Here is a 144,179-nt window from a genome sequence, read left to right as displayed (position 1 = left end):
GCCACGTTCCTAGACACAGAATGTGTATGCTGAGAGATGCAGCTAACCACTTTAGAGCCTGGTGCCCAAGACAGGGGTGTGATTTCAGTGAGGTGGGTGCTGACCACCTTGACAGCATTAGGGAAAGTGGAAATAGATCCAAGGTACTGTGTGTTTCTTTTTATTTTGGTGTCAGTACTAAACAGTTACATAAGCAACCTTATGGTTACTGTAATACCCCCATTATCAAATCCCCACCACATAGCCCGTAAGAGTCATAGTCCATTAGCGTAGTATGGTAAATGCATATGCCCTGTAATATGGCCTAGAAGCACTACTGAACTTTGCTGTGTTTTACTGCCTTCGTGCCCTCTCCTGGCCCACATTATGCATGCTACTCGTAATGCCCCATTTTCCCTCTCTTCCCTCTCTTCCAACCCATGCTCCTCAGTCACTTTCCCTTTGGTAACCGTTAGTCCATTCTTGGATTTGGCGTGGGTGCTACTGTTTTGTTGCTTCATTTTTCTTCATTTTTCTAATACTCCAAATGTGAGAGAAGTCATTTGACACTTTTCTCTCTCTGCGTGGTTTATTTCACTGAGCGTAACACCCTCTGGCTCCATCCATGTTGTTGCAAATGGTATGATTTGATTTCCTCATATGGCTAAATAATATTCCCCTGTGTATATGTACCACATGTTCTTCATGCACTCATCTACTGATGGACATTTAGCTTGGCTATTGTGAATACTGCTGTGATAAACATAGGGCCACACATATTTTTTTAAAGATGACAGTGGCATTCTATTCATTTTTGAACTATTTATTTATTTGTCTCTTTATTGTTTATCATTAATCTACAATTACATGAGTAACTTTATTCACCAAGTTCCCCCTGCATACCCCATTGCAGTCAGTTTACATCAGCATAGTAAGGTAGTGTAAAATCACTACTTGACTTCTCTGTGCTGTTCAACCCTCCCCGTGCCCCTATCCCACATTGTGCATTTTAATCATAAATTCCATTTCTCCCCCACCCATTTTTATACCTCTGTTCCATCCTATCCTCCCTAGTGCTTTTCCCTTTGTTAATTGTTATTCCATTCTTATCTTCTGTGAGTCTGCTCCTGTTTAGCTCCTTCTGTTTTTCCTTTGTTCTTACACTCCAATGATGTGTGAAATCATTTTATATATATGTAAGTAGGCAAGAACCACTGATGTTTGCTAAGATGATGCATCTCCCCATGGCTGGGCTGTCCCAGCCATCTGGGGGTGGAATTTGCAAGAGCAACACTGTTGCCTAGAAGTTCCATGACATCACAGTGGTGCCTCTTTCCTGGAGACACAATGTGTATGCTGAGAGCAGCAAGTTCCCACTTCAGAGCCTGGTGCCCTAAACGGGAGTGTGATATCACTGAGGTGGTTGCTGACCACCTTGACAGCATCAGGGATAATGGAAACCAGATCCAAGGTACTGTGTGTTTCTTTTTATTTTTATGTCCATACTAAGCAGTTACATAAGCAACATTATGTTTTCTAGACTCCCCCATTATTAAGTACCCACCACCTACCACACAGGAGTCACCATCCATCAGCACAGTAATATTCTGTAGAAGCCATACTGAACTTTGCTCTATTGTACAGCACTCCCCTTATCCCCCTTCCACATTATACATGCTCAGCATAATGCACCCTTTCTCCCCCGCCCTTAAACCTCCATTCCCACCAATCCTCCCCAGTCCCTTTCCCTTTGGTAAGTGTTAGACCATTATTGATTTCTCTAAATGTGCTAATGCTTTGCTCCTTCAGTTTTTTTCTTTGTTTTTACACTCTTTAGAAGACTGAAATCATTTCATACTTGTCTTTCTTTACCTGGCTTATTTCACTGTGTATAGTACCTTATAGCTCCATCCATTTTGCAAATGGTAGGATTTGTTTTCCTGTTATGGCTGAATAATATTTCATTTTATACATGTACCACATTTTCTTCATCCATTCATCTACTGAAATACACTTAGCTTCGCTGTTGTGAATAGTGTATTGATAAACGTATGTGTGCACGTCTTTTTAAAACTAGGCTGCTGCCTTCGATTTAGTTCGTTATATTTATTATTTTATTATTTATTCATCATTAATCTGCTATTACATAAGTAAAATTATTTTTACTAGACTTATCCCATCACCAAGCTCCGCCTACTAGCCCATTACAGTCACTTTCCATCAGTGTAATAAGATACTGTCAAATCACTGCTTGTCTTCTCTGTATTGTCCAGTCCTCCCCGTGCACTCCGTCTGACATTATACATGCTAATTGTAATGTGCCCTTTCTTCCCACACAGCCTTTGTCCCTCCATTCCCACCCATCCACCCCAGGCTCTTTCACTTTGGTAACTCAGTCCATTCTCGGATTCTGTAAGTCTGCTGCTGTTTTACTCATTCAATTTTTTCTTTGTTCTTATTTGACAATGATGAGTGAAATCATTTTATGTTTATATGTAGGCAACAACTACTTATATTCCCTGAAATGATGCAGAACCTCATGGCTGGGCAGTGACCACCATGTTGGGGTGGAGTTTGAAAGAGCAGCACTGTTGCCTGGAGATTCCGTGACGTCACAGAGGTGCCTCTTTACCGGAGACACAATGCATATGCTGAGAGGTGCAGGTTCCCACTTCAAATCCCGATGCCCTAGATGGGGATGTGTTTTCGTTGAGGTGGGCACTGCCCACCTTGACAGCATCATGGAAAATGTAAACCAGATCCAAGGTACTGTGTGTTTCTTTTTATTTTGGTGTCAGTACTAAACAGTTACATGAGCAACATTATGCTTACTAGAATACCCCCATTATCCAGTACCCTCCACATACCCCATAAGAGTCAGTGTCCATGAGCCCAATAATATGCTGTAGAAGTGCTACGCATGGTCGCTGTACTTTACTGCCTTCCCCGTGCCCGCCCCTTGCCACATTATGTATGCTACTCATAATGCCCCATTTTCCCTCCCTTCCCTCCCTTCCAACCCATCCTCCTCAGTCACTTTCCCTTTGGTAACCATTAGTCAATTCTTGGATTCAGAGGGGAAACTACTGTCTTATTCCTTCACTTTTTTTCTTTTTTCTAATAGTCCACAGGTGAATGAAATCATTTGAGACATTTCTTTCTCTGCCTGGCTTATTTCACATAGTATAATACCCTCTAGCTCCATCCATGTTGTTGTAAATAGTAGGATTTGCTTTCTTCATATGGCTAAATAATATTCCTCTTTGTATATGTAACCACAACTTAATCCATGCATATCATGGTGGACACTTCGCTTGGCTGTTGTGTATTATCCTGTGATAAACATAGGGGTGCAGATGCCTTTTTAAATCTAGGCTGCTGCACTCTATTATTTATTTATTATATATATTTATTTTCATTCATTCATTTATTTTTTTGTTTGTCATTAATCTAAAATTACATGTATAACATTATGCTTACTAGACTCCCCCCCATCACCAAGATGTCCCCAGATTCCCCATTGCAGTCAATGTCCATGAGCATAGTAAGATACTGTAGAATCACTTCTTGTCTTCTTTGTGATGTTAAGCCCTTCCCATAAGCCCCTCACACATTATACACACTAATCGTAATGCACGCTTTCTTTCTCCCCCCTCCTTATCCCTCCATTGCTACTTATAGACCCCAGTCCCTTCCCTTTGTTAACTGTTAGTCCATTCTTGGGTTCTATGAAACTGCTTCTGTTGTGCTCCTTCGGTTCTTTCTTGGTTCTCCTTCTCCACATGTGGGTGAAATCGTTTGATAGTTGTCTTTCTCCCCCTGGCTTATTTCACTGTGTACAATTGCCTCTAGCTTGAACCATGTTGTTGCAAATGGTAGTATTGGTACTGTTCTTATGGCTGAATAGTATTCCATTGTGTATATGTACCATGTCTGCTTTATCCATTCATCTACTGATGGACACTTAGCTTTCCTACTGTGAATATTGCTATGATAAACATAGGGGTGCACATGTAATATTTACACTGGGATGATACATCATTTCATCTATCTATTTATCTATCTACCTATCTATCTATCTATCTATCTATCTATCTATCTATCTATCTATCTATCTATCTATCTATCTATCTATCTATCTATCTATCTATTTATCACTAATCTACAATTACATGCCTACCATTATGTTTACTAGACTCCACCAATGACCAAGTTTCCCCCAGATATCCCACTGCAGACCCTTTCCATCAGCATAGTACGGTAAAGTAGAACCACTACATCTTTTCTCTGTGTTGTTGAGCCCTCCCCATGCCCCCCCTTCCACATTATACATGCTAAACTTAACCCACATATTCTACCTCCCCCCTTGTCCCTCCTTTCCCAAACATCCACCCCAGTCCCTTATTAACTTTTAGTCCATTCTTCAGTCTGTGAGTTTGGTGCTGTTTTGCTACTACAGTTTTTTCTTTGTTCTTGTACTCCAATGATGAGTGAAATCATTTTATATATATATGTATGCCGGATCCACTGATGTTTGCTAAGATGATGCCACTCCCCACAGCTTCACAGTCTGCTCCCTCTGGGCGTCCTGGACTGGGGCACCGATGTAATGCACTGGCCGAGGCCTGCGACTACTTCCCGGTGTAATTCTATCCTGTGGAGAATCGTGTTCCTTCATTTGCTAAACTTGACAGCCTGCAACTGCGTTTCCTATATGCGTTTCCACTAGGCAGGCGCAAGGTGGGTAGAGACAAGAATGGAATAACAATTCCATCCCGCCATCTTGGGGTGGAGTTTGCAAGAGCATCACGGTTGCCTGGAGATTCCATGATATCTCAGTGATGCCACGTTCCTAGACACAGAATGTGTATGCTGAGAGATGCAGCTAACCATTTTAGAGCCTGGTGCCCAAGACAGGGGTGTGATTTCAGTGAGGTGGGTGCTGACCACCTTGACAGCATCAGGGAAAGTGGAAATAGATCCAAGGTACTGTGTGTTTCTTTTTATTTTGGTGTCAGTACTAAACAGTTACATAAGCAACCTTATGGTTACTGTAATACCCCCATTATCAAATCCCCACCACATAGCCCGTAAGAGTCATAGTCCATTAGCGTAGTATGGTAAATGCATATGCCCTGTAATATGGCCTAGAAGCACTACTGAACTTTGCTGTGTTTTACTGCCTTCGTGCCCTCTCCTGGCCCACATTATGCATGCTACTCGTAATGCCCCATTTTCCCTCTCTTCCCTCTCTTCCAAACCATGCTCCTCAGTCACTTTCCCTTTGGTAACCGTTAGTCCATTCTTGGATTTGGCGTGGGTGCTACTGTTTTGTTGCTTCATTTTTCTTCATTTTTCTAATACTCCAAATGTGAGAGAAGTCATTTGACACTTTTCTCTCTCTGCGTGGTTTATTTCACTGAGCGTAACACCCTCTGGCTCCATCCATGTTGTTGCAAATGGTATGATTTGATTTCCTCATATGGCTAAATAATATTCCCCTGTGTATATGTACCACATGTTCTTCATGCACTCATCTACTGATGGACATTTAGCTTGGCTATTGTGAATACTGCTGTGATAAACATAGGGCCACACATATTTTTTTAAAGATGACAGTGGCATTCTATTCATTTTTGAACTATTTATTTATTTGTCTCTTTATTGTTTATCATTAATCTACAATTACATGAGTAACTTTATTCACCAAGTTCCCCCTGCATACCCCATTGCAGTCAGTTTACATCAGCATAGTAAGGTAGTGTAAAATCACTACTTGACTTCTCTGTGCTGTTCAACCCTCCCCGTGCCCCTATCCCACATTGTGCATTTTAATCATAAATTCCATTTCTCCCCCACCCATTTTTATACCTCTGTTCCATCCCATCCTCCCTAGTGCTTTTCCCTTTGTTAATTGTTATTCCATTCTTATCTTCTGTGAGTCTGCTCCTGTTTAGCTCCTTCTGTTTTTCCTTTGTTCTTACACTCCAATGATGTGTGAAATCATTTTATATATATGTAAGTAGGCAAGAACCACTGATGTTTGCTAAGATGATGCATCTCCCCATGGCTGGGCTGTCCCAGCCATCTGGGGGTGGAATTTGCAAGAGCAACACTGTTGCCTAGAAGTTCCATGACATCACAGTGGTGCCTCTTTCCTGGAGACACAATGTGTATGCTGAGAGCAGCAAGTTCCCACTTCAGAGCCTGGTGCCCTAAACGGGAGTGTGATATCACTGAGGTGGTTGCTGACCACCTTGACAGCATCAGGGATAATGGAAACCAGATCCAAGGTACTGTGTGTTTCTTTTTATTTTTATGTCCATACTAAGCAGTTACATAAGCAACATTATGTTTTCTAGACTCCCCCATTATTAAGTACCCACCACCTACCACACAGGAGTCACCATCAATCAGCACAGTAATATTCTGTAGAAGCCATACTGAACTTTGCTCTATTGTACAGCACTCCCCTTATCCCCCTTCCACATTATACATGCTCAGCATAATGCACCCTTTCTCCCCCGCCCTTAAACCTCCATTCCCACCAATCCTCCCCAGTCCCTTTCCCTTTGGTAAGTGTTAGACCATTATTGATTTCTCTAAATGTGCTAATGCTTTGCTCCTTCAGTTTTTTTCTTTGTTTTTACACTCTTTAGAAGACTGAAATCATTTCATACTTGTCTTTCTTTACCTGGCTTATTTCACTGTGTATAGTACCTTATAGCTCCATCCATTTTGCAAATGGTAGGATTTGTTTTCCTGTTATGGCTGAATAATATTTCATTTTATACATGTACCACATTTTCTTCATCCATTCATCTACTGATGGACACTTAGCTTCGCTGTTGTGAATAGTGTATTGATAAACGTATGTGTGCACGTCTTTTTAAAACTAGGCTGCTGCCTTCGATTTAGTTCGTTATATTTATTATTTTATTATTTATTCATCATTAATCTGCTATTACATAAGTAAAATTATTTTTACTAGACTTATCCCATCACCAAGCTCCGCCTACTAGCCCATTACAGTCACTTTCCATCAGTGTAATAAGATACTGTCAAATCACTGCTTGTCTTCTCTGTATTGTCCAGTCCTCCCCGTGCACTCCGTCTGACATTATACATGCTAATTGTAATGTGCCCTTTCTTCCCACACAGCCTTTGTCCCTCCATTCCCACCCATCCACCCCAGGCTCTTTCACTTTGGTAACTCAGTCCATTCTCGGATTCTGTAAGTCTGCTGCTGTTTTACTCATTCAATTTTTTCTTTGTTCTTATTTGACAATGATGAGTGAAATCATTTTATGTTTATATGTAGGCAACAACTACTTATATTCCCTGAAATGATGCAGAACCTCATGGCTGGGCAGTGACCACCATGTTGGGGTGGAGTTTGAAAGAGCAGCACTGTTGCCTGGAGATTCCGTGACGTCACAGAGGTGCCTCTTTACCGGAGACACAATGCATATGCTGAGAGGTGCAGGTTCCCACTTCAAATCCCGATGCCCTAGATGGGGATGTGTTTTCGTTGAGGTGGGCACTGCCCACCTGGACAGCATCATGGAAAATGTAAACCAGATCCAAGGTACTGTGTGTTTCTTTTTATTTTGGTGTCAGTACTAAACAGTTGCATGAGCAACATTATGCTTACTAGAATAACCCCATTATCCAGTACCCTCCACATACCCCATAAGAGTCAGTGTCCATGAGCCCAATAATATGCTGTAGAAGTGCTACGCATGGTCGCTGTACTTTACTGCCTTCCCCGTGCCCGCCCCTTGCCACATTATGTATGCTACTCATAATGCCCCATTTTCCCTCCCTTCCCTCCCTTCCAACCCATCCTCCTCAGTCACTTTCCCTTTGGTAACCATTAGTCAGTTCTTGGATTCAGAGGGGAAACTACTGTCTTATTCCTTCACTTTTTTTCTTTTTTCTAATAGTCCACAGGTGAATGAAATCATTTGAGACATTTCTTTCTCTGCCTGGCTTATTTCACATAGTATAATACCCTCTAGCTCCATCCATGTTGTTGTAAATAGTAGGATTTGCTTTCTTCATATGGCTAAATAATATTCCTCTTTGTATATGTAACCACAACTTAATCCATGCATATCATGGTGGACACTTCGCTTGGCTGTTGTGTATTATCCTGTGATAAACATAGGGGTGCAGATGCCTTTTTAAATCTAGGCTGCTGCACTCTATTATTTATTTATTATATATATTTATTTTCATTCATTCATTTATTTTTTTGTTTGTCATTAATCTAAAATTACATGTATAACATTATGCTTACTAGACTCCCCCCCATCACCAAGATGTCCCCAGATTCCCCATTGCAGTCAATGTCCATGAGCATAGTAAGATACTGTAGAATCACTTCTTGTCTTCTTTGTGATGTTAAGCCCTTCCCATAAGCCCCTCACACATTATACACACTAATCGTAATGCACGCTTTCTTTCTCCCCCCTCCTTATCCCTCCATTGCTACTTATAGACTCCAGTCCCTTCCCTTTGTTAACTGTTAGTCCATTCTTGGGTTCTATGAAACTGCTTCTGTTGTGCTCCTTCGGTTCTTTCTTGGTTCTCCTTCTCCACATGTGGGTGAAATCGTTTGATAGTTGTCTTTCTCCCCCTGGCTTATTTCACTGTGTACAATTGCCTCTAGCTTGAACCATGTTGTTGCAAATGGTAGTATTGGTACTGTTCTTATGGCTGAATAGTATTCCATTGTGTATATGTACCATGTCTGCTTTATCCATTCATCTACTGATGGACACTTAGCTTTCCTACTGTGAATATTGCTATGATAAACATAGGGGTGCACATGTAATTTTTACACTTGGCTGATACATCATTTCATCTATCTATTTATCTATCTATCTATCTATTTATCTATCTATCTATCTATCTATCTATCTATCTATCTATCTATTTATCACTAATCTACAATTACATGCCCACCATTATGTTTACTAGACTCCACCAATGACCAAGTTTCCCCCAGATATCCCACTGCAGACCCTTTCCATCAGCATAGTACGGTAAAGTAGAACCACTACATCTTTTCTCTGTGTTGTTGAGCCCTCCCCATGCCCCCCCTTCCACATTATACATGCTAAACTTAACCCACATATTCTACCTCCCCCCTTGTCCCTCCTTTCCCAAACATCCACCCCAGTCCCTTATTAACTTTTAGTCCATTCTTCAGTCTGTGAGTTTGGTGCTGTTTTGCTACTACAGTTTTTTCTTTGTTCTTGTACTCCAATGATGAGTGAAATCATTTTATATATATATGTATGCCGGATCCACTGATGTTTGCTAAGATGATGCCACTCCCCACAGCTTCACAGTCTGCTCCCTCTGGGCGTCCTGGACTGGGGCACCGATGTAATGCACTGGCCGAGGCCTGCGACTACTTCCCGGTGTAATTCTATCCTGTGGAGAATCGTGTTCCTTCATTTGCTAAACTTGACAGCCTGCAACTGCGTTTCCTATATGCGTTTCCACTAGGCAGGCGCAAGGTGGGTAGAGACAAGAATGGAATAACAATTCCATCCCGCCATCTTGGGGTGGAGTTTGCAAGAGCATCACGGTTGCCTGGAGATTCCATGATATCTCAGTGATGCCACGTTCCTAGACACAGAATGTGTATGCTGAGAGATGCAGCTAACCACTTTAGAGCCTGGTGCCCAAGACAGGGGTGTGATTTCAGTGAGGTGGGTGCTGACCACCTTGACAGCATCAGGGAAAGTGGAAATAGATCCAAGGTACTGTGTGTTTCTTTTTATTTTGGTGTCAGTACTAAACAGTTACATAAGCAACCTTATGGTTACTGTAATACCCCCATTATCAAATCCCCACCACATAGCCCGTAAGAGTCATAGTCCATCAGCGTAGTATGGTAAATGCATATGCCCTGTAATATGGCCTAGAAGCACTACTGAACTTTGCTGTGTTTTACTGCCTTCGTGCCCTCTCCTGGCCCACATTATGCATGCTACTCGTAATGCCCCATTTTCCCTCTCTTCCCTCCCTTCCAACCCATGCTCCTCAGTCACTTTCCCTTTGGTAACCGTTAGTCCATTCTTGGATTTGGCGTGGGTGCTACTGTTTTGTTGCTTCATTTTTCTTCATTTTTCTAATACTCCACATGTGAGAGAAGTCATTTGACACTTTTCTCTCTCTGCGTGGTTTATTTCACTGAGCGTAACACCCTCTGGCTCCATCCATGTTGTTGCAAATGGTATGATTTGATTTCCTCATATGGCTAAATAATATTCCACTGTGTATATGTACCACATGTTCTTCATGCACTCATCTACTGATGGACATTTAGCTTGGCTATTGTGAATACTGCTGTGATAAACATAGGGCCACACATATCTTTTTTAAAGATGACAGTGGCATTCTATTCATTTTTGAACTATTTATTTATTTGTTTCTTTATTGTTTATCATTAATCTACAATTACATGAGTAACTTTATTCACCAAGTTCCCCCTGCATACCCCATTGCAGTCAGTTTACATCAGCATAGTAAGGTAGTGTAAAATCACTACTTGACTTCTCTGTGCTGTTCAACCCTCCCCGTGCCCCTATCCCACATTGTACATTTTAATCATAAATTCCATTTCTCCCCCACCCATTTTTATACCTCTGTTCCATCCCATCCTCCCTAGTGCTTTTCCCTTTGTTAATTGTTATTCCATTCTTATCTTCTGTGAGTCTGCTCCTGTTTAGCTCCTTCTGTTTTTCCTTTGTTCTTACACTCCAATGATGTGTGAAATCATTTTATATATATGTAAGTAGGCAAGAACCACTGATGTTTGCTAAGATGATGCATCTCCCCATGGCTGGGCTGTCCCAGCCATCTGGGGGTGGAATTTGCAAGAGCAACACTGTTGCCTAGAAGTTCCATGACATCACAGTGGTGCCTCTTTCCTGGAGACACAATGTGTATGCTGAGAGCAGCAAGTTCCCACTTCAGAGCCTGGTGCCCTAAATGGGGGTGTTATATCACTGAGGTGGTTGCTGACCACTTTGACAGCATCAGGGATAATGGAAACCATATCCAAGGTACTATGTGTTTCTTTTTATACAGTTTCAGAATGAAACAGTTATGTGAGCAACATTATGGTAACTAGACACCCCCCGTTATGAAGTTCCACTTACGTACCATGTAAGACTCAGTGACCATCAGCCCACTAATATTTGGTAGAAGCTCTTCTGATTTTTGCTTTCTGACACTGCCTTCCCCGTGCCCACCCTGTGACCACATTATGTGTGCTACTCTTAATGCCCTATTGTCCCTCTCTTGCCTCCTTTCTAACTCATTCTCCTCAGTCACTTTCCCTTTGTTAACCATTGGTCCATTCTTGGGTTGGGCAAGGCTGCTACTGCTGTGTTCCTTCACTTGGTTTCTTTTTTCTAATACTCCACAAGTGAGTGAAATAATTTGAGACTTTTCTCTCTCTGCCTGGCTTATTTCACTGATTATAATACCTCTAGCTCTATCCATGTTGTTGTAAATGGTAGGATTTGATTTCTTCATATGGATGAAATGTATCCCACTATTTATATGTACCACATGTTCTTCATCCATTCATCTACTGATGAACACTTAAATAATAGTGCCACGATAATCATCGGGGAGCACATCTTTTTTTAAACTCAGCTGCTGCATTCTATGTATTTCTTTATAAGTTTATGTATTTATGTTTATTTATTGTTTATAATTAATTTGCAGTTACAGGAGTAACATAATGTTTGCTAGACTCCCCCGATCACCAAGTTCCCCCCAAATACCCCATTATAGTCACTTTCCAACACTTCTCTGTGTTGTAGAGCCATCCCTATGCCCCTGTCCCCCATTATAAATGCTAATCATAATTCACAGTTTCCTTACCCACCCCCTTTTCTGTCCATTCCCTTCCATCCACCCCAGTCTGTTTCCCTTTAGGAACTGTTAGCCCATTCTTGGGTTCGGCGAGGCTGCTACTGTCTTGTTCCTTCACTTTTTTCTTTTTACAAATACCCCACAGGTGACTGAAATCATTTTTCACTTTTCTTTCTCTCCCAGCTTATTTCACTGAGCATAATATCCTCCAGCCCCATCCATTTTCTAGTAAATGGAAGGATTTATTTTCTTCTTATGGCTGAGTAATATTCCATCGTGTGTATGAACCACATCTTTATCCATTTATCTACAGAAGGACACATAGGTTGCTTCCATTTCTTTTGTATCCTGTATAGTGCTGTGTTAAATATAGCCATGTGTATGTCTTTTTTAAACTGTGCTGCAGCATTTTTAAAATTTATATGTTATCACTTATTTGTTTGTTTTTTTAGTTTTCATTTTTCATTAATTGACAATCACATGAGTAACTTTGTGTTTCCTAAACGGCCCCCATCACCAAGTACTCCATTGCAGTCACAGTCGATATGTGTAGTAAGATACAGCAGAATCACTGCTTGTCTTCTCTTTGTTTCATAGCCATCCTCGTTCCCAACTCTCACATTATAAATGCTAAATACAATGCGTCCTTTCTTTCCCTTCACCCCTTTGTCACTGCATTCACACCCATCCTCCCCAGTCCCTTTCCTTTTAGTAACTGTTAGTCCATTCTTGGGTTGTGTGGATCTGCTGCTGTACTGCTCCTTCTGTTTTTTATTTCTTCTTATACTCCAATGATGAGCAAAATCATTTTATATACACATATAATAAGGGCTGAACCGCTGATGTTTGCTAAGATGATGCAGCTCCCCATGGCTGGGCAGTGTCCGCCAACTGGGGGTGGAGTTTGTAGGGAGCACTGCTGCCTGCAGATTCCATGACATCACAGTGGTGCTTCTTTCATAGAGACAGAATTTGTATGCTGAGAGGTGCAGGTTCCCACTTATGAGCCTGGTGCCCTAGATTGGTGGTGTGATTTTGGTGAGTTGGATGCTGACTAATATGACAGCAGCGGGGAAAATGGAAACCATTTCCCTACATTAATCTACAATTACATGAGTAGTATTGTGTTTACAGGTCCAAAGTACTATCTGTTTCTTTTTATTTTTGTGTCAGTAGTAAACAGCTACATGAGCTACATTATGGTTACTACACTATCCCAACTATCAAGTCACCAACACATACCCCATAAGAGTCACTGTCCACCAGCCTAGTAACATGCTATAGAAGTGCTACTGATCTTCACTGTGTTATACTGCATTGCCCGTGCCCGCTCCTGGCCACATTATGTGTGGTACATGTAATGCCCCATTTTCCTACTCTTCCATCCCTTACCACCCAACATCCTCAGTCACTTTCCTTTTGGTAACCATTATTCCATTCTTGGGTTTGGCAAGGCTGCTACTGTCTTGTTCCTTCACTTTGTTTCTTTTGTCTAATACTCCACAGATGAGTGATTTAATTTGAGACTTTTCTTTTTCTGCCTAGTTTATTTCACTGAGCATAATACCCCCTAGCTCTTTCCTTGTTGTAAATGGTAGGATTTGTTTTCTTCATATGGCTGAATAATATTCCACTGTGTATATGAGTACATTTTCTTCATCCACTCATCTACTGATGGACACTTAGCTTGGCTATTACGAATAGTGCTTTGATAATCATAAGGGTGCACATCTCTTTTTCATACTGGGTATTTATTTATTAAATTTTTATTAATTATTTTTCATTAATCTACAATTATATGAGTAATATTATGTTTACTAGAATCTCCCATCACCAACTTTTCCCCAAATAACCCCTTTCAGTAACTTTCCATCAGAGTAGTATGGTACTGTAGTATCACTGTTTTTCTTCTCTGTGTTGTACAGTCCTTCCCGTCCAATCCCTCCCTCATTATATGTGCTAATCTTAGTGCACACTTTCTTCCCGCCACCCCTTGTTCCTCCTTTCTGACCCATCCACCCCAGTCTCTTTTGGTATTGTAACTGTTAGCCCATTCTTGGGTTCTGTTAGTCTGCTGCTGAACTACTCAAGTTTTTCATTGTTTGTCTTTATTCTGTTATCATTAATCAACAATTACATGCAGAACATTAAGTTTTCTAGAATCCCCCTATCATGAAATTCCACCCACATACCCCACTGCAGTCACTTTACATCAGTGTAGTAGTAAAGTCCTGTAGAATCACTACTTGTCTTCTCTGTGTTGTACAGGCCTCCCTGTAATCACCACCCACATTATACATGCTAAACATTATGTGCCCTTTCTTCCCACCTACCCCTTTTCCCTCCATTCCCACCCACCCACCACAGTCTCTTTCACTTTGTTAATTGTTGGTCCATTCTTGGGCTCTGTGAGTCGGTTGCTGTTTTGCTCCTGACTTTTCTTTCTTCTTATACTCCCATAATGAGTGAAATCATTATATGTATATATACATACACACACACACAAGCACACACACACACACACACACACACATATATATATATATATATATATATATATATATATATATACACACACACACACAGAACCGCTGATGTTTGCTAAGATGATGCAGCTCCCCATGGCTGGGCAGTGTCCGCCAACTGGGGGTGGAGTTTGTAGGGAGCACTGCTGCCTGCAGATTCCATGATGTCACAGTGGTGCTTATTTTATAGAGACAATTTGTATGCTGAGAGGTGCAGGTAACCACTTCAGAGGCTGGTACCCTAGATGGGGATGTGACTTTGGTGAGTTGGATCCTGACCAATTTGACAGCATCAGGGAAAATGGAAACCAGGTCCAAAGTACTGTCTGTTTCTTTTTATTTTGGTGTCCATACTAAAGAGTTACATGAGCTACATTATGGTTACTAAACTATCCCTACTATCAAGTCCCAACACATATCCCATAAGAGTCACTGTCCACCAGCACAGTAATATTCTGTAGAATCACTACTGATCTTCACTGTGTTATACTCCCTTCCCCGTACTCGCCCCTGGCCACATTATGCATGCTACTCATAATGTCCCATTTTCCTACTCTTCCATCCCTTGCCACCCATCATCCTCAGTCACTTTCCTTTTGGTAACCATTATTCCATTCTTGGGTTCGGCGAGGCTGCTACTCTCTTGTTCCTTCACTTTGTTTCTTTTTTCTAATACTCCACAGATGAGTGAAATAATGTCAGACATTTCATTCTCTGCCTGTCTTATTTCACTGAGCATAATACCCTCTAGCTCTATCCATGTTGTTGTAAATGGTAGGATTTGTTTTCTTCATATGGCTGAATAATATTCCACTGCATATGTAACAGATCTTCTTCATCCATTCATCTACTGATGGACACTTAGCTTGGCAGTTGTGAATAGTGCTGTGATAAAATTAGGGCTGCACATGTCCTTTAAAAACTTGGCTGCTGCATTCCGTTTATTTATTTATGTCTCTTTATTTTTTATTTAGTATTAATCTACAATGTCATGAGTAACATTATGTTTACTAGACTTTACCCATCACCAATATGCCCCAGATACCTCACTGCACTCACTCTCCATGAACCTCTAAAGATACTGAAGAATCACTACTTGTCTTTCCAGTGTTGCACAGCCCTCCCCTTGACCCCCCTCTGACATTATACATGCTAATCATAATGCACATTTTCATTCTCCACCAGCTCATTATCTGTCCTTTCAGACTTACTACCCAGTCCCTTTCCCTTTGGTAACTGTTAGTCCATTCTTAGGTTCTGTGAGTCTACTCTTGTTTGGTTCCTTCAGTTTTTTCTTGGCTCCCCTTCTCCACAGGTGAGTGAAATCATTTGATACCTGTCTTTTTCCACCTGGCTTATTTCATTGAGTATAATGCCCTTTGGCTCCATCCATGTTGTTGCAAGTGATAGGATTTGTATTCTTCTTATGGCTGAATAACATTCCGCTGTGTATATATACCACATCTTCTTTATCCATTCATCTACTGATGGACACGTATCTTGGCTGCTGTGAAAAACATAGGAATGCACATTACTTTTTTACACATTACTTTTTTTACAGTCAGTGTAAAAAAAGCTCCATTCTATTTAGTTATATATCTATTTGTCTGTTTATTTATTTATTTATTCTTTATCATTAATCTACAATTACATGGGAACATTATGTTTACTTGACTGTCTACATCATCAAGTTCCCCACAAATACCACATTGCAGTCACTTTCCATCAGCATAGTAAAGTACTGTAGAAACACTATTTCTCTGTGTTGTAGAGGCTCCCTATAGCCCCCCATCCCACATTATACATGCTCATCATAATGTGCAATTTCTTTCCCCTCACCTTTGCCCCTCCATATCTACCCATCCACATCAGTCTGTTTCCATTTAGTAACTGTAGGTCCATTCTTTGGTTCTGTGAATCTGCTGCTGTTTTGCAGCTTCTGTTTTCTCTTTGTTCTTATACTCCAATGATGAGTCAAATCATTTTATGTATATATGTAGGCCAGAAACACTGATGTTTGCTAAGATGATGCAGCTCCCCTCGGCTGGGAAGTGCCCACCATCTGGGGGTGTAGTTTGCAAGAGCAGCACTGATGCCTGGAGATTCCATGATGTCACAGTGGTGCCCCTTCCTTGAAACAGTATGTGTATGCTGAGAGGACCAGGTTTCTATCCCCTACACGAGGGTGTGATATTGGTGAGGTGAGAACTGACCACCTAGACACCATCAGGGAAAAAAGAAACCAGATACAGTGTACTGTGTGTTTCTTTTTCTTTTGGTGTCAGTACTAAAAAGTTTCATGAGCAACATTATGGTTACTAGAGTACCCCCATTATCAAGTCCCCAACACATACACAATAAGAGTCACGCTCCATCACCCAGTAATATACTGGAGAAGCGCTACTGATCTTCACTGTGTTACACTGTCTTTCCCGTGCCCACCCCCACCCGCATTATGTGTACTAGTCATAATGCCCCATTTTCCATCTCTTCCCTCCCTTACAATCCCTCCTCCTCAGTCACTTTCCCTTTGGTAACCGTTAGTCCATTCTTGGGTTTAGCAAGGCTGTTACTGTCTTGTTCCTTCACTTTTTTCTTTTCTCTAATACTCCACAAGTGACTGAAATCAGTTGACACTTCTGTTTCTGTGCGTGGCTTATTTCACTGAGCATAATACCCTCTAGCTCCATCCATGTTGTTGACAATGACGTGATTTGTTTTCTTCACATGGCTGAATAATATTCCACTGTGTATATATATCATGTCTTCTTCATCCATTCATATACTTATGGACACTTATGTTGGCTATTGTGAATTGTGGTGTGATAAACATAAGGGTTTACATGTCTTTTTTAACCTGGGATGCCTCATTCCATTTATTTATTTATTCATTTACCTTTATATTTAGTCATTCATTTATTGTTTATCATTAATCTCCAATTACATGAGTAGCATTATGTTTACTGGACTCCACTCATAAACAAGTTCCCCCCAAATTCCCCATTGCAGACACTTTCCATCAGTGGAGTGTTGTATTGTAGAATCACTACTTGTCTTCTTGATGTTGTACAGCCCTCCCTGTATCCCATTACACGTGTGAATCAAAAAGCCTCCTTTCTTCCCCCAGCACTTTTCCCTCCATTGCATCCTATCCTCTCCAGTGGCTTTCCCTTTGTTAACTGTTACTCCATTCTTAGCATCTGTGCATCTGCTGCTGCTCTGCTCCTTCAGTGTTTTCTTTGTTCTTACACTCCACAGATGGAAATATTTTGATACTTGTCTTTCTCAGACTCGATTTTTTTTCACTTAGCATAATACCTCCTACCTCTATCCATGTTGCTGAAAGTGGTAGGATTTGTTTTCTTCTTATGGCTCAATAACATTCCATTGTCTATATGTACAACATTTTATCTGTTCATCTCCTGATGGACACTTAGCTTGGCTATCATGAATAGTGTTGTGATATAGAAATGGGTGCATATATCTTTTGGAAACTGGGCTGCTGTAGTGAAATATTTATTTATTTATTTTGGTGTCATTAATCTACAATTACATGAGGAACATTATGTTTACTAGGCTGGCCACATCACCAAGTTCCCCACACACACCCCATTGCAGCCACTCTCCTTCAGTGTAGTAAGATGCTGTAGAATCACTTCTTGTCTTCTCTGTGTTGCACACCCCTCCTCATAGCCCCCAAATTATAATACATGCTTATCATAATGCCCCCTTTTTTCCCCACCCTTATTCCTCCATTCCAACCCATCCACGCAGTCCCTATCCCTTTGGTAACTGTTAATCCTTTCTTGGTTAATGTGATTCTACTGATGTTTGTTCCTTCAGTTTCTTCTTTGTTCTTATATTCTAGGAATGGGTGAAATCATTTGATACTTGCCTTTCTCCCCCTCTCTTATTTCACTGAGCATAATACCCTCTAGGTGATTGATACTGTTGCAAAAGGTAGGTTTTGTTTTCTTCTTATGGATATATACCACCTCTTCTTTATCCAGTCATCTACTGATGGACACTTAGGTTGCTTCCATTTCTTGGCTATTGTAAATAGTGCTGTGATAAACATAGGGGTGCATCTGTCTTTTTCAAACTGGGATGCTGCATTCTTAGGGTAAATTCCTAGAAGTGGAATTCCTGGGTCAAATGGTATTTCTATTTTTAGTTTTTTGAGGAACCTCCATACTGCTTTCCACAATGGTTGAACGAATTTACATTCCCTCCAGCAGTGTAGGGGGGTCCCCTTTCTCAACAACCTCACCAACATTTGTTGTTGTTTGTCTTTTGGAAGGTGGCCATCCTTACTTGTGTGAGATGATACCTCATTGTGGTTTTAATTTGCATCTCTCTGATGACTAGTGATGTGGAGCATCTTTTCATTGTTCACCATCTGAATTTCTTCTTTAGAGAACTGTCTATTCACCTCCTCTGCCCATTTTTTAATTGGATTATTTGCTTTTTGTTTGTTGAGGTGCATGCGCTCTTTATATATTTTCAATGTCAACTCTTTATTGGATCTGTCATTTATGAATATATTCTCCAATACTGTAGGATACCTTTTTGTTCTATTGATGGTGGCCTTTGCTGTACAGAAGCTTTTCAGCTTGATATAGTCCCACTTGTGCATTTTTTATTTTGTTTCCCTTGCCTGGGGAGATATGTTCATGAACAAGATGCTCATGTTTATGTCTAAGATATTTTTGCCTATTTTTTTCTAAGAGTTTTATGGTTTCATGACTTATATTCAGGTCTTTGATCCATTTCGAATTTACTTTTGTGTATGGGGTTAGACAATGATCCAGTTTCATTCTCTTACATGTAGCTGTCCAGTTTTGCCAACACCATCTGCTGAAGAGACTGTCATTAACCCATTGTATGTCCATGGCTCCTTTATCATATATTAATTGAACATATATGTTTGGGTTAGTGTTTGGAGTCTCTGTTTTGTTCCACTGGTCTGTGACTCTGTTCTTGTGCTAGTACAAAATTGTCTTGATTACTGTAGCATTGTAGTAGAACTTGAAGTTGGGGAGCAAGACCCCCCAACTTTATTCTACCTTCTCAGGATTGCTTTGGTTATTTGGGGTCTTTGGTGGTCCCATATGAATTTTTGAACTATTTGTTCCAGTACGTTGAAGAATGCTGTTAGTAATTTGATAGGGATTGTATTGAATCTATATATTGCTTTGGGCTGGATGACCATTTTCAATTTAATTTTTCCTATCCAGGAGCATGGGATGAGTTTTCATTTGTTAGTGTCCTCTTTAATTTATCTTAAGAGTGTCTTATAGTTTTCAGGCTATAGAACTTTCACTTCATTTGTTAGGTTTATTCCTATGTATTTTATTCTTTCTGATGCAATTGTGAATGGAATTTTCCTAGTTTCTCTTTCTATTAGTTCATTTTTTGTGTATTGGAAAGCCACAGGTTTCTGTGTGTTAATTTTGTATCCTGAAACTTTACTCTATTCCGATATTAGGTCTTGTAGTATTGGAGTAGAGTCTTTAGGGATTTTTACATACAATATCATGTCATCTGCAAATAGTGACAGTTTAACTTATTTACCAATCTGGATTTCTTGTATTTCTTTGTTTTGTCTAATTGTCGTGGCTAGGACCTCCAGCATTATGTTGAATTACAGTGGGGAGAGTGGGTATCCCTGTCTAGTTCCCGATCTCAGAGGAAAAGCTTTCAGCTTCTCGCTGTTCACTATAATGTTGGCTGTGGGTTTATCATATATGGCCTTTATTATGTTGAGGTACTTGCCCTCTATACCCATTTTGTTTACAGTTTTTATCATGAATGGATGTTGAATTTTGTCGAATGCTTTTTCCACATCTATGGAGATCATCATGTGTTTTTTGTCTTTCTTTTTGTTGATGTGGTGAATGATGTTGATGAATTTTCGAATGTTTTACCATTCTTGTATCCCTGGGATGAATCCCACTTGGTCATGGTGTATGATCCTTTCGATGTATTTTTTAGTTAGGTTTGCTAATATCTTATTGAGTATTTTTGCATCTACATTCATCATGGATATTGGTCTGTAGTTTTCTGTTTTGGTGGGTTCTTTGCCTGGTTTTGGTATTACGGTGATGCTGGACTCATAGAATGAGTTTTGGAGTATTCCCCTCTCTTCTATTTTTTGGAGAACTTTAAGCAGAATGGGTATTATGTCTTCTCTGTATGTCTGATAAAATGCCGAGGTAAATCTGTCTGGCCCAGGGATTTTGTTCTTAGTAGTTTTTTGATTACTGCTTCAATTTCATTGCTGGTAATTGGCTTGAGTTCATAGTTTTTGATCATTGTTTTTGTAGCCTGAGAAAGAATGTGAAGTGAAAATCAGAAAGGTTCATTTTAATTATTTTAACAATATTGTAGCTTGAGTATGATTTGGGGAGTAATTTTTTATAAGCAGCAAACTCACATACAGATAGGATTTTAAAAGCTTACAATTTAAGCCTGATATAAAGAGATCAGACCTGTAGTGTTTCTACCACCATGCTTGGCACATCAGGAGTGTTCAGTAAAAATTAGTTTTTTCCTGCCTCTAATACCTCAAGTAGTGTTGTTGCCAAACAGCTGTGTCTGGAAAGGTCTCTCCCTGTGCACTAGGTGAAGCACTTGGAGAAACCTGAACCTGGAGGGGGCGGGTTTTTTACTCTGGTCGAGAAAGAATTCTCAAGCAGGTCAGATGAGTGTAGGTCAGGAAGGAATTCATTAACACAGAGCATCAGGGAAGGGCAGCTGCCTTTCAGGCAGCAGAGAACAGGAAAGTGCAGAGGGAATGTTCTCGGCCTAGGATAGTTTCACTTGCCACCTCCTGAAGCCAAATCATCTGGCATCCTGTGTCCTCTTGGGTCTGCATGGCATGGGGACTAGCCACTACAACTCCAGGATTTGGAGGAGCCATGGAACACAGGATGAAGTGAGACTATGTTCTGAGAACTTCCCAAAAAAAGATTTCCAGGTCAGCTACCAAGAGCAGATCGCACAGTTGCAGTTTCATCCATCCAGGTCACCCAGGCGACAGAAACATGCAGGTCCAAATCTGAGCTTTCAGCACTCCCTTCCTACTTAATAGGAGTAAAGTGGAAACAGAATGAAGACTTGGAAATAAAATGAAATAGCAAAGAGACAAATTGCAATAATTTGAGCAGTGAGAAAGCTTTATTTGAAAGCATGCAATGAAAGAAAGGAAAATACAGGCATTCTCAGAGAGGAGGCACACTGAAAGTTTGGGGATTCTGTCTTTTTTACACAGCAGGGGGTTAACAATATCACTGATCCATAAAAGAGGCATATACTCAAGTAATGTTGCACTAGGAGAAATCTCAACTTCTCCCTAACAAACTTTACAAAACTAAGTAAGTTTAAAAGAAACGTAATGCGGCAAAGGGCAGGGGGTGTGGTTGTTGGGCATAGGCTTGAATTGTGTCTCAAGGTGTTTGTCTTTGGTGAGAGACACCATGTCTCCTCCTTTCCTTTATTATAAGTTCTCCAGCTAATTCTGCTAAATAAACCCAACACAAGGGATTTATTTATCCTGTTCTTCTCCAAGACAGTGGTTACTCTCAAGCAGTGAGGACATATCAGTTAAGACTGCTTGCCCTTCCTTGAGGTAGACTGTGGGGTTATTGTCTAATTACCAGAGAATATGTTAGGAATTTTACTTTATAACTCTCTGCTTTTGAAAATGGAATAGTAGTATTAAGATTGGGTCGCTCCTGTTCTTACTATACTGCTTATATCTCAGCATTTTTCATTATAGCCAGGAAAAGTTAATTATGATGCTTGTCCCATATCCTTGGCCCTACCTCATTGTTGCAACCCACTGTCATTCATCACAGCAAATTGAAAACCCAGTGTTATACTTGTATATTTTTACAACCAAAGCCTAACACTTGGATCCAATTTATTTGAATTAATTGTTTCTGCTTCTTCATTTATTCTTATATATATATTTTTTTCATTAATTTTATTTTGGTATCATTAATCTACAATTACATGAAGGACATTCTGTTTACTAGGCTCCTCCCCTCACCAAGTCCCCCTCACATAACGGTTCACAGTCACTGCCAATCAACATAGTAAGATGCTGTAAAATCACTCCTTGTCTTCTCTGTGTTGCACAGCGCTCCCTGTGCACCCCCACTGTACATGCTAATAGTAATGCAACCTTTCTTTTTTTCCTGCCCTTAACCCTCCCTTTCCACCCGTCCTCCCCAGACCCTTTCCCTTTGGTAACTATTAGTCCATTCTTGGGTTCTGTGCTTCTGCTGCTGTTTTGTTCCTTCTGTTTTCTTTGTTCTTATACTCCACATATGACTGAAATCATTTGGTACTTGTCTTTCTCTGCCTGGCTTATTTCACTGAGTATAATACCCTCTAGCTCCATCCATGTTGTTGTGAATGGTAGGACTTGTTTTTTTCTTATGTCTGAGTAATATTCCATTGTGTATATGTACCACATCTTCTTTATCCATTCATCTACTAACGGACAATTAGGTTGCTTCCATATCTTGGATATTGTAAATAGTGCAGTGATAAACATAGGGGTGCCTCTGTCTTTTTCAAACTGGAGTGCTGCGTTCTTGGGGTAAATTCCTAGAAGTACAATTCCTGGTTCAAATGGTATTTCTATTTTGAGCATTTTGAGGATCCTCTGTACTGCGTTGCACAATGGTTGAACTAATTTACATTCCCACCAGCAGTGTAGGAGGGTTCCCCTTTCTCCACAACCTTGACAACATTTGTTGTTTGTCTTTTTGATGGTAGCCATCCTTACTGGAGTGAGATGATAGCTCATTTTTGTTTTAATTTGCATTTCTCTGATGACAAGCGATGTGGAGCATCTTTTCATGTGTCTGTTGGCCATCTGAATTTCTTCTTTAGAGTACTGTCTATTCAGCTCCTATGCCATTTTTTTATTGGATTATTTGCTTTTTGTTTGTTGAGGTGTGTGAGCTCTTTATATATTTTGGATGTCAACCCTTTATCGGATCTGTCACTACGAATATATTCTCCCATACTGTAGGATACCATTTTGTTCTATTGATGGTGTCCTTTGCTGTACAGAGGCTTTTCAGCTTGATATAGTCCCATTTCTTCATTTTTGTGTTTGTTTCCCTTGCCCGGGGAGATATGTTCAAGAAGAGGTCACTCATGTTTATGTCTAAGAGATTTTTCCCTATGTTTTTTTCTGAGAGTTTTATGGTTTCATGACTTACATTCAAGTCTTTGATCCATTTTGAATTTACTTTTGTGTATGGGGTTAGACAGTGATCCAGTTTCATTCTTTTACATGTAGCTGTTCAGTTTTGCCAGCACCATCTGTTGAAGAGACTGTCATTCCCCATTATATATCCATGGCCACTTTATCAAATATTAGTTGAACATATATGTTTGGGTTAATGTTTGGAGTCTCTATTATGTTTCATTGGTCTGTGTCTCTGTTCTTGTGCCAGTACCAAATTGTCTCAATTACTGTGGCTTTGTAGTAGAGCTTGAAGTTGGGGTGTGAGATTCCCCCCCCACTTTATTCTTCCTTCTCAGGATTGCTTTAGCTATTCGGGGTCTTTGGTGTTTCCATATGAATTTTTGAACTATTTGTTCCAGTTTATTGAAGAATGCTGTTGGTAGTTTGATAGGGATTGCATTGAATCTGTATATTGCTTTGGGCAGGATGGCCATTTTGACGATATTAATTCTTCCTAGCCAGGAGCATGGGATGAGTTTCCATTTGTTAGTGAACTCTTTCATTTCTCTTAAGAGTGTCTTACAGTTTTCAGGGAATAGGTCTTTCACTTCCTTGGTTAGGTTTATTCCTAGGTATTTTATTCTTTTTGAGTCTATTGTGAATGGAATTGTCTTCCTGCTTTCTCTTTCTATTAGTTTATTGTTAGTGTATAGGAAAGCCACAGATTTCTGTTTGTTAATTTTGTATCCTGCAACTTTGCTGAATTCCGATATTAGCTCTAGTAGTTTCACAGTGGAGTCTTTAGGGTTTTTATGTACAATATCATGTCATCTGCAAATAGTGACAGTTTAACTTCTTCTTCAGCAATCTGGATTCCTTGTATTTCTTTGTTTTGTCTAATTGCCGTGGCTAGCACATGCAGTACTATGCTGAATAACAGTGGGGAGAGTGGGCATCCCTGTCCTGTTCCTGATCGCAGAGGTAAAGCTTTCAGCTTCTCGCTGTTTTGGTGCTGGCTGTGGGTTTATCATATATGGCCTGTATTATGTTGAGGTACTTGCCCTCTGTACCCATTTTGTTGAGAGTTTTTATCATGAATGGATGTTGAATTTTATTGAAAGTTTTTCAGCATGTATGGAGATGATCATGTGGTTTTTGTCTTTCTTTTTGTTGATGTGGTGGATGATGTTGAGGGATTTTCAAATGTACCATCTTTGCATCCTTGGGATGAATCCCACTTTGTCATGTTGTATGGTCCTTTTGTTGTATTTTTGAAATCGGTTTCCTAATATTTTTTGAGTATTTTGCATCTATGTTCATCAGGGATATTGGTCTGTAGTTTTCTTTTTTGGTGGGGTCTTTGCCTGGTTTTGGTATTACGGTGATGTTGGCTTCATAGAATGAGTTTGGGAGTACTCCCTCCTCTTCTATTTTTTGGAAAACTTTAAGGAAAATGGGTATTATATCTTCTCTGTATGTCTGATAAAATTCCGAGGTAAATCCATCTGGTCTGGGGGTTTTGTCCTTTGGTAGTTTTTTTATTACCACTTCAATTTCGTTGCTGGTAATTGGTCTGTTAATATTTCCTGTTTCTTTCTGGGTCAGTCTTGGAAGGTTGTATTTTTCTAGGAAGTTGTCCGTTTCTCCTAGGTTTCCCAGCTTGTTAGCATATAGGTTTTCATAGTATTCTCTAATAATTCTTTGTATTTCTTTGGGGTCCGTCGTTATTTTTCCTTTCTCATTTCTGATTCTGTTGATGTGTGTTGACTCTCTTTTCCTCTTAATAAGTCTGGCTACAGGCTTATCTATTTTGTTTATTTTCTCAAAGAACTAGCTCTTGGTTTCATTGATTTTTGCTATTGTTTTATTCTTCTCAATTTTATTTATTTCTTCTCTGATCTTCATTATGACCCTCCTTCTGCTGGCCTTTGGCCTTATTTGTTCTTCTTTTCGCAATTTTGATAATGGTGACATTAGACCATTCATTTGGAATTGTTCTTCCTTCTTTAAATATGCATGGATTGCTATATACTTTACTCTTAAGACTGCTTTTGCTGCATCCCACAGTAGTTGGGGCTTCGTGTTATTGTCATTTGTTTCCATATATTGCTGGATCTCCATTTTGATTTGTTCATTGATCCATTGATTATTCAGGAGCATGTTGTTAAGCCTCTGAGTGTTTGTGAGCCTTTTTGCTTTCTTTCTACAATTTATTTCTAGTTTTATGCCTTTGTGGTCTGAAAAGTTCGTTGGTAGGATTTCACCCTTTTGGAATTTACTGAGGCTCTTTTTGTGGCCTGGTATGTGGTCTATTCTGGAGAATGTTCCATGTGTACTTGAGAAGAATGTGAATCCTGTTGCTTTTGGATGTAGAGTTCTGTAGATATGTATTAGGTCCATCTGTTCTAGTGTGTTTTTCAGTGCCTCTGCATCCTTCCTTATTTTCTCTCTGGTGGATCTGTCCTTTGGAATGACTGGTGTGTTGATGTCTCCCAAAATGAGTGGACTGTATTCTATTTTTTCCTTTAGTTTTGTTAGTATTTGTTTCACATATGCATATGTTGATGCTCCTGTATTGCATGTATATATATTTATAATGGTTATATACTCTTGTTTGACTGAGCCCTTTATATTATTTAATGTCCTTCTTTATCTTTTGTTACTTTCTTTATTTTGAAGTCTATTTTCTCTGATACTAGTATTGCAACTCCTGCTTTTTCTCTCTGTTCTTTGTATGAAATATCTTCTGCCATCCCTTGACATTAAGTCTGTGCATGTCTTTGGGTTTGAGGTGCGTCTCTTGTAAGCAGCACATGGATGGGTCTTGCTTTTTTATCCATTCTATTACTCTATGTCTTTTGATTGGTGCATTCACTCCATTTACAATTAGGGTGGTTATTGAAGGGTATGTACTTATTGCCATTGCAGGCTTTAAGTTTGTGGTTACCAAAGGTTCAAGGTTAGCTTCTTTACTACCTTGCTGTCTAACTCAACTTGCTTATTGAGCTATTATAAACAGGGTCTGATGATGGTTTATTTCTCTCCATTATTATGCCTTCTCCTCCCTTATTCATATGTTGGGTGTTTTGTTCTGTGCTCTTTTTAGGAGTGCTCCCATCTAGAGCAGTCCCTGTAAGATGCCCTGTAGAGGTGGTTTGTGGGAGGCAAATTCCCTCAACTTTTACTTGCATGGGAATTGTTTAATCACTCCTTCATATTTAAATGATAATCGTGCTGCATACAGTAGTCTTGGTTCTAGGCCCTTCTGTTGCATTGCATTAAGTATATCATGCCATTCTCTTCTGGCCTGTAGTGTTTCTGTTGTGAAGTCTGATGATAGCCTGATGGGTTTTCCTTTGTAGGTGACCTTTTTCTTCTCTCTGGCTGCCTTAATACTTTGTCCTTGTGTTTCATCTTTGCCATTTTATTTATTATGTGTCTTGGTGTTGCCCTCCGTGTATCCCTTGTCATGGGAGTTCTGTGTACCTCTGTGGTCTGAATTGCATTTCCTCCCCTAGTTTGGGGAAGTTTTCAGCAATTGTTTCTTCAAAGACACTTTCTATCCCTTTTTGTATCTAATCTTCTTCTGGTACCCCTATAATGAGGATTTTATTCCATTTCGATTGGTCACACAGTTTTCTTAAAATTCTTTCATTCCTGGAATCCTTTTATTTCTCTCTGCATCAGCTTCTCATTGTTCCTGTTCTCTGTTTTCTAGTCCATTAATGGTCTCTTGCATCAAGTCCTTCCAGAGCTTGTTTAATTTCTGTAGCCTCCCACCTTAGTTCTTGCATATTTCTCTGCAAGTCCATCAGCATGGTTATGAACTTTGTTTTGAATTCTTTTTTAGGAAGATTGGCTACATCTATCTCCCCAGGTTCCTTCTTAGGGGAAGATGGAAGATGTCAAAGCTGTCTGGGTTAGTCTTGTCTGGATCAAGTTTTTTTGTCTTTTCATGTTCATAGGTGCAGTGGAATGTTATTGACGCATCTAAAAGCTGGAAGAGTCAAGAGTCTTTCCACTTGGCTCCTGGCCTTTCTTTACTGGGACAGCTGCGATCCCTAGTGGCCTGTGTTGGGAAATTGCGTGTAGACTGGGTCTCTGTATCTTGCCGGGCCGGTATGGAGGAAGCTCCCTTGCTGTGGTCATAGCCAGCCTCAGGCTGCTCTCTGCTATGGCGGGGCCCTGGAGGGGTAATGGATGGGGGGCTGTTTGGCTGTTTACCTCCGTGAGGGGTCTCAGAGCTGTTGCCCATGGGGTTAGTGCGCCCAGAGTTTCCTAGAATTTCCAGCTGCTGGACTGTGACCCGTGATGCTTCTGTACAGCTGTGGGGTCCCTGTCCCTTTAAGACTTTCAAAGAGCGCTCGCTTTTCTTTGTCTCAGGGGTGCTGGCCGCGGGACTGGCTCACAGGTCTTACTGTCCTGCTTCCCTAATACCCAGAACCCCACGTATGCACTGTGTCTGCGCTCTGCTGGGGATGGTGGGGCTGGGTGTTCAGCAGTCCTGGGCTCCCTCTCCCTCCCTGCTCTGACTCCTCTCCTCCCACCAGGAGCTGGGGTGAAGGGCCTCGTGTCCCACCGGGCTGTCGCTTATATCTTACCCCTTTTACCAGGCGCTGGGTTCTCACAGGTGTGGATGTGGTCTGGCTGTTGTCCTGTGTCTTCTGGTCTCTCTTTTAGTATTAGTTGTATTTGTTGTATTTTCAAATATATATATATGTTTTTTTGAGGAGATTCCCACTGTCCTACTCACAATGCCATCTTGGCTCCACATTCTTAAATATTTTTAAATATCTTTTTTGAAACTTGGTTATATTAGCTCTCTTGCACACTCTTGGGTAAACGAAGTTCTTCATTTTACTCACTATTATCTTTAAGAAACTAGGTAACCTAGAGGGGCGGAAGATGGTGGCGTGAGTAGAGCAGCGGAAATCTCCTTCCAAAACCACATATATCTATGAAAATATAAAAAAGACAACCCTTCCTAGAATAAAGATCAGAGGACACAGGACAATATCCAGACCACATCCACACCTGAGAGAACCCAGCGCCTCGCGAAGGGGGTAAGATACAAGCCCCGGCCCCGCGGGAGCCGAGCGCCCCTCCCCAGAGATCACGGAGGGAGAAGAGCAGGCAGAGCGGGAGGGAGACAGAGCCCAGGGCTGCCGAACACCGAGACCCAGCCATTCGGGCCAGAGTGCAGGGCCCTCGATACTGGGAAAACAGGGCAGCAAGAACAGTGAGCAGGCACTGGAGGCTGGGCGACAGAGGACATAAGAAAAGCGCGCGAAAATTTTTTTTTTCTTTTTTGCTTTTTTGCTGCTTTGTTTTGGCGAGTGCTTTTTGGAAGTCTTAAAGGGACAGGGACCCCAATACTAGGGAAACAGGGCAGAAAGACCGGTGAGCAGAGGCCTGAGGCTGGCACCGGAGAATAAAGAAAAACGAACGACCACCTTTTTTTTTTTTAATTAAAAATTTTTTTTTTTTTAATTAAAAAAATTTTTTTCTTGTTTTTTTTTTGTGGTTGTTGTTTTGTTTTGGCGGGTGCTTTTTGGAAGTCTTAAAGGAGCAGGGCGGGTCACTTAATCCAGAGGTAGGGAATCCGGGATCTCTGGGCACTCTAACTCCTGGGCTGCAGGGAGCAGGGAGGCCCCTTACGGAGATAAATAGCCTCCCAGCAGCTCCTGCTCCAACGCGACTCCACCATTTTGGAGTAGCTGCCCGAGCCAGGCCACGCCCACAGCAACAGCGGAGATTAACTCCATAGCAGCCGGGCAGGAAGCAGAAACCCTGTCTGCGCGCAGCTGCGCAGCACAAGCCACTAGAGGTTGCTGTTCTCCCAGGAGAGGAGGGCCACAAACCAACAAGAAAGGAAGTCCTTCCAGCCGTCACTCGTCCCAGTTCTGCAGACTATTCCTATCACCATGAAAAGGCAAAGCTACAGGCAGACAAAGATCACAGAGACAACACCAGAGAAGGAGAGAGACCTAACCAGTCTCCCTGAAAAAGAATTCAAAATAAGAATCATAAACATGCTGACAGAGATGCAGAGAAATACACAAGAGATATGGGATGAAGTCCGGAAAGAGATCACAGATGCCAGAAAGGAGATCACAGAAATGAAACAAACTCTGGAAGGGTTAAAAACAGAATGGATAGAATGCAGAGGCCATTGATAGAATTGAAATCAGAGAACAGGAACGCATAGAAGCTGACATAGAGAGAGACAAAAGGATCTCCAGGAATGAAACAATATTAAGAGAACTGTGTGACCAATCCAAAAGGAACAATATCCGTATTATAGGGGTCCCAGAAGAAGAAGAGAGAGGAAAAGAGATGGAAAGTATCTTAGAAGAAATAATTGCTGAAAACTTCCCCACACTGGGGGAGGAAGTAATCGAACAGACCACGGAAATACAAAGAACCCCCAACAGAAAGGATCCAAGAAGGGCAACACCAAGACACATAATAATTAAAATGGCAAAGATCAAGGACAAGGAAAGAGTGTTAAAGGCAGCTAGAGAGAAAAAGGTCACCTATAAAGGGAAACCCATCAGGCTAACGTCAGATTTCTCAACAGAAACCCTACAGGCCAGAAGAGAATGGCATGATATATTTAATACAATGAAACAGAAGGGCCTTGAACCAAGGATACTGTATCCAGCACGACTATCATTCAAATATGACGGTGGGATTAAACAATTCCCAGACAAACAAAAGCTGAGGGAATTTGCTTTCCACAAACCACCTCTACAGAACATCTTACAGGGACTGCTCTAGATGGGAGCACTCCTAGAAAGAACACAGCACAAAACACCCAACATATGAAGAATCGAGGAGGAGGAACAAGAAGGGAGAGAAGAAAAGAATCTCCAGACAGTGTATATAACAGCTCAATAAGCGAGCTAAGTTAGGCAGTAAGATACTAAAGAGGCTAACCTTGAACCTTTGGTAACCACGAATTTAAAGCCTGCAATGGCAATAAGTACATATCTTTCAATAGTCACCCTAAATGTTAATGGGTTGAATGCACCAATCAAAAGACACAGAGTAACAGAATGGATAAAAAAGCAAGACCCATCTATATGCTGCTTACAAGAAACTCACCTCAAACCCAAAGATATGTACAGACTAAAAGTCAAGGGATGGAAAAACATATTTCAAGCAAACAACAGTGAGAAGAAAGCAGGGGTTGCAGTACAAATATCAGACAAAATAGACTTCAAAACAAAGAAAGTAACAAGAGATAAAGAAGGACACTACATAATGATAAAGGGCTCAGTCCAACAAGAGGATATAACCATTCTAAATATATATGCACCCAACACAGGAGGACCAGCATATGTGAAACAAATACTAACAGAACTAAAGGGGGATATAGACTGCAATGCATTCATTCTAGGAGACTTCAACACACCACTCACCCCAAAGGATAGATCCACTGGGGAGAAAATAAGTAAGGACATGGAAGCACTGAACAACACAGTAGAGCAGATGGACCTAATAGACATCTATAGAACTCTACATCCAAAAGCAGCGGCATATACATTCTTCTCAAGTGTACATGGAACATTCTCCAGAATAGACCACATACTAGGCCACAAAAAGAGCCTCAGAAAATTCCAAAAGTTTGAAATCCTACCAACTTTTCAGACCACAAAGGCATAAAACTAGAAATAAACTGTACAAAGAAAGCAAAGAGGCTCACAAACACATGGAGGCTTAACAACACGCTCCTAAATAATCAATGGATCAATGACCAAATCAAAATTGAGATCCAGCAATATATGGAAACAAATGACAACAACAACACTAAGCCCCAACTTCTCTGGGACACAGCAAAAGCAGTCTTAAGAGGAAAGTATATAGCAATCCAAGCATATTTAAAAAAGGAAGAGCAATCCCAAATGAATGGTCTAATGTCACAATTATCGAAATTGGAAAAATAAGAACAGATGAGGCCTAAGGTCAGCAGAAGGAGGGACATAATAAAGATCAGAGAAGAAATAAATAAAATTGAGAAGAATAAAACAATAGCAAAAATCAATGAAACCAAGAGCTGGTTCTTCGAGAAAATAAACAAAATAGATAAGCCTCTAGCCAGACTTATTAAGAAGAAAAGAGAGTCAACACAAATCAACAGTATCAGAAACGAGAAAGGAAAAATCACGACGGACCCCACGGAAATGCAAAGAATTATTGGAGAATACTATGAAAACCTATATGCCATCAAGTTGGAAACCTAGGAGAAATGGACAACTTCCTAGAAAAATATAACCTTCCAAGATTGACCCAGGAAGAAACAGAAAATCTAAACAGACCAATTACCAGCAACGAAATTGAAGAGGTAATCAAAAAACTACCAAAGAACAAAACCCCCGGGCCAGATGGATTTACCTCGGAATTTTATCAGACATACAGGGAAGACATAATACCCATTCTCCTTAAAGTTTTCCAAAAAATAGAGGAGGAGGGGATACTCCCAAACTCATTCTATGAAGCTAACATCACCCTAATACCAAAACCAGGCAAAGACCCCACCAAAAAATAAAACTACAGACCAATATCCCTGATGAACGTAGATGCAAAAATACTCAACAAAATATTAGCAAACCGAATTCAAAAATACATCAAAATGATCATACACCATGACCAAGTGGGATTCATCCCAGGGATGCAAGGATGGTACAACATTCGAAAGTCCATCAACATCATCCACCACATCAACAAAAAGAAAGACAAAAACCACATGATCATCTCCATAGATGCTGAAAAAGCATTTGACAAAGTTCAACATCCATTCATGTTAAAAACTCTCAGCAAAATGGGAATAGAGGGCAAGTACCTCAACATAATAAAGGCCATCTATGATAAACCAACAGCCAACATTATATTGAACAGCGAGAAGCTGAAAGCATTTCCGCTGAGATCAGGAACTAGACAGGGATGCCCACTCTCTCCACTGTTATTTAACATAGTACTGGAGGTCCTAGCTACGGCAATCAGACAAAATAAAGAAATACAAGGAATCCAGATTGGTAAAGAAGAAGTTAAACTGTCACTATTTGCAGATGACATGATACTGTACATAAAAAACCCTAAAGACTCCACCCCAAAACTACTAGAACTGATATCGGAATACAGCAAAGTTGCAGGATACAAAATCAACACACAGAAATCTGTGGCTTTCCTATATACTAACAATGAACCAACAGAAAGAGAAATCAGGAAAACAACTCCATTCACAATTGCATCCAAAAAAATAAAATACCTAGGAATAAACCTAACCAAAGAAGTGAAAGACTTATACTCTGGAAACTACAAGTCACTCTTAAGAGAAATTAAAGGGGACACTAACAGATGGAAACTCATCCCATGCTCGTGGCTAGGAAGAATTAATATCGTTAAAATGGCCATCCTGCCCAAAGCAATATACAGATTTGATGCAATCCCTATGAAACTACCAGCAACATTCTTCAATGAACTGGAACAAATAATTCAAAAATTCATATGGAAACACCAAAGACCCCGAATAGCCAAAGCAATCCTGAGAAAGAAGAATATAGTAGGGTGGATCTCACTCCCCAACTTCAAGCTCTACTATAAAGCCATAGTAATCAAGACAATTTGGTACTGGCACAAGAGTAGAGCCGCAGACCAATGGAACAGACTAGAGAATCCAGACATTAACCCAGACATATATGGTCAATTAATATTTGATAAAGGAGCCATGGACATACAATGGGGAAATGACAGTCTCTTCAACAGGTGGTGCTGGCAAAAGTGGACAGCTACATGTAGGAGAATGAAACTGGACCATTGTCTAACCCCATATACAAAAGTAAACTCAAAATGGATCAAAGACCTGAATGTAAGCCATGAAACCATTAAATTCTTGGAAGAAAACATAGGCACAAACCTCTTAGACATAAACATGAGTGACCTCTTCTTGAACATATCTCCCCGGGCAAGGAAAACAACAGCAAAAATGAGTAAGTGGGACTATATTAAGCTGAAAAGCTTCTGTACAGCAAAAGACACCATCAATAGAACAAGAAGGATCCCTACAGTATGGGAGAATATATTTGAAAATGACACATCCGATAAAGGCTTGACGTCCAGAATATATAAGGAGCTCTCACGCCTCAACAAACAAAAAACAAATAACCCAATTAAAAAATGGGCAGAGGAACTGAACAGACAGTTCTCCAAAAAAGAAATACAGATGGCCAACAGACACATGAAAAGATGCTCCACATCGCTAATTATCAGAGAAATGCAAATTAAAACTACAATGAGGTATCACCTCACACCAGTAAGGATGGCTGCCATCCAAAAGACAAACAACAACAAATGTTGGCGAGGCTGTGGAGAAAGGGGAACCCTCCTACACTGCTGGTGGGAATGTAAGTTAGTTCAACCATTGTGGAAAGCAGTATGGAGGTACATCAAAATGCTCAAAACAGACCTACCATTTGACCCAGGAATTTCACTCCTAGGAATTTACCCTAAGAATGCAGCAATCATGTTTGAGAAAGACAGATGCACCCCTATGTTTATTGCAGCACTATTTACAATAGCCAAGAATTGGAAGCAACCTAAATGTCCATCAATAGATGAATGGATAAAGAAGATGTGGTACATATACACAATGGAATACTACTCAGCTATAAGAAAAGGGCAAATCCAATCATTTGCAGCAACATGGATGGAGCTGAAGGGTATTATGCTCAGTGAAACAAGCCAAGCGGAGAAAGAGAAATACCAAATGATTTCACTTATCTGTGGAATATAAGAACAAAGGAAAAACTGAAGGAACAAAACAGCAGCAGAATCACAGAACTCAAGAATGGACTAACAGGTACCAAAGGGAAAGGGACTTTGGAGGATGGGTGGGTAGGGAGGGATAAGGGGGGGAGAAGTAGGGGGGTATTAAGATTAACATGCATGGGGGTGTAGGAGAAAAGGGAGGGCTGTACAACACACAGAAGGCAAGTAGTGATTCTACAACATTTTGCTATGCTGATGGACAGTGACTGTAAAGGGGTTTATAGGGGAGAGCCTAGTAAACATAATATTCGTCATGTAAGTGTAGATTAGTGATAGAAAAAAAAAAAAAAGGGCAGTTTCTGTGTGGTAACCTCCAACGAGTTCTACACAAGGGTATAAAGGGCACATAAAAGTGTAGGCAAATGGTCTGTTTGTGTTTATACAGAGGATCAAAGCCTAATTGGGCTACCCCGAAAATGAAATAAGATACGATATGAAAAAGAACTTCCAACATCTGCACTCTCTGGAAGACTCATGCCAGAAGATGATCATCAAAAAACCCCAACAAAGATCCACGCACTGCTACAGCTGTAGATGCACTCATCCCACCAGTTCCTGGACTTGCCATGGGAATGAGGAAGGAGATATCTAAGCTGGCCTGTGCATACAGTAAAACAACAAAATTGGACTGGATCTATACTGTTGGTACTCAACCAAGAATTTGGAGAAGTGCAAATTGTAGCGCTCCAAACTCTTAGAACTACAAACTATTTACTGTTAAAAGAACATATGGCATGTGAACAGTCCCCAGGAATGGGTTGTTTTAATTTGTCTGATTTCTCTCAGACTGTTCAAGTTCAGTTGGACAATATCCACCATATCATAGATAAGTTTTCACAAATGCCTAAGGTGCCTTAATGGTTTTCTTGGTTTCACTGGAGATGGCTGGTAATTACAGATATGCTTTTGTTATGTAACTATACTCCTATTATGTTAATGTGTGTGCGCAATTTAAGTAGTAGCTTAAAACCTATATATGCTGAAGTTACTCTACAAGAAGATATGTCAAAGAAATAATCAATCTTCCCATGTTTTCTTCCGCCTGCTACTTCTATAGCTTTTCTTCTTCCTTCCTAATTACAACCCTTAAATAGAATTCGTGCCTCATATCAAATTTACCGAGTATCATAATTCTTCCAAGTGGTAAAGATACCTCAAGACAAATGCTGGGCATAGAAGCCACAGGGCATAAATATGCAAAGAAGTAAAAAGCTAACCTTTTCAAACAATAAGGCTTCTCTCTCACTTACCAACTTCACATTTCCCTGTATGGCCCGGAAGATGACTGGTTAGCCAGAGACGGGTAAAATTCCTCAAGGGAGGAACAACCTAAGACAGGCACAGTCGCAGGGGGGCCATCAGGTGAGAAATTGGGGATCAACAGAGGTGAGGCTTAGAACCTCACCCCCCCGTTCTGAGAGAAATGTTCTGCATACGTGGATGTTTTATTGCCCTGGTCTAGCTTGGATTAACACATAGTCTACAGGCACACACCTGATCATCTACATGTGCTCTCTTACAACACTAAACTATGTTTTCTACCTTTATCTTGTATCTACCTACCACTTCAGCATTTTATTAAAAATAATAATAATAAAGAGAAAAATGTGGTATCCACATATAAATCAAGTATAAAAAAAAATGAGTATTCATATTTGAACTGACTGTTTATAGCTCATAATGCATGAGCAAAACCAAAAGTTTCTGTGATGACTGCCCTTGTACTGTTCACTATGTAACTTATTCATTATGTAAGAATTTGTTCTCCATGTAAGAACTTGTTTGTTATGCCTCAGAAGATTGGAGACTGATGAAAATTAGGCTTGGGGTGGATTAATGATTGTACATTTTGCATTGACTCCCCTATGAAGAATTTACAGTCGTTAACAACCATTTGATCAATAAATATGAGAGATGCCCTCACAAAAAAAAAAAAAAAAAAGGACAGACTTCCAATGGTAAAATAAATTAGTAACCGGGATGTAATGTATAGCATAAGGAATATAGTCAAGATATTGTAACAGCCTGGTAGGGTGATAGCTGGAACCTAGAATTATGTATATAAATGTTCTACCACTGTGTTGTACACTTGAAACTCATGTAATGTAATACTGTGTGTCAACTACCCTTCAATAAAAAATAATTATTAAAAAAAAAAAAAAAAAAAAGAAACTAGGTAACCTAGCCTGAACTTTTAAAATACAGTTGAAATAAAAATATTGATTAGTAAAACAAAGAGGAAATAATATTTTTTGTTCCTTTATATTTCTAGGTTTTCATCCTGGAGCCTTGCAAATTTAGACTGGCAAAAGACAGAACAACAAGCAAAAAGCAAACAGAAGTTTATTAATATGTGCGTTATGCACACACATAGGAGTCCTCAATGATGAGTACCTAAAGGGGTAGTTATAATTTGAGCTTATATAGCATCTCAACAAAAAAATACATTTTAAGAGAAGAGACATGAGCGGCAGAGCCAAGATGGTGGTGTGAGTAAGACAGTGGGAATTTCCTCCCAAAAAACGTATATATATTGATAATACAACATATACAACTATCCCTAAAAGAGAGACCAGAAGATACATGACAACCCCCAGACTACATCCACACCTGTGATAACCCAGCGCCAGGTGAATGGGGTAAGATACAACCCCCAGAATGGCGGGACTCGAGCGCCCCTCACCCCAGCTCCTGGCAGGAGTAGAGATGTCAGAGCGGGAAGGGAGGGGGACCCAGGACTGATAAATAGCCAGCCCTAGCCATCTGCACCCAGAGTGCAGACACAGTGTATGGGGTGCTGGACACTAGGGAAAAGGACAGTAAGACCTGTGAGCGGGTTCCCACAGCTGGCAACCTTGGGACAAAGAAAAGCGTGTGATTTTTCAAAGTCTTAAAGGGACAGGGACCCCACAGATGGAGTGAAGCACCCCGGGACACTTAGCCCAGGTGCTGGGAATCCTGGGGAACACTGAGGGCCCTAACCCCCTTGGCAGCAGCTCTGAGGCCCATCATAGGGATAAACAGCCCCCTGTCTGTTCCCCCTCCAGCACCCTTCCATAGAAGAGTAGCAGTCTGAGGCTGGCCATGCCCACAGCAAGGGAGCTTCCTCTATACCAGCCGGGCAAGATACAGAGACACAGTCTACATGCAACTGCCAAACACAGGCTGCTAGGGGTTGCCATTTTCCCTGTAGAGAAAGGCCAGGAGCAAGTGAAAAGGGTCTTGGCTCTCCCAGGTGACAGACATGTCAATAGCATACCACTGCATCTATCAACATGAAAAGGCAAAAAAATTTGATCCAGACCAGACTAACCCAGACAACTTCCACATCCTCCCCTAAGAAGGAATCTGGGGAGATAGATTTAACCAATCTTCCTGAAAAAGAATTCAAAACAAAAGTTATAACCATCCTTATGGACTTGCAGAGAAATATTCAAGAACTAAGGATAGCGAATACAGAAGTAAAACGATCTCTGGAAAGAGTTCAAAGCAGAATGAACGAGATTAAAGAGACCATTAATGGACAAGAAATCAGAGAAAAGGAATGCAGAGAAGCTAACACAAAGAGAGATAAAAGGATCTCCAGGAATGAAAGAATATTAAAAGAACTGTGTGAACAATCGAAACAGAAGAGTATTCTCATCATAGGAATACCAGAAGAAAAGAGAGAGAAAAAGGGATAGAACGTGTATTTGAAGAAATAATTGCTGAAAATTTCCCCAAACTAGGGGAGGAAATGCCCTCTCAGACAACAGAAGCACACAGAACCCCCACGACAAGGGACTCAAGGAGGGCAACACCAGGACACATAATAATTAAAATGGCAAAGATCAAAGACAAGGACAGAGTATTAAAGACAGGGAGAGAGAAAAAAAAGGTCACCTACAAAGGAAAACTCATCAGACTATCATAAGACTTCTCAACAGAAACCTTACAGGCCAGAAGAGAACGGCATAATATATTTAATGCAATGAAACAGAAGGGCCTCAAAGCAAGAACACTGTATCCAGAATGATTATCATTTAATTATGAAGAAGGGATTAAACAATTACCAGCCAAGTAAAAGTTGAGGGAATTTGCCTCCCACAAAACACCTCTACACGGTATCTTAGAGGGACTGCTCTAGATGGGAGCACTCCTAAAAAGAGCACAGAACAAAACAACCAACATATGAAGAATGGAGGAGGAGGAATAAAAAGGGAGAGAAATAAAGAATCCTCAGACTCTGTTTATAATAGTTCAATAAGTGAGTTAAGTTAGACAGTAATATAGTAAAGAGGCTAACCTTGAAACCTTGGTAACCACAAACTTAAAGCCTGCAATGGCAATAAGTACATATCTTTCAATAATCACCCTAAAAGTAAATGGACTGAATGCACCAATCAAAAGACACAGAGTAATAGAATGGATAAAAAAGCAAGACCCATCTATATGCTGCTTACAAGAGACTCACCTCAAACCCAAAGACATGCACAGACTTAATGTCAAGGGATGGAGAAGATATTTCATGCAAACAACAGAGAGAATGAAGCAGGTGTTGCAATACTAGTATCAGACAAAATAGAGTTCAAAACAAAGAAAGTAACAAGAGATGAAGAAGGACATCACATAATGATAAAGGGATCAGTCAAACAAGAGTATATAACCATTGTAAATATATATGCACCCAACACAGGAGCACCAACATATGTGAAACAAATACTAACAGAATTAAGGAGGAAATAGAATGCAATGCATTCATTTTGGGAGACTTCAACACACCTATTCACTCCAAAGGACAGATCCACCAGAAAGAAAATAAGGATACAGAGGCACTGTACAACACACTAGAACAGAGGGATGTAATGGACATCTATAGAACTCTACATCCAAAAGCAACAGCATACACATACTTCTCAGTGAACATGGAACTTAATCCAGAATAGAACACATACTAGAACACAAAAAGTGTCTCAGTAATTTCAAAAAGATTGAAATCCCACCTACCAACTTTTCAGACCACAAAGGTATAAAACTAGAAATAAATTGTACAAAGAAAGCAAAAAGGCTCACAAACACACAGTGGCTTAACAACATGCTCCTAAATAATCAATGGACCAATGACCAAATTAGAATGGAGATCCAGCAATATATGGAAACAAATGAGAAAATCAACACAAAGCCCCTTGTACTGTGGGATGCTGCAAAGTCAGTTTTAAGAGGAAAGGACCTAATGTCACAATTATCAAATTGGAAAAAGAAGAACAAATGAGGCTAAAGGCCAGCAGAAGGAGGGACATAATAAAGATCAGAGAATAAATAAATAAAATTGAGAAGATTAATACAGAAGAAAAAAATCAATGAAACCAAGAGCTGGTTCTTTGAGAAAATAAACAAAATAGATAAGCCTCTAGCCAGACTTATTAAGAGAAAAAGAGAATCAACACACATCAACATAATCAGAAACGAGGCAGAAAACATCACCATGGACCCCAAGGAAATACAAAGAATTATTTGAGACTACTGTGAAAATGTATATGCTAACAAGCTAGATAACCTAGCAGAATTGGAAACCTTCCTAGAAAAATACAATCTTCCAAGACTGAACCAGGAAGAAACAGAAAACCTAAACAAACCAATTACCAACAACGAAATAGAAGTGGTAATCAAAAAACTACCCAAGAACAAATTCCCGGGCCAGATGGATTTACCTCGGAATTTTATCAGACATACAGAGAAGACATACTACCCATGCTCCTTAAAGTTTTCCAAAAAATACAAGAGGAGGAAATACTCCCAAACTCATTCTATGAAGCCAACATCACCATCACCCTAATACCAAAACCAAGTGGGATTCATCCCAGGGATGCAAGGATGGTACAACATTCGAAAATTCATCAACATCATCCGCGACATTAACAAAAAGAAGGACAAAATACATGATCATCTCCATAGATACTGAAAAAGCATTCGACAAAATTCAACATCTATTAGTGATAAAAACTCTCCACAAAATGGGTATAGAGGGCAAGTACTTCAACATAATAAAGGCCATATATGATAAACCCAAAGCCAACATCATGCTGAACAGCGAGACGCTGAAAGCTTTTCCTGTGATATCGGGAACAAGACACGGATGCCCACTCTCCCTACTGTTATTCAACATTGTACTGGAGGTCCTATCTATGGCAATTAGACAAAACAAAGAAAGTTTTCCAAAAAATACAAGAGGAGGGAATACTCCCAAACTCATTCTATGTAGCCAATATCACCCTAATACCCAAACCAAGTGGGGTTCTTCCCAGGGATGCAAGGATCGAAACCAGATTGGTAAATAAGAAGTTAAATTGTCACTATTTGCAGATGACATGATATTGTACATAAAAATCCCTAAAGACTCCACTTCAAAACTACTAGAACTGATGCTGGAATAGAGCAAAGTTGCAGGATACAAAGTTAACACACAGAAATCTGTGGCTTTCCTATACACTAACAATAAACTAATAGAAAGAGAAATTAGGAAGACAATTCCATTCACAATAGCATCAAATAGAATAAAATACCTAGGAATATACCTAACCAAGGAAGTGAAAGACCTATACCCTGAAATCTATAATACACTCTTAAGAGAAATTAAAGAAGACACTAAAAAATGGAAACTCATTGCATGCTCCTGGCTAGGAAAAATTAACATTGTCAAAATTGCCATCCTGCCCAAAACAATATACAGATTCAATGCAATCCCTATCAAATTACCAACAGCATTCTTCAATGAACTGGAACAAATAGTTCAAAAATTCACATGGAACCACCAAAGACCCCGAATAGCTAAAGCAATCCTGAGGAGGAAGAATAAAGTAGGGGGGGGGAACCCACTCCCCAACTTCAAGCTCTACTACAAAGCCACAATAATCAAGACAATTTGATACTGGCACAAGAACAGAGTCACAGACCAATGGAACAGAATAGAGACTCCAAACATTAACCCAAACATATATGGTCAATTAATATTTGATAAAGGATCCATGGACATACAATGGGGAAATTACAGTCTCTTCAGCAAGTGGTGCTGGCAAAACTGGACAGCTACATGTAAGAGAATGAAACTGGACCATTGTGTAACCTGATACACAAAAGTAAATTCAAAGTGGATCAAAGTTTTGAATGTAAGTCATGAAACCATAAAACTCTTAGAAAAGAAGCACAGGCAAAAATCTCTTACACATAAACATGAGTGACCTGTTTTTGAACATATCTCCATGGGAAAGGGGAACAAAATAAAAAATGAACAAGTGGTACTATATGAAGCCAAAAATATTCTGTACAGCAAACGACACCATCAATAGAACAAAAAGGTATCCTACAGTATGGGAGAATGTATTTATAAATGACATATCCGATAAGGGCTTGACATCCAAATATATAAAGCGCTAACACGCCTCAAGAAACAAAAAGCAAATCATCCAATTAAAACATGGGCAGAGGAGCTGAACAGTTTTCCTAAGAAGAAATTCAGATGGCCAACAGACACATGAAAAGATGATACACATCACTAATTATCAGGGAAATGCAAATTAAAACCACAATGAGATATCACTCCACACCAGTAAGAATGGCTACCATCCAAAAGACAAACAACAACAAATGTTGGTGAGGTTGTGGAGAAAGGGGAACCCTCCTACACTGTTGGTGGGAATGTAAATTATTTCAACCATTGTGGAAACCAGTATGGAGGTTTCTCAAAATGCTCAAAATAGAAATGACCCAGGAATTTACCATAAGAATGCAGCACTCCAGTTTGAAAAAGACAGATGCACCCCTATGTTTATTGCTGCACTATATACAATAGCCAAGATATGGAAGCAACCTAAATGTCCATCAGTAGATGAATGGAGGAAGAAGAGGTGGTACATATACAAAATGGCATATTACTCAGCCATAATAAAAAAACATATCCTACCATTTGAAACAGCATGGATGGAGCTAGAGGTATTATGCTCTGTGAAATAAGCCAGGCAGAGAAAGACAAATACCAAATGATTTCACTCATATGTAGAATATAAGAACAAATGAAAATTGAAGGAATGAAACAGCAGCAGAATCACAGAACCCAAGAAGGGACTAACAGTTACCAAAGGCAGAGGGACTGGGGAGGATGGTTGGGAAGGGAGGGATAAAGTTGGGGGAAAAGAAAGGGGCATTACAATTAGCATGTATAGTGTGGGGGGGCACAGGGATTGCTATGCAACATAGAGAAGACAAGTAGGGATTTTACGGCATCTTACTACACTGATGGACTGTGAGTGTGAAGGGGTATTTGTGGGGAACTTGGTGAAGGGAGGAGCCTAGTAAACATAATGTTCTTCATGTAATTGTACATTAATGGTACCAAAATTTAAAAAAAATAGTCTTGCAGCCAGGGAAGGGGACGACGATAAGTTTCAGGGAAAGAACTGCCCAAACTAAACCTCATCATAATCTCATTAAAATAAAATTTACATTGTAGAAAAGAAAAGAAGAGACACGACAAAGGAAGAGGACTGCGAGTTTCTTGGGTGGCAAATTGTTGGAAGGTAAACAAATGGGAGAAATGGATCCTAAGTGTTAATTAGTAAAGTTTGCTATGTAGATATGTAGATTACTATGGTATTCCTATGTAGAATTATCTCTGGTGGTTATCTTCTTCCTTCCTGGTAGAGTGGAGGGTACACCTTTATGATTAATTCTAGGCAAATAAAGGTAAGCAGAGTGTTTTTCTCATGTATCTGCTTTTTCCCAATAGCCTTCAGCTTAAAACAATCCTTATCTCAAAGCACCATATTTTGGGGTGGGGTATTTTGTTACCCTTTAAAATTAAACCATTTTCTTTATGGTTCTCCCAAAATTGACTCATAATTTTGTAGTATTATTTTAATCCAATATTTGAGTTGTGTAACCAAGAAATTGTTATTTTGGTGTCCCTGAAACATTTGTGAAGAGGGGGAGGAAAGGGAGAGGCAAGTTTTGGCAACTTTTCAAGAACATAATGGACCCACAAAGCAGAGATTAAAAACAAATGTTTTACAACATGCAACTTTCTGCCTGGTTATCTGATTCTATAGTGGTTTGTGTCTTTTATTGGATTTTGAAAGAGCCCTGGAAATGTTGCCTCAGTTCACTGGTATGCTCTGAACGTTATTTAAGTGATATTGTTAGGCAGAAAGACAGAAATGAGCAGGATGCAAAGGAGAAATGGCCCCCCAAAGATGACGCAGGGAGTTGATCAAATAGAAACAGAAAGAAAAAAGGACTCAGAGAGTTAATTAGATGAAGCCATAGGGTCCAAGAGTGACTCAGGAAATGTCCAGGGTCCCCCCAGATAAGAAACATCAGAAGCACAGACACAGCACACAGCCCCCATTTCTCCAATCAGAACAACCTTAGAGAGCCAACAGCTCTCAAGGAAGAACCTCTCTGCCCTGCCAAAACCACATAAAAGAAGCCTCAGAATGAGCATCCTGGCCTGTCTCACCATAGGCAGGCCTGCTCTGTTACTCTATTCAGAGTGCACTGAAACTTTGCTTTCTTAACTTTGGTCTCTCATCTCACTATATCTGATTTCCCAGCGACACCAAGCCGAGTCCTTTCCTTCCTAACAAAATCGTTTCAGAACCCTGAACCCCAAGTCTATTCTTTGAAGTTCCAATCCCTTGAAGTACTTGGTATGGTTCTTTTCTATGAGGTTCTGAAACTGTTCTTTGTTGAAGATACAAATTCTAGTAGTTTATGGTAGAAGCATCAGGTAAGTTTTAGAGTAAACAATAACATTAACAGATTTAATGGCTGTAGTTAATTTATTACTGTTTCCAATGCTATGTTAATAGAAGTTAAATTCAGTATTGGGGTACAGTATATAACAGTTTCTTAAGAGTTTTGATGAGGTGAGGGTTACCCCTGAAGGCAAAACAGTATTACCTCTGAAGGACAGGGAGGGCACTGACAAGTCATAAGGGACTTCCCATAAAGCATATAATTTCTGAAATGTTTATGTAATAATATTTTATCAAAATAAACTTAATTTAGGGGAGGTTGAATGTCTCTTGATCTGATAGCTCTTCCCATACAACTTGATAATAGTAATACATTAAACAAACATAATTCTTTCCCAATATCTCTCTTTATAAGGATAGCAAATCTCAGTGATTCCAGAGGCCCTCTGAGAAGTACTCATGGTTTTACGTATAAAATTTCATTTTAGGTATAAAGTATACCCTGAAATTTTTATTTGTTCTAAATTTAGGAACTGATTTAGGGAAGGCAAAATTAAGAGTTTCCAGAGATTTGAGCACTTTATTAGACAGGCTCATGAGTGAAAAACCAATTTAATCAAAGCACAGCAGTCCCCCTTACTGGTGGGGGATTCCTAAACCTCAAGTGGGTGCCAGAAACTCTCGACAGTACTAAACCCTATATATACTGTTTCTTCCTGTATTTACATATCCATGATAAAGTTTAACTTATAAATTAGTCACAGTACAGGTTAAGAATAATTAACAATAATTACAACAATGTACTGTAATAAAATTATGTGAATGTGGTCCCTCTCACAATATCTTATTGTACTGTACTCACCCTTCTTGCAATAAGTGAGATGATAAAATTCCTACATGATGAGATGAAGTGACGAGAACAATGTAGGCATAATGCACATATTAATAAACTTCTGTTTGCTTTTCTCTTGTTGATCTGTCTTTTGCCAGTCTAAATTTGCAAGGTTCCAGGAGGAGAACCTAGAAAGATAAAGGGACAAAAAAGATTTTTTCCTCTATGTTTTACTAATCAATATTTTTATTTCAACGGCATTTTAAAAGTTCAGGCTAGGTTACCTAGTTTCTTAAAGATATGTCAGCAGGATAATCTGCTTCTGGACCATAATAAACAGCGGATAACAAACTGTAGAAAGTGAAACCATGGATGAGATGGGGATTACTGTACAAATAAAGATTTGAAAAGAAACAGAATAAAATACTATTGTAAGTGAAGAGCCTCTGTGCTCTGGGGTTTTCTCCCCTTAAATTATTAAGGACATGATAAAGGCAACTTTTTAATTTTATTTTTTTATTGAAGTATAGTTGATATACAATATTATATTGGTTCCAAGTATAAAACTCAGTGATTCAATAGTTACACACATTAAATCCTCACCCCAACTAATGCAGTTATTAACATTGAAAGATGTTACAGAACCACGGACTACATTCTCCATGCTGCACTTCCATCCCCATGACCAACATATTACAATTGAGATTTGGTGTCCCCTTATCCCCCTTGTAAGATAAATTTTAGCCAAAGTAAGCAGGCAGAGAGAGGCAACAAAGGGCCAGGTACTTTATTTCAATGCCCTGGGGCGAGGTTCCGTGGCCTTCCTGTCACAGGCCTGGGAAGTCACACCTGGTCAGGGAGGTGGGGGCTTATAAGGGATTAGGAGGGGGAGGAGTGGGCAAACTATCCTATGGGGTGTGGAGAGGTATGATTGGCTAAAGGTGACATAATAGACAACTAGAAACTTTTTTCCTTCCCAGAGGGAGGAGGCTGACATCCGGGTCTTAGTTGGCACATCAGAAGGATGGAATTCAGGAAGAGCTGTCCCCTTTCCATATAAGGCACGGACCTTGGGGTCTGGTCTGTTCTCCCCCTATGGCATCTCCCTGTTCTGTTTGCATGTCCTTCTTTTTCCTTCCTCCAGCCTAACACCCTCACCCTACCCACTTACCCCAACCCCTCTCCCATGATAACCACCAGCCACTTCTCAGTGTCTATAAGTCTACTACTGATATGTTCATTCTGTTTTGTTTGTATATTTAAAGGCAACTTAAATCATAGAAAATTAGTCTTGTAAGACATAGAATCTCTATCTAGGCAAGATTACACTTAAAGAATGACCTTTCATACTGTAGGAGGAAAAATTCATTACTAAATAAAGGAAACAAGACTTTTTAAACTGAGGGAGTACTGTAAACACTAATATATTTTATAGCTTTGTTTCAGCCTCAGGTATTATAAACCAAAGTAAATAAAATTCACTTTTTAAAATGTCCTTTTTCATACTCTCTCGTATTCTTTTAGAGGATCTGTGAGGTCAAAATGATTTTCATTATAATACTAAAATGTAATTTGTCTTTTCGACTCTCATCCTCTCATTAGCGTACTGTATTTCCCAGAGGCTATGATAATGCAATAGATTAAGTGTAGAAAAAGATAAAAGGATCCATTTCTTTTCTGTGAGCTCAGATAGTAAAGAGATTTGCAAAAAATGTGAAACAATACTATTCTTTTCAGAGAAATTCTGGTTTAAATAATATAGTTGTTTTTCATAAAAATTAGGTCATTTAGATTAACATGCAATGTGTTAATCATTGCTACTTTCCAATGAATCAATATTTTTAAACTTTCTCATTTTTAATATCATATTGTAATTATCAATAGTTATAATTCACATTATAATCCACATAACCAAGAGCTCTTTGAGGTTCTCAACAATTTTGTTAGAGTATAAAGGAGTCTGGAAACCAAAACTCTGCTTTAGAAAAAAAAAGTATTCTTTTTCCTTGAAAAACCAAAGTACATACACATATACTGTTGTACTTCTCTGTCACTGTTACTGCTTGAAGACCCTCAACCACCTACCTATATTAATTCTCAATTTTAACCAATGTGACTAACTGTGGGTAAAATTGCAGGATTTCCAGAATCTCTCCCCTGGCTTTAGTGCATTTCCATATCAACAGGTGTTCCTAAGGGGTGGAGAGAGGTAATTCATCTCCATATTAATGGATAATTACATGGGCAACCCAGGGCTTATCTGAACCTGAGAGGCTGGAGAGGACGGTTATTTGCTTGCTTCTGACGGAGCAGGAGAGAAACAACCCCTGAACGCTGTTTGTAAACAATAAATAGGTTTTAAACTTTATTTCTCCCTTTGACTGATTTCGGTTTCAGCTAGGTATTTTGCCCCTGGATATCCTCTCCCCGGAGTTACACTAGCCTTTATTATAAAAAGAAAAGTGCAGGGTAGACAATTGAGAACTGTCTGATTTACGCAAGAATTTTAACAGACTAGCAGAGCTTTAGAATGTACGTGACAGAATTTTCTATAGCTATCAAATCTTTTTCATAACTTCTTATAATGGTGAAAATGAACACATTCCTCAACTCCAAGATATAGCTTCTCTATAGCATTTCAAAGTATGAAGCAAAAGGATGTCAATTTAGCATTATGCTTTGTATAAACCAGTGTTTCAAAATTTTACTTATAAAGTAGCTGTGCAATGATTAACTATTAATTTACTCAGTTTAATGTCAGGTCACAACTTTTAGTTGCTTAAAGATTTTGGAAATTATTCTCAAGCTGGTATAATATAAAACAGTTGTTGTTGAAATAAAGTTTGTCAGAATACTGATTTAATGTAGTTGAAAACAAATTTCTATTTTTCATAATTATATACATTTTCAAAGTGACATTAATTTATTTGATCAGTAAGCATGTATGAGTTTATTAAAAACATACAAGTAAAATAAAATGCATGCTTGTATTATATTTAACACTAATATAACAGAGAAAAGACTTGCTAACATTTTCCATTAGTTATGTAATCTTGAATTCTTAAAACATTTGTGGATCAGCTTGTGGAAGATGTTTTAAGTTTGGCACATTTAAATTATAAGTTCAGTTTTCTTATTTTCTGGAAGTTGAAGCCTATTTGATTCATATATATGTTTATTCACTCTATGAGCTAATTTAAACAGTGCTCTTTTAATGCTTTCAGATATATGAAAAAATCTTACAGACACAAGAGGTAAAGGCCTTTCTGAGTTTCAGAATACTTTGGAATATTTGTTGTCTTTATAGTTTAATAAGTACTCGTGGTTTATTACTCTTATTGGGCAGAAAACATAAGTATGCTTATGTTTTACTATTTAACCACAGCCTTTCTACATTTGTCATTATGAACCTTAGCTCCACTGCATCATTCGTTCTTGAAATTTGGCATCAAGAAAAGGATAGCAAAATACCACTCCTCAAAAATGCAATTAAACAAGCTACAAGATATAAAGAATCCAGCAGAAATAGACTAGGTTTTTCCAGCATATGTTTTAGCCCTAATTCACCTCCAATCCTCTTTCTCTTTCAAAATAATTTCTTCTCACAGCTTTCTTCCTGTATATCATCAGGCAGGACAAAGCATAAATATGGTTTAAAGGGAGATTTTAATCAGGAAAGAAAGAAGACATTAGAATGAAAAAGAGCACCTGATGATCTAATGCTGGGAGGAGAAGTCTTGATAAATCACCTCTCCTGTACTTGGCTACCTGAGTGTAATTATCTGTGCTGTTTATTCAGGCTAATGTATAACTTTAAATTTCATCATACTTCAACATATCTTTACATTTTAAATGGTTCAATGGATGGGTTCAATGAATGATAGATGTAGGTTTCAGGCCTTAATGCCTCTTATTTTACACACAAAACTTGTTAATGGAGTTTGACTCTGCAGCTTCCCAGGGACCCCATAAGCGCTCTGACTTCTTGAGAATCACATTTGTAAGAGACCATTGCCAATTACTTTGAAATGGCATTATTTTTGGATTGCAGTCAACAGACTTGAGGCAAAACCATCACTCAAATGTATATGGGCAAAACATGTTCACAAATAAAGAATCCCAAACCTCAGCATCGTTGAAAAGATTTGTGGTATCCAACCAATTATGTGAACTCTTAGGATAGGGTATGAGGCTTCACTGTTCTTGCTTAACCACGACGTTTTAAGAGCTAAATTAAGTCTGTCAGTTCCCTCCTCCTTCTCCTCCTGGTGAGGCTGCCGTGACTTATACACGCAGAGGGTTATCATCGGTGGCCGGCTGGTGGGCCATAAATAGTCTTTGACTCCATCCTCCCCGCCCCAAAGATCTGATTTCCATCGCCCTATGGCGGCCGTGGCGGACTTCCGCCTCCCGCACCCCCCGCGGCCCCTGCGCTCCTGGATTCTGTACGTCATATCCGGTCGTTGCGGTTCGGGGAACGAGCCCGCGCGACGAAGTGTTTGTTACTGTAGGGACCATCAGCTTTGACGACCTCATCGCGTGCGTATCGGCGCACGCCAGTCGGCCAGTGAGTTGAGGAGGCGAGCAGGCGGGCAGCGGCGTTGTTCGCTGAGCTCGCCGCTTGTAGCTTGCCACCGCTAGCCTCGGTAACCTCGGCCTGATCGCAGCGCTCACTCAGGTGCCACCGCCCGCTTCGCTAGCTCCTCCCCGCGCCCGGCTGGGCCCTCTTGCGGCCCACCCGGCCGTCAGGGCCTTCTGCCTCCTCAGATCGCTCCCCCACCCTTTTCCGGCGCCTTCTCCTGCCCCTGGCTTTTTTCCTCAGATTCTCCGCCTCCGCCTCTCTGCCCAATAACTTCGCCCCTTCTTCCTGAGGGCCGGGGCTGCTCTCGCCGGCTCCACTGGCTCGCTTTGGGCCGCGTGGTGGGCAGCGGCCGCCTCCGCGCGCTCCGCTGGGCCTGCCAGGCGCGTCGTCTCGGCTCAGCCCCGCCGTGCTGGAGCCGCGCCCGCGCCCGGCCGCCTGAGGCGCCCTCGCGGCAGGCGTTTTTGGGCGCGCGGTGAGTCCTGAGCGCGCCTTCTCCTCAGGGCTCATAGTTCGCGCAGCCCCATCCGGGAGGCCGAGCGGGCCAATTTCTTGGTCTCCTCACTAATTTTCGACACCCTTTTCAGAGTCCTTGCCTGATCTCATGCCCCTCGAGTGGCCAGTTCTTTCACGGCTTGGTCAGCCAGGTCGCTTACGTCCATTCCGGCCAAGTGAGCTAACTTGCTGGGCCCAGTACAGGGAAAAGTCGTTTTGGAAAACTTACTGAATTCGGTCATTCTTTTGGACAGCCCGTGCTCTGGCCTGAACACCGACCATAGGGTTTGTTGTTACTGCTGTTTTTCACAGTGGCCTGTTGAAAAAGCCCGTTTTTTTCAGTTTTCTCTATTTAGATAATCAAGAGACTTGGTTACAACCGGCTTGTCCTGCAAATAGGTAGAGGAAAGGTGGTACCTGAGCCATTCAGTACGGAGTCATTTACTCTGGATGTTTACAGGTACAAGAATTCCTTGACAGAAGACCTTGGGAAGGCAGATCTTGTTATTAGTCATGCAGGTCAAGTGTTTTAGAATCTCAAAGAGTTCGGTTTTGGTAGACAGTCACAAATCTGAACCTTTTGAGGTACAGTAAAATCACTAGAGTAACTCACTGTAGCCCTTTTGAATGTAATGCTCGAATATAACAATTGAGAACATTTGTGGAGATAATTTATTTCTGGGTGACAGAAGGATGAGAAAAATTAAATCACCAACCCAACTTTAAGAAACCCTTAACACAGAGGAAAAAAATAATTTACCTGATAACACATGCAAAGAGTTGTGAAACTTGAAATTACTGTTTGGGCTTAAGCAGGAGTGTTCAGCCAGCCAGTTGGTTGGATTGATCATGGAGAAATTAGCTTAGAAAGATTTTTTACATATTTGTTAAAAGTGAGTGTGAAATGAATGCTTTCAAAAATGTTTTTTAACGATCACATACTGTGTAACTCATTGCTAGCTTCTTAGAGAACCATCCTGTTGTAGTTAGATTGCCAGTACCTTCAAAAGAACTGCTTTTGGGGAGGATTGCTGTTTTGACTGCTGGAAAAGTGAGGGAGTAAGTTTCTTGGTTTTTAAAAAGCCTAGTTTGAAGGGAGGTCTTTCAAAATAGACATTACTACTGGGTTTGGTGATTAGAAATGTATACGATACTAATAGATTTTGGTATGGTTTTGCATGATTTGTGTATATAACCTGTTGAATTCTCCCAAACAGTCCTATGAACTGTAGTGTGTGCATTTCACAGGAAGAAACTGAGACAAAGAAGTTAAGTAACTTGTCTAGTCAGTAAATGGTAAACAGTCTGCTGCTAGAGTTTGTTTTAACTACTACCCTAGCATCACCTAAAGATTTTGCCTAGTTACTTATCAGTCTCTTTGCTCCCACTTAAAATAGCTAAATGATTTTAGATTTCAAAGTTGAATTGACCCAAGTATTGTATATACGAACATTAGTGGAGATTTGTTCTTGACTATTTTTAGGGTGGTACCTCACAGGCAGAATCATAAAAAGTGTTAAAAATTTTTCTTTATTGGTGTGTCTTCCTATTGAACGCTTGCTATATCTACTTGTGTTTGAATGGAAGTACATTCAGTTTCATGTATAGTGTGTTGAACCTGAGACTGATGTAGATTCAAGACTCATACTTAGGGCTTAGTACTAGAGGGCAGGTGGCAAAGCACTCAGTCATGGGTCATCAGTGGTAAAGAATGTTTTCCAAGTCAGTTTTATAACACTTCATTAGAGAGCAACTGATGATTACATTTTTGTCATTTTAAAGGTATATAATTAAAAGGCCGGGATTGTAGTGTTGTAAATGTTTTTTTTTTTACTTTTTCATTTTGTTATCATCAATCTACAATTACATGGAGAACATTATGTTTACTAGGCTCTCCCCTACCCCAAGTCCCCTGCACAAACCCCCATTACAGCCACTGTCCATCAGCATAGTAACATGTTGTAGAATCACTACTTGTGTTCTCTGTGTTGTACAGCCCTCCCCTTTCCCCCACCCCCTACATTATACATGCTAATCATAATACCCCCTTTCTTCTTCCCTGACCTTATTCCTCCCTACCCTCCCATTCTCCCCAGTCTCTTTCCCTTTGCTAACTGTTAGTCCATTCATGGGTTCTGTGATTCTGCTGCTGTTTTGTTCCTTCAGGTATTCCTTTGTTCTTATACTCCACAGAGGAGTGAAATCATTTGGTACTTGTCTTTCTCTGCGTGGCTTATTTCACTGAGCATAATACCCTCTAGCTCCATCCATGTTGTTGCAATTGTAGGATTTGTTTTCTTCTTATGGCTGAATAATACTCAATTGTGAATATGTACCACATCTTTATCCATTCATCTACTGATGAACACTTAGGTTGCTCCCATTTATTGGCTATTGTAACTATTGCTGTGATAAACATAGGGGTGTGTCTGTCTTTTTCAAACAGGAGTGATGCATTCTTCAGGTAAAATCCTAGAATTGGAATTCCTGGGTCAAATGGTAAGTCTATTTTGAGCATTTTGAGGAGCCTCCATACAGCTTTCCACAATGGTTGAACTAATTTACATTCCCACCATCAGTGTAGGACAGTTCCCCATTCTCCAGAACCTTGCCAACATTTGTTGTTGTTTGTCTTTGAGTTGGTAGCCATCCTTACTGGTGTGAGGTGATATCTCATTGTGGTTTTAATTTGCATTTCTCTGATAACTAGTGATGTGGAGCATCTTTCCATGTCTCTTGGCCATATGAATTTCTTCCTTGGAGAACTGTCTGGCTCAGCTCCTCTCCCCATTTTTTAATTGGATTATTTGCTTTTTGTTTATTGAGGTGCGTGAGCTCTATATATTTGGATATCAAGCCTTTATTGGATCTGTCATTTATGAATATATTCTCCCATACTGTAGGGTACCTTTTTGTTCTATTAATGGTGCCCTTGCTGTACAGAAGCTTTTCAGCTTCGTATAGTCCCACTTGTTCATTTGCTTTTTTTCCCCTTGCCCAGGGAGATATGTTCATGAAGAAGTCGCTAATGTTTATGTCCAAGAGATTTTTGCCTATGTTTTTTTAAAGAGTTTTATGGTTTTGTGACTTACATTCAGGTCTCTGATCCATTTTGAATGTACTTTTGTGTATGGGGTTAGACAGTGATCCAGTTTCATTCTCTTACATGAAGCTGTCCAGTTTTGCCAGCACCATCTGTTGAAGAGACTGTCATTTCCCCATTATATGTCCATGCCTCATTTATTGAATATTAATTGACCATATTTGTTTGGGTTAATGTCTGGAGTCTGTAATCTGTTCTACTGGTCTATGGCTCTGTTCTTGTGCCTGTACCAAATTGTCTTGATTAATATGGCTTTGTAGTAGAGCTTGAAGTTGAAGAGTGAGATCCCCCTCACTATTTTTCTTTCTCAGAATTGCTTTGGCTATTCAGGGTCTTTGTTCGTTCCATATGAATTTTTGAACTATTTGTTCCAGTTTGTTAAAGAATGTTTTTGGTAATTTGATAGGGATTGCTTCAAATCTGTATATTGCTTTGGGCAGAATGGTCATTTTGACTATATTAATTATTCCTAGCCATGAGCATGGGATGAATTTCCATGTGTTAGTGTCCCCTTCAATTTCTCTTAAGAGTGACTTGTTGTTTTCAGGGTATAGGTCTTTCACTTCTTCGGTTAGGTTTATTCCCAGGTATTTTATTCTTTTTGATGCAATTGTGAATGGAATTGTTTCCTGATTTCTCTTTCTATTGGTTCATTGTTAGTGTATAGGAAAGTCACAGATTTCTGTGTGTTAACTTTGTATCCTGAAACTTTGCTCTATTCCAGTGTCAGTTCTAGTAGTTTTGGAGTGGAGTCTTCAGGGATTTTTATGTACAATATCATGTCATCTTCAAATAGAGACAGTTTAACTTCTTCTTTACCAATCTGGATTCCTTTTATTTCTTTGTGTTGTCTAATTGCTGTGGCTGTGACCTCCAGTACTATGTTAAATAACAGTGGGGAGAGTGGGCATCCCTGTCTTGTTCCCGATCTCAGAGGAAAGGCTTTCAGCTTCTTGCTGTTCAGTATGATGTTGGCTGTGGGTTTACCATATATGTCCTTTATTAAGTTGAGGTACTTGCCTTGTATACCCATTTTGCTGATGGTTTTTATCATGAATGGATGTTGAATTTTTTTGAATGCTTTTTCAGCATCTACGGGAATGATCATATGTTTTTGTCTTTCTTTTTGTTTATGTGGTTGATGATGCGAATGGATTTTCGAATGGTGTACCATCCTTGCATCCCTGGGATGAATCCCACTTGGTCATGGTGTATGATCCTTTTGATATATTTTTGAATTCGGTTTGCTAATACTCTGTTGAGTATTTTTGCATCTACGTTCATTAGGGATATTGGTCTGTAATTTTCTGTTTTGGTGGGTTCTTTGCCTGGTTTTGGTATTAGGGTGATGCTGGCTTCATAGAATGAGTTTGGGAGTATTCCCTCCTCTTCTATTTTTTGGAAAACTTTAAGGAGAATGGGTATTATATCTACTCTGTATGTCTGATAAAATTCCAAGGTAAATACATCTTGCCCGGGGTTTTATTTCTTGGGTAGTTTTTCGATTACTGCTTCAATTTCTTTGCTGGTAATTGGTTTGTTTAGATTTTGTATTTCTTCCTTGTTCAGTCTTGGAAGGTTGTATTTTTCTAGGAAGTTGTCCATTTCTTCTAGGTTTTTCAGCTTGTTAGCATATAGGTTTTCATAGTAGTCTCTAATAATTCTTTGTATTTCTGTTCGGTCCGTCGTGATGTTTTCTTTCTCATTTCTGATTCTGTTGATGTGTGTTGATTCTCTTTTTCTCTTAGTAAGTCTGGCTAGAGGCTTATCTATTTTGTTTATTTTCTCAGAGAACCAGCTCTTGGTTTCATTGATTTTTTTCTATTGTTTTATTCTTCTCAATTTTGTTTATTTCTTCTCTGATCTTTATTATGTCCCTCATGATCTTTATTATGTGCCTCATTTGCTCTTCTTTTTCCAATTTTGATAATTGTGATGTTAGACTATTCGTTTGGGTTTGTTCTTCCTTTTTAAATTATGCCTGGATCGCTGTATATTTTCCTCTTTAGACTGCTCTCGCTGCGTCCCACAGAATTTGGGGCTTTGTGTTGTTGTTTTCATTTATTTCCATATATTGCTAGATCTCCATTTTAATTTGGTCATTGATCCATTGAGTGTTTAGAAGTGTGTTGTTAAGCCTCCATGTGTTTGTGAGCCTTTTTGCTTTCTCTGTACAAGTTATTTCTAGTTTTATAACTTTGTGGTCTGAAAAGTTGGTTGGTAGAATTTCAGTCTTTTTAATTTACTGAGGCTCTTTTTGTTGCCCACTATGTGGTCTACTCTGGAGAATGTTTCATGTGCACGTGAGAAGAATGTGTATCCTATTGCTTTGGGTGTAGAGTTCTATAGATGTCTATTAGGTCCATCTGTTCTAGTGTGTTGTTCAGTGCCTCTGTATCCTTACTTTTCTGTCTGGTGGATCTGTCCTTTGGAGTGAATGTTGTGTTGAAGTCTCCTAAAATGAATGCATTGCATTCTATTTCCTCCTTTAGTTCTGTTAGTATTTGTTTCACTTATGCTGGTGCTCCTGTGTTGGGTGCATATATATTTGTAATGGTTATATCCTCTTGTTGGACTGAGCCCTTTATCATTATGTAATGTCCTTCTTTAACTCTTGTTACTTTCTTTGTTTTGAAGACTATTTTGTCTGATACTAGTACTGCAACACCTGCTTTTCTCTCCCATTGTTTGCATGAAATATCTTTTTCCCTCCCTTGGCTTTTAGTCTGTGCATGTCTTTGGGTTTGAGGTGAGTCTCTTGTAAGCAGCATGTAGATGGGTCTTGTTTTTTTTCCATTCACTGACTCTGTATCTTTTGATTGGTTCATTCAGTCCATTTACATTTTGGGTGGTTAATGATAGGTAAGTACTTATTGCCATTTCAGGCTTTAGATTCATGGTTACCAATGGTTCCAGGTTACTTTCCTTACTATCTAAGAGTCTAACTTAACTCACTTAGTATGCTGTTACAAACACAATCTAAAGGTTCTTATCTATTTCTCCTTCTTTTTCTTCCTCCTTCATTTTTATATATTAGGTATCTTTTCTATTTCTCTTTCTTCCTCCTTCATTTTTTATATATTAGGTATCAAATTCTGTACTTTTTGTCTATCCCTTGATTGACGTTGGGGATAATCAATTTAATTTTTTTCATTTGCCTTGAAATCAGCTGCCTCACACTCCCTTCTGTTGTTTTACTACCTCAGGTGACAAGCTATCCAGACCTAGGAACACTTCCATCTATAGCATTCCCTCCAAAATAGGCTGCAGAGATGGTTTGTGGGAGGTAAACTCTCTCAGCTTTTCCATATCAGGAAATTGTTTAATCCCTCCTTCAAATTTAAATGATAATCTTGCCAGATAAAGGAATCTTGGTTCCAGGCCCTTCTGCTTCATAGCATGTAATACATCATGCCACACTCCCTTCTGGTTTGTAAGGTTTGTGCTGAGAAGGCTAATGTTAGTCTGAAGGGCTTTCCTGTGTATGTGATCTTATTTCTGCCTCTGGCTGCTTTTAACAGTCTGTCCTTATCCTTGATCTTTTCCATTTTAATTACTATGTGTCTTGGTGTTGTCTTCCTTGGGTCCCTTGTGTTGGGAGATCTGTGGATCTCCATGGCCTGAGAGACGATCTCCTTCCCCAGATTGGGGAAGTTTTCATTAACTACCTCCTCAAAGATACTTTCTAACCCTTTCTCTCTCTCTTCTTCTTCTGGTATCCCTGTAATGCGTATATTGTTCTGCTTGAATTGGTCACACAGTTCTCTCAATATTCTTTCATTTTTAGAGAGCCTTTTTTCTCTCTATGCCTCAGCTTCTTTGTATTCCTCTTCTCTAGTTTCTATTTCATTTGTTGTCTCCTCCACTGTATCCAATCTGCTTTTAATACCCTCCATTGTTCTCTTCTACAATTCGATCTCCACCCTGAATTTGTTCCTTAGTTCTTGGATGTCTTTCCATACCTCCATTAGAATGTTGATAATTTTTATTTTGAACTCCCTTTCAGGAAGAGTCTCAAGGTCCATGTCATTTAAATCTTTCTTGGGAGTTGTATTAATAATTTTACTCTGGACAAGATTCCTTTGGCATTCGTGTTTGTATATGGTTCCCTCTAGTGTACAGAAGCTCCATTCTGGATCTGCTCAGCTTTTGAAGCAATGTCGGGGGTCGCAGGGGAGCAGTACTGGTGCCTTGGGGGAGGAAAGAGCTGTTCCCTGCTTCCCGGCTGCTGTGCCTGTCTCCACCGCCTGAGCCAGTGGGCCAGGCACACAGACATAAGTTTTTGTCCCATAGCAGCCAGATATGGATCCCTGCTTTCCACAAGTGGCCGGAATCCCAGTCTCCCCAGGAACTCTGTCTGTATTAACTTTCCAACCCGTTAGTCATGCGAGTCTTATGAAAGCACCATGAAATGTAGGTTTGTGCTCCCAGAGAAGATCTCTGGAGCTCGGTATTCAGCAGTCAAACCTTCCACTCCCTCCCTGCTCCGTTTCTCTTCCTCCAGCCAGTTAGCTGGGGTCGGGGAAGGGCTCGGGTCCCACTGAGCCACATCTCTGGTACTTTACCCTGTTCCATGAGGTCTGCTCTTTTCTCTAGCTGTATGCAGTCTGACATCGTCCTCTTTCCTGTTGCTCTCTCAGGATTAGTTGCGCTAATTAAATTTTCTCATTTTATTCATTTTTAGGAGGAAGTCTCTGTCTCTCCTCTCACGCCGCCATCTTTAACCCTCAAAATAGCTCTTCTTCAAGTTTTTTATCTTTTGAGTCCTAGCTGTAACGCTTGGTGCAACACCTTAATTTTTTTAAAAACTGTATTAACACATTTGATTTATTTGTGTAGGTGCGGAAAGTTGTTTGGAGACTCTTGAAAACGGAAAGCCACTTGTAGTGGTTGTAAATGAAAAATTGATAAGCAGTCATCAGCTGGAATTGGCAAAGCAGTTCTACAAAGACAGACATCTCTTGTATTTTACCTGCAGGTATGCTAGAGACTGATGATTTGACCTATTTAATGTCTCCCTAGCCCTTGCCTACCTGCCTAACCTTTCTGTCTTTTTGACCTCCTACCTTTTCCCACTTTAACTGTCATTTCTGTGTTGTATTTCTTTCAAGTATAATTTCATTGCATGTGAGTATCTGTGTGTGTGTGTGTGCACACACATGTATGTATATTCATCTGGACATGCAAGTCACAAGAATATAGTTTTTTAATTTGTTTAGCTTTTCTTTATCCAAGGAATGCATTTGCTTATTAATTGAAGTTTTGCCTTCAGTAAATGCATTGGAATCCCTAAATTAAGTTTTTACTCATTCATTAATACGACTAAACCTAATAAGTGGCAGCCATTACCTTAGGTGCTATGGATACAGGGGAAATACAAGAGAAAAAGTCCCTTCTTTCATGGTGCTTATGTTCTAGTTGTGGGAGTTAGTAAACAGTTCATAAATAAGTCATCAAGATAGTTTCACATGGTGAAATGTGTTATGAAGAAAATAAGGCAGGATGATGGAATGGCTGTGGTGGGTGAAGACTAATTAGATAAATTCAGGGAAGCCATGACTTGGGTATATAACGTTTGAGGTGATACCTCAGCGACAAGGAAGAAGTAGTAATGGGAAGCTAGAGGCAGAAAGAACAGCAGCAATTGCAAAAGGCCCTAAGTTAGGAATGAACGTGGAGTTTGGTGCATTTGAGGAACAGAGGGAAATTTAGTGTGACAGAAGTATAGTGAACAAGGAAGAATGTAGTGTAAAATGAGGCTGAGTGGGGACAGCTCGTATGAGTTCTGATTTTATTCTGTTTAATGAGAAGCCATTGGAATATTTTAAGCAAAGGCATTACTTTATGGTACGGAGTATTATTTTCTAGAAGTATATTAGAATTCTGCAAGAACTGATCAACATCACAATAGAAGGATGAAGAAAATTGCTGTTTATTTTCCTTAGTAATGCTTCTTGAGACAATAGAAGCTTGACAAAGGGTCAGGTCAGTAATTTCCAATTGTTTGAGTTTAAAAGCTATACTAATTTGATGTTGTAAAAAGTAAAGACCTCAGTGCAGTATTACAAAATTGATAATTTTTAAGTTAAAATAAATTGAAATTAAGAGAAATGAATCTTAGAAGAAACTGACTAGAACATATTGAGCTTTTCTTTTAATTTTATGTTTCTCTTAGGCAATTTAAAATAAAAATGAACACATGTTTATCATTAAATATTTATTGCATGCCTACTATCTGCCAGGCATTATTATAGGCACTTAGCATACATCACTGAACAAAACAGATTCCTATTCTCATGGAGAGGAGACAGATTTATTGATTATTTCAAGAGCAGTTGTTGGTGTCCAATTCCCTATAATGATGGAGAAGAGGAAATGTCAGGGTGGTTTTATAATAATAGAAGCCATTCTAGAAAGCATTGTGAGTCAGGGGAGAAACTAGTTAATCAAAATTATGTGGGCTTCAGATAATGGACATATCTGTCCCTGGGTAGTTGAGATTATTATTGGTTAACAGACATTTCTAAAGAGAATAAATTCTCACCTTCCTAATTGGTTTATGTAAATCAGTTTTTCCCAGTCACTTTTGATGATTATTTTCATTCTAAATGTTGAATCAGCTTTAATTATATGTTGGTACATTAAAAAAGAGAAAACCATTGATTTCATAAACATATCCTATACTTTGGTTGAAGAGGAGGAAGCTATACAAGTCTCCACTTTATTCATTTTTTACAGTTTTTTAGAAATCTTTTCTTTGTTATATTAATTTCAAGAAAGTCATACACACAAATGCCATAAGATGGTTGTATTTTTATTTTAGGTATATCATTTATTTGCCCCAAATCTGGGCTGGGTGGTTGTATGTCTATTCTAATTTAAGTGACTGGTTTAATTAAATTTCTGAATTGGAACCTTATTACCAATGTGCATGGTGGCTGTGCATTGCTTAATTGTATATGTATTTATGTTAGAAAATTATTGGCAAAAAAAGTTTTTCCACAATCTTCATGCATGGTTTAGTAGTCTCCCCAGCTTATTCTTATCTGGTAGCTGTTAGTTAAAGTTGCATTTATTCTGTTTTCATAAATTAATTTTTTCTCCCAATTACATATGCCCAGTCCTGAGAAGTGTTCCAAAGCCATGTGACCACATCTTCTATGAAATAATGTTTCTGAAATATTTCAGTTGACATAAGAGAAAAAGTGTGTGTTGGATTGATATTGACATATAGTCTCTTCATACTGCTTTAATCTTGGTATGTATATCTGTAGTAGCAAAATACTTATTCATGTGCAGTTTGAGAAGCATCACAGTGTGCTTGGAAGTTAGATTCAGTCATCAAGTGGGTAGCAGATGAATTATGGGCTTTTCTCCCATGTTACCTAATATTTTTCTTCTGTTGTTTTAGTACACTTCCTTGGTTATTACAGCCAGTGGACTTGTCAACACTGAAATGTTTCCTCCTGGCCAGCCAGAAAAATTTTCTGCATTTTTGGATAAAGTTGTTGGATTACAAAAATAAACACTTAAAACTCTGAACACTTTAAAAACACCCCACAAATCCAGTCTATGGAATATGGTTAAGTCAAGTTAAATACATACTACATGTTTGCAGAATAATATAAATTAATAAATTTCCTACATTTATAGAATGTATAGAAAATTTTATGGTGTAAATGTTAGCATTTGGGTCCAAATCCTAATTGCAATTTAATAAATTGATTAGATATTTTTCTCATATTTTCGTAAAAGAAATATGTAGTAACCATTCATAGGTTTGTCCTAGAATCCTAAGTGGATTCAGAATCATGAAAAAAATGAACAAAGCTTAAGAACTTGGACAAGAACCTCAAAGATAGTTACTAGTTTGAATTTTAAAAATGAAATAGTAACAAACTTCTTAAAAAAGAGCAAAGAGCACCTTTAGCTTCTTAATCCAAGGAACCAAATTTTTTAAAAGAGACACGCAAAAATGATGCATTGTGCTCTGAAATAAAAAGCTCAGTAGTTACCTAAAAGAAATGAACAAGATTAACTATCAAGTCATTTGATGTATTGTACTTGGAGAAACTCTTTTTATCCTGGAGGGTGAAGTGGATGTGTTTGTTCACTTTCCTCTAAAATACAAATAGAAAGTGACAAAATAATCTTGCCTGATGTCAAAGCTTTACTGGTTTGAGAAGAGTAAATCAGAAAAGACTTAACGCCAATAGGACTTGATGTTATTTTTTAAGGCCCTCTCTTGCAGTGGTATTGAAACATTTATTGAAACATCAGAGGAATTGATAATTTATGTGCTTAGAAAATTAGTTGTACAAATGTGTAAGTGATCTGATGTGTGTAATGCCTAAATATATCATTTAGAGTTCACACAATTGAAGATACACATATATATAGGAATTCTGATGAACAGAGATTACCTTTAAGACCAAAAATTAAACCAGATAAGCCATAAGTGTTCATAGTTTCCTGGTGGAAAGTTTAGATATAATCCATTCATAAAACAAGAGCATTCACTATGAAGACCTACTTTCCACTGTATTATCCCAAAATGTTGAATATTCTAAACATTTGACTGGGGATGCATTATGTGATGTTTTTGTAGATTTATTTTCCTCATTGTGTTTTACTTAAGCTAATGTTTATTAAAAATAAATTCTTACTAATGGTAGAAGGTGGTGGCTAAGAAGTACTCTGGGTAGCAGGAGGAAGCCAACTTGGATTACAATTTTGCTGAGAATAAGTTTAAAAGTGAGTAATTTGCATCTATATGGGTAGGAATTCACAGCACCATAATCATAATTGTATAGTATTTTGATGTGCTCATGTTGTAGAAAAGGCCCTATTCAAATATATGGGGAGAATTTGACTTCTGTGCTTTTAAAGTGTTTCTCTGGTTTGAGAAAAACAATTGTGGCTTAAAATTTATGTTTACTCAATCTTTAATCATTTTATGTCATGAAGGACTAACCATAGAGAAACAGGAACAAGTGAAAGGTGTTTACTTAGAACATCAGACAGCTGAAAAGCAACATAGGGCCCCACAACCTTGGCTTTTTTTATTTCCCTAAGAATACATAACCCAGATTCAGTTTTTTTGTTTAGCAGAAGCTCAAGTCAATGGTGTCAACTGTGTATAATGACATCCCTTTGATTACATATTTGTGAGAATTGTTGTGGGGTTTAAAAATCAAAGGATATCTTCGCATCAATTTGATTTGGCGGGAATCCTCAAGATCGTCTAGTCCAATCTCATCATCTTCTCAGTTGAGAAAGAAGGTCAGAGGTTATAACTTGTCTAACAGCCTTTGGCAGAGCTGCCATTAGAAGCAGCTCCTCGACTCCTACTCTTGTGCTCTTTCCACCATACCATAATATATGGTGGAAGCTTTTTGTTTCTTTATAGTTTTGTTTAGTGTTTAGTTACTTTAATCTTCAGAGGAAACTTGTTCATTTCCAGAAGCTGTTCATCTCATTTCAGTTGGAATTGAACACTTTGTGTATTTAAGTTTTCTGTTGGTGTATGACAGCCTTACCTCAGACTTATAAATCTGTGATTCCTGAGTGTTTGCAGTCTAGCAAGATGTTCTGAGTGGGATTGGTACTAGATTGAATGAGTGAGGGCTTTAAGACAAATAACTAGATTTTTGGAGTTGGAAGAGAATTTTAAATATACCAGATGGAAACCACTCATTTTACAGATAAGGAAAGAGGCAAAGATGAATTAATTGCCAAATTTACATGGCATTGGTCCTTATGAAAAAATTAATGATAATCAAAATTCTATTAGAAATAATTTGCTCAGTGGAGTGAAATCACTTTGGTGTTATTACAAGACAGAGCTTCAGGTTCTTGAAAGCAATGAGTAAGTGGAGTGCACTTTATTTAATAGCAGCTTTCTGCTGCACGTATTTCGAGTTCCAGGAATAAGGAAGCAATAGAGAAAGGTTAGTGTTTTGAGAAATTTGCATCGTGGATAGGTTCAGAGGTGGAAAAGTAATAGTTAGAAAGTTGATGTTGGAGTAGGTAAAAGATGATGTGAGGTTATAGGGTGATGGGAAAGATTTTAGATTACTGTGCTTACAATTTTGGAGGAAAAGTAAGAGCTGGTAGGATTTAGTGTTAGGTAAGAAAGAGTATACGAAGGTACTATCACGTTTTTTTAATTTCAGGCACCTTAGAGCACTACTTTGTATGCCTTTAATGGAAAATAATGCAGACACACAGGGCAGTGTAAAAATATGTTCATTCTGATATTTTCAGTCTTAGAAACTCTTCCTCAGACTAAGTCATTAATGACTAGCAGTGATCTAGATAATTTTCTTGGCCCTTTATTATGGTATAAGCACTTAATCCCACTGATTTGTTCACATGTAAAATTTGCAGAGATGACCAAGAATCTTCACACAGTCAGAGAAATGAGACCTATCGGTGAACTATTAGAAATTAATTTTTGAGAACAATTTGGAATGAGTAGTCCTGATAGCTATGCAGTAATCAATTTTCTGCTGTACAATTAGCTTCACATTTCTGTGGGGGAGTAGGGAATGAAAAATAATGCCTGTTGTGTGCTTAGTAATATGTCAGGTACTATTCAGAGCACTTTACACATATGAGTACATTTAATCTTTATAATAACCCTATGAAATAGTTACTATTATCTCATTTTACAAACGAGGAGAATGGGCTCAGAGCATAATGTGAAAAAGGATGTTTTTATATGTTTTTATATGAAAAAGGATGTTCATAATGTTAAATGAAGTGTCCAAAAGATGGCTTTGGAATTGTAATTGGAACACTGAATTATATTTCCACCATTTGTGGGGATAAGAATAGAATATTTGAAATCCAAGAAATTTTGATGGTATGATAGCCACAGGTATTTAATATACTTCAGTTTTTACATTGCTATTCAGAATTATACAATTCATGTGGAGAAATTTTCCCAGTAGGTTTACCTAGTTGCAAGTTCTTTACTGGTTCTTTCGTTTTCTCTTTAAATATTTGTGTTTTAGCTTCCATTTTTGTTCTTTAATGTACTTATATTTCCTTGGTATTTTTATCACTTCCACAGCTTCTACTACTGATTGCCCTATCTGTAGTCCTCCATCCAGTTGCCTTTTGGTCTTGTTTGTCTGTTAGCTCTCTAGGCACCTTAAACGATGTGCCCCAAACTAAAATCATATTTCTCCTTTTCATCCTTCTGGGATCCTTATCACCATTTAGTAGTAATAATGGTGTTACCGTTTAGTCAGTCCCCCACGCTTTAACTCTTAATCTCCAACCCTGTATTGGTCACCATGTATTCTGAGCTTTACCTCCTAAGTGTCTCATGCCCATTTATTTCCTTATTTAGTATTTTAACAAAAATGCATAGTAAGACTTTTTTGTATCACAGGACTCAAGACAGGATTCCTGCCCTGGAGGAATGCTCATACAGTGTAGTTGAGGATGAACGGTTTTACTCATTCTTGAAGCCTCTGCCTGAAACACTTTAGGCTTTCCATAAATGATAAGTGTACTTTTGTAACTCAGTATTTTTTTCTCATTATCTTGCTTAGGAGTTGGTATGGGTTTTAGGAAATACTGTCATCACGCACATACTCATTTCATACAGTCTTTGACTTGACTCCAAAGTATTATGTCTTTTGTTCAGGAGGAAGTTGTGACCCTCACATTGTATGGTGAGTTTGTAGGATCAAGCATTTACAGGAGTAGCATCTAAAACATAGCGGTGCCTATCCTGTGTAATGTCTTAATGGTATTTAAGGGTCTGTCATAATGGTGCTTATTGGGGATATTTTGGTAAAATGTGATGTAAATTAGTTTTATTAAAAGCAGTAGCTATAGTGTTTTTCAGTAAAAGACTATGTGGATAAAGGTTAAGGATAACTGCTGAATGACATTTAATTTGGTTCCCTGTTAGTTGATTAATTCCTGAAATATTTTAGCACAATCTTAATATTGTATGGTCTTTTAATTCTTACAATTTTTGTAGGTGACTAGACAAAAGGCGAGCAAATCTAGTTAGCTTCCAACAGGAAAGTACAATATATGCTTCTTGATTGATACTGATTCCTGTAAAATAGTTTGAGGCATTTATATATTGTTATATACCATCTATTAACATTTCAGAAACTTTTAGATCTTTATTGTCTTTATGAATTTTTACCACATTCTGGTCAAAATTATTTATTATAATTGGCACTGATTTTATTTTAATGACTACAGTCCTATTGTTTAAGGCAGTAGTTCTTAAGCTTCCTTGGGTTGTGCAGTCCTTCAAAATATTTAAAACTATTGCTCCTCTCCCTACTGGCACATACACACATTTTGCAGTGAATGACATTTCAGGGAGTTTAAAGATGCCTTGAGGCCCTAAGTAAAGAATCCTTAGACTAAGGGCAACTTCAGTAACTTCATTCCTGCTTGTAGGAATTATAGGTCATTGCTTATTATAATTATTAGACTCCTTTATAATTAAATCCTTTTGTTAAGTACATTTGAGTTTAATAATTCCCAGTTTTTAAAATAATATAGCAAATTATAAACTTTTCTCATCAAGTTTAACACATAACCAAACAACATGTTTTGAAACTAACCTTCATATTATTAACCCAGTATTTATAACCCCCAATGGCTTGTGTAGCACTGTTTCTAATTGGTGAAAGGAACTAAATGGAATTTAGTAATTAGTTTTAGGGTATACTGCATTAGGCTATTTGGTAAACCTGTACAGTAATTTAGTTATTAACTGTCAAGTGTGCTTCTAAAGTATTTGTTTCCTGAGCTGGTAGTCACTGTTGGAGCTGTCTGTGAGAAGCCACATAGTGCATCTTTTTTACTGTTCATTTTCTCTTTTGTACAGAATGTACTGGTTATTTCTCCACTGCCAGTATGAAGTGAGTGGATAATAAGTGCACCAAATTTAGGAGTGAAAAACATTCCTAAATCCTTAGCCTAACTAATATTCTGGATCTTAGTTTCCCCATTTGTGAATTAGTAAGACTAACTTCCTTCACTGGCGTTTTCTAAGACATAAAACCAATTATGTGGAAAGTTTGAAAATAAATGTCAAAATAAGACATTTTCTCTTGGTTAAGAGTTTTTGTTTTAAGAAATAGGAATAGTCTTAGAGATAGTTCCCTAGAATTCACAGTAGACAGTCCTAAGTAATACAGAAAGCAAAGTCCTCATTGACACCGAATTTCATATTTAAATTCATATTCAGTCTCTGGTTGGGTTTATAGAAAACTGAAGTGAATGGGCGTTTCCAGCACATCAAAACAAAAGAATGGTCTGGTCTTTATTCTCCCTTTCCTCAGTGCCCTGTCTATAGAGTGATGAGACATTGCAAATAACATAAATAAAAAACGAAACCAAAACAAAAATCCTCAGTATTTCTGCGTAAATATGATATATTTTTAAACAAGTACCGTTTTCCTTTTTTCTTATCTATATAGGCATGCTTCAGGTGGAAGTGGGGAAGAGAAGATAAAGAAAGCAAGTAGTTCTTGGTAATGTTTCTTCTGTTTTGTATATCTGAGAAGGATCACTGCTTTATTGGAAATCAATTCTTCCTTGTCTTTGTTGTCTTCATTAAACCTGAGGAGGAGGTTGAATAGGGCTGTGTGGCCATATTTTGTTGTAGAACCATTGTGTTCCCTTACAAATAGTGCCTTACTAATTCTGTTTAAATGTCTACCATGAAAGAAAGTGGCAGGTTCTAGTTGAGGGGGCTGTTAAAAAGTGTTTTTAAAAAACTTTACCATCATATTTTTCATTAATGAAAGACATTAAAAATAAGTTATCAGAGTTGATGTATTCCCCGAATTGTCCCCATGTTTTTTGGTGCTAAAAATAATTGAAATAAATGGTTTAGTATTAGTTTCTAAAATACCAATTGTCTTTTCAGCCGGTTCTGCCACAAGTTGTTATGTACATGTGTTTGTTATCTCTTTTTTTCCAGTTTTATTTACATACAATTGACATAATACATTTGACTTATATAATTGTATTAGTTTAAGGTGTAGAACAAAATGGTTTGGTATATGTATGTATTGCTAAAAGATTACCATAGTAAGTTTAGTTAATACCCATCACCACACAGTTACAAGTTTTGCTGTCTTTTTAAAAATCTAGGTCTATTTCTTTCATTTAGTAATGCAAGATTTATTATTCATTTTTATGTGGCCGAGTCAACCCTACATTTTGCTAGAATGTTAATTCCTCTATGAGCTATTTTCATGGTTAATGTGGATCATTAATTTGACCATCTAAATATATTATCCATCATTGAATCACAGAGAATCAGAGTTCCTTAGACTTGAACGGGTGCTTAGAGATCATGCAGCCCATCTCCTTTATTTTACAAATGAGGATACTGACCCAGAGAGATTAAAGTGGCATAATCAATTTCATAACACTCTTTTCATGGTACCATGATGCCTCTCAGAAATGAAAATAATTCAAGAGCATCATGTCCCATATACATTTACAACTATACTTTGTATGTTACAGGTAATACATGCTTTAGAAATATTCCAAGCATATACCTCATTTGTTTGAAATATGAAGGAGTGTTCTTAGAGTTAAAACTGCTAGTATTCATATGTTTTACTACAAAGAAGAAATAGTTTTAGAAATTAAAACAAATTACATTTTTTAAATTTTGGTATCATTATTCTACAATTACATGAGGAACATTATGTTTACTAGACTCCCCCCATCACCAAGTTCCCTCCACATTCCCCATTGCAGTCATTGTCCATAAGTGTTGTAAGATGTTGTAGAATCACTACATGCCTTCTCTGTGTGTACAGCCCTCCCCGTGCAACCCCCCCACATTATACATGCTAGTCATAATGAACCCTTTATCCCCCACCCACCTTATTCCCTCCCTTCCCACCTGGTCCTTTTCCCTTAGGTAACTGTTAGTCCATTCCTGGGTTCTGTGAGTCTTCTGGTGTTTTTGTTCCTTCAGGTTTTCCTTTGTACTTAATACTCCACAGATCAGTGAAATCACTTGATACTTGTTTGTCTCTGCCTGGCTTATTTCACTGAGCATAATACCCTCTAGCTCCATCCCTGTTGTTCCAAGTGGTAGGATTTGTTTTCTTCTTATGGCTGAATAACATTCCGTTGTGTATAGATACCACATCTTCTTTATCCATTCATCTAGTGATGGACACTTAGGTTGCTTCCATTTCTTGGCTGTTGTGAATAGTGCTGGGATAAACACAGGTGTGCATTTGTCTTTTTCAAATGGGGCTCCTGCGTTCTTAGGGTAAATTCCTAGAAGTAGAATTCCTGGGTCAAATGGTATTTCTATTTTTAGCTTTTTGAGAATCCTCCATACTGCTTTCCACAATGGTTGATCTAGTTTACATTCTGACCAGCAGTGTAGGAGGGTTCCCCTTTCTCTGCAACCTCACCAACATTTGTTGTTGTTTGTCTTTTGGATTATGGCAATCCTAATTTTGTGGTTTTAATTTGCATTTCTCTGATGACAAGTGATGTGGAGCATCTTTTCATGTGTCTGTTTGCCGTCTGAATTTCTTCTTTGGAGAAGTGTCTGTTCAGATCCTGTGTCCATTTTTTAATTGGTTGACTTGCTTTTTCTTTGTTGAGGTGCGTAAACCCATTATATATTTTGGATGTCAACCCTTTATCGGATCTGTCATTTATGAATATATTCTCCCATACTGTAGGATGCCTTTTTGTTCTATTGGTAGTGTTCCTTGCTATACAGAAGCTTTTCACTTTGGTGTAGCCCCACTTGTTCATTTTTGCTTTTGTTTCCCTTGCCCGGGGAGAGATATTCATGGAGAAGTTGCTGATGTTTATGTGCAAGAGAATTAGAGAATTTTGCCTTTGTTTTTTTCTAAGAGTTTTATGGTTTCATGACTCACATTCAGGTCTTGGATCCATTTCGAATTTACTTTTGTGTATGGGTTTAGACAGTGATCCAGTTTTATTCTCTTACATGTAGCTGTCCAGTTTTGCCAACTGGACAGCTGATGAAGAGGCTGTCATTTCCCCTTTGTATGTCCATGGCTCCTTTATCATGTATTAACTGACCATATATGTTTGTATTTATATCTGGACTCTCTGTTCTGTTCCACTGGTCTGTGGCTCTGTTCTTGTGCCAGTACCAAATTGTCTTAATTACTGTGGCTTTATAGTAGAGCTTGAAGTTGGGAGTGAGACCCCCTCACTTTATTTTTTCTTCTCAGGATTGCTTTGGCCATTCGGTCTTTGTGGTTCCATTTGAATATTAAATCTATTTGTTCCAGTTCGTTGAAGAATGCTGTTGGTATTTTGATAGGCATTGCATTGAATCTGAGGATTGTTTTAGGCAGGATTGCCATTTAGACAATATTAATTCTTCCTAGCCAAGAGCATGGGTTGAGTTTCCATTTGTTAGTGTCCTCTTTAATTTCTTTAAGAGTGTCTTGTAATTTTCAGGGTATAGGTCTTTTACTTCCTGGCTTAGGTTTATTCCTAGGTATTTTATTCTTTTTGATGCAATTGTGAATGGAATTGTTTTTCTGCTTTCTCTTTCTGCTAGTTCATCATAAGTGTATATGAAAGCAACAGATTTCTGTGTATTAATTTTGTATTCTGCAACTTTGCTGAATTCAGATATTAGTTCTAGTTGTTTTACAGTGGTGTCTTTAGGGTTTTTTATGTACAATATCATGTCATCTGAAAATAGTGACAGTTTGACTTCTTCTTTACCAATATGGATGCCTTATATTTCTTTGTTTTGTCTAATTGCCATGCTTAGGACCTCCAGTTGAACAACAGTGGGGAGAGTGAGCATCCCTGTCTTGTTCCTGATGTTAGAGGAAAAGCTTTCAGCTTCTCACTGTTAAACATGATGTTGTCTGTGGCTTCATCATATATGGCCTTTATTATGTTGAGGTACCTCCCCTGTATACCCATTTTGTTGAGATTTTTTATCATGAATGGATGTTAACTTTTGTTGAATGCTTTTTTAGCATCTATGGAGATGATCATGTGTTTTTGTCCTTCTTTTTGTTTATGTGATGGATGATGTTGATGGACTTTTTTTTTAATAATTATTTTTTATTGAAGGGTAGTTGACGCACAGTATTTTTTTTTATTACATTAGTTTCAAGTGTACAACACAGTGGTAGAACATTTATATACATAATTCTAGGTTCCAGCTATCACCCTACCAAGCTGTTACATTATCTTGACTATATTCCTTATGCTATATATTACATCCCGGTTACTTATTTATTTTAACATTGGAAGTCTGTCCTTTTTTTTTTTTTTGTGAGGACATCTCTCAAATTTATTGATCAAATGGTTGTTAACGACAATAAAATTCTGTATAGGGGAGTCAATGCTCAATGCACAATCATTAATCCACCCCAAGCCTAATTTTCGTCAGTCTCCAATCTTCTGAGGCATAAAAAACAAGTTCTTACATGGAGAACAAATTCTTACATAATGAATAAGTTACATAGTGAACATGCATTATGAACTCTAAACAGTCAGTTCAAATATGAATACTCATTTGGTTTTTATACTTCATTTATATGTGGATACCACATTTCTCTCTTTATTATTATTATTTTTAATAAAATGCTGAAGTGGTAGGTAGATACAAGATAAAGGTAGAAAACATAGTTTAGTGTTGTAAGAGAGCACATGTAGATGATCAGGTGTGTGCCTGTAGACTATGTGTTAATCCAAGCTAGACCAGGGCAATAAAACATCCACGTATGCAGAAGATTTCTCTCAGAACGGGGGGGTGAGGTTCTAAGCCTCACCTCTGTTGATCCCCAATTTCTCACCTGATGGCCCCCCTGCGACTGTGCCTGTCTTAGGTTGTTCCTCCCTTGAGGAATCTTATCCGTCTCTGGCTCACAAGTCTTCTTCCGGGGCCATACTGGGAAATGAAAAGTTGGTAGGTGAGAGGGAAGCCTTATGGTTTGAAAAGGTTAGCTTTTTACTTCTTTGCATATTTATGCCCTGTGGCTTCTATGCCCAGCATTTGTCTCGAGGTATCTTTACCACTTGGAAGAATCATGATAATTGGTAAATTTGATATGAGGCACGAATTCTATTTAAGGGTTGTAATTAGGAAGGAAGAAGAAAAGCTATATAAGTAGCAGGCGGAAGAAAACATGGGAAGATTGATTATTTCTTTGACATATCTTCTTGTAGAGTAACTTCAGCATATATAGGTTTTAAGCTACTACTTAAATTGCGCACACACATTAACATAATAGGAGTATAGTTACATAACCAAAGCATATCTGTAATTACCAGCCATCTCCAGTGAAACCAAGAAAACCATTAAGGCACCTTAGGCATTTGTGAAAGCTTATCTATGATATGGTGGATATTGTCCAACTGAACTTGAACAGTCTGAGAGAAATCAGACAAATTAAAACAACCCATTCCTGGGGACTGTTCACATCCCATATGTTCTTTTAACAGTAAATAGTCTGTAGTTGTAAGAGTTTGGAGCGCTACAATTTGCACTTCTCCAAATTCTTGGTTGAGTTCCAACAGTATAGATCCAGTCAAATTTGTTGTTTTACTGTATGCACAGGCCAGCTTAGATATCTCCTTCCTCATTCCCATGGCAAGTCCAGGAACTGGTGGGATGAGTGCATCTACTGCTGTAGCAGTGCATGGATCTTTGTTGGGGTTTTTTGATGATCATCTTCTGGCATGAGTCTTCCAGAGAGTGCAGATGTTGGAAGTTCTTTTTCATATCGTATCTTAGTTCATTTTTGGGGTAGCCCAATTAGGCTTTGATCCTCTGTATAAACACAAACAGACCCTTTGCCTACACTTTTATATGCCCTTTATACCCTTGTGTAGAACTCGTTGGAGGTTACCACACAGGAACTGCCCTTTTTTTTTTTTTTTGCTTTGTTTTTGGCATCACTAATCTACACTTACATGACGAATATTATGTTTACTAGGCTCTCCGCTATACCAGGTCTCCCCTATAAACCCCTTTACAGTCACTGTCCATCAGCATAGCAAAATGTTGTAGAATCAGTACTCACCTTCTCTGTGTTGTACAGCCCTCCCTCTTCTCCTACCCCCCCATGTATGTTAATCTTAATACCCCCCTACTTCTCCCCCCCTTATCCCTCCCTATCCACCCATCCTCCCCAGTCCCTTTCCCTTTGGTACCTGTTAGTCCATTCTTGAGTTCTGTGATTCTGCTGCTGTTTTCTTCCTTCAGTTTTTCCTTTGTTCTTATATTCCACAGATAAGTGAAATCATTTGGTATTTCTCTTTCTCCGCTTGGGTTGTTTCACTGAGCATAATACCCTCCAGCTCCATCCATGTTGCTGCAAATGATTGGATTTGCCCTTTTCTTATAACTGAGTAGTATTCCATTGTGTATATGTACCACATCTTCTTTATCCATTCATGTATTGATGGACATTTAGGTTGCTTCCAATTCTTGGCTATTGTAAATAGTGCTGCAATAAACATAGGGGTGCATCTGTCTTTCTCAAACTTGATTGCTGCGTTCTTAGGGTAAATTCCTAGGATTGCAACTGGGTCAAATGGTAAGTCTGTTGTGAGCATTTTGATATACCTCCATACTGCTTTTCACAATGGTTGAACTAGTTTACATTCCCACCAGCAGTGTAGGAGGGTTCCCCTTTCTCCACAGCCTCGCCAACATTTGTTGTTGTTTGTCTTTTGGATGGCAGCCATCCTTACTGGTGTGAGGTGATACCTCATTGTAGTTTTAATTTGCATTTCTCTGATAATTAGCGATGTGGAGCATCTTTTCATGTGTCTGTTGGCCACATGTTTTTCTTTTTTGGAGAACTGTCTGTTGAGTTCCTCTGCCCATTTTTTAATTGGGTTATTTGTTTTTTGTTTGTTGAGGCGTATGAGCTCTTTATATATTCTGGACGTCAAGCGTTTATCGGATGTGTCATTTTCAAGTATATTCTCCCATACTGTAGGGATCCTTCTTGTTCTATTGATGGTGTCTTTTGCTGTACAGAAGCTTTTCAGCTTAATATAGTCCCACTTACTCATTTTTGCTGTTGTTTTCCTAGCCCGGGGAGATATGTTCAAGAAGAGGTCACTCATGTTTATGTCTAAGAGGTTTTCGCCTATGTATTCTTCCAAGAGTTTAATGGTTTCATGGCTTACATTCAGGTCTTTGATCCATTTTGAGTTTACTTTTGTATATCGGGTTAGACAATGGTCCAGTTTCAATCTCCTACATGTAGCTGTCCAGTTTTGCCAGCACCACCTGTTGAAGAGACTGTCATTTCGCCATTGTATGTGCATGGCTCCTTTATCAAATATTAATTGACCATATATGTCTGGATTAATATCTGTATTCTCTAGTCTGTTCCACTGGTCTGTGGCTCTGTTCTTGTGCCAGTACCAAATTGTCTTGATTACTATGGCTTTATAGTAGAGCTTGAAGTTGGGGAGTGAGATCCCCCCTACTATATTCTTCTTTCTCAGGATTGCTTTGGATATTCGGGGTCTTTGGTGTTTCCATATGAATTTTTGAATTATTTTTTCCAGTTCATTGAAGAATGTTGCTGGTAGTTTCATAGGGATTGCATCAAATCTCTATATTGCTTTGGGCAGGATGGCCATTTTAACGATATTAATTCTTCCTAGCCAGGAGCATGGGATGAGTTTCCATCTGTTAGTGTCCCCTTTAATTTCTCTTAAGAGTGACCTGTAGTTTTCAGAGTATAAGTCTTTCACTTCTTTGGTTAGGTTTATTCCTAGGTATTTTATTTTTTTGGATGCAATTGTGAATGGAGTTGTTTTCCTGATTTCTCTTTCTGTTGGTTCATTGTTAGTATATAGGAAAGCCACAGATTTCTGTGTGTTGATTTTGTATCCTGCAACTTTGCTGTATTCCGATATCAGTTCTAGTAGTTTTGGGGTGGAGTCTTTAGGGTTTTTTATGTACAGTATCATGTCATCTGCAAATAGTGACAGTTTAACTTCTTCTTTACCAATCTGGATTCCTTGTATTTCTTTATTTTGTCTGTTTGCCGTGGCTAGGACCTCCAGTACTATGTTAAATAACAGTGGAGAGAGTGGGCATCCCTGTCTAGTTCCCGATCTCAGCGGAAATGCTTTCAGCTTCTCGCTGTTCAATATAATGTTGGCTGTGGGTTTATCATAGATGGCCTTTTTTATGTTGAGGTACTTGCCCTCTATTCCCATTTTGCTGAGAGTTTTTAACATGAATGGATATTGAACTTTGTCAAATGCTTTTTCAGTATCTATGGAGATGATCATGTGGCTTTTGTCTTTCTTTTTGTTGATGTGGTGGATGATGTTGATGGACTTTCGAATGTTGTACCATCCTTGCATCCCTGGGATGAATCCCACTTGGTCATGGTGTATGATCCTTTTGATGTATTTTTGAATTCGGTTTGCTAATATTTTGTTGAGTATTTTTGCATCTACGGTCATCAGGGATATTGGTCTGTAGTTTTCTTTTTTGGTGGGGTCTTTGCCTGGTTTTGGTATTAGGGTGATGTTAGCTTCATAGAATGAGTTTGGGAGTATCCCCTCCTCCTCTATTTTTTGGAAAACTTTAAGGAGAATGGGTATTATGTCTTCCCTGTATGTCTGATAAAATTCCGAGGTAAATCCATCTGGCCCGGGGGTTTTGTTCTTTGGTAGTTTTTTGATTACCTCTTCAATTTCATTGCTGGTAATTGGTCTGTTTAGATTTTCTGTTTCTTCCTGGGTCAATCTTGGAAGGTTATATTTTTCTAGGAAGTTGTCCATTTCTCCTAGGTTTCCCAGCTTGTTAGCATATAGGTTTTCATAGTATTCTCCAATAATTCTTTGCATTTCCGTGGGGTCCGTCGTGATTTTTCTTTTCTCATTTCTGATACTGTTGATTTGTGTTGACTCTCTTTTCTTCTTAATAAGTCTGGCTAGAGGCTTATCTATTTTGTTTATTTTCTCGAAGAACCAGCTCTTGGTTTCATTGATTTTTGCTATTGTTTTTTTCTTCTCAATTTTATTTATTCTTTCTCTGATCTTTATTATGTCCCTCCTTCTGCTGACCTTAGGCCTCATCTGTTCTTCTTTTTCCAATTTTGATAATTGTGACAATAGACCATTCGTTTTGGATTGCTCTTCCTTTTTTAAATATGCTTGGATTGCTATATACTTTCCTCTTAAGACTGCTTTTGCTGTGTCCCACAGAAGTTAGGGCTTAGTGTTGTTGTTGTCATTTGTTTCCATATATTGCTGGATCTCCTTTTTGATTTGGTCATTGATCCATTGATTATTTAGGAGCGTGTTTTTAAGCCTCCATGTGTTTGTGAGCCTCTTTGCTTTCTTTGTACAGTTTATTTCTAGTTTTATGCCTTTGTGGTCTGAAAAGTTGGTTGGTAGGATTTCAATCTTTTGGAATTTTCTGAGGCTCTTTTTGTGGCCTAGTATGTGGTCTATTCTGGAGAATGTTCCATGTGCACTTGAGAAGAATGTATATCCCGCTGCTTTTGGATGTAGAGTTCTATAGATGTCTATTAGGTCCATCTGCTCTACTGTGTTGTTCAGTGCTTCCGTGTCCTTACTTATTTTCTGCCCAGTGGATCTATCCTTTGGGGTGAGTGGTGTGTTGAAGTCTCCTAGAATGAATGCATTGCAGTCTATATCCCCCTTTAGTTCTGTTAGTGTTTGTTTCACATATGCTGGTGGTCCTGTGTTGGGTGCATATATATTTAGAATGGTTATATCCTCTTGTTGGACTGAGCCCTTTATCATTATGTAGTGTCCTTCTTTATCTCTTGTTACTTTCTTTGTTTTGAAGTCTATTTTGTCTGATATTAGTACTGCAAACCCTGCTTTCTTCTCACTGTTGTTTGCTTGAAATATGTTTTTCCATCCCTTGACTTTTAGTCTGTACATGTCTTTGGGTTTGAGGTGAGTTTCTTGTAAGCAGCATATAGATGGGTCTTGCTTTTTTATCCATTCTGTTACTCTATGTCTTTTGATTGGTGCATTCAACCCATTAACATTTAGGGTGACTACTGAAAGATATGTACTTATTGCCATTGCAGGCTTTAAATTCGTGGTTACCAAAGGTTCAAGGTTAGCCTCTTTAGTATCTTACTGCCTAACTTAGCTCGCTTATTGAGCTGTTATATACACTGTCTGGAGATTCTTTTCTTCTCTCCCTTCTTGTTCCTCCTTCTCGATTCTTCATATGTTGGGTGTTTTGTGCTGTGTTCTTTCTAGGAGTGCTCCCATCTAGAGCAGTCCCTGTAAGATGTTCTGTAGAGGTGGTTTGTGGAAAGCAAATTCCCTCAGCTTTTGTTTGTCTGGGAATTGTTTAATCCCACCGTCATATTTGAATGATAGTCGTGCTGGATACAGTATCCTTGGTTCAAGGCCCTTCTGTTTCATTGTATTAAATATATCATGCCTTTCTCTTCTGGCCTGTAGGGTTTCTGTTGAGAAATCTGACGTTAGCCTGATGGGTTTCCCTTTATAGGTGACCTTTTTCTCTCTAGCTGCCTTTAACACTCTTTCCTTGTCCTTGATCTTTGCCATTTTAATTATTATGTGTCTTGGTGTTGCCCTTCTTGGATCCTTTCTGTTGTGGTTTCTGTGTATTTCCGTGGTCTGTTCGATTACTTCCTCCCCCAGTGTGGGGAAGTTTTCAGCAATTATTTCTTCTAAGATACTTTCCATCTCTTTTCCTCTCTCTTCTTCTTCTGGACCCCTATAATACGGATATTGTTCCTTTTGGATTGGTCACACATTTCTCTTAATATTGTTTCATTCCTGGAGATCCTTTTGTCTCTCTCTATGTCAGCTTCTATGCGTTCCTGTTCTCTGATTTCAATTCCATCAAGGGCCTCTTGCATTCTATCCATTCTGCTTATAAATCCTTCCAGAGTTTGTTTCATTTCTGCGATCTCCTATCTGGCATCTGTGATCTCCTTCCGGACGTCATCCCATTTCTCTTGCTTATTTCTCTGCAACTCTTTCAGCATGTTTATGATTCTTATTTTGAATTCTTTTTCAGGGAGACTGGTTAGGTCTGTCTCCTTCTCTGGTGTTGTCTCTGTGATCTTTGTCTGCCTGTAGCTTTGCATTTTCATGGTGATAGGAATAGTCTGCAGAACTGGGACGAGTGACGGCTGGAAGGACTTCCTTTCTTGTTGGTTTGTGGCCCTCCTCTCCTTTGAGAACAGCGACCTCTAGTGGTTTGTGCTGTGCAGCTGGGCGCAGACTGGGTTTCTGCTTCCTGCCGCCTGCTATGGAGTTAATCTCCGCCTTTCCTGTGTGCGTGGCCTGGCTCGAACAGCTACTCCAAAATGGTGGAGTCGCGTTGGAGCAGGAGCGGCTGGGATGCTATTTATCTCCGTAAGGGGCCTCCCTGCTCCCTGCAGCCCAGGGGTTAGGGTGCCCAGAGATCCCGGATTCCCTACCTCTGGATTAAGTGACCCGCCCTGCCCCTTTAAGACTTCCAAAAAGCACCCACCAAAACAAAACTACGCCCACCAAAAAAAAAAAAATAATAATTTTTTAATTAAAAAAAAAAAAGTTTTTAATTAAAAAAAAAAAGGTGGTCGTTCGTTTTTCTTTATTCTGGTGTGCCAGCCTCAGGCCTCTGCTCACCAGTCTTTCTTCCCTGTTTCCCTAGTATTGGGGTCCCTATCCCTTTAAGACATCCAAAAAGCGCTTGCCAGAACAAAACAGGAAAAAAGCAAAAAAAAATGGTCGCGCGCTTTTCTTATGTCCTCTGTCGCCCAGCCTCCAGTGCCTGCTCACTGTTCTTGCTGCCCTGTTTTCCTAGTATCGAGCGCCCTGCACTCTGGCCCGGATGGCTGGGGCTCAGTGTTCGGCAGTCCTGGGCTCCGTCTCCCTCCCGCTCTGCCTGCTCTTCTCCCTCCGGGAGCTGGGGGGAGGGGCGCTCGGCTCCCGCGGGGCCGGGGCTTCTATCTCACCCCCTTCGCGAGGCGCTGGGTTCTCTCAGGTGCGGATGTGGTCTGGATATTGTCCTGTGTCCTCTGGTCTTTATTCTAGGAAGGGTTGTCTTTGTTATATTTTCATAGATATATGTTGTTTTGGGAGGAGATTTCCGCTGCTCTACTCACGCCGCCATCTTCCGCCCCTCTTGAAGACGTTTTTATGATCAGAACAAATTCTTACATATTGAATAAGTTACATGGTGAACAGTACAAGGGCTGTCATCACAGAAACTTTTGGTTTTGCTCATGCATTATGAACTCTAAACAGTCAGTTCAAATATGAATACTCATTTAGTTTTTATACTTGATTTATATGTGGATACCACATTTCTCTCTTTATTATTATTATTTTTAATAAAATGCTGAAGTGGTAGGTAGATACAAGATAAAGGTAGAAAACATAGTTTAGTGTTGTAAGAGAGCAAATGTAGATGATCAGGTGTGTGCCTGTAGACTATGTGTTAATCCAAGCTAGACCAGGGCAATAAAACATCCACGTATGCAGAAGATTTCTCTCAGAACAGGGGGGGTGAGGTTCTAAGCCTCACCTCTGTTGATCCCCAATTTCTCACCTGATGGCCCCCCTGCGACTGTGCCTGTCTTAGGTTGTTCCTCCCTTGAGGAATCTTACCCGTCTCTGGCTAACCAGTCATCTTCCAGGGCCATACAGGGAAATGTAAAGTTGGTAAGTGAGAGAGAAGCCTTACTGTTTGAAAAAGTTAGCTTTTTACTTCTTTGCATATTTATGCCCTGTGGCTTCTATGCCCAGCATTTGTCTTGAGGTATCTTTACCACTTGGAAGAATTATGATACTCGGTAAATTTGATATGAGGCACCAATTCTATTTAAGGGTTGTAATTAGGAAGGACGAAGAAAAGCAATAGAAGTAGCAGGCGGAAGAAAACATGGGAAGATTGATTATTTCTTTGATATATCTTCTTGTAGAGTAACTTCAGCATGTATAGGTTTTAAACTACTAATTAAATTGCACATACACATTAACATAATAGGAGTATAGTTACATAACCAAAGCATACCTGTAATAACCAGCCATCTCCAGTGAAACCAAGAAAACCATTAAGGCACCTTAGGCATTTGTGAAAACTTATCTATGATATGGTGGATATTGTCCAACTGAACTTGAACAGTCTGAGAGAAATCAGACAAATTAAAACAACCCATTCCTGGGGACTGTTCACATCCCATATGTTCTTTTAACAGTAAATAGTCTGTAGTTGTAAGAGTTTGGAGCGCTACAATTTGCACTTCTCCAAATTCTTGGTTGAGTTCCAACAGTATAGATTCAGTCAAATTTGTTGTTTTACTGTATGCACAGGCCAGCTTAGATATCTCCTTCCTCATTCCCATGGCAAGTCCAGGAACTGGTGGGATGAGTGCATCTACTGCTGTAGCAGTGCGTGGATCTTTGTTGGGGTTTTTTGATGATCATCTTCTGGCATGAGTCTTCCAGAGAGTGCAGATGTTGGAAGTTCTTTTTCATATCGTATCTTAGTTCATTTTTGGGGTAGCCCAATTAGGCTTTGATCCTCTGTATAAACACAAACAGACCCTTTGCCTACACTTTTATATGCCCTTTATACCCTTGTGTAGAACTCGTTGGAGGTTACCACACAGGAACTGCCCTTTTTTTTTTTTTTGCTTTGTTTTTGGTATCACTAATCTACACTTACATGACGAATATTATGTTTACTAGGCTCTCCCCTATACCAGGTCTCCCCTATGAATCCCTTTACAGTCACTGTCCATCAGCATAGCAAAATGTAGAATCACTAGTTGCCTTCTCTGTGTTATACAGCCCTCCCTTTTCTCCTACCCCCCATGTATGTTAATCTTAATACCCCCCTACTTCTCCCCCCCTTATCCCTCCCTACCCACCCATCCTCCCCAGTCCCTTTCCCTTTGGTACCTGTTAGTCCATTCTTGAGTTCTGTGTTTCTGCTGCTGTTTTCTTCCTTCAGTTTTTCCTTTGTTCTTATATTCCACAGATAAGTGAAATCATTTGGTATTTCTCTTTCTCCGCTTGGCTTGTTTCACTGAGCATAATACCCTCCAGCTCCGTCCATGTTGCTGCAAATGATTGGATTTGCCCTTTTCTTATGGCTGAGTAGTATTCCATTGTGTATATGTACCACATCTTCTTTATCCATTCATCTATTGATGGACATTTAGGTTGCTTCCAATTCTTGGCTATTGTAAATAGTGCTGCAATAAACATAGGGGTGCATCTGTCTTTCTCAAACTTGATTGCTGTGTTCTTAGGGTAAATTCCTAGGAGTGCACTTCCTGGGTCAAATGGTAAGTCTGTTTTGAGCATTGTGATTACCTCCATACTGCTTTCCACAACGGTTGAACTAACTTACATTCCCACCAGCAGTGTAGGAGGGTTCCCCTTTCTCCACAGCCTCGCCAACATTTGTTGTTGTTTGTCTTTTGGATGGCAGCCATCCTTACTGGTGTGAGGTGATACCTCATTGTAGTTTTAATTTGCATTTCTCTGATAATTAGCGATGTGGAGCATCTTTTCATGTGTCTGTTGGCCATCTGTATTTCTTTTTTGGAGAACTGTCTGTTCAGTTCCTCTTCCCATTTTTTAATTGGGTTATTTGTTTTTTGTTTGTTGAGGTGTATGAGCTCTTTATATATTCTGGACGTCAAGCCTTTATCGGATGTGTCATTTTCAAATATATTCTTCCATACTGTAGGGATCCTTCTTGTTATACTGATGGTGTCTTTTGCTGTACAGAAGCTTTTCAGCTTAATATAGTCCCACTTACTCATTTTTGCTGTTGTTTTCCTTGCCCGGGGAGATATGTTCAAGAAGAGGTCACTCATGTTTATGTCTAAGAGGTTTTTGCCTATGTTTTCTTCCAAGATTTTAATGGTTTCATGGCTTACATTCAGGTCTTTGATCCATTTTGAGTTTACTTTTGTATATGGGGTTAGGCAATGGTCCAGTTTCATTCTCCTACATATAGCTGTCCAGTTTTGCCAGCACTACCTGTTGAAGAGATTGTCATTTCGCCATTGTATGTCCATGGCTCCTTTATCAAATATTAATTGACCATATATGTCTGGATTAATATCTGTATTCTCCAGTCTGTTCCATTGGTCTGTGGCTCTGCTCTTGTGCCAGTACCAAATTGTCTTGATTACTATGGCTTTATAGTAGAGCTTGAAGTTTAGGAGTGAGATCCCCCCTACTTTATTCTTCTTTCTCAGGATTGCTTTGGATATTCGGGGTCTTTGGTGTTTCCATATGAATTTTTGAATTATTTTTTCCAGTTCATTTAAGAATGTTGCTGGTAGTTTCATAGGGATTGCATCAGATCTGTATATTGCTTTGGGCAGGATGGCCATTTTAACGATATTAATTCTTCCTAGCCACGAGCATGGGATGAGTTTCCATCTGTTAGTGTCCACTTTAATTTCTCTTAAGAGTGACTTGTAGTTTCCAGAGTATAAGTCTTTCACTTCTTTGGTTAGGTTTATTCCTAGGTATTTTATTTTTTTGGATGCAATTGTGAATGGAGTTGTTTTCCTGATTTCTCTTTCTGTTGTTTCATTGTTAGTATATAGGAAAGCCACAGATTTCTGTGTGTTGATTTTGTATCCTGCAACTTTGCTGTATTCCGATATCAGTTCTAGTAGTTTTGGGGTGGAGTCTTTAGGGTTTTTTATGTACAGTATCATGTCATCTGCAAATAGTGACAGTTTAACTTTTTCTTTACCAATCTGGATTCCTTGTATTTCTTTATTTTGTCTGATTGCCGTGGCTAGGACCTCCAGTACTATGTTAAATAACAGTGGAGAGAGTGGGCATCCCTGTCTAGTTCCCGATCTCAGCGGAAATGCTTTCAGCTTCTTGCTGTTCAATATAATGTTGGCTGTAGGTTTGTCATAGATGGCCTTTATTATGTTGAGGTACTTGCCCTCTATTCCCATTTTGCTGAGAGTTTTTAACATGAATGGATGTTGAACTTTGTCAAATTCTTTTTCAGCATCTATGGAGATGATCATGTGGTTTTTGTCTTTCTTTTTGTTGATGTGGTGGATGATGTTGATGGACTTTTCAATGTTGTACCATCCTTGCATCCCTGGGATGAATCCCACTTGGTCATGGTGTATGATCCTTTTGATGTATTTTTGAATTCGGTTTGCTAATATTTTGTTGAGTATTTTTGCATCTACGGTCATCAGGGATATTGGTCTGTAGTTTTCTTTTTTGGTGGGGTCTTTGCCTGGTGTTGGTATTAGGGTGATGTTAACTTTATAGAATGAGTTTGGGAGTATCCCCTCCTCCTCTATTTTTTGGAAAACTTTAAGGAGAATGGGTATTATGTCTTCCCTGTATGTCTGATAAAATTCCGAGGTAAATCCATCTGGCCCGGGGGTTTTGTTCTTTGGTAGTTTTTTGATTACCGCTTCAATTTCGTTGCTGGTAATTGGTCTGTTTAGATTTTCTGTTTCTTCCTGGGTCAATCTTGGAAGGTTATATTTATCTAGGAAGTTGTCCATTTCTCCTAGGTTTCCCAGCTTGTTAGCATATAGGTTTTCATAGTATTCTCCAATAATTCTTTGCATTTCCGTGGGGTCCGTCATGATTTTTCCTTTCTCGTTTCTGATACTGTTGATTTTGTTGACTCTCTTTTCTTCTTAATAAGTCTGGCTAGAGGCTTATCTATTTTGTTTATTTTCTCGAAGAACCAGCTCTTGGTTTCATTGATTTTTGCTACTGTTTTATTCTTCTCAATTTTATTTATTTCTTCTCTAATCTTTATTATGTCCCCCTTCTGTTGACCTTATGCCTCATCTGTTCTTCTTTTTCCAATTTCGATAATTGTGACATTAAACCGTTCATTTGGGATTGCTCTTCCTTTTTTAAATATGCTTGGATTGCTATATACTTTCCTCTTAAGACTGATTTTGCTGTGTCCCACAGAAGTTGGGGCTTAGTGTTGTTGTTGTCATTTGTTTCCATATATTGCTTGATCTCCATTTTGAATTGGTCATTGCTCCATTGATTATTTAGGAGCGTGTTTTTAAGCCTCCATGTGTTTGTGAGCCTCTTTGCTTTCTTTGTACAGTTTATTTCTAGTTTTATGCCTTTGTGGTCTGAAAAGTTGGTTGGTAGGATTTCAATCTTTTGGAATTTTCTGAGGCTCTTTTTGTGGCCTAGTATGTGGTCTATTCTGGAGAATGTTCCATGTACACTTGAGAAGAATGTATATCCCGCTGCTTTTGTGACCTTTTTCTCTCTAGCTGCCTTTAACACTCTTTCCTTGTACTTGATCTTTGCCATTTTAATTATTATGTGTCTTGGTGTTGCCCTTCTTGGATCCTTTCTGTTGGATGTTCTGTGTATTTCCGTGGTCTGTTCGATTACTTCCTCCCCCAGTGTGGGGAAGTTTTCAGCAATTATTTCTTCTAAGATACTTTCCATCTCTTTTCCTCTCTTTTCCTCTTCTGGTACCCCTATAATACGGATATTGTTCCTTTTGGATTGGTCACACAGTTCTCTTAATATAGTTTCATTCCTGGAGATCATTTTGTCTCTCTCTATGACAGCTTATATGAGTTCCTGTTCTCTGATTTTAATTCCATCAATGGTCTCTTGCATTCTATCCATTCTGCTTATTAACCCTTCCATAGTTTGTTTCATCTCTGTGATCTCCTTTCTGGCATCTGTGATCTCCTTCCGGACTTCATCCCATTTCTCTTGCGTATTTCTCTGCATCTCTGTCAGCATGTTTATGATTCTTATTTTGAATTCTTTTTCAGGGAGACTGGTTAGGTCTGTCTCCTTCTCTGGTGTTGTCTCTGTGATCTTTGTCTGCCTGTAGCTCTGCCTTTTCTTGGTGATAGGAATAGTTTGCAGAGCTGGGACGAGTGACGGCTGGAAGAACTTCCCTTCGTGTTGGTTTGTGGCCCTCCTCTCCTGGGAGAACAGCGGCCTCTAGTGGCTTGTGCTGCGCAGCTGCGCGCAGACAGGGTTTCTGCTTCCTGCCCGGCTTCTATGGAGTTAATCTCCTTTGTTGCTGTGGGCGTGGCCTGGCTCGGGCAGCTGCTCCAAAATGGTGGAGTCGCGTTGGAGCAGGAGCTGCTGGGAGGCTATTTATCTCCGTAAGGGGCCTCCCTGCTCCCTGCAGCCCAGGGGTTAGGGTGCCCAGAGATCCCGGATTCCCTACCTCTGGATTAAGTGACCCACCCTGCCCCTTTAAGACTTCCAAAAAGCACCCGCCAAAACAAAACAACCCCCACCAAAAAAAAAAAAGAAAAAAAAATTTTTTTAATTAAAAAAAAAAAAAATGTTTTTAATTAAAAAAAATAAAAATAAAAGAAAAGGTGGTCGTTCGTTTTTCTTTATTCTCCGGTGCCAGCCTCAGGCCTCTGCTCACCGGTCTTTCTGCCCTGTTTCCCTAGTATTGGGGTCCCTATCCCTTTAAAACTCCCAAAAAGCGCTCGCCAAAACAAAACAGCAAAAAAGCAAAAAAAAAAAATAATGGTCGCGTGCTTTTCTTATGCCCTCAGTCGCCCAGCCTCCAGTGCGTGCTCACTGTTCTTGCTGCCTTGTTTTCCTAGTATCGAGCGCCCTGCACTCTGGCCCGGATGGCGGGGGCTCGGTGCTCGGCAGCCCTGGGCTCCGTCTCCCTCCCGTTCTGCCTGCTCTTCTCCCGCCGGGAGCAGGGGGGAGGGGCGCTCGGCTCCCGCCTGGCCGGGGCTTGTATCTTACCCCCTTCGCGAGGCGCTCGGTTCTCTCAGGTGCGGATGTGGTCTGAGTATTGTCCTGTGTCCTCTGGTCTTTATTCTAGGAAGGGTTGTCTTTGTTATATTTTCATAGATATATGTTGTTTTGGGAGGAGATTTCCGCTGCTCTACTCACGCCGCCATCTTCTGCCCCTCTAGATAATTATTTTTTATTGAAGGGTAGTTGACGCACAGTATTACATTACATTAGTTTCAAGTGTACAACACATTGGTAGAACATTTATATACATAATTCTAGGTTCCAGCTATCCCCCTACCAAGCTGTTACAATATCTTGACTATATTCCTTATGCTATACATTACATCCCAGTTACTTATTTATTTTACCATTGGAAGTCTGTCCTTTTTTTTTTTTTTTTTTTGTGAGGGCATTTCTCATATTTATTGATCAAATGGTTGTTAACAACAATAAAATTCTGTATAGGGGAGTCAATGCTCAATGCACAATCATTAATCCACCCCAAGCCTAATTTTTGTCAGTCTCCAATCTTCTGAGGCATAACAAACAAGTTCTTACATGGAGAACAAATTCTTACATAATGAATAAGTTACATAGTGAACAGTACAAGGGCAGTCATCACAGAAACTTTCGGTTTTGCTCATGCATTATATAAACAGTCAGTTCAAATATGAATACTCATTTGGTTTTTATACTTGATTTATATGTGGATACCACATTTTTCTCTTTATTATTATTATTTTTAATAAAATGCTGAAGTGGTAGGTAGATACAAGATAAAGGTAGAAAACATGGTTTAGTGTTGTAAGAGAGCAAATATAGATGATCAGGTGTGTGCCTGTAGACTATGTGTTAATCCAAGCTAGACAAGGGCAATAAAACATCCTGATTTTAACTTTTGCCTTTAGTTTGTATTTAGTTGTTCTGCTTTCTTTGCTGTGATTTTATTTTCTCTGCTGACATCTATTATCCTTAGGAGTGATTCCATCTAGATCAGTCCCTTTAAAATTCCTTGTAGAGGTGGTTTATGGGAGCAAAGTCCCTCAACTTTGGTTTTCTGGGAATTATTTAATCCCTCCTTTGTATTTAAATGATAATCATGCTGGATACAGTATCCTTATTTCATGGCCCTTCTGCTTCATTGCATTAAGTATATAATTCCATTCTCTTCTGGCCTATAAGGTTTGTGTTGAGAAAGAAGTCTGATGATAGCCTGATGGGTTTTCCTTTGTTGGTGACCTTTTTTCTCTACCTGGCTGCCTTTAATACTCTGTCCTTGTCCTTGATCTTTGCCATTTTAATTATTATGTGTCTTTGGGTTGTCCTCCTTGAGTCCCTTGTATTGGGAGATCTGTCCCCATGGTCTGAGAGACTATTTCCTCCCTCAGTTTGGGGAAGTTTTCAGCAATTATTTCTTCAAAGACACTTTCCATCCCTTTTTCTCTCTCTTCTTCTGGTAGCCCTATAATGCGAATATTGTTCCGTTTTGATTAGTCACACAGTTCTCTTAGTATTTTTTCATTCCTGGAGATCCTTGTATCTCTCTCTGCCTCAGCTTCTCTGTGTTCCTGTTGTCTGATTTCTATTCCATTAACAGCCTCTTGCAGCTCATCCAGTCTGCTCTGAAGTCCTTCCAGAGATTGTTTTTCCTCTGTATTCTCCCTCCTAACTTGATCCTTTAGCTTTTGCATATTTCTCTCCAGGTCCATCAGCATGGTTATGACCTTTATTTTGAATTCTTTTTCAGGAAGATTGGTTAAATGTATCTGCTTAGGCTCCCTCTCAGGGGTTGTCTTGGTGATTCTGGACTGGATCAGATTTTTCTGCCTTTTTATGGCTATAGAGGTTGTTGTGGGCAGTTTGTGTGTGTGTTAGCTGCAAGACCAAAGTCCCTTCATGCTTGCTGGTCGCCTTGCCCTCCTCACTGCCTCTGCTGGTTACCCACCCACAAGGAGCAGCTTCTGGTTTTATTTCCTGAGCCACCATGGGCAGGGCAGCCATCAGGGCATCCTAGGCTCTACGGGGAATGGCAGGCATGCTGGGTACACTCTGCTGCACGAACTGTGACCTTTAGTGCCTTGTCTCGGCTCCCTCTGTTTGTGTGTGCTGGCGGGGCCTCTGAGTCTGGCCCAGCTGTCTGCAGAGGATTCTCTGGGCAGTTGCTGTGGGCACAGCTGCTCTCAGGCTGCTCACCTGCTATGGCAGGTCTGCCCTGGAGGGGGGATGGGCGGGAGCCTGTTTGTAGCCATGAGGGGCCTCACAGCTGCACTGCCCCCCAGGGGGCTGGAGCGCCTGAATTTCCCCTGGATTCCCAGCTGCTGGGCTTAGTGTGCCGGCATGCTTCTATCCAGCTGTGAGGCCCCTGTCCCTTTAAGACTTTCAAAAATCACTCGCTTTTCTTTTTTCCCCGGGGAGCTGGCTGCAGGGACCTGCTTGCAGCTTTTACTGTTCTGTTTCCCTAATATCCAGCATACCACGCAACGTGTGTCTGTGCTCCCAGTACGGATGACTAGGGCTGGGTGTTTAGCAGCCCTGGGCTTCCACTCCCTTCCCGCTCTGACTCCTCTCCTCCCTCGGGGGAGCTGGGGTCTTGGGTGGGATGCTTGGGTTCCGCCGGGCCACGGTTTGTATCTTACCCCCTTCATGAGGCATTGAGTTCTTGCCGATGTGGATGTAGCCTGGCTGTTGTACTGTATCTTCTGGTCTTTCTTGGAGTAATAGTTGTATTATTTGTACTTTCAAAAATATATATGGTTTTGGGAGGAGATTTCCACCGCCCTACTCACCCTGCCGTCTTGGCTCCTATGTTATTTATTTTTAAATTTAAATATAACAAAGTATTTTTCTTTTACAGTTTGGTAAGATTTTACAAATGCATAATCATGTAACCACTACTATAGTGAAGGTACCTAGCTCCATATGTTCTTTCTGCTATCCCTTTTAAGTCAGCCCTTCCCTACAGTCCTAACTAGTGACAACTGATCTGTTTACCCTTCTTATGGTTTTGTCTTTTCCAATATATCATAAAAATGTAGTCATAAAGTGTGTAGCCTTTTGAATCTGTCTTCTTTCACTTGCCACAGTGCATTTGATATTCATGCATGTTCTTGTGTATATCCATACCTAACTTTTTATTGCTAAGGAGTATTCTGTTGTATGAATGCCATGGTTTCTCCATTTACCAGCTGAAGTATGTTTGGATTGTTTCCAGTTTTAGGGGAATCATGGTTATGAATATAGCTGCTATAAACACTGATGCATGGTTTTTTTGTGTGGACTTAAGTTTTCTATTTCTCTTGAACAGATAACCAGAAATGGGATTGCTGGGCCATATGGTAACTCTCTCCTTATAAGAATTGCCAAACTATTTTGCCAGAGTCCCTGTATTGATTTATGGTCTTAACAGCAACATATGAGAGTTCCAGTCGCACTGCATCCTTGGCAACAATTCAGTTGTTACTATCAGTTTTTAAAAAATGGCTTTAGTCATTCTATGATGTATGTAGTGGTATCTCATTAAAGATATGCAGATGGCCAATAGGCACATGAAGTATGCTCGACCATATTAGCCATAGAGAAATGCAAAGCAAAACCACAAAGAGATACCACTTCATATCTACTAGGATGGCTAAAGAGATAACAGTAAGTGTTGGTAGGATGTGGAGAAACAGGAACCCTCAAAATGCTGGTAAGAATGTAAAATGGTGAAGCTGCTGTGGAAAAACAGTCTGATAGTTCCTTGAACAGTCAAATGTAGAGTTATGTGGTTCAGCAACTCCATTCCTAGGTATTACCCAATAAAATGGAAACATGTCCAAACAATAACTTGTCTGTGACTTTATAATAGCATTAGTCATAACAGGCAAAAAGTAGAAAGAACCCAAATGTCTATCAACTCATAAATAGATAATTAAACATAGTTTATACAAAGGGTTTAGATACTGGTAAATGCCACAGCATGGATGAACCTTGAAACTTCATGCCAAGTGAAAGAATCTAGTTACACAGGACTAAGTACTGTGTGATTCTATTTGAAATACCCAGAATAGGCATATAGAGACAAAGTAAATAGTGGTTGCCTGGAATTGGTAGGGATAGGGGGATTAAAGGTTGATGGTAATGGGTGTGTGGGTTTCCTTTTGGGGTAATGAGAATGTTCTAAAATTTGGGTGGTGAATGCACAACTCTTAAGTATCCATTACATGCTTCAAATTGTATGGTTTGTGAATTTCAAAGCTGTTAAAATTACTAGTTTTAAATGTACAATTCAATTTTTAGTAAATATATACAGAATTGTGCAAACATTACCACAAAACAGTTTTCAAATATTTCTATCACCCCAAAAGATCCTTTGTTCCTCTTTGTAGTTAATAACTATTTCCATCCCACACCAGGCAACCAGTGATTTTCTGTCTCTTCAGATTGGTCTGTTTGGTATATTTCATATGAATGGAATCATGTATCTTTTGGAATCATACTCCTTTTGCCTCTGGCTTCTTTTAATAAGGTTCCAGTTTCTGCATGTCCATGCTAACACTTGTACTGTTTGTATTTATTGTAGCCATCCTAGTGGGTGTGTAGTGATGTTTCATTGTGGCTTTAATTTGAATTTTCTTACTGACCAAAGTTGAATATATTTTTACATGCTTATTAGCCACTCCTGTATCTTTGGTAAAATGTGTGGTAAAAGTGCCCATTTTAAAATTTGTTATTGTTGACCTTTGAGAGTTCCTTATATATTTTGGCACAAACTTTTTTTTTTGTCAGATAGGTGATATACAAATGTTTTCTTCCAGATGGGCTTGTATTTTCATTCTAACAATGTAATTTGCAGAGCAGTTTTTAATTTTGACAAAGTCCAATCAATTTTTTATTACATTGTATTGAAGAAATCTGCCTAACTCAAGGTCCACAAGATTTTCTCCTATGCTTGTGTTTAAAAGTTTCAAAGTTCTACAGTTAGTTCTTTGAGCCATGTGGAGTTAATTATTGTACAGGATGTGAAGTGCAGGTGGAAGATCATTTTTTCTTTTGCATATAGATGTCAATTATTCTAGCACATTTGATGAAACTACTATCATCTCTTATTGAACTGCTCTTGCACCTTTGTTAAAAATAAATTGACAGTATTTGTGTGGGTCTCTTTGTGCTTTCTCTGTTTTCCTCTCTTTTTTGCCTGCTTGTCTTTTTCTTCTCTTTGTTCCCTTCCTATTGGACTCTCTCTCCCTCTCCCAGTTTTCCCTATTATCTTCCTCAAGGTGAACTATATTGATTAATATTAATTGAAATTTTATATATACAGCTATAAATATGCAGAATTGTATTTTTTCTCTTCAGGTAAAAAAAATGCCAGAAATGATTAACTTTTTATTATAACCCTTAGTTTTTCTCAGGGAATTTGTGGCCTTAAAGAAAGATGGTGGTCCCTCTTCCCAAACGATGTTTCAGAACTTTCGCAAAAAGAGTTATTTCCCCAGTGTTACAGTTCCTTTAAAAAAGAAATTAGTTATGGTAATTTCAAATTGGTATGCTGAAGGGAGTCAAGAATTCACTCTTTTTTCTAAAATGCCTGTAGTTCATCCCTTAATTATAAGGTTGATTACTGACACTTCTCCCCTAGGCAGCAGTAATGATTACTACTGGATCCACAGATATGAGAAAAAGTTTTTAGAAAGCAGCTTAATTTTGTAACTTCTCCAAAGCCAGCTTTGATCTATATTTTTTAACACTTAAACCAATAAAGGAATTAGAATTTTGTATTTAAATAAAAACGAGAGACTTGACAATGAAATCAAGTAATACAAGTGACCAGTCCTGATTTTGAACCCTACAAAGCATAGTCATGTTTTATTTTGGTTTTCTCAGAATCTAATTTTTCCAAAAAGTGCCCTGATACATTGAAACACGTCTCTTACGTAGTTTCTTAGAAAGTTTGTGGGCAAGATGTTTCTTTCATGCTGCTTCAGTTGAAGTTTCCATTGTTTCCATTTGTTTGGAAACACCCTTTTTTGTATTTACTCTTTTTGTTAATGGTATACAATAGTTTGGAGATAGTAGTTCAGAATTCTATCAGCATTTCCTTGCATAATTAAGGAATTTAGTTTCTGTGATGCTAGCAGAGGGTTATTATTAACTGGGAGAATGAAATGAGATTATATAAACCCATACCTGAAATCTCCAGCTGCTTGCTTTTGGCACTTTGCCTGAACTGTGATTTCTGCCCCTTCAGGTTAAGAGAGCCTTTCCCCCAACCACAGTCAGTTTCTCTGTTTTTTAAGATGTTCTTAATATTAAAGCTTACTAGTTCATTAGTTTCAGATTTTTTTTCTCATCTCCATGAAACTCTGGATAGAGCAGGGAACGTGGCAGAGACTCTTGTGGAAAATTTGGACAGAGATATTAAAGCAATGTAATGTGGGCCAGGCTGTGTCATAACACACCTGAGCCTTATTGCAGACCTTTTCTGTCTCCTGCAGCAGTTGTCTTGAGTTAAGAAGCAAACTCGGCTTCTTTTTGGTCCACGCTCAGCTGTTTATGCATATTTCTCAACCTTGGGCTGATTGGATTAATTCTGCCCTTCCCCAAAAAGGTAGCTCTGCAAGTACCTTCCCCCTCCCACATCTTCTCAAGTCTAATTCTCTATACCTAGGAGCTTTGGCTTTTCCTCTTCTTTTCACAGGGTGGGGACTTGTCCTGGGAAAGCCAGCCCTTTGCTTCTCCTGCTCCTGAGAAATGCCAAGATTCTACAGTGCTGACTCCCAACTGCCTTCTCATACCTAGACTTTGGGCTGCTTTCCAGATACCTGCATAAACAAGCCCTTGTCACTGCTACCCATTCCTACCTGCACCCTTTTTCCTCTTTGCCACCCTGTTCCTTTATCCTTCCCTCCCACCTCCACCCTCTCGTGCACAATGTATAAAGAATGGGAAAAGTACTACGGCCAGAAGTCTCTGAGAGAGGCATCAACGGATGAATATTTAGGCAGCTTAGGGCTGTTTCGGAAGCTGACTGCCAAGGATGCCTCTTGCCTCTTTCGGGCTATTTCGGAGCAGGTAAAAGGAAAACAAATGTGTCTTCCCTGTACTGAGTTTTCAGAGTTTGAGACATGGCATGGTACTGTAGCTAGAAGACCTGTAACCCACCAAAACAAAACTCCCTTAACCCTTCCCTAGTAAAAACATCAGGTCTATAAGCCAGTTATTACCTTGCTGTGTGCCTTTACTTGTTAGTCCAAATCTATTGCTTCCTTTTGCTATCTTAACTTTTCTAAGTGCCACTTTGGAATGTAAGGAAGGTAATGGGGTTAAACAGTATTTTGAAGTGTATCTTGATCCTTTTCAGCAGCGTTCCACTTCTTTGAAATTTTATGCCTAAGGAAAAATTTATAGGCTGTTCCCCAACAGACTAGAAAAGCAGGGGGGGGGCATTGACAGAATCATATCCCCTCATTGTCACTAAAGGAATCACAAATTTTAGTGAGGACTTAATTTCCTAATTTCCTACATATGTTCTGATTAAGGGATAATGAAGTGTCCAGTTCATAGTCTTAATTTAGAAGCTTCTGTGCCAAATTACTGCTGACAGTGAGCTGGTCTTTCTCTTTTTTTAGTTGTTTTTCAGCCAGGTCCATCATTTGGAAATCAGGAAGGCTTGTGTTTCCTATATGAGAGAAAATCCACAACCTTTTGAGTCTGTAAGTAGAATACATACCTGAGCGAGAGCTGTGGATAGAGTACATAGCATGTGGGAAATGAATTTTGAGCTTCTATGTATGAAAATTGTATCATTCTCTCAATAGCAAATATTAATTTCCAGCTGGCTTCCTTCCCCCTGGCTAGCCATGCTTCTGGACCTCCTTCTGTAATTAGACTGTTTTGTACTCCAGTTAAAAATTGAGAAGAAACAGTTAATCTGTATACTTCCAACTACTTTCTCCCCCACACCAAAAATTCCCCAAAAGTTAACATTTTGACTGCTGTTTTTTATTATCCATACCACTGTTTTCTTGCACAATTAATCATAGTTCACAAAGGTTTGGCTATGTAAGTGTATATTTAAAAATATGTGCAAATACAAATCTCCTCTGCTTTAATTCTGTGCACAATGCTCTTCAGCCAGCCAACTTAATCTTATAAAACTTAATTGTAAGGAAACAAATTAGGAAACCTATTTTCATGTGACAAATTGGTAATTGAAGCACTGTAACTAATGATTGACTTTAAAACAACTTAGAAGACATCTTTGAGTATGTTGAAGCATTTGAATTCTTGGAACAAAATAAGGTTTTATCAAGGCGTTTTTTGAATTGTGTCTTTTGTGTGGCTGTTGGGTGTTGTGTGTTCTTTTTTTTAATGTATTTAGTTTTTCCAGTACTGTATGTTTTCTTCTGATTATATTTTGGGTATTTGCCTGCTGTTCGAGGTTTACTCTAAATTTTCTCAACAGGTTTTGGTGAATTTTAACACTACGTAAAGGCTTTTATACTTTAAAGCTTATTACCTTGAAATTAATTACAGTCTTCACCCCACCTGGGGAAGGATTATTTGTGAAATTACTTTAAATGCAAGATGATGGTGTAAAGCAGTGCATCTCAAGTACTTTTGTGCCTACAAATCACCTGGGGATTTTGTTATCATACAGATTCTGATTCAGTAGGTCTGAGCAGGGCCCGTAATTTCTGCATAGTTAAACTCCCAAGTGATGTTTGCTGTTGTTTGTGCATGGCATTTTGAGTAACAGAGGTGTGTAAAATTTTAAAACTATGAGGATGAATCTCCAAATAATTATGCCAAGTGCAAGAAGCCAGAACCACCCTCCCACCAAAGTACATACCATACAATTTCCTTTATATAAAACTCTAGAAAATGCAAACCAATCTATTGTGACAGAAAGCAGATCAGTGATTGCTTGTGGGTCGGTGGGGCTAAGGAGGGGCACAAGGAGACTTGATATTCACTATCAAGATAATCATGGTGGTTTCATGACTGCGTACATATGTCAAAACTTAACTGCATTTAAATATTTGCAGTTTATATGTCAGTTGTACTTCAAAAAGTTGTTAAAAGGGTTTGAGGAAAAATTAAAATTTGATTTCACATCTTGTGATATATTTTCATGGAACTAGTCATATAGTCCTTGAATTTTTATTTTTATTTAGGTACTTTACATACAGTAAAATTGGCCATTTTAAGTTGAGTGTTACTAGTTTTGGCAATAATATGCAGTCACATAACTGCCACTGTAATCAAGATACCGAACAATTCCATCACCCCAGAAAGTTGCCTTGTGCCCTGGGATTTTTTGAAATAAATTTCCTTTAAGATTCCTCAGTTTAACTTGGTAAATGCATGTCTCCTGTCAAGTATGAAATTATTCTAATTATTGGGCTTGCTTGATTCATGAAAATTGTCAGGTCACTTAAATAGGAATTTCAAAACTAAAAGGCATACTAGTGGATGAAATGCACAGGTAGGTGAATAAGCCAGGATCAGTTCCGAAGATAATTGTATAGTCCATCTTTTCTCCACTCAAAACTTTGTGTATGTGCAAATCTTCTTGAGATGCTGTGCAAAGTCGTAATTTAATACTGAGATTGTTGATTTGAACAAAAATCCACTGGGGGATAATATTGCAGAATATAATCAGATTTCGGTAATAATATGTAATTGGTTAAGTCAAGATTTTTTTTATTTTTGAAGTACGTAGAGGGCTCTTTTGAGAAATACCTGGAACGGTTGGGAGATCCCAAGGTAAGATCAAATATGGGGGTTTACACTTTTCAGAGTATTTGGAATAGTAACCTAAATACTCATTTCAGCTGTGTCACTTTAGCTAGACTCAAGCTGTTTTCTTAAGTAGCTAGCTGATTTGAATCAAATAGTTCTTGCAAAAGTTTGGAGGCTGGCTACAGACCTATTGTTTTGTGTCAAATAATGAGAATTCTGTGTTAAGAATTTTATCATCCATAGACTAGTAAAAGAGTACACACTGGGAACAGGACAAGCCTAAGCCTTTTCACTCTAATCGGGGAGGGGGAATGGTAATGAATGTTACTAGGAGGTTGTTACTTAGAACTCTTCTGATTTGTAGTTATCTTTTTTGTGTGGGAGTAAGATCCATAAACACATTTATTTAAAAATAATGTATGTGATTAGTTCCATAGTTGTGGACTTAAAACACTTGTACTAAATACCCTGCTTACTTCATATTCTTACACTAATTCCATTTTTATTGTGCCTTTTAAATCTTCCATATTAATTGTCCTTGTTAATAACTAACTAAGGTTGTCTTTAGGTCTATTTTTTTCAGACTAAGTTTATGTTAATGATTAACTATCACAATATCCCAAGCATCAAAGCAAGTTATAGAAGTTCTTCATCTAAAGTAGTGCTAAGTATCTAAAAAAACAATTGTTAAACTTGGAAAAACTACCTGCTAGCTGCAGAACATTTTTAAAACTTTATGCACTATTTATGTTTAGGAAAGTGCTGGCCAGCTGGAAATAAGGGCTCTTTCTCTAATTTATAAGTAAGTTGAACCTCCTTTTTTTCCAAAAGAGAAAGTGTGTGTATGTGTGTGTAAGATTTCTATTAAAGTCCCCTTAGTATTGGGAAAATTTGAGATTTGATGTATCAATATATAGAATGAAGAGACTAAGGAAAGTCAGTTGGTACAATTTTGGGGTGGAGAACCTCTAGAATTTGTGTACATTTGAAGGGAAGAATAAAGGATTTTAAGAACTGCTGGTATTATAAAATCAGAATATTTATCTTAGAGTTTTTATGTGTTTAACTTTGTGCCTCTTTTGCTTGCATCCTTAATGGAACAGTATCACTTCTAAAATAAATTGGATCTTAAGGACAAAAACATTAGATATTACAATGATGGTATGTGGTTCTTCAAAGAATTACAATACATAAGTGTACAGTGTATCTGGTATTAAAATTTCATAGGGAAATTAAGAAAAGCCTAAAAAGGCTTTTTAGGGAGGTGATAATGGGAAATTTGAGAAACACTGCCCTACTGCTTTTGCAAGTTCTATTTTGGTCTTTAGAACTGTAAAAGCATTTTTGAAAGCTGTGCGATTTTGAAAAATAGCTACATAATGTAGGTTAGAGGTGTGGAAATCTTGTTCATTTGAGAAGTTTAATCTGTTTTGACTCCTTAAAAATTTTTAAGATGGTGAGATGGCATAAACTTTGGTAGGGTTAGAACCCTCTTCTGGGGAGTTAGTTGTTCAAGTCAGTATTTTGCAATCTTCTCCTTTCTTAGTTAAGTCCAGCAATAAGTAGTATTGAAGAGGCATTGGGCAGGCTGATGTCAGTTGTTGGCTTTTAACTCACTGGCACCCGGCTTGTAAATTGGCTTGCTTCTGTTTTTGTGTGACCCTCAGGCTAAGAATGCTTTAAAAATTTCTTTAAATGGTTAAGAAATCAGAAGACTATTTCATGGCATGTTAAAATTACATGAAATTCAAATTTCAGTCTGCATAAAAATAGTTTTATTGGGACACAGTTATCTGCGTTTTTGCATTGTCTCTGGCTGCTTTCAGAGCTACAATGTCAAAGTTAAACCATATGGCATGCAAAAACTGAAATGCTTAGTGTCTGGTGTTTACCAAGAAAAAATTTGTCGACCCCTACCTTAAATAAATGGGAGCCCCCAAAACTCAAAAACCTACATACACTTGTTAATCTATCTTTGCTCTTTCTCCCATGTTAAGATACATATATTAAGCAATCCACTGGACTTGACCTACCTTAATTTAGCATTCTTTAGTCTTTTAAACATTTGGATTATTTTATATAAATGAAATATGCAGTTTAAAAGCACAAATACTTGTTCTTACAAGTTTCTCATTTATATACTAAGTTACCTGTTCTCACCCACCATTGTTTTCTATTCATGTAGACGGGATTTCATTATTTATCGCTATCCCAGAAAACCTCCAATTTATGTCACAGATAACGGCTATGAAGACAAGGTAAGAAGATGAGTGAGCGTTTACTAAAATAAACTGAATGATACTGCTGGCTTACCAGGGCATAGGAAATCCTTTTTTTTTTTTTTTACCTAATTAATGGAAAAAATAAGCATAGTCTAAATGAGAATTTTCTCTGCTACCAGCCTTTTCCTCTCCAGTCAGTCCTCCAACCTTAGTATACCATGCTTCCAGATAGTTTTCCTTTGTATCTCAAATGTCAATTCTTTTGAAACTTTCCCAGCTCCCCTGGAGTTATTTCCTCCCTTTGATTTCCTCTAACATGACCTGAAGTAATTACAATATTTATCACATTGTATTGTTTTCATTTCTACGTTCTCATTAGTCTGAAGAGTGTGCTACTACTGACCAGTAGGTTGCTTGGAAAATAGTAGGTTGTTTTGTTGGCTGAGAACTCTCAACAGGTAAACAAATTGTTCTTCAGCATACAATTTTTATTTCAAGAATATTTTAAGAAAAGCCTTTTATCCTGATTACAGATTTTAAGAAAAGCCTTTTATCCAGATTATTTGATTAGTAAATATAGACTGCACAGTATTTGAGTTTTGTAAGTTGTTTCGTTCCATGGAGCAAAATTCAGGCAACATTTTTATTATGGTGAGAGAAGACTGGACACTGAGAGAACTGTTAAGATGTTTAAGTAACCTAGATAAAAGATGTGAACTACACAATTGGCATTAGGAATAGGGGAAGACCAAGTGGGCTGCAAGAGATAATTTGGAAAATAAGTATAAATTGGGGCGCATTGTTTTACTAATGGTACTTCCATCTGTTTTACTCAGCAAACATTAATCCTCTGTAGTGTACCATACACTTTACTGGGCTTTGGGGATACCAAAGTAAATACAACAAAATCCTTGCCAGGGGTCTTAAGGGGTTATCAAGACAGACATGTAATAGTTAACTACAGCAAAGTAATACATTTTATAAAGAAGTATGTACAAAGAGCATAGGAAAAAAAGCCCTTCACTCTTCTTGAGTTTAGAAAGTTTCATGGTGGTAGTGACATTTATGGGGAATACCAAAAAATGAGTCCAACAAGTATGAAGGCAATCTATTTAGAGGAAACATATGCAAAGGGATGGAAGCAAGAGATCCTTTGGGACTCAAATAATTGGGTGGGGAGAGGACAATGCCGAAAAGACAGGCTAGAGTTACATGAGGGGTGTTAGAGAAGAATTTGGCTTTTTATTGTACAGAAGAGTCAATTGAAGTTTTCTTCTACTATTTTATTATTGAGCTTTTAAAACATACAGAAAACCTAAAAGTATTTTACCGTGAGCATCCATATACTCACCACCTAGTCCGCTGTCAGTATTTGGTGTCCTTGTTTTATCGTATATCTATCCCATCTCTGTTTACCAATCCATCTTAATTTTTGGTGTCTGAAATGTACTTTGAAATACATCAGTACAGGTGCCCTTGAACAGTTTTTAAACAAAGGTGTGACATAGTCTGAATTGTTTGAAGAAGAGGAGTGTTAGCTTTTTTATTTTAGCAATTTTACACAGCATTGCCTGAGGAGATATAGACATTTAGATCTTTATTAGGATGCTTTAGACCTGCAATTCATTTTTTTCCTGGACATATTATTCTGAAAGTTTTCATATAGAGAAAAGTTTTGAAAGAGTTGAGTAGTGAATATCCATATACCCAGCCCTTAATTCCTACAGTTACACAGCTCCATTTTCAAATGAGTCCTATACATCTTAGAGATATTATTGAACTAATTAAGGGGAAAGCATCATACATTGGGAGCCATGATACTACAAAAATGCAAGGTCTTTTGAGTATGCAGCCATGAGAATAACATGTATAAATCTCATCCTTGAGCTGATGAGACTCTTATTAGCTTATAGAGAGAGAGCTAATACTTATCAGCATTTGTGTATTTACATGCAAAGGATTGTGTATATATGTCTAATTTGGGAGTGTATAAGTGTGTTTGTTCATACTGAAACTTAAGAATGGAAAAGCCAGGTGGCAGCAGAGTATTTTTGTTAGGTGACACCTTGATTTGCCTTAAACTTGTATTGTATCTCATTTTAGGCTCTTAAGATTTGTATTTGAATTGTTTGGGTTTTCAAAAATGACTATCAGAGACAGTGAGCATTATCAGTGAGCCTTCCATAAAATATATTCTAGAGCAAATTCTCAAATAAATGCCTAATGGTCACCTTGGTTCCTTTCATCGTCTATATTGACTTAACTCTGTATTTTACATAGCTATCCAGTATCAGAGAAAATGCTACTGGAAACTAGCCATCTTCACTCAGCCTATTGGTCTATCTAGAAAGAATAGAAATAAATTAATATATTAAAAACGAAATAAAACTTAAACCTGGGCATGTAGAGTAAAAAAATCAAGTCCCCGTTCATGCTCTTAAATCTCATGCTTTAAACTAGTTTGGGTGGGTATCCCTCTGTATCGTTCTCTTTCTTTGCATTTATTTTCTAAATGTAGATGGACTCAACTTAACATTCTGTTACTTGTTCTTTTCAAATATCTGTCCTCATCAATAATGCAGATCTACTTCATTTTTTCACTACTTTTTTGACATTACATCCCACCCGCCTACCCCCAACAGACAGACCACCCACAAGTTTATATGAACGAATTATTTTATGTTGGGATACCACCAAGAACATGAAAGCCATCGTGCCTAGTTTTGCCTCTTCTGTCAAAATTGAACTCATTGCTACTTGAATAGAGAAATTGTACAGTCATCTTTCTTCTTTACTGCTTGTTCGTCAGTTTTGGAACTGGCAACGTTTTTATTATGTTTTATTAGTTTATTATGTTTAGTTTTATTGTAACTACTCCCTAACAACTACTCTCAGTTATTAACCTTTCTTAGTTTGAGTTCCCAGTTCTAGTCCAAAATACAGAGGCTTCTCTGCTCAAATCTGCTTACTGTTCCTTGTGGATTAAAAAACTCCTCTTAAATGTAAATACCCCTTGGGGTGGGTAAAACTTAAAAAGTTAAACTTTTCTGTGAGTAACTTTAGCTTGACACTTGCCCTCAGTTCTCTGAATTGGATTATAACTGTTGGGATTAAAGTTGTGATCGCAAACAAAAGGCTAGGGAAGAAAAAAAATCTAGAATCAGAGAATTTGATTATTGGGAGAAGTTTGCCCAGGGTAGTGTAAGAAGGTAGAAAAAAAAGTAAAAAATAAAAATAATAAAATAATAAAAGAGTGAAAAATTAAAAAGATAATTTTCTGCCAAGGAACTTTGGTGGCAACGTTTTCCCAGAGAATCACCTTTGGTACTTCAGGTTGCTGATAACCAGAGATATCTTCAAATTAGGCTAAATCACTAAGGATTACATCTCTTACACAAGACACAGGGTTTTGAACAAAAATTCAAAAAGGTTTTGGAGCAGTTTATAAACATATTTCCTCACATGGAACTAGGGAGCATTTGTACTGAAATAATTTGGTTAGGGAAAATGGCCTTTGAATTGGTGTTCCAGAAAACTAGGAGACAAAGGAAGCAACTAAGAAATTAACTCATTCTTTAGCCATCTCAGTGCCTTAATTCATTAAGGAATTCTCTTTAGTAGTATTGATAGCTTGGTATATTGCTATTTGGTACAGTGGAAAACATATTTAATAAAATTGAAGTCCCTTCCCAATACAGTGGAAAACATATTTAATAAAATTGAAGTCCCTTCCCAATTCCCCATACTCTGGGTTTAGGGTATTTGAGTATTTGACCTAATTTTTCCAGTCATTTTTAGAAGTTAAGCTAAGTCTTTTAACTTCTGGTAGGCTTTCTGTTTTATTTACCCAATTTGTAGAGGTTTCCATGTTTTGCAAATCTGTACATCAATACTTGTTTCTTGTATTTACAAGAATGTGATCAAGGCTTACAGTGAAGTCTGAGCAGGGCTTTCAGTTTTAACCTCAGCATTTAAAAGTCACTGTCAAGAAAATCTCTGAGGTATAGCTTGCGTTTATCTATGTGTAAATTTTAAAAATCACTTTTATTCAGTTTTATTGAGATACAATTGGCACATTATGCTGGATGAAATAAGAGACAAACACTGTATGATATCACTCATATGTATAATTTAGAAATCACTGTTTTTAAAAAGCAGTTTCTGTTTAGCAACTTAATTTCAAGTAGTTCATGGTTGTAAGATGTGTAACATTCACTTAATTGTTCTGTGTGTGGTTTTTTCTTCAGTTTCTACTCTGCTTTTCAAGTAATGGGCATTATGATTCAGTATACTCAAAACAGTTTCAGTCAAGTGCTGCTGTTTGTCAAGGTACTTGAAGACTTTATAAATGTTTTGGTGTGATTTCAGGTGATTTGTTGGCCATCTTTAAATTGAAGGACCCACCATGAATAGCTCTTTTAAAACCCTGTTGATACCTATTGAATTTGTATACTGGTTAATAGCTGTTTACATTGTTATAAAACCACCTTATTTTGATAATTTGCATTTTGGTCATTTCTTCCTTTAGCTATATTGTATGAAATTCTCTATAAAGATGTGTTTGTTGTGGATGAAGAAGAGTTGAAGACTGCAGTTCAGTTGTTTCGAAGTAGTTCCAAAAAGAACAGAAACAATGTGACTGGCAGTGAGGATGACCTTATTGACTACAAGAGTTCAACTCAGGATAGGTAATAAAGGGAAAGGGGAAGTCAATCACAAGATCATTAATATTCATGTTTCTATGCATCATCATTTGAAAGTGGAAGGGACCTGGAAGCTTATGCCTTATACAACACATATGAATGTAGGTATATGTGTATTTATAAGGATATACATTTTTTTAATGGGGAAAGAGAAGTTTTACCAAAAAGATAGCCTGTACTGTGAGTTGCTCAGGCTTTGGGGGGTTTGGTGCAAGTTGGAATCTAGTTTTTTTATTGCTAGAAGAAACTTTAGAACTATCAAATCCCATGATTCTCAAACTTCAGTTGTATACAAATTGTTTAGGGTGCTTGTTAGAAAGGCAGATTCTGGGGCCTACCTTCACAAAATTTGATGTCAGAGTGAAGAATCTGCTTCTTTAACAAGTACACCCAAGTATTCAGATGTAGGTAAACTGTGGACCACATATTGACAAAAAACTGATTCAGAACCAGCCCCATCGTTCTTTAGAAGGTAACTGAGGTTCAGAGTGGTTACTTGACACACATCCATCTAGTAAAGAATCTCTCAGGCTAAGACAAGTTTTAGAATCTTTTGAATATCTGCTTTTGGTACCCCTAAGTATGTAGATTGTGGCAGCTATTAAACAGATTTAGTCAAAAACTTACATTTAAAATTGTAGTTTTATATTCTTGATTCCTAGTTCTGTCTGGAAATTCAGATAGGTTTGGCTCCAGTAAGGTATCACATTGTCTTTTTGTCATACGGTTGTATTTCTTGGATGTTTAATGCTTGCGATTATTTTCTTTTTTTGGTAGAAGAGGGTTTTCTTGGGTGTTTTTTTTTTTAAAGCTTATATGGGAATGCAGGAGGTAGCTGTCATATATCAGGGTAAAAGTTTCTTTTCACTGATTTTGTCTTAAGGGCTTCAGGCTTACAGAAACTACAGTAGTAGGAAGTCAAGGTATATTAGTTATCTATTGCATAGCAATATTACCACAAACTCAGCAGCTTAGAATAACACACTTATCTCTCAATTTATGTGGGTTAGGAGTCTGGGTATAGCTTAGCTGGGTTTTCTGCTTAGGGTCTCACTCTAGTATGCAATGAGGATGTTAGTATTGAGTTCTTACCTGGAGTTTTGACTGGGGAAGGATCCACTTCCCTACTCACATGGTTCTTGGCAGCATTCCGTTCCTTTCAGCTGTAGGACTAAGATTTTTTTTCTGGCTGTCAGCTAGAGGTAACCCTCAGCTCTTTACTACATGGGGCTGGAGAACATGGCTACTTGTTTTCTTAGAGTCATAGAGCTACCAGCAACATAGTCATTACATTCTTATGTTAATGTAATGATACACATCCTATTGGTTAGAAGCAAACTTAGGGAGAGGGGAATCACAGAAGGGCATGATTATAGGGGCCATCTTTAGAGTGTTTCCCCACAGGAGGTATGAAATATAGGAGGTAATCTTCTGAGTATACTTTCAGAAAGGAAGCATAAAGGTAAATGTTGGGGTGAAAAAGTATTTGCCTCATTTTTAGAACTGAGCTACTTTAACCGCTAGGTGGTGCTACAGATGTCAGGCTTAAGACTTCTTAGCTTCTGCATTTATATAAAGCTCTTTGTTCTAAATCTTTTTAATTAGGACTGAAGAGTTAGGTGCCTGCTGTGATGCTGAAAATATACCAGAGGAGTACAGTGAAGGAACAGATGAAGCAAAGGTTTGAGATTTTCTAGGGCAAAGAAATTTCATATTCTTGGCATATGGCATCATAACTTAACTCGTTAAGGTCAAATTAAGTGCATTCTAGTTAAATGGGGTGGTGGAAGAGTTGATGTTTTCCTTTGTGGAAGTCTTAATCTGAAAATGTAAAATACATGCTTAATGTTCTCTCTATTTCTATTCTTCAGGAATTGTAGATTTTTTTTTCAAAGTAAACCAAACCCTTGATAAATTTCAGCTCATTTCAAGTTATATTACAAACCCAATAGATAATTAGTTTGTAATCAGTCTTCTGATGCTAAGGTTTCTTTTTGTCATTAAAAATATAATAACCCTGTTCTGCAAAGAAAATAGTTGATAACCATGGTTGAAGAAACAGGAGAAATGTTACCATCTGTATAGGCATAAAATCAAGCAAACCTTCCATTTGTAGGACATTATTACAGTAATCACTGTGCATACTTCAAGTGCTGATAATTTGCAGAAAGAATTGAACATAGTGAAATTCTCAGAAGTAGAAGAGTAGAAGAAGGTAATTCCTTTGGAAATCATAACAAATTTTGACGAAAGCAAATTTTTCAGATTTTTTCCCAGTGATTTTAGGATATAGAAACACTTGCACCTCTGTGTGCATATCAAGATGAGACTAGTTGAATATTTGTGACTGAATACTTAATGCTGGTCTGTATTGCGTTGATTTATATATATGTCTTGCCTTGAGTTGTTGGCTGCTTTAGACAAAATTTCCCTTCTGCCATCTTTTTAGATCATTTGCATAATTGCTGCTTTCGTTTCCTCACCTTTCAGATGCAATAAATAAAATTTATTGTGGCATACATTTATTCTTTTAATAAAAAAGGTATGGAAGCCATATGTACATAATTTTAAAAAAAAAAGAAAAGGAAGGAAAAGAACCTAATTCTTCCTTCTTCATAGAAGGAAGACTTAAGCTAAGGATGGGGAGTTTGTAGCATGATTATTTTTATTTTAGTCTCCAGGAAATCAGTCAAAGATGCCCTTCCCCTACAAGGTGCTCAAAGCCCTGGATCCGGAAATCTATCATAATGTAGAATTTGATGTTTGGTTGGACAGCATAAAAGGTAATGACATGTCAACAGAATACTTTTGAATCCTGACAGTTCCAGGAGAATAATTTTTCAGATTGTTTCTAACAAGAGATGTTATTAGATGTCAATGCACTGTTATGTTAAAAAAAAAAACCAGCCTGGTACTTTTTAGCTTAATACATGGTTTAAATCTAAAGAGGAAACAAATAAACTTAGAAGTGAGGATAGATCTTGGAATCTGATGTTTATGTGGGACATCAACTTTGCAAAGACTGTGTGGTGATAGTGTGTAGATAGCTAGGACTACCAGACACTTAAAACTGGAAATAAGCTTATTTAAATTGTTAAGACTTCCCTCATTGATAATACATCAGATGTCTGCAAACCATGGCCTGTGGACCAAATCTGACCTGCCACCTGTTTTTATGTGTTCCATGAGATAAGAATCGTCTCTATAATTTTAAGTGGCAGGAAAACTTGAAAGAACAGTGTATTGTGACACATGAAAATTAAATGAAATTTAGATTTCAGTATCCAAATTTCAGTGACAGCGTTGAGTAGCTGGAACAGTCTTTGTGGCCCACAGAGGTTAAAACATTTACTATGTTGCTCTTTACAGAGAAAGGTTGCCAACCCTTAAAATAGGTCATTGTTTTCTCCTTTTTAGGTAACTAAGTTGATCAAAGTAAGCCTTAAGTTCTGCCTTCAATGTAGCCCTTAATGTTTAATATTCAACAACTTGAACTTTGCTGAACCTAGCTATTGTTAACAATCTAGAATGAGGTTATGACCTCATGGAACACAAAATGTTGTTAACAATAAGAGACTACTTGAGGAAGCTGTGTAGTTATACTTTTTTTACCTTTTTTCATTTTTTTTTAATTGAGGTGTGTTACTTCCTGGTGTTTGACCAATTCTAGGATTATAACCTCCAGTTTCCACCTATTTGTGTTTTGTAGAACAAAAATATTCTGGCAGGTGTCCTTAAATTGATTTAGAGAAAAACTCATGAAGAGGAATAGAATGACTCATTAAAACTTTTTAAAAGAAACTTAGCTTATAGTGGTAGCATTATCAAAGACACTGATAAAATTTACAAAATCAAATGATGTAGAGCACTTGAGCTTGAATCTTCATTTTCTCTTAATAGAACTTCAAAAACCGAATTACATGGAGTATGCTGGGAGACTGTACTATTTGGGAGACAAGTGTCAGGTTAGTTCTTTCTTTAAAGAATTAGTAATATGTTTTTCCAAATAATTTGTGGCTATAGTTATTAATATAAAGTTTAGAAAATTAATTTACAAAGTGCTCGAAAAATGTGCCTTCTAATGTTTGTGTTAAATTTTAATTATAAATGTTTGTGATTAGATATAAGGCTCTTTCAGCATGTGCTGCCTCCATTGAACCAGACTGCCAGTGTTGATTATCAACTGGTTTAATAAGTACACATCTGAACTCCATTTGGGAGAACTGATCTTTTTATTTGGCAGAAGCCAGATAATGTCTATCAACCTGAGACTAGATATATTCTTACTGTCTCTTCCCATTTCAGGTTCACTTGGATTCAGGTGGAAGATACTATAATGCTTATATTCAGGAAGTTGGAAATGAGAACAGTTCAGTAACAGTCTTCATTGAAGAACTGGCAGAAAAGTGAGAATATAAAAAGTTGTTGAATTACCAAAATCTTTGGCTCTTGATGCTTTTTTGTTGAGAATTCCCAGCATGCTAGTAAAAGAACCCAAGTTATATCTGGTAGAAGCTTAAGATAACTTACTTCAAATTGTAAAAGCATATGCTGAAGTATGATGTTTCAGTATACGTACTTGTATAAAAGTTTCCAAATCCTAGGCATTAGCAAACTTATTAGGAATATTAATACAACAGAATTCTGGTATAAAACTGTTAAGATGAATTAGAAAGCTGCTTTGCTAACTGAGTCTCTGCAAGTTGAGAACATAAAACTAGGTTATGCTGTCCTAACAACCAAAGAAATCTCACGCTTAAACCAATAATGTTCATTTCTTGTTTAGCATGTTTACAGTCTGTCAGCAAAGAGGACTCAGTCCAGCAAAGTCTCTATCTAGGCATATGTTTCCATGACCACAGTTAGGGAATGAGACCATGACAAATCATGTTCAGGTTCTTCAGGTATATGCTCACATTTTATAGGCCAAAGTGGGTTACACAGATGAGCCTGAAGTCAGTGGGGGTGGGAAAATATAATCCTCTTCCAAGGAGAGGGAACACGTATTTGTAAACTTGTCTACCACAATCTCTCCTCTGGAACAGGATACATGCTATAAATAGCTATGAAATTGTACAAACTATTATTAGATTTTCTAGTCTGAATAGAAAACCTTAACAGATAGCTAGTGTCAATGGTTTAAGTAGAATACACTTGAAAATGAAGCAGGAGGGGTTGGGGTATGTGTAACTACTGAGAATCGAGTCTTGTTGCAATGGCTTCATGGTGACATCTTTAAAATTTTAAGGCATGTTGTTCCACTGGCTAACTTAAAACCAGTTACCCAAGTGTCACCTGTTCCTGTCTGGAATCCTGTGCTTGTTCAGAAAAGAAGAGGTTACCAGAAAACTTTGGGGATCTATAGCCCAGAAATGGGTTTGTATGCTGAAGGTTTTATTATTTTCCCCTTCTTGTACTTGTCTATATTGTATTTTTTTTAAGGTATAACATAAGATAGAGTTTCTCAACTTTAGCACTGCTGACATTTTGGGACAGATAATACTTTGTTTTGGGACGTGGTCCTATGTATTGTAGGGCGTTTACCTACATCTCTGGCCTCTGTCCATTGAATACTGGTAGCATTCTCTCCCCCATTGTGCCAACGAAAAATGCCTCCAGACATTGCCAAATGTGCCCCAAGTAGCAAATTTATCCCTGGTTGAAAATCAGATTCCTAGGGGATTTTGTATAAAGTTAAGCTGAAATAGATTTTAGATACAAGATTTCTCAAAAGAATGAGGACAAACACCTCACAGAAGCAGCCAGGGATATTAATAGGCATAATTTCTTGGATAATAGTAATGTAAGCAATGAGAATGACTTTTTTGAGGACCAAAGTTGCCTATACAAAAGATAGAGTTGAGATGTCTATTGATAGAGATTACCTGCTCATTTTGCTCTTCCAAATACAAAATTTCCCTCCCTGTATTTATTTGGTTTGTTAAAAAAAAAATCCGATAGTTTTAGGCATTTGTGAGAGTTGGGAGGAGACACTACATCTTTTGGTTTGGTTATGAAGTTTATTTGCTGCCTCTTGGTTTGCCTGAAAGCTACGTCAGACGTGAACATGAAGCAATGGAAGAAGATGTTCAAGAAAGTTAGAGGAAAGGAGATTCATATGACTATGGCTTACATCGAGGGAGACACTTCGTTCCCGCCAAGACTTCAGCAGAGTACGCATTACGGGCATAACCAGTCACAGGAAGCTGGCAGTACTACGTCTAGTGAATATTCTCATCCTCAACATTCATCTCAGAGACCCAGTTGGATATATGGGATGCCCAGGTAAGGCTTTACTGACTTTAACGATAATGTACATCTCTATTTAAATACTGTAAATCATTCCTGGACAGAATTACTGTAGAATTTAGAAATATCTTAATAGTTTAGATTTCTCTTATAATATCTGCCTAAAGGGAGCATAGAGGATAGAAGTTATGTATACTTAAATTCTCATCTAATAGATGTATTGGAAGATAAGTATTCTCAGAGTCTAGGGAAATGTGGAGCAGTTGGAAGAGATGCTAGGTGATAGAATGCTATCAAGGTGAGCGCCGTAAGTGTGGCATTATATTCTTGAATGATGGATAGACCTAATACCAGTGGTGAGGAGAGCAAGGCTGTATTTGGATGATTTTAGAATGATGTTGTTTATTCTGTTTAACTTGAAGAACTGACTTCTCAAGCACTACTGAATAAAGAATTATATTTTCCCATCCCTCTGTTCTTAGGGATTCATTTTGCTTTATAAATAGGCACAATGTGGAGGGCCCTAAAGTTGATTTTTACTCTGGCCCAGGTAAAAGGTGCTGCCAGAGCTATGATGACTTTTCCTATAGATCTCGGTAAGTGAATATTCAGTGTTGAAAGAGAAAATGGGTAAGTTTGGCTTCATTGCTAAGTAACAAATATGTGATCTAAATTTTTTTTAAGTTTCAACATTGAGATGTTTGAATTGTTATTTAGAAATTAGAAACAAGTTACTACCATGTTCTGTCATTTTTTTCTCCTTCTCATACTCTGAAATACTTAAGTTCCTTTAGGCGTAGTCAGCACCAAATGCATTGTGTGAATAAGAAGAGTGAGAATAGCTTTGCTCCGGAGAATGGACAGATGCCCAGGGACTTGGAAGAAACCATTACTGTTTGTGAAGTTGAAGAAGAGAGTGGGACTGCTTATCCAACTATAGCTGTAAGTAGGTCAAAGCTTCACTCAAAAAGCTGTTTACCTTTCCCTTTTCCTTTTTTTTAAAATAAAGGCTATGTGGATAAATTTTAGCTTTTTACACAGACAAACAAATAAAGCCCTTCTGATAAACATAAGTTTTGCATCTTAGAGCTTTTAAAGGTGAAAACCTTATTTTTTAAGCTTTTCTTGGAGATTTGTTGATAGAGGTGGACAAATAATTTGGGCAGTATTTTCTGTTTTCTTGATTATTATTTCTTCATTTTTCTAATGTCAAGTACATTTAATATATTTATAACTCTTTTCTCCTGACTACAGAGGCAGAGAACTGCATGTGTATGTTTATGTGTGTGTGTGTCTTTGGTACAGAATCATGGAGGACCCTCTACAATGGTGCCTGTTCCTTCGAGACACTATGTTGAAAGGCAAGGACATAGCTCAGGCACACAGACTTTGAATTCAGAGGAGGGCAATGACCAGAATGACAATGGTGAGTCAGTTACAATTATATAAATGTTTTTTTTGAAGATGATTCTGTGGCATTGTAGATTCAAAGTTTTGTGGGTATATATTCTGGTTTTTGAAAGTTACCAGTTCTTGTGTTAGAGTTTGTTAGGTTTTTGAAGATGTTTTGGTATTTTTTAGAAGAACATACTTCTATTTCTGTAGGCCACTAAATTGTTATAACTTATTTTCAGGTCTCTGCATATGTCTTTAGTGAATTTGATTTGGTGGGACTCCAGTATGGAAAACAACTATTCCTTATTAGTAAAACACTATTCCTGTTGTCCTCAAAATTTGTATAACTACTGTAGGCTTTTCACATGACTAGCTATTATTTTACGAGATTTCTATGAGATAACTCTTTCATCCGAAGTAATCTGCTTTGTTTATGAACATTACTATTCACTGAATCCTATTGACCATCCACTGTACTAAGTAATTATATTGATAATTTAATAAAATACTTTATCCCTCTGATGGATGTGGTGTCCTTATTTTGTATATGAGGAAACTGAGATAGAAAGGGTAAGTGACATGGCCAAAGTCATACCCTTGGTAAGTGACAGAGATTTATATTTTTAATAATTGCTTCATTTAGATATCTGCATACCACACAATTCACCTATTTAAAGCATACCATTCAGTGGTGTTTAGTATAGTCAGTGTTGCATACCTATCTTCAATCAATTTTAGAACATTTTAATCATCTCAAAATGAAACCCTGTACTCATTAGCAGCTACTCCCCATTTTCCGCCCATCTGCCTCCACCCAGCCCTAGGAAACCACCAGTCCGATGTCTGTCTGAATGGATTTGTCTATTCTGGACATTTCGTTTAAATGGAATCATGTAATATGTGATTCTTTGTGACTGGCAGAGATAATTTTGAATGTAGGTTTGTCTGGCCCTAAAATGTATACATATATGCCCTTAACGGTTGTTACAGTGCCTCTCACCACAAGTGTGCTTATTTTTACCATTTTACTGTAAGGTGGCATGCCAGCTGAAGCATTTCTGGAGGAATTGGGTGATTAAAGAGGTGCAAAGCAGCTGAATGACTTAACAGTCAAGTTGCTTATTTTCTTGTGATGCTCCTCTTTCTGTTACTTATGTAGAAGGAAATAGATATTTCTAGAAATTTAATAAGAAAACATGTAGCACAGGATCAATCTGTGAAGACTTTGTAGGTGCATGTGCTTAAGGATGTGTACTCTCTGCTCTTTTACTCAGCATGGTCCTTTTGTCTTCTCTCTTTAGCCTGGTGGGTACCTTCAGATGTACTGCTCACTTGTAGTGGCATAATCACAGTCTTTGTTTCTCACCTTAAATCCTGATGTTTGGAGTGGTTGCATGCATGCATGTTTGATAAGTGATGTATTTAAGAATCAAATCCAGTTTTGACCTGTGGGGTTTTGCTTGGTGGAAAACTGTCCAGTTGAAGATCGACTTTCTCTGCATTTCAATGGCATAGCAATCGTAAAGCAAAGTACCAGAATCCACTAAGCCATCCTTTGAGAACAAACCGATTTTAAATGTATTATTTACCTGAAACAGGTGGAAAAAACAGATGAGGCATGACATATCTGTAATGTTTAACCTTAGCAAACTATGGATTATACTCAGATTACTTTGTACACCATTAACTCTTATGTCAAGCACCGTGTCCTTTTCACCCATCCCCACCTATTGATGAGCTAGGTTCTGTTATCCATGTCTTACGGTGAAGAAATTGAGATACAAACTAAATAACCTGCCTAAAGTAATATAGTTCATCAGGATTCAAATCTAGACAGTCCTAACTCTAGAGCAATGAACTTAATCACTGGAAAAATTGGACATAGCTGTTTTTCTTTTTTTAACCCCTGCCTGACCTCTAAGAACTAAGGGAATTTTCAGAGGAGAGATTTGTATTGTTTAAAGCCGTTTTCTGGCTGTAGTATCTCCGATCACTTGTTTCAAGGATGCATACATTTTGGCTTTGAACACGTATCAATAAAACTTGAGAAAAAGCAAGTTTTATTTGGCCATTTGGCTCTGCTGAGCTAAAAAGCCCTACACGAACATCCTTCTTCTGTCTTTTATATAAATACAAAGAATATATGTATCCTTCAGGTCAGTGAGATCTAGATGTAATCTGACATTAATCATTATTTTATAAAATTTCAGACTCTAAAATAATGCTCACTTTTTACTTTACTTTGGCTATATTCTCTAGAACCAGTCTATGAAACTTCAGATGTTCATAGCACAACTGAATCTACAGCAAACTTGGTAGGTATTTAACAATAATGGCCAGCACCTATAGCTCCTACTGTGTACTAGGGCACTGTTCTAACAGCTATACATATAAATATATTTTAATCATAACAATCCTATAAGGTATTTAGGGTATCATTCCCATCCTATGGATGAAGACACTGAGATCCAGAAATTAAGTAACTCATTCAAGATCACACCCCTTTTCTGAAATTAATCTGTTTACAGATATTCCTAATACATGTCAATACAAGAGGAAATTAAAACATCAGGCATGATATTTTAGAGGATTTTATCACGCTTTTTGTATTAGTAGGAATGGTCCATAATCTCACCTAATATAACAAAAGTTTGCCTCTTGGTCATGCTGCATGTCCAGTGGAGGTCTACAGGAGGGCTCTGCTCAGGGACTCAGGCTGATGGAAGCTCCAACCATGATTTCCAAGGCAGGAACCAAAAGGTAGTGAATGGTGCACTGCCTCTTACAGCTTCCACCTGGAGATGCTATGAGTCACTTTCTTTGCACTTCTTTTTCATCAGCCAGAGTATGTCCCACTGAAGAATCTAATTTCTCTGTGCCTGGAAGTCAAAAAGCTGGAAATATTTTAAAAGCACTTAAGGACTAAAACAGTTCAGCTCAAACTCCCTCCTATAGGCAGAATGCTTGATTTCACCTCAAGGGTGTCAACCCCAAAATCATGTTCAGTGTAATTAAACTCAGTCCAAGGTTTCTGGGAAATGTGTAGTGCTTTCTGTATTGTGTCCAGATGTGGCTCCTCTTGATCTGGAAGCCTAAAATTAAAGAGACAAAATAATTTACCTCCTACACACCCAGGTTATGACAGGGGAGTGGGGACTGAAAAACTGCAGTAAAAATTCCCACTTGGGGAAAATGGGAGAAACATTACCTGCTTGTAACAAGTGTGTTATGATAGACAGACATTGTGAGGACCCTCAGCTGAGGCCTGGGGACTGCTCCCCAGAGGGGCTCCCTCGTTCACTGTTTTCTAGAACTCTTGGGTACTCAACCTACTTTATACTTATAGGAAATTGAGGGCCCAAGGGACATTTTGTCTCAGTTGCACGGTTTTAGTTGTTATAGTTTCTTCGACTGATTTACTATGCTGCTGCTTTGGTTCCTGTTAGTTTCAAGTGCCAATAGCCATACTGCCAGTTCTTTTTTTTTAAATAGATATACTACTTAGATTTGCTATAATTCTTTGCTTTCTTATTCCTATGTCTCTCTCTTACCTAACTGCAGATACCTTGAGCTTATCAGGAATTGATGGAAGATCCATCTTTGGATGCTTTTTCATGAGCCATTTTGGTAAAGTTCAAGATTCATTAGGTGCTATATTCTTAGTTTGGATTCTTGCTTTGAAGCCAAGTTTTAACTGTTCTTTGTTGTTCAGAGCATTTATCAATTTTATCTGTATAGTTGTGTGTTGAAGCAGTTGCTTCAACCCTACAAGTTTCTGTATTCAAGGACTCTATTCCCTTTCATTTTTGCCTGCAAACTACTTTTATATACATGTCTGTCTTAGGATACCTTATTAAACTCGTCTACTAGTAATCACAATATGAAACTTACATTGTTTTCTAAATGTCTTCCCCCAATGGCTTCAAGTTCATAATCTTCTCAAGTTAGGTTTTTGTTACAGCAGCACCCTACTTCTAGTTACCAACTACTGTTTAGTCAGGTTAGCTGTAGTATCAACCTCTGAAAATCTCAGCAGCATCACACAGGAAAGTTTTCTTGCTGATATTGTATGTCCAGTGCAGGTTAGTTGCAGGCCTTTGTTCATCATAGTCACTCAGGGACTCAGACTGTTGGACTTGGGCTTTCACAGTCACCTTGGCAGGGCTAAAGATAGGAAATTGAACACTGGTTCTTAGTATTTCTGCTTGTATTTCATTGGCCAAGCAAGTCACATGGCCATACCTCACTTTAGATGAGGCCAGAAGAGCAACCTACCATGTACCCAGGAGAACTGGAATATTTGTGAAGAACTTGAATAACTACCCTCCGTTCTCTAACTTTGATTAATTTTAACTTTGATAGCTTCAGGTACAAGATTTTTGTTTTTACTGTTTAGGCCATCTTAGGAAGGTGAAAACTATGATGTGTAATTCTTTTCCCCTTACTTCTCCTTTCCTTTCTTTGCCCCATCTAGAGAAATAGGTTTTTCCCCCTCCATCATTACTAGTCTCATATCACGTGTCTCTTAAAATAGCCTTTCACTTAAAACAGCGACTTGCACAAAAAATGAAGAAAACAAGTAAAAAAATCTTAACATCAGGGATAATAAGAGTAGACATTTCTTTCTGTTCACTTATTTTCACTTGCCACATATTCTCTTTTGTTCTGAATTTACTTTATCATACATCACCAGTAGCTTTCAATCTCTTCATAATGTGCTCCACTTCTACCCTCTAGTCACCAAATCCATAGCAAGTTCCTAAGTAATTTTTTCACAGCATTCTGAGGGGAGAGGACCAATGCAGAACTTAGAGATTTCTGGGCACAGGACTTCTGAAAAACTGTGAACATTTATTCTTACATCTTATTTTCATGCCCAGTTCTCAACTAAATATTTTCCTAGAGTTTAACATTGATACTGGATCTTCAGAGCCAGGGCCAAAGATTGCTTTCTGGCAGGTGCTTTGGCTGTAGTTGAACAGACTTTAGAAACATTCAATCTTATGTCCATGTAAGTTAGGCTCACCTTTGTCACAGTGTGATTCCTCTTGTTTCCTGTGATTACTTCCCTTGATACCCTCTGCGTTATCATTATTACCAATTTCCACTGCTAGTTTTTCTTTCTGTCATGACCATTTGTCATGCATAACTCTGAGCACTTTAAAATCATTTTACTTTGACAAAGACAAGGTCTTGAACCAGAGGGGAGCAGTGTTTGCACTATACTACATCCTTCTTGGATAGGATGTGGCTGAACAACCAGATACCTACCTTTGTCTTAAGTTACATCTTCAAATGGCATGCTTTCTTTTAGCAAAACTGCTGCTGGTCCTACTGATGTTGAAGCTTCTAAGGCAAGGAAGGCCACGAAGAAAGTGTTTACATTACAGTCCTCCATTTTATTTTAGTATCTACATTGGGACTAGAGTTGCATATGATCAGGATCTCTGTAGATCAGAAATAGAGCAGTCACCTCAGTCAGGCAGCAGATTGATACCTTCTGGAATATTACCTTAGTAGTCACTTCCAAATTTGAATACTTTGAGGATATACCATATTCGCTTAATTTTAGGAGATGTTGAAACAGAGCAGATTTTTTTATTAATATGTTGTTTGGTTTCTTGATTTCCCTTTATTTAACTATATTTCTGTATTCATTAAAGTCTCTTCAGGACAGAGGACCATGTTCTATGTCTCCTCAGGACACAGTTACCTCATACAACTACCCCCAGAAGGTAATCTTCATTGTGTTATCAAGCAGTTGCAATGGTCTGTACAGAGGAGAATCATTTTTTTCCCCTTGTTCACTTTGCCCTTCATCGTACTTTCAAGAAGCTGCTTTTATTTCTATATTAATTATTATTGTACTTTGTGGTGCCTGGCACAATGAGTAGTAAATTCATTCAACAAATTGAGCATCTATTGTGATCAACACACGGTTCTGTGTGCTGGCATTAGACTACTCATATTCTACTCTGGATCTCTTGTATAATGAGTAAGCTAATACAAATTACCTGTCAAGTCTATGTCATTTACTAAAACTTCCCAAAACTTCCTTCCCATACAGGGTTTACGTAAAGATTGACTTCTCGATGTTTTAGTAGTCAGAATACTAATTCATGAAATTTAGGATGAGGTAAGAGACCAATATTATTTGAAAAATTGAACTTAGAGTTTTAAACTTTCTTCCACACTTACAGGTGCTGGTAAATTCTGCAGGATTTGCAGCTTCCTGTGCCAGTAATGTTCCAGCTTCAGTCTTATCAAACTGTGCAGCAGCTAATCAAGCTGGTAATACCACTTCAGTTCCCTCAGAGAATGTTATGCAGCCTCTATTTGTATCTCCACCTACACAAGGCAGGCCAGGTAGGTTATCAGTGGTTGCTACTTTGGAAACCTCTTTTGCTATTCACGAACATGCACATACAACAATTCTAGTGATTAGATAGGATTACTTTAATAACCAGTATTAAATTTAAGCTAGTTAATAAAGTATGTTCTATAGTTGAGGAATCCGTGATATTAAGAGCCAGAGTTTCAGTTTTTTTCTTGCAAATTTTGCTTTGATATGATTTTGTAGCTATTTTGCTACTCCACTGAGAGTTTAGAGGACTTCACAAGTTTCTTAAACTTTGAGTCAAGTTTTATTGTACAGGAATTAGAGATGTTTCTCCCTTCACAGATAATTTGTAAAACGTTTGCTATAAAATACTTCCCATATAATGAATCATTTTCCCATGAATGTTGTAATAAAGAATTATGGGTTCCAGAATTTAAGAAATCTAGGCTTGAATCTTGGTTTAACAACTTAGTAGCTGTGTAACTTTGGGTAAGTTTTTGAACCTTTCTGATCTAATGGTAATTTAAAGTTCTCAGAATTCTGGAAAGGTAATGTCAGCAGCATAAGTTTTCAATCTGAGTCTTCAAATAAAATGGAAATAGCAAATCCAAACCATGGACAATACTTACAACAAAACTAGGAGACCAAAGCATCACCCTGAACCCCCCAGATTTAAACAGGTCGGGACAAACCACCAGTCACAAGACTTGCATGCTATCAGGTCTGTGTGGGTGCAAGAAAACAGAAGCACTGGGGCTGTTGTCTGATTGACCTGAGAACAGGAGAACTACAAAAGAGCTAATAATTCATGGGAAAGTGAGGCAGCCAATTTGGAAGGAGCAGCTAAGACTGGGAAGGGATTTGACCTCTCCAATACTGGGTGAGTGCTTTGGGTACATGGTAAAGGAATTGAAGGGCTTGGAACAATTTAGCCCCTAAGAACACTCAAAACTGACATTCCAAGGAGAAACTGCTGAGAGTGCAATCAAAATTGATCAGTATAGTAAAAAGAGCAGGTCCTGATTGAAGTTGAGAACAGAGTCAAGGCATCCTAGAAAGCATTCATGGTTTTTAATACTGCACAAGAAAATAAAATCCTACGAAGTTAGAAAAGCTTACCTGTACTCATTCTAAAGTTCATGAAAAATAATTTCACTTAAAAATGAATGGAAGAAAAGTGAAAAATAAAATTCTGTACAAAGATATTTTGAGGGGAAAAAATAATATCCCTAAAGGCATGAGGTATGTCAGAAATATGCCTACTTAATTAACTTTCAGAATGAGCTAAAGACATTAGTAAAATGGTAGAAAAATAGCAAATGAGTTAGAAAAACTCATATGTGACAGACTTCAGGAAAGCATTAGAAATGGAAGAAAGTAATTTCAGTAATGAAGGCAAAACTATAACAAACATGACCAAAAATATACAACAGATAATGCTTTAAGAGAAAGATGTAAGAAAGAAGGGAAATCTAAAATGAAGAAAAGGAAGATTAAAAAAATTAAAAGTGATGTATTAAACATAGGCAGAGGAGACTAAACACTGTAGAAGTCCTCCCTGAAGAAGAAAACCAAAGTAAGGAGAAAGAACAAATGGTAACACCTCTAATTCAGAAAACTTTTATGAAATTGAAAAAGCTTTAAAACTGTGTACTGAAATAGCACTCTGCTTACCTGAGAATATTGACCCAGAGCAAGCAACAGCAGAACATTCTAGTAAAATGTCTGGACTTTAAAGAAAAAGTCCTTTTGTAATCTAGATGAAAGAGCCTATGGGACATGAAAAAATGAAATGCAATTCATCAAACTTAATAGCCTCTGCCAGAAGAAAATGGAGTAACATTTGAGATAATAAATAAGAATGTAAACCAAAGATTTTATATCTAATTAAACTGATTATCAAGCCTAAAGGCAGATGTAAGAATTGAGAGAATCTTAGTTGCATGAGCCCTTCCTGAAGAATCTACTAAAGCCATGCCATCAAGCAGGGTAATCACTAGCCACATGTGACTATTTAAATTTCAGTTAATTATAGTTGAATAAGCTTTCAGTTGCTCAGTCACCAGCCACATGTCAACTGCTCAAAGTCACATAGAGATAGAGGCAACTATATTGGACATCCCAGAAGTGTTATTTCTGCCATCACAGAAAGTTGTATTGAATGGACATCAGTGTACTAGAGAATGAGCTTTGACTTTAAGACTACTAAAACAATTAGAAATATCAGCATAAGATCTGATGGTATTAAATACATAATTACTGGAAGAATTAATACAAACAGGTTAGAGGTTGAGAATTTACTGTGTAATAGCAACAGCCTTATACTTAGACATTGTAGATACAGCATAGCTATTTTTAAAAATGGGAGAGTTGAGGGACCATGTGGTAAGCATTTTTTAATGCTTTCATGAATCATATCAAGTTCACTCAGATTGTTCTGAAATGAATCGTGGCTAAAACAAGAGTGAGTATGGGATATTCTAATTTTATCCCCTCGTGTCCTAGCAAACCAGGAGTCTCAATATGGAAGAAAGGTAATACAGATGTGATAAAGAGGCTGAGTAAAAGCTTCTGTGGTCCCAAATTTGAAAGTATCGATATAAACTTAAGGTATTTTATCTTTAAATAAATGTGTATTTTTCATAGCTTTGTCCACAGAAAAGGCCTAGAAATGATGAATAACCTTAGCACTCAATTTGTAGTCTTGAAATACTATTCCCCACTTAAAAAAAGGTGGGGGCTTTGTGGAGAAATGGCTGCAAGAAATGTTCAAGATTAGCCTGGATCATTTTGTCATGGCAGATAGCTAGGAAGAGTTACTAGACTCATGTCAAAAGGACTTAGGACCTGTCTTGAACAGGTTCCCACTGGCCAAAAATGGAATAATTTAAGCCTCAGCAATGATAATTACAGTAGGTTAGAACACATAAAATGTGTTAAATTTTAAATTTCTTAATGTTTTTAAATTTGTTACCTTAAGAGGATGATAGGAAACCAGTTCATTTTCTTGAACACTGCAAAATCAAGTGAAAGAAGCATTTATCCTGCTTGCCTTATATGAACTGAACCAATGTGTAACCAAATAGTAGTTGAGGGCAAATGTTTCTGTGTGTGTGTGTGTGTGTGTAGTTAGAATACTAATATACATGCATATATATATATATATATATATATATATATATATGATCAGTGAATAAAAGGGGCAGAACATAATCATTTTGCAGTCCTTACTGAATGGATGGGTATTAAGCAGAAATAGCTGCTGAGATTGCAGAGGCAGTCATATGTTACTTACAGAAGCGCCAAGGGAATTAATCCTGAGTCTGATCCAGCCTCCTGGATCCAACTGCCCAGTTTCAGGAAATGTGGAAGAACATGTTGAAATGCACCAAGTGTATGTGATCAGCAAAATCCAGACTGGGAAATTAAACAGGTCCAAGGGCCCAGATTCTTCAAAAAAAAAAACTGAAAGGAAATGACAGAAGTGGAGAAAGGACCAACAGACTTAAAAGAGATTCAAGACATAAACTTAAGAAAACTATCTAGGGACACATATTTGGGTAACAAAACCCTTAAGACCATAAGGAAATGATATTATGAAAGGATAACAGTTAATTATGGTGGGAAAGGGAGGGTTATGATTGGGATGGGGCACATGGAATTTTTCTTGAATGGCTGGCAAAGTTTTACTTGACCTTCATAGTGTCCACTTTAAAATAATTCATTTGATGTGTTTTCTTTGATGTAGAACTTAAAAATTAACTGTTTAGCACAGTGCCTAGAACAAAACCATGCAGTATATGTTAATTACCATAGAAAATTTTCACTGCAAATGTTAATGTAGACCCTGTTTTACTACTTTGTGCTAATTGTAAGGAAATACCATTCTGTTTCTAGCAGATGCATGAGCTTAAAAAAAATGAAGTAACAGCTGAATTAAACATTGTAATACCTCACTTACAGTCATCGAACGCTTACTCTTTAAATGCCAAATTGTGTTCTATGTAGATATTTCTAAAAATGTATACTGCCTTCATTTATTTTACTTTTTGTTTTTTGAGTCACTTAGGAACCTCAGCTGTAAGTCTACTAGTTCATGGCTGCTTTTTAGTTATTCTTTATCATTCCCGTCAGTCCTCTAGATGAAACAAATCATATTTCGCATTATGTTACTCATGTGTTTCTCTGGCACACCATTTCATCCTGTTTTAAGCCACTTCTTACCTACTAGATGCTATGATTGCCTTTAAAATGAGTCTCCTCATAAGCATTAAATCCTGTCAACTGAGTTTTGGTAACTTCGAAGGTGCTTGTCAGAGCTGCGACTAGGGACTCATTTGCCTTGGATGCAAGATTTAAGGAAGTGCCAAAAACCCACAATAATCAAGATAGTACTTTAATGCACTATTTAAAAAATAAAGGTTAAAGCAGAAAATATCCATGATAAAGTATTGAAACTTTAAATATAAAATCTGTATGCCAGGCTTAGGGTGAGTTGAATGAGACATTCATTGTTGGGGGTCATGCAGGTGCAGGCTTGGATCCTGTCTTAATTTAGAATTTTTATATCTTACTTGCCATGGGTTATTTTGAGTGTTAACTTGGTGGCCCCTTCAGTTTTGCACCTCACTACACCTAGGTCCAGGCCTGATCTGTAAGAGGCCGAATCTTACTATGCATATTCATATTCTCCCCTGAAATGTCCTGAAGCAGACTGCACCTACAAAGACAAGGGAGAATAAGCATTTTTAGTACATTACATTGGTTTCCACTAATACTTTAGAAAAGTTCCATTGTCCTGGAGTTACCTCTTGAATTATATACCCTTTAAGCCTATAGAGCCCTATTAAAACTGTGAATGAGAATACTCATGTATCTCTAGAGAGTAGCTAGAAATTATGAAAGCTTTTTCTTAGGGGGTTTATTACATTATGTACTTACAAGTACGTTGAGTTCAGATAAAGTTAACCTCCGTATCTCTTGTGCCGTTGATCCTCTCAGGCCCGTGAGAACTTACTTAGCTACATCTATGTCTAATACTTGGTTTTTATTTAGTGATCATGACCACATTCTGTCTTCAGCTGAGTGAATTTACTCCATTTGCTTTTTTAAAATGGTGTGATTTGAGTGCTAGTTTAAGAGAATAAGAGTAAACAAATCCATGAGGTCTTCAAAGCATTTGGAGATGTTCTAAAAATTAGATTCCTCTTCTAAAACTATACAGGTGAATATTTCTATATGCAAAACAAAACTCCAAAACAGTTGAGCACGTTTTTAAAGTTTAACTTAGATACAATAAAATTTGTCTTTTGGTGCCCAGTTGTTTAAGTTTTCACAATACATAGAGTTGTATAACACCACAACCAAAAAAGAAGTTTCATCACCCCTAAAGAGCTGTTTATCAAGTTTTATATTACCCTAAGACACAGATTTCCTATTACTATTAGCCTGTAACTGTATAAAGAGTATAGATAAGTGTGTTATTAATATTTATGTTAGTGAATGAAAACAGTGTGGTTTACTTCTAATACTTGGCCTTATTCCTCATTAAATTACTAGGATAACAAATTCAGCTTGTGTGGACTGTTAGTTGAACTAAGTGTTCTAAAACTGAATTTAAACCTTTATTGAAGAACAAGACTAAATTTTCTATACTTCTCAGGATTAAAATTAAAGTGCGGGTAACAATGATAAAATTTAGTACTTGACTTTCTAAGTCAGCTAAAATAATTCAGTTAAACTTGAAAGGTTCTATCACTCACCTTTTGTCAAAAATGTAACACATTTTCTGGCATACTATGTATATATAGGGATATTTTTTACTAGGTTGGAACTGCATTGTTTTCTTTATCATCATAGAGAAATGTATTCATATTTGAACATATTTATATTTTAATTGTCAAAAACTGACTCCTATATGAATATTGTTTTTAAAACATAGTAACAGGTGTAGAAAGTTAAAGGAATAAGGTATTTCAGCTAGCCTGTTTTAGATTCTGTACATGCTTAGAAATGGAAATATCATGATTTAGAGTTCCTTATGTTACTCCAATGCTACAAGTAGAAACCTTCAAGGATTACTGCATCTGTAATCTGTGCAATTTAGTCTCTCTTACTAGCTTCTTAATGATCCAATAGTGGCAGATGTCTGAAAACATCCTTAATTTTGTATTAAGCTAAGTAAAAATTTTGCTTTAATGGTATTTTATTTATGTACTTGTTAGCTAATGTTTAAAGTCTTTGGTAGTCAAAGTTCTTCACTTTCAGTTTTTTTTCGTCTTAATTTCAAGTAATTTACAAAACTAAAAGTAACCTGTAATAAATCCTAGTTTTTGACTGGCTTGTCTAAGAATATGGGCAACTTACCTTCCAAGTTTTTTATTTTAAGTCAAAACATAAGAATTAGAGTTGTTCGACATATTGGGGGTGGAGGAGGAGTAGACAATGAGCTATGGCTTGTAAGGTATTAAGGTTGTGCATTGCTACTTTTTGTTTCTTTTTTAGTGATCACCTCACCATCCTGTCCATACCTCTCTGCTCCTATTACTGCTGCCTATCTACCAACACCACCTGTTTCTCCTCTTCCTCCTCCTTTTCCTCCTCATCCTTCTTATCCTTCTTATCCTTCCTATCCTTCCTATCCTTCCTATCCTTCCTATCCTTCTTATCCTTCCTATCCTTCCTATCCTTCCTATTCTCTTTATCCTCTTGAGGTGGGAGAGGCTTCAAATTTACCACCTCCACCTCTTCCACCTCCACCTCCACCTTATTCCTGTGATCCAAGTGGCAATGATCTGCCTCAAGGTAAGTAGATTTTGAGACTTGGGTGAGGGTTATTTAGGTCTGAGATGTTTCTCCCTGAAGAACATTCTCAACTGGATATCTTTACTTTCTCAACTGTTTTTCTTGAAAAGCAGGAGTCGATAACAAATTTTTCTTCATTTCATAAATTCCTACCATAAGTGTATGAAACTGTTGTAATCTTTGGTATTTAGGATTACCTACCTAAATGTAATTCCAACCTAATTTCAAAGATTTGGAGAATGTTTTTGTTTGGAGGAATTGGGGGTCTGATTTGTCGTGGATTTCAGCCATGTGTTGTTTCCTCCATCAAAGTAAAGAGCAGTTTCCCATAGGAAATTCTTTGTTTTACACCTCTGTTTGGCAGTGTTTTTCAAAAGAGATTTGTAGTTGAAAATTGTAGCTTATTTATACTTTCTTTACTTTAACGTTATCTTGATTTTTTAGCTGCTTCTCTGTTCTGTTTTTTTTTCTTCCTAGCCCATATGGTAGTTACCAAGATCATCTTCACCTCCATTCTTTCCTTTTTCTTTACCTTAAAGCTTCATTATCACCTTTATATAGATGGTTCCTAAATCTGTCTAGCCCTGGCCTCTGAATTTTCAGGTACTTGTGTCTAGCCACTTGCTACATTTGGCTTTCTTACTTTCAAACTCAGTCTGTCTATAATGAAATTCATTGTTATCTCCCTTTTTCTTCTCTCCAGGCCATGTAAAACATGGACTCTTCTTGGTTTCCTGTTTTGTTAATAATGTGTCATTTCTACCTAATTTACCCAGTATCTAAACCCTTACTCCTTCCCTTCACTTAACGTACCCCTGCCCAGGATCTACTCAGTTGGCACATAATGCTAATTATACATATTCCAGCATTTTATGAAAATGTTCAAACATACATGAAAGTTGAATTTTAAAATAAATATTGATATATCCACTACCTGGATTTTATCATTAACATTTAACTGTACTTCATGTATCCATCTTTCCCTTCAATCCATCTTATTTTTGGTGAATTTCAATGTAAATTGTAGACTTCAACGATCTATTGCATAAAAACTTCAGCATACATATCTTTAACTAGAGTTTGATATTTATTTTTTCTTCTGATGTAAAGTTTACATATAATGAAATGCACAAATCTTAAATGTACACTTGCTGAGTTTTGACAAATAGATACTTGCACCTCTGTAACCTAAATCCTGGTCAAGATAGAAAATACTACCATTATCCCACAAAGTTCCCTTGTACCCCTTTCTAGTCATTCCCCACCCCTAGCTCCACTTCCTTTAAGAGACAATCACTGTTCTCTTTTTTCTGCCAGTTTTATCTGTTTTAGAACTTCATGTAAATATAATCATACAGTATGTGCCCTTTGTGGAAGGCTTCTTAAACTCATCATTATGCTTCTGAGGTTTTTCCATGTTGCTGCATATGTACCAATGGTTGTCCATTGCTTACCAGTATAATTTAATTGTATGGATATTCCACAGGTTGTCCATTCTATTAATGGACATCCGGGCTATTTCCAGTTTGGGGCTCTTATGAATAAACCTTTCATGAACATTCTCATAAAAGTCTTTGCGAGCATGTTTTCATTTCCTTTGGGTAAATACCTAGGAGTGGAATTGATTTGTCATAGATTTGTGTTTGTTAGTTTTGAGTAAAATAGTTGAACCTTATCTCCTCCTACTTTTTTTTTCCCCAAACTTGAACCTTAGCACCTACTTTACAAGAACTCTATTCACCTGGTTTTCTGCTTCTGAGATGGTGATTCCACTGAAATTCTCTCCATCCACTCAGTCATTTTCATGATAATCCCCCATTGCATTTCAAAATGATTTTTTTGAATTTTTATGGTCCTTACTGTGCCACTTGTTTTTAACAGCTTGAGCTATAATTCACATACCATATAAGTCTCCCTGTTAAAGTTTACAACTCAGTGGTCTTTAACACATTCACAAATATGTGCAACTATCACTAATTCTGGAATGTTTTTATCACCCCAAGAAGAAACCCTATCTGCATTATTAGTCGCTCCTCATTCTCGTCCCTGGCAGCCACTATTCTACTACCTGTCTCCATAGATTTGCCTGTTTTGGACATCTCATATAAGTAGAATCATACAATATGGGGTCTCTTGAAGTTGGCTTTTTTGACTTAGTATAGTGTTTTCAAAAGTCATCCATGATTGTAGCATGTATCTATTCTTCATTCTTTTCTGTGGCTGAATAATCCATTGTATGGATATGCTGCATTTTTATCTATTGGTTTATTGACATTTGGGGTTTCCACTTTTTTGCTATTGTGAATAATACTGCTCATGATATTTTTTTGAAGAATCATAGATATACCATCTTATGAAGATTCCACATGAACAACATTGTGGTTTCAACATTCACCTGTATTATCAAGTCCACACCACCCCCCACCATTGCAGTCACTGTCTATCAGTTGTAGTAAGATGCTATAGAGTCATTGCTTGTCTTTTCCATGCTGTATTGCCTTCCCCATGACCTACCTATACTGTGACTGTGAATTATAGTGCCCCTTAATTCCCTTCTCCCTCTCCACCCACTCTCCACAACCCCTCCCTTTTGGCAACCCCTAGTCCTTTATCAGAGTCTGTGAGTCTGCTGCTGTTTTGTTCCTTCAGTTTTGCTTTGTTGTTAGATTCCACAAATGAGGGAAATCATCTGATACTTGTCTTTCTCTGCTTGGCTTATTTCACTGAGCATAATACTCTTCAGCTCCATCCATGTTGTTGCAAAAGGTAGGATTCCTTTTCTTCTTATGGCTGAAAGATACTCCATTGTGTATATGCCACATCTTCTTTATCCATTCTTCTACTGATGGACACTTAGGTTGTTTACATATCTTGGCTATTGTAAATAGTGCTGTGATAAACATAGGGATGCATATGTCTTTTTGATTCAGGGATCTTGTTTTCTTCGGGTAAATTCCTAGGGTGGAATTACTGGGTTCAGTGGTATTTCTATTTTTAGTGTTTTGAGGCACCTCCGTATTGCTTTCCACAATGGTTGAACTAGTTTATATTCCCACCAGCAGTGTAGGAGGGCTCCCCTTTCCCCTCATCCTCACCAGCATTTGTTGTTTCTTGTCTTTTGGATGTTGGCTTTCCTAACTGGTGTGAGGTGATACCTCATTGTGGTTTTAAGTTGCATTTCCCTGATAATTAGCGATGTGGGGCACCTTTTCGTGTGCCTGTTGGTCATCTGAATTTTGTCTCTGGAGAAGTGTCTGTTCAGATCCTCTGCCCTTTTTTTAATTGGGTTATTTATTATTTGGGTGTTGAGGCATGCTAGCTCTTCATATATTTTGGATGTTAACCCCTTGTTGAATAAATCATTTACAAATATATTCTCCCACACTGTAGGATGCCTTTTTGTTCTGCTGATGGTGTCCTTTGCCATACAGAAGCTTTTTTGTTTGATGTCATCCCACTTGTTCATTTTCTATTTTGTTTCTGCTGAGGATATTTGTGTACAAGTTCTGTGTGACTGTATATATATATATATATATATATATATATATATATATATATATATATGCTGAGGAGTAGAATCTCATGCCATTTGTGAATTTCCTGCTATTATCTTTTCATATTTTTTAGCTAGAGCATTAGGCTTTATACTATACTCCCACAAAATAGTCAAAATACAAGCTGATTCTTCAAAGTGGTGTTATGTATGTTTTTACCTAAGAGTTTCCAACTTAAGAAAGCTGTTTTCTGAGAGTTCATTTGTTAGTGGAACACGTTACCTTATTTATGAGAATGTATATGTATTCCAGGTCAGTCAGTGAAGATAAATAGAGAGAGAGAACGGGAATGCTGTGACTGTTTCCCCTCCTACCATACCATCTAGTTTTTGTTCACTTGTGAGATATTTTAAGTTCTGTGTCTGGAAAAATTTTATCACCTTAGGGTATAACTTCTTTTGAGTTACCTTCTTAATTGCCTCCTATTTTTGGAGTTCTAGGGATTGTAAATTGGTTGTGTTAAATAAAAGCAAGATGAATTGTTTCATACACTTATCTCAAAAGGCATCACTAATCTTAGCATTGGGAGAGCGTTCATTTGTTCAGTGTGGAGCTCCATTAATAGAGGACCAATATGATTGCTTATGTAGTAGATTTGTATTAAAGTAAAATTTTAGTCTTGAGGCAAGCAAGAAAATACCTCTACTGGATTTTTTCTAAATATTAGCCAAAGTGGCATTCCTGTAATGTCTGCCTAATATTAAGAATAGAAATAAAATATGTATTTGGTAAATTAAACTTTGGATCAGAAAATGGTCTCTATAGTGATAGGTAAGTAGTCATTTACATTTACTAAGGGAGACTTGAGGGTGATGTTAATGTGTCGATAAGGTATCTACCTTAATACTCAAAGAAAACTTCTAAGTGTTCTAAATGCTTATGTCTTGTAATCACTAAAATCAAAATTTTTAATTTTAGATATGAAAGTTCTGCAGTACTATTTCAACCTGGGATTGCAGGTAAGAGTCATGTTTAAATTGCTTTGATAAAGTCTGTATTAAAAATGAAGCTGTTTTGATAAGCAGACTCTTGAACTTTAATAGCCAAGAATACTGACAGGGGCCTAAAAGTTTTATTCCTGTCTTTAATAATGTATCTCTGAAGGTGATACAGGTCAGTTTTCTACTTTAGCCTCATAGTGCTTCAGTTTCTCTTAAAAATAGTTGTTAAATTATGGTGAGTAGGGGCTCTAAGCACCCTAGCTTTGGCATATATTGGCCTTCACATTTAATATACGCCAATCCTTCAGTATGTTGTTCTGTTTCAAAATAAAAAATGGATTATTTATCCATACTTAAAACATTTTTATGACTAATTCTGCATTTCATTGGAAAAGTAATTAGACTAATTCAAAGACATTTAAAGAGCTCTATTATTTTAAAGTGTTCATATACATAGGTAATTGCCAAACACTGATTTCACTACCCTGAATTGTTGAAGGCATTTACTGACAGATATGTTAATGTCACTGACAGGTGTTTCTGATTTCAGGAAAGACCTGTGTTATCATTTCAGCCATCATTTTCTCCCTGAAATACAGTTGACTTCTGATACAACAAGATGGCATTTTTCCTGAAAAGGAATAATACATCTTAAGGTCTGGTGAATGATCCAGTCTCCTGGATAATGTTCAGAATAGTTCATATTCCCAAACATGGATTTCTCTAAAACCTTGGACATAGCATTTCCAGAAACTGTATTCTCCGACTGTCACACATTTTTAAATTGAGTAGTAGAGTGTGTTTTGTTCTTCAAGACTACATTTCTTAAATGTAGTTTCAAGAACTGAAAAATAAACTATTTTCCCCTTCAGTTATGTTAGTTTATTATAGTCACATATGGAAAGGTAACTCATTCCATAAGGTATGGCATTTTAAAATATTCTGCATTTTACATCATGGGAATGCAAATAAATGCAGAATAGACATTTTAATGATTTTTCATATTAAAAGTAATAGCAGTCATTGTCATTAATCTCAGAAATGCTAAAACAGCCAAATTATAACCACTGTACACTGTGTTTCCTTACAGCTTATATACTTTCTTACAAAATATGCGCTGTTATATAATTTTATAAATTTTTAAGTTAACAATGTGAGCACTTTTTTTCTATTACAGCATTTTCATATTGCCTCTATTTGAATTCATCATTCCGTTGCCTATTGTCAAATAGTTGTGTTGTTCATTGTTTTTTTGCTTTTATAAATAATGCTATGAAAGACATCTTTGTATACAGGTCATTGTGTGTATCTCTAATTAAGATGCTTTCTTAAAAGATTTTCTAGGTCCAACTATGAGATTGGGACGCTGGAAAATATCCTAAAAGTTATGATAGAGAATAGATTTAGTAAATGTCATATCTTTTAGGTCAAAAAGTCATTGCTACCCCACCTAAAAATCATGGCCCAACTTTTTTTTAAGTGAGTAACCATACTATTTTAAGAAAAGGTAACCGTAAAGTATGTGTGTTTTCCCTCTCTTATCTAAGTGCTATCACCACAACTACTGGCACTCCTTGGTCTATGTGCCATATATGCACCAGCAGCGGCAGCTTCATGTGCAGAATTATCCAGGCTATACTGAGACACCTTCTCTGGCAGACCAAACCAGTTCTCAGTTGTACAGTGAGGTGGAGAGCCAAGATGGCACACAGGCAGAAGCATCAGCAAGTGGTGAGTATATAGTAAGATTGCCTGCAAGAAAGACAATTAGATTTTATTGTAAATAATAGTCTTCAGGTATTTCATTAGGTCTATATACCAGAGCAGTGTTTCTCAAAGCATGCTATGCGTGTCCTTTAGGGTCTGTGAGACCCTTTTAAGGGATCCATGAGGCCCAAAGTATTCATCATCATACACAGATTTTAATGGTCTCTTTCACTGTGTTATATTTGCACTGAGGGTGCAAAAATCAGTGGTGGGTAAAACTGCTGGTGCCTAAGCCCCAAATTAAGGCAGGAGCAATGAAACTGTGTGCTAGTGATCAGCATCTTGTTCATTCCCACACCCATAATACAAAAAAAATGCAAGTTTTATTTTTTGTTTCATCAAAGATACTTATTTCTATTAAATCTTTATCATTGAATAATTGTACCTATTCTGTGTAACAAAATGGTAAGTAGTAATAAGCACTCTGCATATTGATGACTACCTTAAAAGGATTTGTGAGGTTGAGTTCTGATCTGAACTAGCTTTTTTCATAGAACACTATTTTTACTTGAAAAAATGATGGACTGACTATGGTTATTCAGACTTGGGGATCTGGCAGACATTTTTTCAAATGAACAATGTGAGCCTGTCATTTCAAATAAAACTTCTGGTAGTATTTGTGGTCCAAGGTAACAATTACAGTTTTTGAATAAAAATTAAAATTTTTGAAAACTTGCCTTCCACTATGAGTTTGACAGCTTCCTAGTACTTAACTCTCATAAAAAGATAGATGGGTCTATTAATGAATGTCATGTTTTTACACTGTATAATGAAGTGTGTCAACATTTGGGATATCGGTATATCTCAGTGAAATAATATTTTCTCTTTTACCAATGTATAATGTCACCTGTGCATGATTCTGTAACATCTCTCAAAAGTACAAGATAAAACTGTATTTTAATACTAACAGAGTACAAAAAGTCCACATTGCTACCGACCTTTAAAAAACTACGACTTACCTAGTTTGGGTGTAGTGTCAGAAGTAATCTACAATTACCTGGAAAGGCTAGTTATTTGAAGACTTCCCTTCCTTCCAACTACAAATCTGTATGAGGCCAGATTTTCTTCATATACTCCAACCAAAACAACATTATCATGATCGATTAAATGCAGAAGCAGATAAGAGAATCCAGCTGTCTATATTCGCCATACATTAGAGATTTGCACAAGTGTAAAACAATGCCACTTGTCTCAATTTTTGTTTTGGAAAATCATTTTCTGTAAAAATTTTGTATTACCAGTAGTGGGCTTATTTTTACATGAATTAAATATTCTTAACTTTCTTAGTTAATTTCCTAATACAGTAAATATTGATAGTTATAACCCACATAATCAAAAGCTGTTTCAGATCCTAAATTTTTAAGTTATGTAAAGGAATCCTCAGACTGTTGTACCACACCATAAAGATGGTTGCTCTGTGTATGAGTTCACAGTATAATGTAAGGAGGCAAAATGAAGGATTGAGAATAGGATCTTTGGACTGCCCTTGGAAAGAGTCAGCAGGAGGTGGAAGAAAGGATGTAGACTAACCTAACCAAATCTGTTCCCCATCCAGCACTGCTCGCTTGATGGTGGCGATCTTGGCTGAGTTACTTAACCTCCCTAACTATCTGTAAAATGGGAAATACTTGATTTGCCAGGATTATTCTAAGAACTAAATGAGAGAGATACCCTGTATTTATATACTAAACGCATAAGTATACTGTGTCAGGGTCATGTGAGGAATATGAATATCCTTCCTTCCCTTTTTATTTTAAAACATACTAATGGTTTTGGAACTTTAGCCTTATGGAATCTTAATCCTAGTCTGGTGGTGTGATGTGGCCTGTGGTAATAAAAATTAAAAAGTTTCAACCTTTAATGTATTTTTGTACCAGGTACCATTTATAAATTTTCAATTGTAGTAAACCATGAGACCTTGGCAGTCTTAATTTCACAGAATGAGCTAATCTATGTTATCCCAAATAATGAAGGACTCCTTTTTGTTTACTATTATATAGTCACTATAGCAGGGTCAGAACAGTGTCTATGTAGCTAAAGTGCTGTAAAACTAAAATTACGCTAATATCTTTATGACATTAAAGACATGACACTTAAATTGTTTGTCTTTTAGGATGCTCTTTAGACCTTTGCCTTAAAGTATAGGCTGGATGGTATAGACACCCAAGTTTTTTTTATTCTGGTATCATTAATATATACTCTTATGAAGGTTTAATGTGAAAAACAATGTCGTTACTACATTCACCCATTTTATCAAGTCCCCCCCATACCCCATTGCAGTCACTGTCCATTAGTGAAGTAAGATGCCACAGAGTCACTGCTTTAGACACCTGAATTTTTAATTGCTTAAGAAATACAGAATAGTTATTTGGATGATATATGTTACACTGAAAGCTATTGAATAACTTAATTGCAACTGACTGTTAAAAGAATTTAACTGACTAGAAGGACTGTAGAGAAAGTAGCATCTAGTCTGTTTTGGTACTTACATGATCCCAGAGAGATAGTTGTCTCTAAGTAGAATATATTTGACACATATACATACAACACACACTTTTTTTAGGAAATTTTCATACAATCTTCTGATAATCTGTCTTAAATTACCAACGCTGATTATCTAAAGTGCTCCCACCATAATTGTTGTGATCTTTCCTATAGTTAGTGATAAATTTATTTTTACCTGTAAGATCATCCATTTATGTTGATGCTTTGTGTATCTTTGTATATAAAGCATACTGTTTACATTCTTTATTTCAGATACTTTTCCAAATGCTGACCCTGCACCTGTGCCTCATGGAGAAGTCTAATATCCAGTGATGTCAGATCCCTTTGGGCAGCCATCTTTGCTTGGTTTTGAATCCTGCCTTCCTGTTGTGCCTTATTATCCTTATGGTTTCCCTTGGCATCCAGTTGGTGCAGCATGTGGTGGTTCTTGTTATATTCATGGTACTATGAGACCTGGGCCAGTTGGCTATATCGCTTCACCTCCATTAGCTTCTCATCATGTACCTCAGAATATGTAAGATTCAGCAGTATGAAGCATTCTTAACACTGCCATTTTTCTTGCTGTTCTGGTTTTTAAAAATTGTTTTATGTTAGTGTTTGAGTTAGGTTGTTAGAGTGGTTACTGTTATATTTGTCTCTAAAATTATTTTATCTTCTGGTTTAAATAGTACTTTAAAATAAAGGAGTATTGCTCTGGGTTGTGGTTAAGGAAATTGAGGTGGATGTGCAGCTAGCCACATACTGAGCATACTTCATTGTACTCAACTGTTTTCCTTTCAGCAGGCTTGTCAACTTCGTATTAACTGATGGTACCAACTGACAAAAAGAATAAATCACATGAACTATATCCTTGGTTTAGATATTACATACCATATTAAACCATGAAAAGTGCAACAACTGCTTTTTTATGAAACCAAGAGCATTTGCTTCTGGGTAACTAGCAGTATTGAATTCTTTCTTAATTGTCTGAACTGAGTTGTGTTCTGTGATAACCATATCAAAGGCACATAGTGCTGTGCTTTAGATTTATCCCATATGCTCTGTTTAATACTGGATTTATGTAAGTGTTCTACTGCACACTACTGAATTGGTGTTCTTTGCAGTTAGCAGTGAATAAAATTTGCATTTAAAATTGCTAAAATTAGTGTGATTTTCATTTCACTTTTTCCTGGCAGCAAAGAGTAACAGACATTTGATTGTTCCAGTATATTTTCTTCCACTCTACTTTGGTTGCAAAACAACAAATTTATGGCAAGAATTGATGGGACCAGTTGAAATGTTATTTGATCGTAAGATACTGCAATGCTTGTACTACCATATCTGGTTGTTTTCCCTTGAGAATGTTTCTTTTTAGGTTGCATTTAGTTAAGTCTGTTTACTTCCTTCTGGAACTTTGATCCAGACTTACTTTTTCTTTGTTCTGTACTTCCAGTTGTTGTTATTATCTTTCTGTTTTTGTTTTTAGACTTGTATCTCTCCAGGCCTGCCTTGTCTCTGACTTTGTGAGATGTATTTCATCAGCCTTTCTGCCTTCTCCCTTTCATCTACCTAAAGACCAGAAGATTCTTCTGAGTCAGTTCTCTGAGGACTAATTGATCATGAATGCTTTGCAGTTTCTCACCTGACAAACATCTATTTAAAGTGTATTCTTTGGTTGCCACAAAAGTTATTTATATTGTCTTAACATTTATAAAGTCTTTATGTTAAGATCATTAATGCTTGTCCTTTCCAACCTTGAGTTACACCCCAGGCAAAAAATATGGAGACTTTGGGACTTGAGCTGCTGTAACAGCTGAAAGAACTGGACTGGAATCCATTTCAAAAAAGGTATCATATCTTCAATGTGCTGTTCTCGAGACAAATGATATTAATGAGTTCCAAATCAGTGACCTAGTTAAGGCTTGTGCTTCATAAGACACGGAACTGGTTGTGTTTTGTTTTTGCATCCTTGATCTTAAATCCTTGTTGTACAAGTATGTGACAACTTTAGTAAAGAAAGATGGAAGGCAGTGAGTGTACTGGCTTCATAACAATTTGTCTATTAGTGTTTTAGCTTCTCTGCTAATCTCCTGTTTTATACAGGTACAAATTGTTTTATGTTTTAAGGGAAGATTTACTTTTGTCAAGCTTAAAACATGGAGCAGTCTCTGTCTAACATTTTTGTATGCTAATGTTTCTGAAATACACATTATTCTCAACAAGTGAATTGTCCTGTACCTTCAACTGTCAGTGATTCACTAAATAAGCTTCTAAGGGGTGTTTTAGATGGTTGTAGTCTTGTCTTGAGAACGTGGGCCTGGAAACTGGTTTTAAGACAGGCACACTTGTCTTAGGCTTCCACTTGGTTTGTTTTTAATTTTAAACTTGTAGGTTGCTGTGGTCTGTTACTAATTATTGCAATTTGATGAAATCCTTGTTAAATTAAAAACCAGGGATCAGTGGTGTTTACTAGATCAGCTTAATTGTTACTGTCACCTGTGTTGAAGTCACCAGTTAAATCATACAAGTATAGTCTACACTTGTTTATGTATTACAGTCTTCTCAGAGAAATAATCAAGGAGTATACCCTGATCCTTTTATTGTCTTGGGGGTAGGGAAGATGGAGATAACCTGTTGTCTTGCCAGTGGGTTTCATCCCTGGGCAAGTTCGCTGTGGATTCAGTGTGACCAAAGAAACTGACAGCAAAACGTTCTCTGGGGTGAAAGGGTTTATTACCCGGCTTGTTCTCTGGTGGTAGGTCGAGCACTAGCGTCTCTGCCTCCACCCAGAGCGCTGGGCCAAGTTCTCTATGTAACGCAATGATAGCTTACTGTCTAAAGGTATGGAAGCAGCAGCCCAGCAACAGGCCAGTTACATCATCAGTTGGTTTGAATACTAAAAATTAAACATAAGATTTTAGAGAGGGTGACATGAAATGTCTATAGGTAGGTACCTTGTTAATATATCTGGGGGTTAAGGCAACCCTATACTGTAGGCAGCTATTGGTAAATTCTGTAATTCTCAAGAATATTCACTACATACAGGTAAAAATTAATTTTTTTTAATCCATGACATTTATTTGTAATTAAAACTAATTGAAGTGAGCAAACCATTTTAGGTTTTACTGCTTCATTGTGTTTTCTAATCGCCACCACTCTGAGTTCACTTTTCTCCTAATGTTGCCAGACTAGAGCTTGGAAACCAAGAAATCTTTTACTGTTGAACTGCTTTTTGTTTTTTTTTTTATTTTAACTCTTTCCTGGTAGGTGGCTCTTGCCACTGGCTAAATCTTTTGTGAAAATGGAGTGATTTCAACAATATTAAAGTTAAACTGAATAAATTCTTATGAATTCAGTCCAGTCAATAAAAATGTTAAGATCTATTTTAGCCAGATATTACTGATTAACAATATTGTTTTATTGGGGTTAAGTGAGTGGTCAGTCCTTGTACCTAATCAACAGGCAGATCTTTTCTTGGAGACCTTTTGGCTTTTTCAAACTATGTAATACAGGCTTTTCACATTGTTTACAGAATTATAGAAAAGTTTCTGTCCTAGTAATGGGGTAGTAAAGTTTTAGACTTAAAAAAAAAAACTAATGTGTTCTGCAACATCATGGATGAATATAGAGGGTATTATGCTCAGTTAAATAAGCCAGGTAGAGGAAGACAAATACCACAGGATTTCACTTACTTGTGGAGTATAACTCCCAACAGAGCAAAACAGAAGAAAAAAAATACCAGTAGGCTAATAGACACCAAGAAGGGACTAATGGTTACCAAAGGGGAGGGGTTGGGGATCATGGGGGTGTGGTTGGAGGAAGGGGACTAAGGGGCACTATAGTCCACAATCATAATATAGGTTGGTCACAGGAACAGTAGTACAGCATGGAGAATACAATGAATGATTCTGTAATGTTTTTCAGTGTTGATGAATAGCGATTGCACTAGAGGGGATGAGGACTTGATAACATGGGTAAATGTCGAACCACTGTGTTGTGTATTTGAAACTAACATAAGATTGTATGTCAGTGATACTTTAGTAAACAAAAAAACTAATGTTTTGCTTCCTTGTTGGTATATTAGCCTGATCAAAGTGACAATTTTTATCCTGATAAATTTCAGTTATGTAAGATGAATAAGTTCTAGAGATCTGCTGTACAACTTTGTGTCTATAGATAACAATACAGTATTACACTTCAAAATATGTTAAGAGGGTAGCTCTCATGGTAAGTGTTCTTAGCACAATAGAAATAAAATGTTCTATCACATGTATAGCCCTACCAAAAAGAACTCCACCATTTTATAGTCAATTGTTTTGCTTACTTCTGCAGTTGAACTTTGTTTCAATTTTCTTTCATTCCTTTAGCTCTGCTGAAATAGTTTCAGCTACCCAAAAAGTTTTCCTCCTGGTTGTTTTGAAGCATAATGTAGATTTGGCTTTTGTTAACCTAGTTCTTTTCCTTTACTCACTGCTTATTTTCCAGTGTTTTATTTTGAAAAAATTTAAACATAATAGGAAGTTGAAATAATTGTGCAATGAGCATCTGTATATCCACCACCTAGATTCTACAATTAACATTTACTATACCTGCCTTATAAATCCTTATTTTTGATGCATTACAAAGAAAATTGCAAACTTAAGTACAGTTCACCCTTAAATATTTCAGCATGCGTCTTGTTAACTAGAAGTCAGTGTTAAAAGGTTTTTTTTTTGCTGTTGTAAAGTTTCCATGCACTGCAATGCATGAATAGGTGTTTGATGCAGTGAATTTTGACAAATGACACATCTGTGAAACTCAAGCTCTTATCAAGGTAACATTTCCATAACTCAAGAAAATTCCCCCATGCTCCTTCCCAATTCCTGCTTCCCTGATCCCCACCCCTATTCAACCACTGTTCTTCTGATATATCCCCCATCATAGATTAGTTTCTATTTTTCACAGTGTATGTAAATGAATCAGACTATGTGTACATTTGCATAAGGCTTCTTTCAGCATAATGTATTTGGAATCCCATCAATGTTGTGTCAGTATTTCCCTTTTATTACTCTACAGCATTCATTGTAAAGTTATGCCATTGTTTGTCCATTCTGTTGATGGACACCGGGGACATTTCCAGTTTTTAGATATGAATAAAACTGAACCTTTTTGTAAAAGTCTTTATTAGCATTTGTTTTCATTCCTCTTGGAATGGAACTGCTTGGTCTTTAAGTTAGGTGTATATTTAGTTTTTTAAGGAACTGCAGAACATTCTTCTAAAGTGGTTGTGCCAGTTTACACTCCCACCAGCAATGTATGACAGTTCTACTTTTCATCCTGGTCAAGATTTGGTGGTGTCATTTTTTTTGGTTTTAGCCATTCTGGTGGGTGTGTAGTAAGTGATATCTTGTTATGGTTTTAATTTGTATTTCCCTGATTGTGTTTAGCATTTCTTCACTTGTTTATTTGCTAGTTGTATATATTCCCTTTTGAAGTATATTCAAATTGTGTTCTATTATTGAGTTATAGGAGTTCTTTGTGTATGTTGGTTACAGAGCTTTTTCAGATATTAATTTTGAATTGTCCTGAATTATCTAACCAATATATAAATGTTGCATACCCAATCATGCTTAAAAGAAATTAGGCAAGGACTTGGAAGTGAGTTATTTGACTGAAAAGGAAATAAGCTATTCTGGTATGCTAACCAGTGCTCTGGTGGCCTAAAAGTTAATATTGATTAGTAAAATATAAGACAGTATAACTTAAGGAGTCTAAATTAATGAGGGGAAAGCTAATTGCTGAAAAGTCTATTACTACAAAATCTTAAAAGGAAATGTCAACTGATACCTGAGGAAATATTGCCCAAATGTACCCAGATTATACTAGTTTAATAATGATCCGCTTGATCCAGTTTACATGTGTTCTCACCCACAGATTCAAACTGTTCTGTATAACATGTGTCATATTTGGGGTACTCTTTTAAGAAATTTCCAGGAGAAGGCCTGTAAGTTTTCTCAGTGTTGTAAGCTATAGCTTTATAGCTGTATTGGTCCTGTCATATCATCATCTCCAAGTTCTTTATAAATGCTATTCAATTCTTAAATATTCAATAGTCACAGCTTGGTTTAATGGGAAACACAAGTTAGAATGATACTTATTTTCAATCATGTATTTTTTCAAATAAATTGGAATGGGGAGGTCTCCTTTAAGTGTTTCTGCTGTTTCAATGATAGTGTAAAATGCATTGTTTATAAGTGTTTATTAATAATAGGTGGCTATAAATGATTACATTGGAAAAGGAACAAAACAGCTTAATCTGAGCAGCTGTACATTTCAGGGGAAAAAATGAAATGCTTTATTTCTGTTTATACTGAAGCTAAAAATACACAAAATCATTTTATTGAACAAGATATTTTTGAACACATTTAAGGATGACACTGAATTTGCACTTTTTACAGAAAGTATTTAAAGTTATAGTTACTCAAGGAGGTTTTAGTTTTCAAAATGGTATTCTGCAAAGCCAAAGTGTGATTTACACAACTACATTTGAAATTTTCCATGTTCATGGTTAAGCTCAGGAGATACAATTTTAGCCTTAAGTTTGATGCAAACATTTTCTGTATGGTGATTTGTGATTGAGGTCTCCAGCTAGGCTAAGAAAGTGAATGAAACACCACTGATTTTCTACTCTTCTTTATCGTCTATCAAATGTTACCTCCAAACTACATTGTTTGTTTCAAATAGGAAGAAACTCTTCATCCTCAATTTCATCCCTGTGGAGAAATATTTGAAACAATCCTGTGAAAAGTTTAAATACTGATATTTTCTTGAATACTGCCGCTGGTGCACACTCTTATAAGAAGGACAAAATTCTTTCACTTGAGAAGGGTGTGTCTGTTTATCCTTGTCTGAATTAAAATTTCCTTGAAAAAGTCTTTGTGTTTAGGTTGAAATAAGAGAACATACAGCTTTACTTTTACTATCCTAAAAGAGTAATTCGAACAGTTAAAAATTTTTAAATGAATGACTTGTCAAATTGGATTGCCTTTAACATTAAAACCACAGACTAACTAATGTGTTAACCCTTTGGGTTTCGAGGTTTCCTCATGAACTGACACAGCATTCATTTTAAGTGCCATTGGTTCCATTGGTCCTATCGGACACTTGAGAATTCTGCCTCTCTTGACCAAGTATACTAAATACAGTTACCACTCTCCTTGTTGGGACTACAGGCTACATTGCTTTAGCTATTTAAATTGATCACTTAATACATGTTGTAAAAGGAAATCCTACAAGGTGTGACCACAGAGTGATCAAGCTGTACTTTCATGTGACTAGATCGTATACAGGAAATACCTCGTCCAAACGTGATTTTCAAATGACCTGAAAATTCAGCTGCTGCCGTCCTCCTACTAGAGTAGCAGCCTACTTCTGCTACCAAAGATTCCTGAGTCCAAAACTCTCCCTTCCATTTTTCTTTGACAGCTGGGCTTTTCTTCCTGCTGGAGTCTAGTCACACAGTGTCATTCCTTATGGATCAAATAAGCTTTGGGTTGCCAATTCTGGGTTTGTTTACAACATAATCCTTTGAAACTGGGAATGTGTTTTACTGTTAAACACAGATGTTTCAAGGGTTCACTCAGGGTCTTTCCCAAAGCAGTGGAGGTTCTATTCCTAAATACCATGTTTTCTCATGTCTCCTCCTTGGGAGGCTATAAACTTACTCTGGTAAGGCTCCCACATTTCAAGCATGTTTGATACTAGCTAGATTCCAGACTGAAAAGAGGAACAAGGACTCTTAGGGGTGTTGGAAATTTTTGTATTGTGATTTTTGTGGTGATCCCAGGGATATATATAACTGAAAATTCACTGAATTATACCCTTTTAAATGGGTAATAGTAATTGTAACCAGTAAAGTTAAATAAGTTGATTTCTCAATATTAAGTTGAGAAAAAAAGGACTGGATGTCTCACTGTTTTATAGTGGTGCCTATCAAAATGCCTTTTGTGTATTATCACTTGAGCCAGAAAAAGTAGAACTCATTTTGATCACCCAATTTTTTACCTAATATGGATCTAAAATTACTTTTGAACATTTCTAGAAATTTAATCATGTAAGATGATGATTTTCTACCATGGAGGATATTCAGAGGTTATACTGTGGATTTTGAAAGTCCTTTCAAAAGCAGAAGTCCATGGTGATTTGACTAACGCCAGAATTTGAATATGGGTACAGCTTCAGGTAAACTGCTCTAAATAACAACGTTCATTTGGGTGTGTAAATTCTGGCATGTTTATGAAAGTATCAGTCCCATTTATACCCTCACTTCATGTGTTTGTTTCAAATATGTGAGGCTAAAATATGACACCAGATGTAGAATCTAGATTTCTCTCATACCAACCAATTTTCCCTTTTGTTTCCTCTCATAAAGTTTGGGAAAATTCATTTATTAGATAAAACTTGGAGAAAACAATCCTTCCAGTAATTGCTCAAATGTGCATATTTAGAAAAGCCAGTCAATATTTCATAGTTTAAAATGTAATCATATTATGTGTCTAATGTGTTCAACTAAGGAACATGTGATCACTAGGGGAGAACTTGCTATGATATGAAATTCAACCTAAATATTAACAATTCATAGCTAGTTTTCATATACTGTTACACTTCTGGGTTTTGTTGAGGGGGAAAATGATGTTGATAATGTTTTAATCCAGAAACATTTTTTCCCTGTGGGAAGCTCCATGTCATTTTGGTCAGCTAAAATGTTTGACAGTTTGGTGGCCTTATGTTTTAAAGTGCCTATCCGTGCTTGTCCTTACTTTGAAAGCTTTTCTGTTTCCTTGCTATCACCATGTAAGTACCTCAAGTTCACCCCACAAACATCCAAAGGCTCTTTTTTACCTTGTCTTCCAAAGGTTAGTTTTAAAGGTTGATTAAGACCAGAGAACTGCCAAGAGGGTTTCTAGGTTGGAAGGGAACCAGTGGCAGTGAGTATTTTGGGAATATAATGAACTTTGTGGGAAAAGACATAAAATGGCCCAGCCTTTCTTAAATGTATGTGCAAGTGGTTGGCCACTTCATGCTAAAATAAAAGTCACACTGCCATACAGTCATTCAAGTGCCACTAAGGGTGATGCCTTTGTATGTGTGTGTGTGCATGTGCTGAGGTACAGCTCCTGGGATGTTAGGTTGCCTTGAAAACTGCTCATAGATAAAGTCAAAGGGGAAACTATGCTGCTAATTGGTGAAAATGACCTTCACACTGCAGGCCATTGTTACCTCTTCATCTTTTTTGGCACTGCAAGGTTGTTTGGAATTGTAAAGTCTTTTTGACAGTAAGTGATGAGGCTAAGGCAGATGTGCAACAATCATGGATTTATGAAGGTTGATTATAATGGTCAAAAGTTGCAGGCACATTCTGTTATTATATAAATTGTTTGCCTTTCATTTGTGTAATAACAGGAAGCTTCTACAGAGCTTTCACAACTTTTCACAGGTAAGAAAACTACCTTTTGGTATAAGGGCATTTCACTTAACTTTATATTTAAACAATTATTAATATGTTCATGTCTCAAGTACCATAAGCACTGATGGTATAGTTTCAGAAAAAGACCGCAACTTACAGACAATAAATGAAAACATATACAAATCCACTCTAGAGTGGGAATAAAACAAATATAATGAGCTTGAAAATCCTAGAATATGGAGGAGCCAAGATGGCGACATGAGTAGGGCAGTGGAAATCTCCTCCCAAAACCATATGTATTTTTGAAAATACAACAAATACAACTATTCCTAAAAGAGGCGCCAGAGAATACAGTACAACAGCCAGGCTACATCTACATCTGTGAGGACTTGGCATCTCAGGAAGCGGGTAAGATACAAGCTGCGGCTGGCGGGACCCAAGCGCTTCCCCAACCCCAGCTCCCTGGCGGGAGGGGAGGAGTCAGAGCAGGAAGGGAGTGGAAGCCCAGGACTGCTCAATAACCAGGCCTAGTAATCCACACCGGGAGCACAGACACACATTGCATGGTGCGCTGGATACTGGGGAAACGGGATAGTAAAATCTGCGAGCGGGTCCCTGCAGCCGGCTCCCCTGGGACAAAAGAAAAGCAAGTGATTTTTGAAAGTCTTAAAGGGACAGGGGCCTCACAGCTGGATGGAAATGTCACGGCACACTTGGCCCAGCAGGCTGGGAATCCTGAGGAACTCCAGGCACCCTAGCCCCCTGGTAGGCAACACAGCCCCGAAGCCCCTCATGGCAAAAGCAGCCTGCTGTTCATTCCCCCTCCGGCATGGCCCCACCACAGCGGCTGAGCAGCCTGAGAGCAGCCGTGCCCACAGCAGCCACCCAGGCCAGTCCCAGGGCTGCCAGTGGTGAGCAACTTCTCGGCACAGAGGCACAAAGGGGTGCCATTCTCGCAGGAGAGCACACTTGGCATGCCTCCTCTCCCTGCAGGGCTCTGGGCTACCCAGAGGGCTGCTCCCAGTGTGCGGGGAACCAACACAGGCAGCAGAGAGGGGCAGGGTGGCCAGCAAGCAGGAAGGGACTTTGTTGTCCCAGCTAACACATGCGCAACCTGCCTACGACTACCTCTATCGCCATGAAAAGGCAGAAGAATTTGGTGAGTCCAGAATCACCCAGACAACCCCTGAGAGAGGAGGGCCTGGGGAGACATATAACCAATCTTCCTGAAAAAGAATTCAAAATGAAGGTCATAACCATGCTGATGGACCTGCATAGAAATATGCAAGAGCTAAAGGAACAAGTTAGGAGGAAGAATACAGAAATAAAAGACTCTCTGGAAGGACTTTTAAGAGCAGACTGGATGAGGTGCAAGAGACCATTATTGGAATAGAAATCAGATAACAGGAATACAGAGAAGCTGAGGCAGAGAGAGATACCAGGATTTCGAGGAATGAAAGAATATTAAGAGAACTGTGTGACCAATCCAAATGGAACAATATTCACATAATAGGGGTACCAGAAGAATAAGAGAGAGAAAAAGGAATAGAAAGTATCTTTGAAAAAATAATTGCTGAAAACTTCCCCAAACTGGGGGAGGAAATAGTCTCTCAGACCATGGAAGCTCTCAGATCTCCCAACCAAGGGACCCAAGGAGGACAACACCAAGACATAACAATTAAAATGGCAAAGATCCAAGACAAGAAAAGGGTATTAAAAGGCAGCCACAGACAGAGAAAAGTTCACCTACAAAGGAAAACCCATCAGGCTATCATCAGACTTCTCAGCAGAAACCTTACAGGCCAGAAGAGAATGGCATGATGTATTTAATGCAATGAAACAGAAGGGCCTTGAAACAAGGATACTGTATCCAGCATGATTATCATTTAAATATTAAGGAGGGATGAAATAGTTCCCAGACAGGCAAAAGTTGGAGGGATTTGCCTCCCACTAACCACGTCTACAGGATATTTTAAAGGGACTGGTCTAGATGGAAGCACTCCTAAGGCTAAATAGATTTCACCAGAGAAAATAAACTCAAAGCAAAGAGAGGATCAACCAAATACTAACTAAAGGCAAAAAAATAAAATCAACTATTCACAAAAGCAATCAAAGGGAACACGAAGAGAACAGAATAAAACACATAACATAAAGAATGCAGGAGGAGGATTAGTAAAGGAGAAAATAAAGAATCATCAGACTGTGTTTCTAATAGCTTAGTAAGAGAATTAAATTAGATGGTTAGATAGTAAAGAAACCACCCTTGAACCAAATTCAAAAATACATCAGGATCATACACCATGATCAAATGGGATTCATCTCACAGATGTAAGGATGGTAGAACATTCGAAAATCCATCAATGTCATCCACCACATTAACAAAAAGTAGGGCAAAAACCACATGATCATCCATGATCATCTCTATAGCTGCTGAAAAAGAACTCAACAAAATTCAACATCCATTTGTAATAAAAAACTCAACAAAATGGGTATAGAGGGCAAGTACCTCAAGATAATAAAGGCCATATATGATAAACCCACAGCCATCACCATACTTAACAGCAAGAAGCTGAAAGCTTTTCCTGTGAGATCAGGAACAAGACAGGGATGCCCACTCTCCCCACTGTTACTCAACATAGTACTGGAGGTCCTAGCCATGGCAATTAGGCAAAACAAAGAAATACAAGGCATCTAAATTGGTAAAGAAGACATCAAACTGACATAATTTGCAGAAGACATGATATTGTACATAAGAAAAACCCTAAAGACTTCAGTCCAAAACTACTAGAATATCTGAATTCGGCAAAGTTGCAGGATATAAAATTAATACACAGAAATCTGTGGGTTCCCATACACTAATGAACTAGCAGAAAGAGAAACCAGGAAAACAATTCCATTCACAATTGCATCAAAAAGAATAAAATACTTAGGAATAAGTCTAACCAAGGAAGTAAAAGCCCTATACCCTGAAAACTACATGACAGTCTTAAGAGAAATTAAAGAGGACACTAACAAATGGAAACTCATGCTATGCTCTTGGCTAGGAAGAATTAATATTGTCAAAATGGCCATCCTGCCTAAGGCAATCTACAGATTCAATGCAATGCCTATCAAAATACCGACAGCATTCTTCAATGAGCTGTATTCTTCAACAAACTGGAATAGTTTTAAAATTCATATGGACCCACAAAAGACCCCAAATCACCAAAGTGATCCTGAGAAGGAAGAATAAAGCAGGGGCGATCTTGCTTCCCAAATTCAAACTCTACTATAAAGCCACAGTAATTAAGACAATCTGGTACTGTCACCAGAACAGACACACAGATCAGTGGAACAGAATAGAAAGTACCAAAATTAACCCCAACATATGGTCAGTTAATATATGGTAAAGGAGCCATGGGCATACAATGGGGAAATGACAGTCTGTTCAACAGATGGTGCTGGCAAAACTAGACAGCTACATGTAAGAGAATGAAACTTGATCACTGTATGACCCCATACACAAAAGTAAATTCAAAATGGATTAAAGACCTGAATGCAAGTCATGAAATCATAAAACTCTTAGAAAAAAACATAGGCAAAAATCTCTTGGACATAAACATGAGCAACTTCTTCAT

The 144,179-nt window shown here is 38.0% G+C and overlaps 1 long non-coding RNA gene and 1 pseudogene across 1 annotated transcript; one reads left to right on the top strand and one right to left on the bottom strand.

Moving 5' to 3' along the window:
• The first annotated feature begins 44,190 nt into the window (after window positions 1-44,190).
• On the top strand, window positions 44,191-131,739 carry LOC130682181 (putative bifunctional UDP-N-acetylglucosamine transferase and deubiquitinase ALG13; annotated as a pseudogene).
• Window positions 111,930-114,952, bottom strand: LOC130682137 (uncharacterized). Its single transcript, XR_008995406.1, has 3 exons — window positions 114,499-114,952; window positions 113,246-113,391; window positions 111,930-112,319 (listed from the first exon to the last, which is right to left on the bottom strand). It is a non-coding gene; the product is annotated as an uncharacterized LOC130682137 (long non-coding RNA).
• Window positions 131,740-144,179: the final 12,440 nt, after the last annotated feature.

The sequence above is a fragment of the Manis pentadactyla genome, chromosome Y, assembly GCF_030020395.1.
Source record: "Manis pentadactyla isolate mManPen7 chromosome Y, mManPen7.hap1, whole genome shotgun sequence".
Classification (NCBI taxonomy): Eukaryota; Metazoa; Chordata; class Mammalia; order Pholidota; family Manidae; genus Manis; species Manis pentadactyla.
Note: the sequence above shows the minus strand (reverse complement) of the source record. Positions and strands in the feature narration are given on the sequence as shown.